The 144,179-nt window shown below is 37.6% G+C and overlaps 3 protein-coding genes across 3 annotated transcripts; 2 read left to right on the top strand and 1 right to left on the bottom strand.

The window, feature by feature from the left end:
• Positions 1 to 8,768: 8,768 nt before the first annotated feature.
• Positions 8,769 to 96,788, top strand: SPTA1 (spectrin alpha, erythrocytic 1). The gene is made up of 53 exons (XM_033197083.1): positions 8,769 to 8,827; positions 8,950 to 8,993; positions 10,147 to 10,386; positions 12,004 to 12,129; positions 13,831 to 13,971; positions 14,774 to 14,920; positions 16,965 to 17,098; positions 17,667 to 17,811; positions 19,197 to 19,351; positions 20,818 to 20,953; positions 21,055 to 21,156; positions 23,256 to 23,393; positions 23,997 to 24,107; positions 25,657 to 25,734; positions 25,880 to 26,035; positions 27,371 to 27,575; positions 28,944 to 29,125; positions 30,476 to 30,719; positions 32,419 to 32,541; positions 35,830 to 36,047; positions 36,881 to 36,973; positions 38,790 to 38,927; positions 40,117 to 40,268; positions 46,995 to 47,181; positions 48,263 to 48,364; positions 49,777 to 49,868; positions 51,091 to 51,235; positions 52,018 to 52,199; positions 54,137 to 54,236; positions 54,346 to 54,543; positions 55,362 to 55,505; positions 56,342 to 56,445; positions 56,785 to 56,947; positions 57,202 to 57,333; positions 57,856 to 57,993; positions 58,177 to 58,281; positions 59,611 to 59,819; positions 60,958 to 61,078; positions 61,685 to 61,806; positions 63,038 to 63,170; positions 71,729 to 71,827; positions 72,545 to 72,713; positions 73,323 to 73,399; positions 78,067 to 78,276; positions 80,619 to 80,915; positions 81,743 to 81,855; positions 83,027 to 83,044; positions 83,495 to 83,546; positions 92,117 to 92,304; positions 93,227 to 93,280; positions 93,670 to 93,816; positions 94,566 to 94,710; positions 96,138 to 96,788. The coding sequence occupies exons 2-53, from the start codon at positions 8,970 to 8,972 to the stop codon at positions 96,264 to 96,266; spliced, it is 7,263 nt and encodes a 2,420-aa protein (XP_033052974.1). The 5' UTR covers positions 8,769 to 8,827; positions 8,950 to 8,969; the 3' UTR covers positions 96,267 to 96,788.
• A 3,347-nt stretch (positions 96,789 to 100,135) lies between these two features.
• LOC117075102 (olfactory receptor 10Z1) lies at positions 100,136 to 101,077 on the bottom strand. Its single transcript, XM_033197162.1, has one exon. The coding sequence runs from the start codon at positions 101,075 to 101,077 to the stop codon at positions 100,136 to 100,138; it is 942 nt and encodes a 313-aa protein (XP_033053053.1).
• A 25,765-nt stretch (positions 101,078 to 126,842) lies between these two features.
• Positions 126,843 to 132,896, top strand: LOC117074116 (olfactory receptor 10X1). Its single transcript, XM_033195331.1, is given in 2 exon segments — positions 126,843 to 126,941; positions 131,868 to 132,896. Coding segments are annotated over 2 exon segments (1,128 nt in total).
• The last annotated feature ends 11,283 nt before the right edge of the window (positions 132,897 to 144,179 follow it).

Below are 144,179 nucleotides of genomic sequence, written 5' to 3' on the forward strand. Positions count from 1 at the left end.
AGTTCTTTTTAAGTATATTTCCCTGAATGGACCAAGTATGCTGGTTTTGTAAAGCTTCTGATAATTTAGGCTTAGATAATTCCCTTCAGGGTTGTTGTAATCAGAGATAATTATTAGTGGACAGGAGCATGAAGCAACTTTATGCAAGATATGCTAATGATACATTGCAAAATTATTCTTTAAGAGATAAGTACTTAGCTTTATGAGAAATTATCCCATATCAAATCTCTGTCCTTTACCCTCTGGTTTTAAAAATTGAATGTTTCAAAATGAAATGTATTAATTTAAAGGCTTAAATATATGTGGTTGACATTATTCAAATCAGTTTACAATAATAATTCTTTTACTATGTAGATTTACATGCAAAATGCTTTTTAGTCTTCCACCTAAATTTAGCCATATAATGATTTTCTGGAATAGGTATTAGTCATTACTGTAATTATTATATGCTTAATAAATTTTAAGTAAATTTCCAATAATCATCTGATTATTAAATATTGGAACAAGAATTTAAATCAGATGGTTCACCTTCAAATGCAGTGTATGTTCTATTGGCCTAAGCTGTCTTCCAATTTCAATTACATAGTTAGTTACGTTTAGGAAAACCATGGCTTTAGGATTTTTCTTACTCAAAGCAGTAAAACATAGTAAGTTAACAGAAAAATAATAAAATAAATAAGAAAGTGAGAGATGGTTAAGATAGGAAAAGGAAAAATTCTATTTTGTTGATTAGAGAACTATAAATGAGCAATATATATATCTGATAACTTATATATTCCTCAAGTTTGCAGTTTTGTAATCAAAGAGTCAAGGGACAAACAACCTTAGAAGACCTAAAGTGATAAATCAAGGTGGCTACAGTAAACTGCAAAAGGCCTTGTAAATTTTTTTGAATGACATTATCTACTGTTCTAGCCCATTTATAAGTCAAAATTTGAGAAATTTTAAAACAAAAACTATTTCTGCAGAACAAAAAGTAAAAATTTAAAATAATAAAATTTTTGTGAGAAAAAATAGTTTTACATTTAAGTTAAAATATTTGTCTTTATTGGTAATCAGCAGAAAAAGCTGAACTCCAAAAGAGCCACAGAATACAGGTATGGATTTTAGTGATTCCAGCTGAGAAGACTTTATAATTTTTGGATCTAAAGCATCTCTTAAAGTTTCTGAGTCTCGGAGAAGATGGAACAGATCACTTTGCTCTGACGCCTGAACACAGGCTGAGGCAAGCTGTTCAGTGCTGATTAAACTACCACGTAAAGTACAGACCCTCCCAGAGGTGATAACCATGGCCAAATACAACAACCCTCCAAATTATTCCTGCCCTTGTAAAAAAGTAGTGTAAAATATTTCCAAATATATAATTCTCATTTTAAAATCTCTCTAATTTTTGACTTCTAAATGGGCCAGAGCATTTAGATAATACAATTAAAAAAATAAAGGGTTTCTTTTTGCAGTTAACTGTATTCACTTTCACTTCACTTCAGTTATCTTTTCCAATTTTCTCTTTAAATAATCTGTCTGTAACAAACACTGGTGTCTCCTGTAACCTCTCAGCACCAATTTATATAGCATAGCATGCAGTTTTTATTTATTTTATTTTATTTTATTATTTTACTTTAAGTTATGGGATACATGTGTGGCATATGCAGGTTTGTTACATAGGTATACATGTGCCATGGTGGTTTGCTGCACCTATCAACCTATCGTCTAGGTTTTAAGCCCTGCATGCATTAGGTATTTGTCCTAATGCTCTCCCTCCCCTTGCCCCTCACCCCACAACAGGCCCCATTGTGTGATGTTTCCCTTCCTGTATCCATGTGTTCTCATTGTTCAGCTCCCACTTGTAAGTGAGAACATGCAGTGTTTGGTTTTCTGTTCCTGTTAGTTTGCTGAGGATGATGGTTTCCAGCTTCATCCACATCCCTGCAAAGGACATGAACTCATTTTTTTATGGTTGCATAGTATTCCATGGTGTGTATGGGCCACATTTTCTTTATCCAGTCTATCATTGATGGACATTTGGGGCATGCAGTTTCATAGATTGTACTTCCTTTTATACTTCCACGGTATTTGCCATCCATTTTTTTTTTCCTGAGTCCTTTTAAATAAGGGTCTCTATGTGATCAGAACCAATGAATATTCTTGGGAGATTGTAGAAGTAGAAAAATAAAGTCAGAGGTTCAAGTGTTAAATCCTCAAGGTATAAGACTTTTTCATCATGCTCTTCCATCTGTCTCAGGGACATGCCTTGTTACATGGACTAATAATCATAAACAATGCTTAGAGACTGGAGAATCAATGTTGGTTTCGAGGGACTTTGAGTGCAGGGTGGGACTGAATTTTAAGTCATTAAATGCCAGAGTACTGTCAGAGCAAACTTTACCATGAATCTCTGCTGCCTACGGTGACGGAAAACTCAAGGAACTCACCAGTTTTTATGTATCAAAACTTTCCCCTGAATGTCTCCTGTGGACTTCCACATTGCAGTTTTGCTCTAGAGACTTTGATTCTGGACAGGTACGGTGGCTCACACCTGTAATCCCAGCACTTTGGGAGGCCAAGGCAGGTGGATCACCTGAGGTCAGGAGTTCGAAACCAGCCTGGCCAACTGATGAAACCCTGTCTCTACTAAAAATACAAAATTAGCCAGGCATAGTGGCAGGCACCTGTAATCCTAGCTACCGGGGGGCTGAGTCAGGAGTATCACTTGAACCTGGGAGGCAGAGGTTGCGGTGAAGCCAGATCTCACCACTGCACTTCAGCCCGCACAAGAGAGCAAGACTCCATTTCAAAAAAAAAAAAAGACTATGATTCTTATATACTTTTTTTCCAATGTGGTGAGAAACTTAACATGAGATCTATCCTCTTAACACATTTTGTACAAGACTGTATTGTTAACATTTGTGTGATGTGTTGTACAGCACAGCTCTGGAACTCAATCATCTTTCATGGATAAAACTTCATACCTATTTAATACCCATTTTTCCTTCCCTCAGCCTCTGATGAGCACTATTTACTCTGTTTCTATGATTTGGACTATTTTATATACTTCATATAAGTAGTATCTTGCAGTTATTTGTCCTTCTGTGACTGGCTTATTTCACTCAGCATAGTTTCATCAAGGTTCACTCACGTTGTCATATGTGACAGGATTCCATTTGTTATTATGACTGAATTATTTCAATTGCATGTCCATGCCACTTTCATCAGTCATAGACATTTCAATTGTTTCTATTTCTTGTCTTTTGTTAATAGTGCTGCAATAAACATAAAAGTGCAAAAGTGCAAACATCTCCTTACAATCCTGATTTTAATTCTTTTGGATGTATACCCAGAAGCGAGACTGCTAGATTATATGATAGTTCTATTTTTAGTTTTTAGGAAATGCTACACTGTTTTCCACAGTGACTGCACCATTTTACATTTCTATCAACAGTGTACAATTATTCCAACTTCTCCACATTTTCAGCAATACTTATCTTTCTATTCCTTTGAGAGTAGCCATCCTAACAGATGTGAGATAATATCTCAGTATCGCTTTGATTTGCATTTCCCTGATAATTAGTGATTTTGAGCACCTTTTCTTACACCTGTTAGCCAATTGTATATCTTCTTTGGAAAAACATCTGTTCAAGTCCTTTGCTCATTTTCTTTTTTTTTTTTTTTTAAATTTATTTATTTTTTTTTATTATACTTTAAGTTCTAGGGTACATGTGCATGACGTTTATATCATGTATAACTCCCCAATGCAATCCCTCCCTCCTCCCCCCTCCCCATGATAGGCCCCAGTGTGTGATGTTCCCCTTCCCCAGTCCAAGTGATCTCATTGTTCAGTTCCCACCTATGAGTGAGAACATGCGGTGTTTGGTTTTCTCTTCTTGTGATAATTTGCTAAGAATGATGGTTTCCAGCTGCATCCATGTCCCTACAAAGGACGCAAACTCATCCTTTTTTATGGCTGCATAGTATTCCATGGTGTATATGTGCCACATTTTCTTAATCCAGTCTGTCACAGATGGACATTTGGGTTGATTCCAAGTCTTTGCTATTGTGAATAGTGCCGCAATAAACATACGTGTGCATGTGTCTTTGTAGTAGAGTAATTTCATCCTTTGGGTATATATCCAGTAGTGGGATGGCTGGGTCACATGGTACATCTAGTTCTAGATCCTTGAGGAATCGCCATACTGTTTTCCATAATGGTTGAACTAGTTTACACTCCCACCAACAGTGTAAAAGTGTTCCTATTTCTCCACATCCTCTCCAACACCTGTTGTTTCCTGACTTCTTAATGATTGCCATTCTAACTGGTGTGAGATGGTATCTCATTGTGGTTTTGATTTGCATTTCTCTGATGGCCAGTGATGATGAGAATTTTTTCATGTGTCTGTTGGCTGTATGGATGTCTTCTTTTGAGAAATGTCTGTTCATATCCTTTGCCCACTTTTTGATGGGGTTGTTTGTTTTTTTCTTGTATATTTGTTTGAGTTCTTTGTAGATTCTGAATATTAGCCCTTTGTCAGATGAGTAGGTTGCAAAAATTTTCTCCCATTCTGTAGGTTGCCTGTTCACTCTGATGGTAGTTTCTTTAGCTGTGCAAAAGCTCTTTAGTTTAATTAGATCCCATGTGTCAATTTTTGCTTTTGCTGCCGTTGCTTTTAGTGTTTTAGACATGAAGTCCTTGCCCATGCCTATGTCCTGAATGGTACTACCTAGATTTTCTTCTAGGGTTTTTATGGTATTAGGTCTAACATTTAAGTCTCTAATCCATCTTGAATTAATTTTCGTATGAGGGGTAAGGAAAGGATCCAGTTTCAGCTTTCTACTTATGGCTAGCCAATTTTCCCAGCACCATTTATTAAATAGGGAATCCTTTCCCCATTTCTTGTTTCTCTCATGTTTGTCAAAGATCAGATGGCTGTAGATGTGTGGTATTATTTCTGAGGACTCTGTTCTGTTCCATTGGTCTATAGCTCTGTTGTGGTACCAGTACCATGCTGTTTTGGTTACTGTAGCCTTGTAGTATAGTTTGAAGTCAGGTAGCGTGACGCCTCCAGCTTTGTCCTTTTGACTTTGCAATGCGGGCTCTTTTTTTTGGTTCCATATGAACTTTAAAGCCGTTTTTTTCCAATTCTGTGAAGAAAGTCATTGGTAGCTTGATGGGGATGGCATTGAATCTATAAATAACCTTGGGCAGTATGGCCATTTTCACGATATTGATTCTTCCTATCCATGAGCATGGTATGTTCTTCCATTTGTTTGTGTCCTCTTTGATTTCACTGAGCAGTGGTTTGCAGTTCTCCTTGAAGAGGTCCTTTACATCCCTTGTAAGCTGGATTCCTAGGTATTTTATTCTCTTTGAAGCAATTGTGAATGGAAGTTCATTCCTGATTTGGCTCTCTGCTTGTCTGTTACTGGTGTATAAGAATGCTTGTGATTTTTGCACATTAATTTTGTATCCTGAGACTTTGCTGAAGTTGCTTATCAGCTTAAGGAGATTTTGGGGTGAGACAATGGGGTTTTCTAAATATACAATCATGTCATCTGCAAACAGGGACAATTTGACTTCTTCTTTTCCTAACTGGATACCCTTGATTTCTTTCTCTTGCCTGATTGCCCTAGCCAGAACTTCCAACACTATGTTGAATAGGAGTGGTGAGAAAGGGCATCCCTGTCTTGTGCCAGTTTTCAAAGGGAATTTTTCCAGTTTTTGCCCATTCAGTATGATATTGGGTGTGGGTTTGTCATAAATAGCTCTTATTATTTTGAGGTACGTTCCATCAATACCGAATTTATTGAGCGTTTTTAGCATAAAGGGCTGTTGAATTTTGTCAAAAGCCTTTTCTGCATCTATTGAGATAATCATGTGGTTCTTGTCTTTGGTTCTGTTTATATGCCCTTTGCTCATTTTCTAATTTTCATTTTTGCTATGGATTTGAAGAAGCTCCTTGTATATTTTGGATTTTAACCCCTTGTTAGATGTATGCAAACATTTTCTTCCATTCCATAAATGAACTTTTTTGTTGTTGTTGATTGTTTTCTTTGCTGTGCAGAAGATGTTTAGTTTCATGTAGTCCAATTTGTCTATTTTTGCTTTTGTTGCCTTTGTTTCTGGTACCATATCTAAGAAGTAACTGGCAAGACCAAACAGATTACTTTGCTCTGGTGCCTGAGCAGAGGCTAAGGCAAGATGTTTAGTGCTGATTAAACTACTATGTAAAGTACAAACCCTCCCTGAGGTGATAACCATGGCCAGATACAACAGCCCTCCAAATTATCCCCACCCTTTTAAAATTGTGTAAAATACTAAACATATAATTCTCATTATATATGATAAAAGTCATGAAGCTTTTTCCTTGCGTTTTTTTTCCAGCAGTTTTACAGTTTCAGGTTGTAACTTAAGTCTTTAATCCCATTTGAATTGATTTTTGTATGTAGTGTAAGGGTCCAATTTCTTTTTTTTATGTGAATATGCAATTTTTGCAACACATATGTTGAAAAGACATTTTTATTTCCTTATGATCAGTTCTGCTGATTGGGCCACGCTATTTCTTTTATAAAAAAATAAACTTTATAGTATTAGTAAGCATTTTTATTTTCTTTTTATTATTATGATTATATTTTAGTTCTGGGACACATACGCAGAACGTACAGGTTTGTTACATAGATATACACACGCCATGGTGATTTGTTGCACCCATCAACCCGTCATCTACACTAGGTATTTCGTCTAATACTATCCCTCCCCTAGCCCACCCCCACACCCCAAGAGGCTTCAGTGTGTGATATTCCCCTCCCTCTGTCCATGTGTTCTCATTGTTCAACTCCCACTTATGAGTGAGAATATGTGGTATTTGGTTTTCTGTCCTTATGATAGTTTGCTGAGAATGATGGTTTCCAGCTTCATCCATATCCCTGCAAAGGATGTAAACTCTCCTTTTTTATGGCTGCATAGTATTCCATGGTGTATATGTGCCAAAATTTCTTAATCCACTCTATCATTGATAGGTGCTTGGGTTGGTTGCAAAGGGCTAATATCCAGAATCTACAAGGAAATTAAACAAATTTACAAGAAAAAAACACAAACGACCCCATCAAAAAGTGACCAAAGGATATGAATAGACATTTCTCAAAAGAAGACATTTATGCAGCCAGCAAACATATGAAAAAGCTCATCATCACTGGTCGTTAGAGAAATGCAAATCAAAACTACAATGAGATACCATCTCATGCCAGTTAGAATGGCAATCATTAAAAAGTCAGGAAACAACAGATGCTGGAGACAATGTGGAGAAATAGGAATGCCTTTACACTGTTGGTGGGAGTGAAAGTTAGTTCAACCATTGTGGAAGACAGTGTGGCAATTCCTCAAAGATCTAGAACCAGAAATACCATTTGACCCAGCAATCCCATTACTGGGTGTATACCCAAAGGATTATAAATCATTCTACTATAAAGACACATGCACACATATGTTTATTACAGCACTATTCACAATGGGCCATACTATTTCTTTGGTCACAAGGTTATCACATATTTGGCATTCCTGATAAGGTGATTCTGGAACAGGGAAACAGAATAAATAATGTTGATGGATGAAGAGAAGATTGACTAAAAAAATGAGGAGCAGAGAGCCGTGGTAGTCATATTGATATGGATTTGACTATTTAAATACTTTCAAACCAAATAACCACAGAATGAAACTTTGTTTTTTAGGGACTATTTTCTCATATAAAAATGGGTATGGCAATATCTGCCTCATAGAATTTTTAATGATTAGAAATTAATGTAAATTGATCATGTTAATATGTAAACACTTCATGGATGTTGGTTCTTTTCTCTTAAAGATAAAGTAGTTTCCTCTCTTTATCCCAACTTCAGGCAAATGTTCCTCAGTGCATGTGTTATAGTGTAGTCTCTAAAATTATGTTCCTGCTTTTACTACTAAATTTGATTTGAATATAATGAAACTATATGGGAAAGTAAAGTAATCCAGACTTTCAAGAAGAGAATGTAAAGGACTTTCAGTTTTTCTATGTGAGATCCAAGAACAGGGGAAACCACAAATGTAGAATCAAAATCTTCTCTTGTGGATCGTGGAAGTTAGATTATTCAAGTTGTATTTACACTGGAATGAAGTTTGGCATGGATAGCCCCACTGGCTTGTAGAGAGGTCTAAGAGCACCCCACTATTTTCTTTTTCCTTGTTTGTTTCACTGTTGTAAATTAGTCTAAAATAACTACGCCTATGGAAAAAAGTCTACCTCCTTTTGTTCTCCATTAAAATTAGTACGTAAAATAGGATGATTTGTACCATATATATTAGAAGTCAGCCATATTTTCAACTTTTTTGTGACATCGTCAGTTTTCAAATAAGGTATCCTAATTTTCGTTTTACAAAATATTAATGAACACATCGTATAGCTTTTTTTGTTCCTTCCATTTAAATGATTAAGGGTACAACTAAATCAGATTTTTAAATACCAAATTGATGAGGTTAGGAATAAAATCTTATTTGTGAAAGACTCTATAGAAAAAGCCAGGATAATTCATTGACCTAAAGGTTGTCAAAAATCTGCAGTTGAGTTGGATGAAGTTGTTGAACTGTATTTCCAGCAATATACGGGGTTTTTCCCCTAAGTTTTCATCCAAAAACCTTACTTTCATTTTTTAAGTCTTATTGAGTAACTTTGAGAGCCAGAGCCTCCCAAAACTGCTGAGTCACCCAGTATCTGTAAAAGTTAGCAGTTGCCTCAGCTGCATATGTCTTCGAAAGATAATGTTGATTGTATGTGGCTCGTGGGATTCTAGGACCAAGCAAGAGGTGTTCCCCCCGCCCCCCACATAACGTTTCTGTATTTCTATTTGAATTCAACTAGACAGTTCCATTTGAATTATTTCTCTCATTCTCTCTCTCTCTCTCTCCGACACATTTTATCGTGCCAGGTTCTAAACCTTTTGATAAAATGGAGCAATTTCCAAAGGAAACCGTGAGTACATATTTCTCTTCCATGCAATTAGTCACTAATATTATTAGGAAAGGTGTCTCTTTTAAACTTTCTATGCTGTCTTTCTCAAGAACATTAATCATTACTTTTGCTTTTAACAAGTAGATAATTTTAATTTTAACTATTTTTTGTGAACAATAACCTTGAGCTTATGTCTGTGCAGCACCAAGACCCAGTAATGACTTAAGTCTGTTCCCATAGAGAATAAGTAGGAAACTTGAAGCAAAATAACACCCGGTAACAACGTGAGTCTCCATGGAATGATCTAATTCTATAGCCATGCCAGTAATGACAATTCGCAGAGTAGCAATTAGGAGGAATAATGGGAGATTAAAATTCAAACTCTACATTAAACATTTTGGCTGAGGTAAGCTAGGGAAAATGGTATCCATATCCAGATGAATGAAGGTGAACCTTATGGTGATTTTGCTGGATATTGTCACAAACAGATTGGCTCCCTCTCTGGGAAAAGGATACTTATATATTATTTTAGTTTTTTATTTTAGAGTAAAAGGTTGTATATTTCAAAAATCAATTGCAGACATGCTAATAATTTGAAATTTGTGATAATTGGGTAGAAGATGGCTGAAATTTTGATTTACAGTGTTTGTGAGTAAAGCAAGTAAAGAGTAAACAATATATGAGCTTTATTTTTAAGTTTGAAGAAAACATTTTCAAACTGTTGCATATATCATTAACTAAATTAATTGCAAGTCATTCTTAATTATTTACTAAATTAAGTTAAAAATAATAAGCACTTCTCAACATCTTTTTAACCCTTGAAAGCAATAACATTATATTTCTTTTTATCTATCTGAAATTCTGTGATTTTGCTAATTTAAACTTGCTCCATGATCAGTTCAATTTAATTCTATCTATAGAACTTAAATGCTAGCACAAATTTATGTAAGAAATGGGGAGAGTCTTCTGGATAATCAAGAATTTTTAACCTAAACAGTAGCTATATCTGGTTAAAAGTTACGTAAATATACTACAGCTCTTCTAGCACCAGTCCCTACAGACTTCAGGATATCTGAATATAGGTCCAACATGAGAAATGCCTTGGCACATATAAGCGGGGCAACACGTTAAATATTTGAGAACTGGCAATTAACAGAATCTTTTTAACCTGCAGGTTGTGGAGAGCAGTGGGCCAAAGGTTTTGGAAACAGCAGAAGAGATCCAGGAGAGGCGTCAGGAAGTGTTGACTCGATATCAAAGGTTCAAGGAGCGGGTCGCTGAGAGGGGTCAGAAGCTTGAGGATTCCTATCACTTACAAGTTTTCAAGCGAGATGCTGATGATCTGGGGAAGTGGATCATGGAGAAAGTCAATATTTTAGATGATGAGAGCTATGGAGACCCAACTAATATACAGGTCACTCACTCCTCTTGATTGCCCCAGAGCAGACCCTAAGATCTCTAGAGAAGGAAATAGGTTTTTCTTTATGTTAATGTTAATGGGTATGTGTGGGTACAATTAGATTCCATTTAGAAACAAAAATTAGTCAGTGGAGTGGGAAGTTAACGAATTGAATTAAGAGAAAATCTAAAAGTGCATTTTCCCTTATGAAGTTGGAGAGGTGAGACAGAGAAAAGAATCAAACAAAAAGCGGCAGTTTTTCAGTTATTGAAAGCACAGAACAGTTTCTTACAATGAACTTCCATTCAGAATATACATTTTTTAAATCATTAACCAAGGATATTGTTTATTGATAAGGGCATAGGATACTTTACATATTTTCATGGTGAAGCATTCATCAATGCCAAAAGTAAAAAATTACATCATTTTTTTATTCAGATCCAGCACAAACATTATGGTAATGTAAGTGTGTATCTGGTTAACTGTAGCGGAAGTGATGTAACAGAAAAATTAGGCTATCTGTTAGACACAGTAATTCTGCCCCTAAATAGTCTATGTCTTCAACTTCATAAACATCGGGTGTTATTTGCAAAGGAGATTTATTCTATATAGAATTTGATGGTTATAATACTCATCCAAAATTGATCTACAGGCAAAACAGCAACTGCTAATTCAAGAAATTTCTGACAAACCATGTGATTTTTGATAATTTGGGACGTTAAGAAGGGAAATAGGGTGAAGAGTCATCAGTGCTTCTGAAGCAACTGTTCTCCACTCTTCTCAGAAAGACAAGAGTTAGCCAGGTTAACTAAAATCTAATTTAGTTAACCTGGTTAACTCAATTGCTATTCATGGCTCCTAAATATTTCCTAAAATGTTATTCATGGGTCTCAAGTTCTAATGACAGGTTTCAGTACAGGTTTGGTGAAAGCTCCTACCCGTTTCTGATCACCTAAAATTATAGCATGTGGTACCTGTTCTCCACTCCTCTCAGAAAGATGAGTTAACCAGAGTTTTTTTCTCCCCCCCCTCCAATTGCTATTCATGGTCCTTAACTTCAAACGAGAGGTTTCAGTAGAAGAAATTTGGTGAAAGCGCCTACCCCTTTCTGTTCACCTAAAATTATAGCATGTGACATTGTCATAATCAAAAACAATTGATTTTGGACAGGAAACACCTATAACAAGAGCAAAATAATGTGCTATATTGAATGGATCAATTTATAGATTACAAGAACAGGCACAGCATGCAAAAAAAAAAAACTCTCAATTTTTTTTTTTAAAAAACATTGTTATAACTACCATCTTTCTCGTTGTGCTCTACTTCGAAAAAAAAATCAGTTATTCCTCTTTCCTGATGAGGAAGGACACTGTGTGTTACGCTCTTTTATTCCTATGGCAGTCTATTGAGCCTTTAAAATAAGGCTCAGCATAGGTCATAAGGCTCAACATAGCTCAGGATAGTATTTACTCAAAACTTCTTAAAGCCAGTGGGAACAGGAAAACACTCTTTATGGCCCCTAACTGAGTCTGGGACCCTTTGAGAACCTGTGTTCAGTGGCTCTACATAGAGTGAACATTTCCTGTGAAGACTGTGCTTCATTAGCCAAAAACTCTGATTTCTAAACTTTAGGGGAAATATCAGAAGCATCAATCCTTTGAAGCAGAGGTGCAAACAAAATCAAGAGTCATGTCTGAACTGGAAAAAACAAGGGAAGAACGATTTACTATGGGTCATTCTGCCCATGAAGAAACGAAGGTATATGTATGGGCCCTTGAAGAAGTTTCCAATTAGTGATTATGCTATCAGGGTTTTAATTGATTATATGAGATATAAACCTTGATGTGACTGGCTTGTACCCAGGACTCCTGCCTCTTATCTTCCCTTGAGGTTGAGGCAGAAAAAATGATGGGATATCTTTGTGTTTCTTGGGGTGAAGAGAGCTGTGATATGAAAGCTGTCATTAAAGGGCATACAATTCCTCCTATAACATTGCAGGATAATTTGGCTCAAGATCAAGCCCTCTTAAACCTATTCCACATTGCCCAGATCAATTAGTTTCTTCCAATGTTCTTTCTAATTATTTCTTCTAACCTCAATGTCCTTGTCTCTAAACTTCTCCAAACAAGGAATACTCTCTCATTTGAATGTTTTCCAAAATATTTTTCCTTTGGCTATGATGCCTCTTTCTTTTCATACCCCATACCCTGTGACTACTATTGCATCTCTCCAAACTGTCCCTTCTTATTACTTCTAAAAACTCCTAAAATGTCATGTATTCAGAAAATTTCCTCTGAACATCTAGAACTGAAGATCATCGCTATTTCAATAAGCATTCAGACTCTGTAACCTATTATTAATGTAACAGCTGTTTTTGGACTTAATCTATGAACTCTTCCAAATGTTGGTGCTAATATCGTCAATTCAGTTTTTTTGTGTGTGAGTGAACTTTTTACTGTTTATGTATTTTTTAAATTGCGAAAACAAATTTGCATTATATATCTTAAAACTGGGTGTGACTTTCCTATATATAGCATAACAATTCTAGCCCATTCTATCATCAAAATATGGTCAAGGAACACAGATTTTAGCCAGAGTAGAATCTTATTTTAAAGAAGAACCCATAAAAGGAAAATTTCAAAACTTGTTTATTTGTATATAGTAGAACTAACTTTTGTATTCTGCACAGTTTTGCATGTAACCAGCATCTACATTAATTAAAATATTTGAGAAATGTTTGAAACATCTTCATTTTTATCTGAATCACTGGGGCTATAGCAAATGGTACCATTGTAGGGTTTAAAGACATATGTGGTCCACATGCTACCCAGAGCAATGGAGTAGTTGAAAAATATAAGATTCTTGAAGATATGACATATGCAGCAATTTCAGTTATATAAGACAGCTAATACATAAAGTTCTGAGTTAATCTGGCATTCAAAGACCTCTGTAGAGTCTCAAACTGTATAGTCCCAAAACACTCTTACTGCTTTGGTGCCAATGATTTCCTTATAACTTATAAAAATTATATCTCTCACACTTTCTGGCAGACAATTCATGCTAAGCTTCTCCTATGCCTTTGCCATTGCTGTGGCTCTTCTTAGAACATGCTATGCTTATTATTGACCTGTCGAAAATCTTTCTGCTCCATAAGGCTCAGTTCAAATGATCACTTTTCCATGCTTTCTTCCTCCTTCCCATCTTATTGTTTGTAATTATTCCATCCTTTAAAATTGCAAAGCATTTTTACCAAATGTTCTTATGTAAGATCACATTTGGCTTGGCTTATTAGCTATTTCCATATATCTATCTTATTTCCTCTTTTAAATATATGTTGAGCAACTAATGCATGAGTAACTGAGAGAAGAATTTTTATCCAGTCTCTTTCTGCACAAGTCTCTGAGTGTTTCCCTGCTCACAGTGTCTGTGGCTGAGTGGTTCTGCCCCTCTTTCCTAAAGGCCCATATAGAGGAACTACGCCGCCTGTGGGACCTGCTGTTAGAGCTGACCCTGGAGAAGGGTGCCCTGTTGCTGCGGGCCCTGAAGTTCCAGCAGTACATACAGGAGTGTGCTGACATCTTAGAGTGGATTGGAGACAAGGTATAGAACTTAAAACACCAATCACATAGGGCTTCCCACTCCTCTATCCCAGGTACCCCATAGCACATTACCACAGACTACTCACAAGGAAGTCAGGATGTCTGTTTCTGGCCTTTGTTCTTTGGAACAAGAGGAAATTGAGGTCAAAATTTAGGGGTATCTGGAGGTTAACATTGTGTGGAAGTAAGCCTGAACATATGGATCTGAATATGAAAAAGGCAAGACTTACACAAAGACCATACAATGAAAGATAATGAAGCTCATCCCTTTTCCACTTTCATGATTTTCAACTACTTCTCCTATATTTCTGCTCTGACTCTGGGGTCTGGCCTAGAGTATTGACAACTCTTTCTTTAATCCTTTGTGTCTCAGTGCCTGGAATGATGGATGGTTTCATTTTTCTGAATATTTAAGGAATAATTTAATAGTTAGGACTAAAGATTTAGATAAGCAAATGCCTAACAAAATATTTTCACAGATACTAGAGAGTATGTTGAACTGAGTAGAAACAGGATGCATTTATCCCTCATGTTTCCAAACACAAAAGGATACTTTCAGGGTCTCTTGCCAATAATGCCACAAACTCACTAAAGAACTGCCCGAAAGAGCACTTTCCCTTGTGCCAAGGTGCTACCTTAACACATACACTTCTGCTGCTGGCCTTTCCCAGGAGAGCTTCTCCCAGTCTCCCCCAGTATCTCCATTTGAGTTATCCTGGGAATGCAAGCAGGGGTTTTGAGTTTTTTACCTACAGAAACTCCTAAATGTTTGCTGGCAACTCAGTAAACGTATGTGTCTACAGGAGGCTATAGCGACATCAGTGGAGCTAGGTGAAGACTGGGAGCGCACAGAAGTTCTGCAAAAGAAATTTGAAGACTTCCAAGTGGACCTGGTAGCTAAAGAAGGGAGAGTTGATGACGTGAACCAATATGCCAATGAGTGTGCCGAGGTGAGGTGGGAGCAAAATATTCACTCCATGGAAAGGGTTCTGATCCTTAAGAATAACTTCTGGCCATCAGTAGATGGGATATGGGGGAGATGGGGCATTGTGAGAAAACAGAGACTGGCATGTCCTTGGAGTAACTTACTCTGAGCAGTTTCCTCTCCCCTCTGGACCCACCCCTTACAAGTCTATTGAAATGGAAGATTGAGAGAGAAAGTTAGAGTGTGTTTTTGTGTGTTTGGAGGAAGTAAATACACAACGGGCAGCGAAGCTATTGCCATTTAAATAGCTCCTGTACCATGCAGTACACTGATTATTCATGTTAATGGGGCACTGTTTCTTCGTGAAAAAAGCACAAAAATAAAGTAGCAGAGCATATAAAATAATGTTGAGCTATCATTATTTATACATATATGTGCATATGTAATATCATTATGCAAGATTATTTGGGAGAATTGAGGAAGGAAAGGAAGCAGTTTTACTTTTATTTACTTAAGAAAATACTTGAGTTTGTGATGTGTGTGTGTATATATATGAGTTTACATGTATATGTAAGTATATATATGTAAAATAAATAAACTCTAACTGTTGTCTACATTTTGCTTTTCCATTTATAGTTTCATTATGATTGCAGCTCTATGGTGAGAATGATTGTCCTGACTTAATAAAAAGAAGACTTTAGAATGAATGAGTACTGGAGTAGGAAAAATAACTATATTTTCCTATTTTTCTTTCAGGCCATATTTCCAGTAGTTTCTAAATTTTCTACCTCCATCACTTTTCTCTTGCTGTGGAAGTTTTTCATTTCTCTATTACTGTCTAACTAATCAAGAAACTTAACATCGTACTTGTTCATGACTCTGTGAGTCAGATGATTGAGCTGCTCTGCTGGGCTGTTTTCCTGATCTTACCTGGCATTTTTATGTGTCTGAAGTTATCGGGTGGCTCAGCTGGGGTGAAGGATCTAAAGTGGCCTCAATCCCATGTCTGGGGCCCTGGTGAGGATGATTTGGGAGGATTGCGGAGATCTCCGGGTGACCTCTCATCATACAGTAGACCATGCTTCTTATATACCAGTGTTACAAGAGTGTAAGGATAGAAAATGAAAGTTTTCTTGAGGCCTAGGTGCTGGAAGTCATAGAAAGTTACTTCTCTATCAGTAAGCAAGTTAAAGAGCATCCAAGATCCAAGACTTGAGGAAGCATACTCGACCTTTTGAAGGGATGAACAGCAAAACAGCATGCCATTTTTTCCAATCTATCACAGAAAGAATAAATCCAGCACAGCTAGATTATATTCTGTGCTCTTGAGTGGGGTCTACACTGCTGTAATAGAAAGAACCATGTACTTGAGAAGGAGAATGTGGAAAATTCTGTCTGGAGAGACTTGGGAATGGGAATGAAAATGGAGAGAAATAGGGACAGAAAGAGTAAGGAGACTTAAGAATATGGGAATGCCTCAAAATTACAAAGTATCAAAACAGACTGATGCTTCTAGCTTAATCTAGTACTCACAGATCTCACTACTTTGGATGGTTTGCAAAAATGCCTGAAATTTTCTGCAAAATCATACGTGAAAGCATGGATCTATAATTCTGGGAAGAGAAAAATAGCTTTTATTGGATTCTCAAAGGTGTGAGGACCACAAAAAAGTTAAGACCCACAGTACTAGTCTTTGAGAAAATAAAGTCATATTTCATAAAAAGGAATTTCCTGTTCTTTTCCTTGGTTTCCAGGATCTCAGGGAGATTTCAAGCATTGACAAGGTAGAGCTCTCAAAATAACATCAGGGCTGGGCAAGCTGTGCTAACAGGCTAGTACACTGCTGTGGGCACAGAGGCAACATCTGGCAGGTTGTTTTTCTGGGTTTTGGTGATATACATCAAGTTGGAGCTAGGGAGCAGGGCTATGATGAAGTTCAGTGCCTAGCTACAATGGTCAGTTTTCACTTCTGAAAAAGCATGAACCAGCGTAAAATCAAAAGTGTTTGAATAATTTTTTAAAATATAATCTCTTCTCTGTATAACTCCGGTGTTGTTTTCCTTTAACAGGAAAAGCATCCTGAACTACCCTTAATTCAGTCTAAGCAAGATGAGGTGAAAGCTGCCTGGGAGCGCCTTCATGGTCTGGCTCTCCAGAGACAGAAAGCTCTGTCCAGTGCTGCAGACTTACAGCGATTCAAAAGGTATGGATCTGGCCACTGCTTTATAGAAAACTTTGAAGTGCTTTATAAAAACTGTGTCATTTGTATTAGGCTCTTTCTACTTCTGCTAGCAATTAGTGGTGTCAACACTTCAAACAAAAGTGGATCATGTACTTGCCTTTGAGACAGCAAAGGAGAGCGTAAAGAAATCTGTGACCCACTCTACGGCCAAGGATGTAGAGACTGGAGATCAAAATAACTAAAAAAGTACCACTGGTGATTTAGGAATGGAAGCCCTGCAGAAGGAAGGGAAACCCGTTAATAATTAAATGGAAGGTGGAGTTAGGAAGAAGAAAAACATTCCTAAAGAGCTGACCCAGATATGGAGCATATCTCTAGAGGCTCAGCTGTCAAGAAGCCCAAGACCTTAACATCTCAATAGAAATAGCCATTAAGCAAGAACATTTTATATTACTTTTTGCTAATACATAGGAAGAAAGGGTAATTGCTCCTAGGTCAACTAGGATGGTCCTTGCTGTGAGTTCTGTTAGACCGTTGCCCTGAAATGCCTGCTATCTTCTTTGGTTGAAGCTCTTGTTAATGTCTGTAGGGATATGACTGACGCCATCCAGTGGATCAAGGAGAAGGAACCTGTACTCACCTCTGAGGACTATGGCAAAGACCTTGTTGCCTCTGAAGGACTGTTTCACAGTCACAAGGGACTTGAGAGAAATCTTGCAGTCATGAGTGACAAGGTAAGGTGCTGTTAGAGAAATGGCTGGCCCCTTGAGCTGGAAGAGGCAATTGTTATCTTGCCTATTGCCACGCCTCCAGAGGGCACAGTAAGTTCACTCTTTTCAATGAAGAAGAAATTGCGTGCACTTGGATATGCTTCTTCATTCTAGTTCATAACTCGTACATGGATACTAGATATAGCTTATTTTCATTTGAATTATTTTTATTTAAATATACATATATGTTTTATATTCTCTTGTGTTTTCCTAATTTATTTCACAATTTAAAACCAAAAATATATATACCTTCAAGGTTGATTCCTAATCTCACCGAGTAAAATACACCGTGGCCAAACTCTACCCTTTCATCTAACCACACTTTGTTCTGTTGCAGCTGAATCCTGATTCTTTTTATACTCAGCAGATCAGAAAACATTTTCTTCCCCTTTTAAAATAAACTTCAAGACACTTAATGCTAAACCTACTTTTAGGTTTCCTTTTAAAACCTGGAAAACCTCAGGTATACTAGAACTTAGAACAAGCCTATTTTCTTAAATGATTTCCATCCTTTACTTCTTCCCCTCACAAATGTAGCCAGTACGTAAACCAATTGCTACTGAGAGAGCACAGGGGAGTCAACCTCCAGAAAGATCCACATTTGCTGTAATTTAATTTTAAGCCTATCCCTGTGCCCAGTTTCTGCAAACTTCCACCATTCTACTTTTTCTTTCATTCTTCCATTTTGTTGTTGCTATTTTTGGTCTTTTTCCCTAATAATGAATAATAAAACCCATAATGTGACAAATAGTAATATTGAAATTCCAATCCCTAGACATCATCTGATTATATTTGAGTATAATGAAAGGGCTAATAACATGTGAAAAGCCACCTACACTCACATTTTGCCCTAGTAACCCTGCTCCTCAGAAGTTGTCCTGAAAATGATCCAGCAATTACTGAAATTTTCTTGACCTTCTGGACAGAAATATCTTTCTGCCTCCGCAGTAATATTTAGGGAAATGGTATAGAGGAGTGGGAAAGGAAAAACGTAGCTTGGAAGCTTGCTCCTGACATTTTCTAGCTGAATGATCTTAAGCAAATAAAATACTTTATCTCTCAGTTTTCACAAAAAAGAAAAATAAGAATAATTGCTACTTCATGGTATTATTAAATGAATAATATAAAATGAGAACATTCATGTAAAGTACTTAGCATAATGAAAGATTGAGAAGTACTTAGTGAATTGTAATTATCGATATAGTACATTAGTATATTAATAGAAATCTATTTGTATGTCTATTGCTGTTATTATTATTCATATGATTTTTTATACCTCTCCCACAAAGCTTTGCCAAGGGGAGTCAAAGTACTAGGATTTCCTACTAGGTTTCTTTTTCATCCCAAAGGTGAAGGAGTTATGTGCGAAAGCAGAGAAGCTGACACTTTCCCATCCTTCAGATGCACCTCAGATCCAGGAGATGAAAGAAGATCTGGTCGCCAACTGGGAGCACATTCGTGCCCTGGCCACCAGCAGATATGAAAAACTGCAGGCAACTTATTGGTGGGAAATCCCTCCCCTTTATTGCTCTACCTATCTCCACAGGGCCCAGATGTAATCACAAGAGCAGAAATAAGAGTAAAAGGGTTCAAATAGCGAGAGAATCAGCTCTCCTGCCTACTCAGTAAAGAAAAAAGATTTAAGTTGCCAGAAGAAGTCCTTTGTGACTGATAAAATATAGTAGTACCCCCTTATCTGTGGTTTCAGTCACCACCAGTCAACCACAGTTTGAAAATGTTAAATGGAAAATTCCAGTAATAAATAACTTAAAAGTTTTAAATTGCTTATTATTCTAAGAGGCATGATAAAATTTCTGGCTGGTCCACTTTGTCCCACTGGAAGATGAATCATTCCTTTGTCCAGCATATCCGTGCTGTATATCTACTCACTCGTTAGTCACTTAGTAGCAGTCTAAGTTATGGATTGACTGTCCTAGTATCACAGTGCTTATGTTTAAGTAATTCTTATTTTATTTAATTGTTCTATTTTTATCATTAGTTATTGTTGTTAATCTCTTGCTGTACCTAATTTATAAATCAAACTCTATTATAGACATATAGGTATAAGAAAAAACGTAATGTATATAGTGTTTGGTACTATCTGCAGTTTCTGGCACCTGCTAGGCATATTGAAATGTATCTCTCACAAATAAAGGGAGACTACTGTCATCAGCATCCCACCTCCACTCATCTGCAAATTTCCATCTTCTCCTGCTTGTATTATTGTGGGATGCTATGAATTGGCTCAAAAAGCTGGAAAAGCAACTGAAGAAACATTTCAAAATTCTGGCTCTAGATAGGGAACTGAAAGACATGCAATACAAGCTGAAGAGCATCAAAATAACTTCAGTATTATTTTCTGAATGTTGATTACAAGCTTACAAAAACCCCTAATAACCAGGCATCATTTCAGTATTAATTCTTATGGTTAATCCTTAAATAATCAGAGGACAGTGTTTCTCATATGGTTATGATTTCAAAACAAATGATGAGCATTTAACTTTTTAAAATAGGTAACTGTTTTGCAGCTCTTGTTTCTTATTAACAGGGTTAAAGATGGGCTAGATACATGAGGAATCCTAACGCTAATTCTAGTTCCTCCTTCCCACAAGACGCTTCTTATTTATACAACAACATGTATTGTTTATTGGCTACATTGTGAGCACCTTCCTCCATTTTAAGTACCTCTAGGGTAGGTGTGACCTTGAGGTGGTGGAGGTGTGATGCTCATGGGTCACATCCCACAGTGACACACCTACCCTAGAAATATATAACCTGGGGTGAAGGACTTACAACCTGCACCACTAATCTCTGACTGAAAATAACAGGAAATATATCAGGAAAAAGGGAACCTATGATTAGAGTAAGGAGCATCTCATATATCTTACCTCACCCCAAACCTAACTCTTTGTTCAATGTCCTTTCATATTTGGTTTCTCCTTCCTGTCTTTTACCTCACTCTTCCAACAGGTACCATCGATTCTCATCTGACTTTGATGAACTCTCAGGCTGGATGAAGGAAAAGACTGCTGCGATCAATGCTGATGAGCTACCAACAGATGTGGCTGGTGGGGAAGTTCTGCTGGACAGGCATCAGCAGCATAAGGTAGAGATGAAAGGCTCTCCAGTAGGAGGAGGGGACAGGCTGAATGCCAGAAATGCCAGGTTTCTTGCTGCGTTTTGAGACATTTTGTTTTGTGGCCACAGCATGAGATTGACTCTTACGATGACCGATTTCAATCTGCCGATGAGACTGGTCAAGATCTCCTGGATGCCAATCATGAAGCCTCCGATGAAGTTCGGGAAAAGGTAATCTAGTTTAATAGAGTTTCTCAAGTTCCAATTATATATGTAGTCATTACATAATCTCACAATAATATGATAATCTCTGAATGGGAAAAGGATAGAAATCATTTAAATGTGTTAATAACATGAATCAAACTTTTACACTGCTTCCTTTCATATACAATTGTCACTTATTATCCATGGGGCATTGGTTCCAGGACCTCCCTCAGGTGCCAAAATCTGCAGATGCTCAAGAAATGGCATAATATTTGCATACAATGCATGTACATTCTCCTATACACTTTAAATTATCTTCAGATTACTTGTAATACTTCATACAATGTAAATGCTATGTAAATAATTGTTATACTGTATTGTTTAGGGAAAAAGCAAAAAGTCTGCACATGTTCAGTACAGATGGAATTTTTAGAAAATATTTTATATCCATGGTTAGTTAAATCTACAGGTGTAGAACCTACAGATATGGAGAGTTAACTCTACTGTTTTGCTAAATTTAGTTACTTGAAATTTTCAAGACATGATGTGTGCTTCCTCATCTCTGAGCCTTTATTTCATCAACCCTCTGACTTCTACCTAATTTGAAACCTTCATTGCATTTTGCCTCCTGACATATGCCCGGTTTCATGACCTTCTCATGCTCATCTCTAGACTGTAAACTCCAGGAGGGCTGCACTTTATTCATCTCTGAGTCCCCCACAGTGCCTAGTACAGTGTCTGGCATGGCTGACATCTGTGTTTGTACTTCTTTCCCCTATACAATCTCAAATTAAGCTGACATTCCTGCATCTGTGATTTTCAAATTTACATTAAATAACAGGACAATCTTAAACAGCCAGAATTCCACTGAATGAAGAAATCAGTTTTACCATCATCCTAACCTCCTACATCACAGGGCTTCACCTCTGCACCTTGACCCAGAGAGATTTTGCACCAGTGGCAGAGTCTAGGCATACCTTGGAATGGTAGTTACAGTAAGATCTGCATGCGTCTTTGCATCTCACTAGATGCCAAGCACAGCGTCTAGCGCTGGGTAGTGGATGAGGTTGAGATAACCAAGTTTTGAATTCTCCCAGAGCTCTGTGGGGACATTATAATATAGTTTTGTTTTGTTTTGTTTCATTTTTTAAACAAGACTCTGTCAAAGAAAGAGCAGAACTCAAAGTCCTTAAAAACCTAACAGTTATCCTGCAATCTGATAATTTATTCTGCTTTTTTGTTGTTGACAGAGTATCACTCTGTCACACAGGCTGGAGTGCAGTGGCCAATCTCAGCTCACTGCAGCCTCTGCCTCCCGAGTTCCAGTGATTCTCCTGCCTCAGCCTCCTGAGTAGCTGGGACTAGAGGTGTGCACCACCACATCCAGCTAATTTTTGTATTTTTATTTTATTTTACTTTTTTCTTTTTGTAGCAACTGGGTTTTACCATGTTGGCCAGGCTGGTTTTCAACCCCTGACCTCAAGTGATCCACCCACCTTGGCCTCCCAAAGTGCTGGTATTACAGGCATGAGTCACAGCACCTGGCCCTATTCTGCTTTTTTGATGGAGATAATACAGCTGCAGGTGTAATAAGCTGGAAATTCTTGGGCATATGCTTGACCAGAAACAAAGGCTTTTTCGTGTGTTTGAGAATATCTCTTCTCTCCTTAATGGTTTTTATTTGTTTTGGGAATAAAATACAAACGTCTCAGTGTGATGTTTTATGTGCTCTATGAACTTGGATTTCATCGACTGTCTACACTTTTTTAGACACTGCACTTTTCTTTAGCTCACATTACATTATCTAACAATTATTTGCAGTTCATTTGCTTATGGCGTTAAGTCCTGATACCCATTCCCTATCTTTTAAATCTTCTACTTCCTGGCTCTCTTAATTAGAATTAGTCTTTTTCATTTCCTTATACATATAATGTTTTACCTCTTTTATGGAATTTATCCCATTTTTCCTATAGTACAATCATTTGCTTAAATGTTAGAATCTTAAAAACCCATTTCCTGTTTATTTTTGTATCCTTCAAATGGCTTTGCATTTATTATATGCTCAATAAATATATAATAAAATAAATAAGTTTTCTTCCATATACATTATCTTCTTCTTTCCAAAGATGAAAATACTTGCCAGCAACCAGGCTGCCCTGCTGAAACTGTGGGACGAGCGTCATCGTCAGTATGAGCAGTGCTTGGACTTCCATCTCTTCTACCGAGACAGTGAGCAAGTGGACAGTTGGATGAGTCGACAAGAGGTAACAGGAGGGGTCCATACCATCTCTAGAAGTCATTTCCCTCACCCTTCATTTGCCACCATGACTGCTGTGAGTTCTCTCACAACCACTCCTGTGAGTCAAAGCTTGTCTTGGGAACTACAGGGTGATCCACAAGAAAAAGAAAAGATGGGCCCTTTCTATAAGGCTCCTACAATTCCCTCATCAACAAAAGCATATATACTTAAATATGTAGCAGAAAGACTTTAACTACAGTTGAAATAAGGCAAAATAAATATCAAATTGGTAAAGAGTCAAGAAGAGAAAACTGATGAGTCAGGCAGGGTACATCAGAGTGGAGGTGAGTAGGCCACTTGAGGCAGTTTTGCGAGCTCAGAATAATGTCTAGACTGGTTGGGGAATTCCATGTGGACAGACCCAGAAACATAGGTGAGAAAATTGTATGAGTATCAGCAAGGAGGCCTGGAGCTCCTGCTGTTTAAAGTTAATCTCTACCCATTATCATAATGTGTGCTGATTCCCACCTTGTTCCCTCCTGCCTTAGTCCTTGTCTCAGAGATATGCCAAGAGGAATGTTTCTTACCAGTCAGGCACAGCTTAGGTGTGTCTTTCTGTCTTCTACAGGCCTTCCTGGAAAATGAGGATCTGGGAAACTCACTGGGCAGTGCAGAAGCCCTTCTTCAGAAGCATAATGACTTTGAGGAAGCCTTTACTGCCCAGGAAGAGAAGATCACAGTAAGAAATGGCCCCTAGTTTGGGCATTGGCTCCCTCTTTGTATACATAATTTTACACGATATCTGTCCCTAGACTGCACTGGTCCTGTTACCTACCAGATATAGTCTGAGGATTATCCATAATCAAGTTGCATCTCTTCTTTTGTTGTCGGTGTGTTTATTTGTATGTTTTTCAAACTCTTTAATTTTATAAACATAAAATGTTTATATAGTGAGAAAGCAAAAACTTAATACTAATCTTTAGAAAAAAAATGAAAATAGCCAGAAAAATACTCATACTAATTTTTATCACACAATTCTTGTTCTACAAAGCATATTTGGAAAGTTTTTCGAGATGGTAGGCCACTTTTTTTTTCTGATGAAGTGTATGATTTTGTTTTATATTTTCTGCAGTGTAAATAAAAATTATTGAATTCTTATTAAATATAGAATCATTACTCAGAAATTTTAATTTTTTTGTTTCTTCCCATCTAGCAATACCTTAATATAATTTTCTCTTCCTTAGTAACATCTAGATATCTAAGTACTATCTACTCTTTTCCTTTACAGCATATTTTTCCTTTATAGTATATCTTTATCTCTCTGTTTTTCATCAAATGCGACTACAGAGTTTTCCTGTGAGCCTTAAGTAACAATGTTCCAGAAAGCTGGTGAATGTAAAGGCAGGACTCAGAGAAGTGAAAGGAAGACTTCATGGGTCTAATACATTGTATGTCTCTGGCTGTTCCTAGGATGATGCTGACTTTAACACCACCCTTGCCACATACACATACATACCACTACCTCCACCAGCAGCAACAGCAACAACAAAAATAACAGGCAAATTCCTAGTCTTCTCTGTTAATCTTAAATCAATATGGTGAAGAGGTGGAAGTCCAATTAATATCAAGTCCCTCATTAATTGATACCTGTGTCCTTTCTGTTGATTCTCATTTGTCAAAGCTAACAGTGTAAAATAATTTATTATTTATAAAGTATTATCATTTATTTTAGATCATTTTCCGATTCCAATCAATTAATTCTGAGCTCTAGTAATTTGAGGGGTTTCTGGTTAAACAAGGGTAAAAACTTACCTCTACAATTTCTGACTCTTCTCCCATGTAACTGGAGATAGAGATAGAGATATAGCTAGAGTTAGAGATAGAAAGAGATAGAGATAGAGGTGGAGATGAGACAGAGATAGAGATATATTTGAGAGATGAATACATGGACAGATAGATGGATGGACAGACTGGCTACAGACATGGCTGTATCATTGGTAGTGCTTCCTCTTGAAGACAAGAATAAATCAATCATAGCAACATCTGCATTCATTTACTGTCACCTGTAATTAAAAAATAGTGTGGCACAGAGAATGTAATTGACATGCCCTGAGGTATATATTTTGAAATGCAATTTATAACAGAAACCTGAATGAGGACTTACATCTGCTGGCCTTCAAACTTCTCCTCCCACATTGCTATGCTTCATCTTTAAACAGCTACCCAAACTGTGGCCACTTACTCAGTGGTCACTGAGGGCATAACATTCATTTTTATTTTTTTTTCAGACCGTAGACAAGACTGCAACCAAATTGATTGATGATGACCATTATGATTCAAAGAACATCGCTGCTATCCGTGACGGGGTATGTCGAAGGGCCTAGAGCTTCTGTGTGCCTGCGCACCAGAATCAGGAAGAGTGTTGGTGGGCATGGTGACCAGGGTGGTCAGCAGATCTCATGTGTCCATATTTGGTTTTGCTGACAGTAAGTTTACTCATGGTTTTTGCAGCTGTTAGCCCGGCGGGATACCCTACGTGAAAGGGCTGCCACTAGACGTAGATTGCTGAAGGATTCATTGCTTCTGCAAAAACTGTATCAGGACTCAGATGACCTAAAGAACTGGATCAACAAGAAGAAGAAGTTGGCAGATGATGAAGATTACAAGGTAGGCAGAGTTTTCAGGAGCTGGATGTACTTATTAGGAGTTGGTTTCATTGGAAGTACAGTCTTGGAGTAAAATGAACTTTAGCATTCAGCTGGTGATCCTCATTTTATAGATGACAAAACAGAGGCTCAGAAAAGGGTAATGACTCCCTGAAGACTATTTTATACAATTAAATATCAAGGATCTAGATTTTGGTTTTCTTGTACTCTAATGTTCTTCACCTCTTTCCTTTGGCACAATTTCTGGTGATGCTTAGCCAAATGGGGGAAGGTTGGGATGTTCCTTATCGAGCTGCTTGTTGCCCCTTTCTCACCTTTTCTGCTCCCCTCTGCATTCCTACAGTAGGAAAATATTGTGTCTAATCCCACCAATACATTTAAAGTTTGTGAAAACTACTAGGGACTCAAAAGTAACCTAAATATTTGGTATAATATAAACTTATAAAATTTTGTAGCTGAAGGAGAAAGCCCCTTATTTTATAGATAAAGAAACCAGGATCTAAGTTGGGAAGTGAGTTGCCCAAAGTTATCCAGTTATTTAGAAGGTGGTTTAACAAAAAGTTAGAAGCATGAACTCTGGACTGGTAAACCTGGGCTTGAATTTTTGCTTTAGTTTATGGAAATTCCTGAATTATCTTTGAGCCATAGATTCCTCTTCCTTATAGTTATACTAACACATATTTTGCACTCAAAAATGTTATATAATATAAACTATTATGTACACACATGTATATTTACAAACCTTCACATTTAACCATCAGGGCGAGAATTAGGCTTTTGATTTCTAGGGCAGTATCTGTTGAAAGCATTTATTTTCCTGATATTATTTAGTCTTAAATGTATACTTCTAATCCTTTTGTTCTTTTATCTTGATAGAGCTATGAACATCTTATCCTTGCATTTCATTTTATGAAGCTTGCTAGTACGTGTTTGCATTCACTAGATGAGTTATGGCTCCAGTATATGTTTAATAAACAGATCTCTGTATGGGTCAAATGGATGGAAGGTTCATGTATGAGGTGAAGAATGGAAGATAATTTTCACCTTTCATGATAACTCTGATTGTTAGTGTTTGAATGGGGTGTTGTATTCAAAATGATCTTCAAGCCATATCTAAGTCCAGTAAAAAAGTTGCCAGATTAGTTTGTCATGTCTGCCACATGTAGAAAGAGGGATTGGTTGCATGAGTTTCTCAAACGTTGGACTAGGAAAGTTCTCCCTTTTATCTTCTTGTTAGCATCGTTAGATTTATAGTGAGAAGTAACCTCTTATTCTCATAATTTCTGTCCCTCATTCTTCAAGTAATGGTTCTTTTTTTTGTTTCATCTTATCTCAGGACACACAGAACTTGAAGAGCAGGGTTCAAAAGCAACAAGTCTTTACAGAGGAATTGGCAGTTAATGAGATCCTGCTGGAAAACATACAGAAAACTGGCCAAGAGATGATTGATAGTGGTCACTACGCCTCTGACAATGTGACCACTCGTCTGAGTGAAGTTGCCAGCCTCTGGGAGGAGTTGCTGGAGGCTACAAAACAGAAAGGTAAAAAGCAGAGGTTTTGGTGAAAGGTTATTTTCTAAATTCTGAAATCTACTGCATTCATCTTTACCACTGTAAATTTATCTGGTGACCTCTATGAGAAGGTATACTACTCATTTGCTTCCATGTGTCTTTCTTTTATTGGTAAAATTTTAAAAATCCAACCTGAATTTATAACACTGTATATTAACACAATTTTATGTTTTCTTCAAGTGTGTAGGGTTTAGAAAAAAAATTTTTTGGCAGAGGCAGGTGAGTTGAAATTACTTTTGTTTTCCTCACTTTTTTCCTACTTTGTTGTTTTTCTTTCCCTTGAACAAGTATTTTTGAACCATGAGTTTTACATATTTTGGTTCTATAATCTAGCCAAGATATTATGACCCAGGTTATTACATTAGACATTAAAAGATTGTTGATGTCACATGTGATTTTCCTACGTTTTATTCTTATAGTGTCTGATGACTTGTTGATCTTTTTAAACCTATTTGAAAGTGTTTAGGTTCTCCTATAAGCTCTTAAAACAATCCTACATGTCTTCTTGGAGAGTCTTCACTTACATTTTACCCCTTACTTTGGAAAATTAATCAAATTTTAGTAATTAACACAAATAATGAGTTTTATATTAGTGTGCCCTTTGTTATAAACATCATCTATAAACATAACTTTTCCTTTATTACATAATAAATATGTCATGGTGATTTTTTTTGGATGCCATCCTTATTTTTGGTTTAGAAAAACAAAATCAAACTTGCCTATGACAATATATCACTGCTACTCTTCACCATCGGGAGATACGGCAATTGCTTTGCAGAAATAATGCAAATAATTGCAATAAGATCATAGTACAGAATCAATCTGAGCAGAGTGCAAATAAAGACATTTTCTGGAAGATAAAATAGTGGGGAACAGTTGGTAATGAAAGACAGGCACTAAAGGGGGAAAGTAAAGTTCAGTGAAATAATTTTGTAAAAAGAAGCTTACCAATTTAAAACTGAACCAAACCCTTATGCTTCTCCTAGAAAATAGAGTGTTTGGATTTGAATTTCCTTGAAAAGGAAGTCTGGATAGAGAGTAAAAATCATATAAGGAAACACCTAAGATGGTTAAAATCTGACACAGCAAAACTATACCTTATCAGGCAATATAACTTCTTATTCATTTTTCTTTTGAGAACATTACTATATTCAGAAACAAATATTATCAGAATTCTACAAGTTTAATATGACTTTTTGTGAGCCATGTGAGACAGTTATATTTTCCTCTTTGCAATATTAAAATATTATATTGATCCTTTAATTGGAGGAAGGTATATTATAGTGTAAGAGGAATAGTTATAGTACCTAATGTCTTCTACCTGATGTCTTCTCCCAGTGACCCAGTTGGATGAGGCCAACCAGCAGTTGCAATTTGAAAATAATGCAGAAGATTTGCAGCGCTGGCTGGAGGATGTAGAGTGGCAAGTCACCTCTGAGGATTATGGGAAAGGCCTGGCCGACGTGCAGAATCGACTCAGGAAACATGGCCTCCTGGAGTCGGCTGTGGCTGCTCATCAGGTTTGTTGTTAGCTCTTTGGTCAGCCATAAGCAATGGGTGTATATGCTCTGAGCACACTCATTATTAAGTAATAAGTAATTACTACTTATTAATTACTTAATAAGTAATTATTATTATTCAGAGAGCAAAAGAGCAAAGAACCCAAGGTAAAAATTCAAAATTTTTAGCAAACCCAACTGCCTTTTCCCAAAAGCTCCTCCAGTCTAGCCAGGGGTGCTGGGTGCTCCGTGTCTTTGGTTAGAACCTCATGGTTGATGTAAGGCTTTATTGACTTTTCTAAACATAAACGCTTCTCTCAATTGAGAAATCTGGGTTGCGTATACATTCTTGTGGCTTACTAGTTATGTGATTTCTGATAGGTCATTTCACTTTTTGCATCTCAGTATCCTCACTATCCTCACCTATAAAATAAGGTTTAGGATAAAGTTGTCTTTTCCTGTCCGGGTATTCTGTGATTCAAAGCTTAAAAATATTTTAGATCCTACTTTTTTTAAAAAAAAATAAGGAAAAATGAAACCCATAGAAGTGAAGCGACTTTCCCAACGTCACAGCAAACATTAACAACAGAATCAGGACTATGAACTTGCATATGTGCCACTCTTATACCAAATGAACAAACGAGAAAAACAAGCAAATAAAAATCCTGGTACTGTGTCTGCCAGGCCACGTATAGTTTACCTCGCTAATAAAAATGTAATGTACCTATTGTATCTATTTCACCATATAGGTATACAACTAAAATTTTATTTCTGGGAAGAGACTTCAAAATCCTGTTTCTGTATCCCTCCTTTCTCAGATATGGCTCAAACGAGGACAACTAGCTGGTGGCAAGGCATTCCGTTAAATTTATCTTTCTGAACTTCTGAGAATTTTTTATAATATCACATTTCATCTCATAGGTAATCTTTCTGCTATGCAACAAACTTAAGTCTGAGAAATTTCCATTTATTTGCAGTTATAGATCATTTTAAAGAGAGAGAAAGAATACGAAGGTGAACTGAGATAGAAAAACACTTCCAGCTTTTTTCCTTGGGGCCCAGTTTATCAATACTCTTAAACACTCAAACTCCGCAGTTCTAATTTTTCTGATTTCCTTGAAGCATTCTATAAAGATTTTGAAGTTTCTAAAATATGTTTTGAGAACTACTTTCGTATGAATAGCCCTCACCTGATATGGTGGTCCTCAATGTAGCAACCCCTCCAACTCCATTTCACTGATTTAATTAGAGATCAGAACACAGTGCCTATGGGAACTGATTTTCCAATGTCCCCGTTTCCACCATGACAACCTCCTATCACTTCCTACTAAATGATGGGATTTCTTGGCATTCATTCTATTTCTCCCTTAGGATCAGGTGAATACCCTTACAGAACTGGCTGCATATTTTGAAAAAATAGGCCATCCTGATTCTAAGGACATAAAGGCAAGGCAAGAGTCCTTGGTATGCCGATTTGAAGCTCTGAAAGAGCCACTGGCCACCCGAAAGAAGAAGCTCTTAGACCTCCTCCATCTGCAGCTGATTTGTAGAGACACAGAGGATGAGGAGGCCTGGATCCAGGAGACTGAACCCTCAGCTACTTCCACCTACCTTGGTTAGTACAGCCTGAGCAGGCTGAGCCATTAGGAAAGGACCACGGTCTATAGATTGAGAGATCTGAGGTACAGTAGTTGGAGCCTAAAAAACTTGCTCTTAGCTGTTTCTTCTCACATTCATGAAAATTTGTCCAGTCCTTCATAAAAAGATTTTTAAAAATTATATTAAAAAATACACCTCCTAAAACTAGACATGAGCAAAGCCATGAATTTAGGGCCCCTGGGAAGAGCCAGAGTGCTCAGCATTTTGTTGCTTGCTCTAAAACTGTGAAGGTCTTTGAACAGTCATGGTTAATGTCTGAGATACTAAGTGTTTGTGTTTAGGTTGTAGTTGGCCCCTTCTTATAAATTATATGAGCTTTTTATTCTTGTCCCGACCAGCGGGATCATTAACACAGACCTTGGAGGAGGGGGTGGGAATTTAGAGAGACAAGAGACACAAGAAATGGAGACAAGACAGTGCTCTGATCAAGTCTCATTTAATGGCGGTGGTGTAATGCCTTATATATGCTGCCAGGTAAGAGGAAGGGCTCAGAGCAGGAGGGGAGGGGAATAATGAGAGACGTCACCAGACGCATGCTCGGTAGGCTTAGTCTCTCCCGGGCGTGGGAGGTAATTTACCCGCCGGCGGGAAAAGTTCGCGCGCGCGGGAAGGTTTGATGATGAAGAACCAGGAAATGCGCCATCTTGTCTCCGCAATGTGGAGCTTAAGCAACAGAGGCCACAGCAATATCCGGGCTACACGGCTCCGGACATATTCTGACAATAGCAGAATAAAAATAATAAAATTTTAAAAAGTAGCAAATAAAGCACATATTGTCCTTTCTTTCAGAAGCTGCTAGTTCACCAGTGTCAAAGCCAGTACACTTGTAATGAGGCACAGAAAAATGTGTAGGCAAATACAGTGCAACTTAGTATGCATATTTTGGAAACATCTATGAGAGGCTAGACAATGAGGATAATGAAAGGGTTAGTCTGGGAAAACTTCTTGAAAGAAAACAGCCTGAGGCTTATTGGAAAGGCATAGAAAGTTTCTAGAGAGTATATTTTGAATGGGAAGTAGTAAGAAAGAAAGTTTAGAGGAAAAAGAGACAAAGCATGGTTAGGATACAGGGAGGATAAAGCAGACAGCAGGATTTCGGGATCTTAGAAGATGAAGGAAATTCATAGTAAGTAGTATTTATTCTTTGCTTGTTAATGCTATGCAATCAATGAGGCACTTTTTGTAAGTTATTTCTAGTGATTAAAAATAGATCTTCAAACCAGTTACACTGTGCCTTTTTCATGATGAGAAAACTTACGCATAGAAGATTTAACAACTTTCTGATGTCCATAGAAATTAGCAAGTAGAAGTTCCTTCCTTGTACATCACAATATGCTGAAAGACAATTGCGTGCATAATATTGGACATTTGAACTAAGAAGTTACTTGCCTTCCTACTTATCTTTCAACAAAAGTAGTGATGTTTTCATTTTCTGTTGTATAATAGTGAATTGAAATTTATTAATAAAAAGAGGTTAGGGTAAGAACAAAGATAAGTGGAGTGAATTCAGACAGATGATAAAAATTTAAAGAATCTCACTCAATGGTTAGAACTTCAAATGGAAGAACTGTGGGTCCAAGAGTTCTAAAAGAGTGAGGTATGCTACTTCCATACACCAGGATAATCCCAAACTTTGAAATTCCTTTCTTCTGCAGGAAAGGACTTGATTGCTTCCAAAAAGCTTCTGAATAGGCACAAAGTCATCCTGGAGAACATCGCCAGCCATGAACCACGCATTCAAATGATAACAGAAAGGGGAAACAAAATGGTAGAGGAAGGTATGTATGATTGAGATTCAGTTGGCCAAAACATCACCAGGCCAGACCTCTGGGAAGAAGAAGTTTGTACTCTCTTAGGGTTTCAAGGGAATTTAAAAATATCTGACCCATTTTCCCATTTAATTCTCTTTTGGCATTTCTGACAAATGGGCATATGGTTTTGTTTGTATATTTCAATAACAGGAATATTCTAATCCTGTGAACGACTATTTGTTTGTGAAACAAAAATTATTAAAGTAAAATGTCTTTACCCTAATCATTAATAGGCTTCTCTGTAGAAGTTCCAGAATTCAGAATCTAATTTACAAAGCACTGTGAATTAAATCAGGTCTCTTTTCCATATAGGAGCTTCCAGATCTGTGAAGGCAGATCTTAGTTATGCAGTGCTGACCTATTTTTATAGTAAACTCTTCCATTTCTTTAGTTTCTCACTTCATATAGTTTCAATGCCTCTGTTCATTCTTTTCATTCAATTCAGAAATTCCTGGTGCTTAAGTATGATGTTCAGTTCTGAACCTCATAAGCCAGGTATGGTATAAGCAATGCAGATTACATTGGGATTTTCCCTCTGTTGATTGAAGAATCAACTGATGCCAATCAATATCTAGTTTTCAAAAGTGTAGGTTAAAATTCAGTTTGCTGAGCAAAACTTCAGATCCCAACTGAGTGATTCAAACCAACAAATGTTTACTTGGAATATCTGTGTTACTATAGAAATTCGCCTGTTTTTTAAATCTTCAACTATACTTGTGGATTTTGTCTTCTTCTCTTTTTGGTTCTATCAGGTTTTATTTCATATATTTTGAAGCTCTGTTATTACATGCATATACATTTAGGATTGTTATATCTTTTCAATGAAGTTAAATCTTCACATTATGAAATATCAATCTTTATCCATGGTGAAATTCTTTGTTCTGAAGCCTACCTACTGTGACTTTAATGAAAGCCACATATGCTATCTTTTGATAAGTTTTTGCATGGTGCATATTTCTCCATCTTTTTGCTTGTACTCTGTTTCTTATATTTAAAGTGGGATTCTTACAAATAGCATATAATCAGGCCTTGTTTTTATTCTATTCAATCTGGTAATTTTTCTTTTTTAATTGTGATATTTAGACAGTTTACACTTAGTGCAATTATCAGTATGGTTTATTTTAAATCTGGCATGTTGCTATATTTTTTTCTTTTTATCTATCACTGTATGTCTCCTTTAGATCAATTTTGTATTTATTGTGATTCCATCTTATCTTCAGATTGGCCTATTAGCTACAATTGCTGTTTTGTGTTTGTGTGTGTATGTTTTTATAGTGCAGTGATTTTGCCATTGTGATTTGGAGTCCTTTTGGGGTCTCTGACACACTTTTAGTGGGTTCACAAAGTTAAAATATTTTCATAATAGTGCTAAGACTATTATTTCCTTTTACAGACTTATCCTTTTATAAGCATAGAATGGAGTTTTCCAGAGCCTACAGATGGGTAATGATGTCACTCTTCTGTCTAATGAAGTATATACTTCTACATTCTTTTTTTTCAAAGCTTCTTGTTTTGATTTCTGATATGAGAACTATTAATGAGTCTAACTAAATAAGCAAAAGATTTTTTGCATCCTTAATAATTTTAAAATTGTAAAGGGGTCCCAAAAGCACAAATTTGAGAGCCACTATTCCAGGAATTAAAATATAGATTTTTAATCTATCATAGTCTAATTTCAAATAATATTATGCATTTCATGTTTAATATAAGATTCTTAAATGGATACTTTCCTTTATTTTCACCCTTGTGCTATTGGTGTCACATATTTTTACATGTTATAAACTCTATAATTCAATGTCATTATTTTTGCTTTGATAGTCAACTGGTTTTGAATGAGATTATTAAATGAGAAAAAACTCACCCTCATATTTCCCATTTCCAGTGTTCTTTATTTCTTTATTTAGGTTAATATTTTCATTTGTATTATTTTTCTTCTGCTTGAAGAACTTCCTCTAACATTCCTTATACTGCAGGTCTTCTATCCATAAATTCTCTAGACTTCTGTTAATCTAAAAGTCTTCATTCTACCTTCCTTTTTGAAATATATTTTCACTACATATAAAATTCTCAGTTGACAATTTCTTTCTTCCAGTATTTTAAAGACGTGCTGCCTTGTCTTCTGACTTTGCAAGCTTCTGATAAGATGTCTGCTGTCATCATGATCTTTGCTCCTCTCTATGTAATATGTCTTTTTTCCCCCCTCTACCTGTTTTAAAGCTTTTCTCTTTATCACTGGTATTAAATAATTTGATTATGTGATTATTCGATAGGGTTTTCCTTATTTCTTCAGCTCAGTGATTGTTGAGCTTCTTGATTCTGTTTTGTTACGGTACTCCTGCGGCAGCCTTTATTCAGGGACTGATTTAGAGATGAGCATAATATTGATATGTTACTCTTCTGAGGACCCTATATCATGTATTACAATATTTTTTCCACTTTGATAGGTGGTAATGTTAACTATTTTCATTCTTAATTGAGGCCTAGAAGTTATTTGGCCACTGCTTTTAAGTCACTCTTTTCTCACCGTCCAGGATTTCCTTATACATATGTGCGTGTGAGTAATCAGACAAATACTCTAGGGAACTTCTCTGATAAGTTCTATCTGTCTGTAACACCCTTCTCTTTAACACTCAACCTCACAAATTCTAGTTCTCTTGTCTTTCCCAAATGTTGATCTCTGTGTCCTCAATTCAGTGTGACTGGTGGTTCTATTTAGTTTAGCTCCCCAGGCCTATAGCCCAGAAACCTCCCAAGGCATAAGCTTGGCAATTATAGAACATATCTCATTTATTTCCCTTCTCTCAGGAATCACAGTCCTCTATCCATTATCTGAAAATCATTTTATCTTACAGCTTTTCCTGTTTTCTAGTTATTTAGGGTGGAAGAACAATTCTCATAATAATAACTCCTTTATGGAAAGAAATGGAAATCAGCTGATTTTTCTGCTTCATCTAAAGAAGGCATGATTTTGAAACTCTGAGCATCACCCATACATTAATATTCTGTTTTCAAGTGTGTATTTGTCAGTCAATACCAACCCATTCACCACCACATGCATATCTCCCATTAGTAACTTCTGTTACTTAATCTCACTCAGAATATTTCAATTCCCAGGTAACTCGAGAAAAATATAACGTTGACTAAATAAGGTACCATTTTTATCACTTCCTTTCTCTTTTCCAAGGTACCAAAATAATTAGAGAATGGTAAACACTCCTGAGGATCATACTCACCTTTTCTATAACTACTCCACAGGACACTTTGCTGCAGAAGATGTGGCCTCTAGGGTCAAGAGTTTGAATCAGAATATGGAGTCTCTCCGTGCTCGAGCTGCTAGGCGACAAAATGATCTTGAAGCCAATGTCCAGTTCCAGCAGTACCTGGCTGACCTGCATGAAGCAGAAACATGGATCAGAGAGAAGGAGCCTATCGTAGACAATACTAACTATGGGGCTGATGAAGAAGCGGCTGGGGTAAGGTGGGGGTGGGTTTAACATTGTGAATCCTCAACAAACGCAACCAAATTGTCAATTTAGGGTTTGCTTAGGTTGTGGGACAGCTACAGATTCTGCCAGATTATTTGGGGTTTCCAGAGTGATCGCCTTTGGCCTTCATCTGCTAAGACTCCCTCAGATTTGACAGGAATCACCAAAGATATGCTACATTTTTCTCATCTCACAGAAATTCATACATTCTTTAGAGATTATCTAAATCAAAAAAGTGTGATCAGAGTCATAGTCATAATCCCATCCTAAACTTTCTAGAGGAACCTTGAGCATTTATAAATTAATCATGGTTTTAAGACATAGACACCTTAATTACTTTATTAAAATAAATTTGGACAGATACATTGAGATATGCTGGGGCAAGAAGAACCTCAAAGGTTATAATCACACTTTTTATCCATTTATTTGTTTTGCTCATTGTCTTATAGGAAGCTGGGATACTATTTTACAAACTTTTGGCACTAGAAGTAATTGGTATGCACATTTTAAGTTACGCTAATCTTTATCTTGTAAAGTAACAATATCAACAGCATCCTTTTTCAGCTATAATCTGTCTTGATAAAAATACTTTTGCAAGTTTGAGTTAATTTTGATTTTAGTAAACATATTGAAATTACAATTTATTTATTAACTCCTATTTCCTTAATGCTTGCAAATTTAGGGTTAAAAATAACTTTATAATAGATGGAAAGTAGCTTTTACCAGGATTTAAGACGAAAAGCATAACCCAAAATAATAGTAGTTGAAATAATAGTGTTCTTCCTGTATTCATTCTGATGATCTTCCATCAATAAATCCAGGCTCTCCTAAAGAAGCATGAGGCCTTTCTATTGGATCTCAATTCATTTGGAGACAGTATGAAAGCTCTACAGAATCAGGCAGATGCCTGCCAGGTAAGACTAACTCAGTGATGACAGGAATCACACTTCCTACCACAGAGAAAAAAAATTGTCTTCATTGCTGATTTTTTACTTTCTACAACCCAAAAACAATGACAAAGAAAACATTAAGTTCTATGACTCTAGTATGCAGGAACTGTAGCATCTACAATTTAATCCAAAGGAGACTTCATCCAAAAGAACTTTTTGATAAATGATATCATGTCTTCACTGATGTATTTTTGGCTTTCCTCTTTCCTTCCTTTTATATTTCTACCCTCTTTCTTTCTTACTTTTCTTCATTTATATCTCTCCTTCTTATCTTTCTTCTTTATTCCCTTCTTTTATTTCTTAATTTTTAATGCCAAACCATATTAAATGTCTATTATATGCAAGTATGAATAAAACATCCTGATTTGCAGGAAAATTACAGCCTATTAGGAGGCCAGACATTTAACAGTAAGTGCATATAACAGATGTATGAACAGGACAAAAAGTCTCAAAGAAAAGACTCTTGTGTTCTCTTGAAATAACAGTACTGGAAAATTTTCATAACTGAGGGAAACCACCTGATCTGAATTATTAAGGAAAAACAGATGGGTGGTTTACTGTGCAGAGAAAGAGGATAAGAGTTTCTCTAGTCAACCATGACAGCAAATGTACTGAGGCACAAAATAATCAAGTTTTGTGGAAAATGCAGTTGGTTAAGAACGTGAGAATGGAAGATGCAATTGGTTGAGAATATGAAATGGCTCAGGTACAAGGTAAAATGGGGTGTCATGAAGATTCATTGAACTGGAATCAAATTAATGTTGTAACAATGTCTCCTGTAGGTAGTGGTAGAAAAAAAGAGACACACTTCTTACCTTCAAGGAATTCTTTCTAATGAGAGGTTGTTAATCCACACATTCAGAGTAAACAAAAGACATAGACTCAGTCTGTCAAATCAGTGTATATTTACAGACCTCCTATGCTGTGCCTTCACCAGGCTCTACACAGTGGGTGCCTAAACAAAAACAGATGGATTTATACATTGTGTGGTATGAGGAAACACGTCACCTAAAGGAGATGAAATCAGAGGGCTCTGTCGGCGGAGGTGCATATTCAACTCCAACTTGAGGAAGGGGTGGGTCATTCCTCAGGAAGAGGGTTTATGTTTTGCTTGATTTCTCAGAGACATGAAATTGGCAGAAAGTAAAAGTCAGAGAAAATTCTACCTTAGAATGCAGACTGCTTACTAAACAGAGACACAACATATTTTTAATGATCTCAGTTAATGTTCTCAATTTTTAAAGTTCTGTGGCCTTTCCTGTGGTATTGACCACTCATCTCTCAAACAGAAGGTCCAGAGCTCTTGACATAGTAACTTAAAGGCCAGAAGAAACGGGAAGAATTGTCAGTGGAGGCACAGGGAAAGGTGTACCTCCTTTCCCTGTAGGGGAAAGACAGATAACGGGTCTTTCACTTCCTCAAATAATTTTCTGAAATGTTCATGTGTATAATCCTTTTGGGCCTTCTTAAGGGAGTACACTTCTTAAAATGTATTCCTCCCATTTTAAGTACTGTTGGCTTAGAGCATTTAATATGTTTCTGACAAATCATGTATTTGCTTCCTTGCTTTGGATTTATAGTTCCCAACCTGTCTGTCCCCTGACAAGTGTCAGAATGGAACAGTCTGAAGATCACGTACTTTAATCTCTGCAGCCATGTAAGAGGTTCCAGCCAGAGGCTCTTTTCTCCTGGGAAGCCTAAAGGACTGCTCACCCCTGGTAGGCTGTACAGGGAGATATTTCCAGTGTGTGACTGACACCTGCTTCCTGTTTTTGTTCAGCAACAACAGGCTGCACCAGTGGAGGGAGCTGCTGGAGAACAAAGGGTCATGGCTTTATATGACTTCCAGGCCCGCAGCCCCCGAGAGGTCACCATGAAGAAAGGTGATGTCTTAACGCTGCTCAGTTCCATCAATAAGGTGACTTTTCCTTCTAATGTTTCCATCAAAAAGTGGCTCTTTCAGAACCATCTCTCCCAATCTTGCCAGATATTCAAATTTTTACCATCCAATGTTTATTTTATTATTTTATTTCTTGAATAACTATAACTGATTAAGTAGTATTTTTCCTGTAGATATTTTGCAGGATCCTACACATTTCTTTTGGAATTAAAATCCCAGTGTGACAGTTAAAATCATAAAGAGTTGAAGTTATATAATCAGCCCAAAGATATAGAAAGTATGAGTGAAAATTCTGTAATATATTTAAAGGGCTAAGCTGTCCCTTTCTTTTTTCCTCTTTGCTTGTTCCTCTTCTGTGCCAGTATTTCTAGTGATAAAATAACAATGTCTGGGGTTAGATGGAGCCTACTGAAAGATGAGTCTTTTGTCAATTTGATTTTCTTTGGATCTTGTGCCTTGGAGAACAATGATAAAATACTGGTTGAGATTTTTAAATATATTTTTCATAAAAACTGAAGTATTTTTTTTTTTACTCTGATACCTAATTAATCTACAAAAATTCTTAAGAAGAAAAGAAAATAGTTTGGGCTATAGTTATTCCAAAGACAAGTAAATTTTTGGAGCGGCAGATGTTTCCTTATCAAATAATGCGTGCTAGTCCCTTTTTTCTTTGTCTAGGCCTCTTCATTATTTTTTGACGAAATTAACCTCAGAGTTTTGGTAGATGTAGCAATAGTTCAAAAATAAAAAAATAAAATAACACTCAGGTATATGAATGTCAGAGCAATTCACATTTTTCAGGCCTCTGCAAGAAGAATAGGGGAGAAGAAACTTTTGTGCAATATCCCCTTACACAGACGCTCCACTGCCAAGAAGTCCAGCTAGAACCTGGATCCATGTGTTTTTTGTAAATTCCTCATGAACAAAGTGCCCCATCATTAAAAGAGCTGTCCTGAGTGTTTGAAAACCTCTCCAAAGTTAAGGGTCTAACATTATGTATCAAATTACTTGATTTCAGGGGCTTGTCTATGCAGTTCTTCATTTCATTTCTTGGTCATATATGAAAATTATGTGCTACCCATTAGACATGGTGAGCTTATCTTTGCTATTAACCTGTGCCTGGGCCAAGAGACTTAGTATTGAAGTCTCTCCCATTTGTTGCTTTTCCAATAATTAATGAAGGAGTGGGGATCTGCTCTCCCTTCAGGACTGGTGGAAGGTGGAAGCTGATGATCATCAGGGCTTTGTCCCAGCTGTCTATGTCAGAAGACTGGCCCACGATGAGTTCCCGATGCTCCCACAGCGGCGACGAGAAGAGCCAGGCAACATCGCCCAGCGCCAGGAGGAAATTGAGAACCTGTAAGTTCTGGAGCCTGGAGAACTGAAGAGCACTTGGCCAGACATTTTTGGCCAAAGACATTTCTTCTCATGACCCTGCATCTGTTAGATTCGAGATGCCACAGAAAATTCGAAGATTTTAAGAATTGAAAGTAAACCTAGAATCCTTTAAATGTTTCAGTTTCTTTTTGAGGAAAGGCCAGCCCAGAATCATTCTATCAATTTCCTGAGGTCAGACACTTCACAGAGCTCTTCTGATTCCCTGCCCCACATTCTTTCAAGGTTGTTAAAGTCTCCTGACTTTTACATGAACTTCGTTTACTACGCCAGGTTTTTCGTATCCAGTTGTCAGTTACCATGTAAAAATGTCACTTTTATGAAATGGGGAAGGAATGCTGCCAGTCATACAATTGGGTCACTGGCATTTTTACTATTTTTTTTTTTTTTATTATACTTTAAGTTCTAGGGTACATGTGCATAACGTTTATATCATGTATAACTCCCCAATGCAATCCCTCCCTCCTCCCCCCTCCCCCAATAGGCCCCAGTGTGTGATGTTCCCCTTCCCGAGTCCAAGTGATCTCATTGTTCAGTTCCCACCTATGAGTGAGAACATGCGGTGTTTGGTTTTCTCTTCTTGTGATAGTTTGCTAAGAATGATGGTTTCCAGCTGCATCCATGTCCCTACAAAGGACGCAAACTCATCATTTTTGATGGCTGCATAGTATTCCATGGTGTATATGTGCCACATTTTCTTAATCCAGTCTGTCACAGACGGACATTTGGGTTGATTCCAGGTCTTTGCTATTGTGAATAGTGCCGCAATAAACATACGTGTGCATGTGTCTTTGTAGTAGAGTAATTTATAATCCTTTGGGTATATACCCAGTAGTGGGATGGCTGGGTCATATGGTACATCTAGTTCTAGATCCTTGAGGAATCGCCATACTGTTTTCCATAATGGTTGAACTAGTTTACAATCCCACCAACAGTGTAAAAGTGTTCCTATTTCTCCACATCCTCTCTAACACCTGTTGTTTCCTGACTTCTTAATGATTGCCATTCTAACTGGTGTGAGATGGTATCTCATTGTGGTTTTGATTTGCATTTCTCTGATGGCGAGTGATGATGAGCATTTTTTCATGTGTCTGTTGGCGGTATGGATGTCTTCTTTTGAGAAATGTCTGCTCATATCCTTTGCCCACTTTTTGATGGGGTTGTTTGTTTTTTTCTTGTATATTTGTTTGAGTTCTTTGTAGATTCTGGATATTAGCCCTTTGTCAGATGAGTAGGTTGCAAAAATTTTCTCCCATTCTGTAGGTTGTCTGTTCACTCTGATGATAGTTTCTTTACTGTGCAAAAGCTCTTTAGTTTAATTAGATCCCACGTGTCAATTTTTGCTTTTGCTGCCGTTGCTTTTGGTGTTTTAGACATGAAGTCCTTGCCCATGCCTATGTCCTGAATGGTACTACCTAGATTTTCTTCTAGGGTTTTTATGGTATTAGGTCTAACATTTAAGTCTCTAATCCATCTTGAATTAATTTTCATATAAGGGGTAAGGAAAGGATCCAGTTTCAGCTTTCTACTTCTGGCTAGCCAATTTTCCCAGCACCATTTATTAAATAGGGAATCCTTTCCCCATTTCTTGTTTCTCTCAGGTTTGTCAAAGATCAGATGGCTGTAGATGTGTGGTATTATTTCTGAGGACTCTGTTCTGTTCCCTTGATCTATTTCTCTGTTGTGGTACCAGTACCATGCTGTTTTGGTTACTGTAGCCTTGTAGTATAGTTTGAAGTCAGGTAGCGTGATGCCTCCAGCTTTGTCCTTTTGACCTAGGATTCTCTTGGCAATGCGGGCTCTTTTTTGGTTCCATATGAACTTTAAAGCCGTTTTTTCCAATTCTGTGAAGAAAGTCATTGGTAGCTTGATGGGGATGGCATTGAATCTATAAATTACCTTGGGCAGTATGGCCATTTTCACGATATTGATTCTTCCTATCCATGAGCATGGTATGTTCTTCCATTTGTTTGTGTCCTCTTTGATTTCACTGAGCAGTGGTTTGTAGTTCTCCTTGAAGAGGTCCTTTACATCCCTTGTAAGCTGGATTCCTAGGTATTTTATTCTCTTTGAAGCAATTGTGAATGCAAGTTGATTCCTGATTTGGCTCTCTGCTTGTCTGTTACTGGTGTATAAGAATGCTTGTGATTTTTGCACATTGATTTTGTATCCTGAGACTTTGCTGAAGTAGCTTATCAGCTTAAGAAGATTTTGGGCTGAGACGATGGGGTTTTCTAAATATACAATCATGTCATCTGCAAACAGGGACAATTTGACTTCTTCTTTTCCTAACTGGATACCCTTGATTTCTTTCTCTTGCCTGATTGCCCTAGACAGAACTTCCAACACTATGTTGAATAGGAGTGGTGAGAGAGGGCATCCCTGTCTTGTGCCAGTTTTCAAAGGGAATTTTTCCAGTTTTTGCCCATTCAGTATGATATTAGCTGTGGGTTTGTCGTAAATAGCTCTTATTATTTTGAGGTACGTTCCATCAATACCGAATTTATTGAGCGTTTTTAGCGTAAAGGGCTGTTGAATTTTGTCAAAGGCCTTTTCTGCATCTATTGAGATAATCATGTGGTTCTTGTCTTTGGTTCTGTTGATATGCTGGATTATGTTTGTTGATTTGCGAATGTTGAACCAGCCTTGCATCCCAGGGATGAAGCCCACTTGATCATGGTGGATAAGCTTTTTGATGTGCTGCTGAATCCGGTTTGCCAGTATTTTATTGAGAATTTTTGCATCGATGTTCATCAGGGATATTGGTCTAAAATTCTCTTTTTTTTTGTTGTGTCTCTGCCAGGCTTTGGTATCAGGATGATGTTGGCCTCATAAAATGAGTTAGGGAGGATTCCCTCTTTTTCTATTGATTGGAATAGTTTCAGAAGGAATGGTACCAGCTCCTCCTTGTACCTCTGGTAGAATTCAGCTGTGAATCCATCTGGTCCTGGGCTTTTTTTGGTGGGTAGGCTATTAATTGTTGCCTCAATTTCAGAGCCTGCTATTGGTCTATTCAGGGATTCAACTTCTTCCTGGTTCAGTCTTGGGAGAGTGTAAGTGTCCAGGAAATTATCCATTTCTTCTAGATTTTCTAGTTGATTTGCGTAGAGGCATTTATAGTATTCTCTGATGGTTGTTTGTATTTCTGTGGGGTCGGTGGTGATATCCCCTTTATCGTTTTTTATTGCATCTATTTGATTCCTCTCTCTTTTCTTCTTTAGTAGTCTTGCTAGCGGTCTGTCAATTTTGTTGATCTTTTCAAAAAACCAACTCCTGGATTCATTGATTTTTTGGAGCGTTTTTTGTGTCTCTATCTCCTTCAGTTCTGCTCTGATCTTAGTTATTTCTTGCCTTCTGCTAGCTTTTGAATGTGTTTGCTCTTGCCTCTCTAGTTCTTTTAATTGTGATGTTAGAGTGTCAATTTTAGATCTTTCCTGCTTTCTCTTGTGGGCATTTAGTGCTATAAATTTCCCTCTACACACTGCTTTAAATGTGTCCCAGAGATTCTGGTATGTTGTATCTTTGTTCTTATTGGTTTCAAAGAACATCTTGATTTCTGCTTTCATTTTGTTATGTACCCAGTAGTCATTCAGGAGCAGGTTGTTCAGTTTCCATGTAGTTGAGCGGTTTTGATTGAGTTTCTTAGTCCTGAGTTCTAGTTTGATTGCACTGTGGTCTGAGAGACAGTTTGTTATAATTTCTGTTCTTGTACATTTGCTGAGGAGTGCTTTACTTCCAATTATGTGGTCAATTTTGGAATAAGTGTGATGTGGTGCTGAGAAGAATGTATATTCTGTTGATTTGGGGTGGAGAGTTCTATAGATGTCTATTAGGTCCGCTTGGTGCAGAGATGAGTTCAATTCCTGGATATCCTTTTTAACTTTCTGTCTCATTGATCTGTCTAATGTTGACAGTGGAGTGTTGAAGTCTCCCATTATTATTGTATGGGAGTCTAAGTCTCTTTGTAGGTCTCTAAGGACTTGCTTTATGAATCTGGGTGCTCCTGTATTGGGTGCATATATATTTAGGATAGTTAGCTCTTCCTGTTGAATTGATCCCTTTACCATTATGTAATGGCCTTCTTTGTCTCTTTTGATCTTTGATGGTTTAAAGTCTGTTTTATCAGAGACTAGGATTGCAACCCCTGCTTTTTTTTGTTCTCCATTTGCTTGGTAGATCTTCCTCCATCCCTTTATTTTGAGCCTATGTATGTCTCTGCATGTGAGATGGGTCTCCTGAATACAGCAGACTGATGGGTCTTGACTCTTGATCCAGTTTGCCAGTCTGTGTCTTTTAATTGGAGCATTTAGTCCATTTACATTTAAGGTTAATATTGTTATGTGTGAACTTGATCCTGTCATTATGATATTAACTGGTTATTTTGCTCATTAGTTGATGCAGTTTCTTCCTAGCCTCGATGGTCTTTACATTTTGGCATGTTTTTGCAATGGCTGGTACCGGTTGTTCCTTTCCATGTTTAGGGCTTCCTTCAGGGTCTCTTGTAAGGCAGGCCTGGTGGTGACAAAATCTCTAAGCATTTGCTTATCTGTAAAGGATTTTATTTCTCCTTCACTGATGAAGCTTAGTTTGGCTGGATATGAAATTCTGGGTTGAAAATTCTTTTCTTTAAGAACGTTGAATATTGGCCCCCACTCTCTTCTGGCTTGTAGAGTTTCTGCCGAGAGATCTGCTGTTAGTCTGATGGGCTTCCCTTTGTGGGTAACCCGACCTTTCTCTCTGGCTGCCCTTAAGATTTTTTCCTTCATTTCAACTTTGGTGAATCTGGCAATTATGTGTCTTGGAGTTGCTCTTCTGGAGGAGTATCTTTGTGGCGTTCTCTGTATTTCCTGAATTTGAATGTTGGCCTGCCCTACTAGGTTGGCGAAGTTCTCCTGGATGATATCCTGAAGAGTGTTTTCCAACTTGGTTCCATTTTCCCCCTCACTTTCAGGCACCCCAATCAGACGTAGATTTGGTCTTTTTACATAATCCCATACTTCTTGCAGGCTTTGTTCATTTCTTTTTCTTCTTTTTTCTTTTGGTTTCTCTTCTCGCTTCATTTCATTCATTTGATCCTCAATCGCTGATACTCTTTCTTCCAGTTCATCGAGTCGGTTACTGAAGCTTGTGCATTTGTCATGTATTTCTCATGTCATGGTTTTCATCTCTGTCATTTCGTTTATGATCTTCTCTGCATTAATTAGTCTAGCTGTCAATTCTTCCACTCTTTTTTCAAGATTTTTAGTTTCTTTGCGCTGGGTACGTAATTCCTCCTTTAGCTCTGAGAAGTTTGATGGACTGAAGCCTTCTTCTCTCATCTCGTCAAAGTCATTCTCTGAGCAGCTTTGATCCGTTGCTGGCGATGGGCTGCGCTCCTTTGCAGGGGGAGATGCGCTCTTATTTTTTGAATTTCCAGCTTTTCTGCCCTGCTTCTTCCCCATCTTTGTGGTTTTATCTGTCTCTAGTCTTTGATGACGGTGACGTACTGATGGGGTTTTGGTATAGGTGTCCTTCCTGTTTGATAGTTTTCCATCTGACAGTCAGAAGGACTGTCTGTTGGTCTGTTGGAGATTGCTTGAGGTCCACTCCAGACCCTGTTTGCCTGGGTATCAGCAGCAGAGGTTGCCGAAGATAGAATATTGCTGAACAGCGAGTGTACCTGTCTGATTCTTCCTTTGGAAGTTTCCTCTCAGGGATGACTCCACCCTGTGAGGTGTGGGGTGTCAGACTGCCCCTAGTGGGGGATGTCTCCCAGCTAGGCTACTCAGGGGTCAGGGACCCACGTGAGCAGGCAGTCTCTCCGTTCTCAGATCTCAACCTCCGCGTTGGGAGAGCCACGGCTCTCCCCAAAGCTGTCAGACAGAGTCCTTCGCGTCTGCACCGCCCCGGCTGCTTCCCCTATTGGACCTCAGCTGTGGGCTTTCCCCAGAGGTGGAGTCTACAGAGACAGGCAGGCTTCCTTGAGCTGCTGTGAGTTCCACCCAGTTCGAACTTCCCAGCGGCTTTGTTTACCTACTTAAGCCTCAGCAATGGCGGGCGCCCCTCCCCCAGCCTCGCTGCTGCCTTGGGGATAGATCGCCGCAGACTGCTGTGTTAGCAGTGAGGGAGGCTCCGTGGGCGTGGGACCCTCCCGGCCAGGTGTGGGATATATTCTCCTGGTGTGCCTGTTTCCTTAAAGCACAGTATTGGGGTGGGAGTTACCCGATTTTCCAGGTGTTGTGTGTCTCAGTTCCCCTGGCTAGGAAAACGGATTTCCTTCCCCCTTGCGCTTCCAGGTGAGGCGATGCCTCGCCCTGCTTCAGCTCACGCTGGTCAGGCTGCAGCAGCTGACCAGCACCGATTGTCCGGCACTCCCTAGAGAGATGACCCCAGTACCTCAGTTGAAAATGCAGAAATCACCGGTCTTCTGTGTCACTCGCGCTGGGAGTTGGAGACTGGAGCTGTTCCTATTCAGCCATCTTGCTCCGCCCCTCATTTTTACTATTCTTAAATGCAATACTATGTGTTTATCTTTTTGTCCCCAAGGCTGTTTTCCTTCTATCTTTATTTCCTCCTCTTTTCTAATGTTATTTTGCTTTTGATTTGTTTTCCCTTTCATTTTTTTCCTCATTTCTCTCTGTTTGTCACTCAGCCTCTACTCTTCGGTATTTTCTCCTTCTTTTATTACACTTTTCCCACTTCTCCATCCAGATACCACTCCCTCCTGGATCGGGCAGAAGAACGCAGACGTCGTCTATTGCAACGTTACAATGAATTTTTATTGGCCTATGAGGCAGGAGACATGCTGGAATGGATTCAAGAGAAAAAGGCAGAAAACACTGGGGTGGAACTAGATGATGTTTGGGAGCTGCAGAAAAAGTTTGATGAGTTCCAAAAGGTGAGAAACAGGAACCTTCTCCAGACACCTTTTTGAAGGTAGACATCATTTCCTTTGATCCCACAGCTTATCCTACATGATCTTTTAATTTATTTCACACTGGTTATATATTCTCCCCAAAGCTATTGGCAGCTCTGTGGCTCAGATCTCCCTCTAGGTATTGTAGTTGTTAATAATTGAAAGGGAAATGCAGAGAATACTAGTTACCCTAACTGCAGCCTTCAGTGCCTGCCACTCTAAAATCCTCCCTGGAGTGCTGGTCTTCCTGAATTCTTCACAACTTGCCCTATACTATACTTTGTTTCCAATGCCCAGGTTGGGATAAGGTATTGTTGTACTATGTGTAAAGTTTAATTACGGGGCAGAGTTTGGGGTGGAAAAAGGAAGAACCTGACCTGACAAACGATTTCTAATTTTTTGCCTACCTAAAACCCTTTCAGCATTCTTTCTTCCATTAGATATTTTTCCATTACCTTAACTAGCAGTGAGTGTACATTCCTTCTTTTCTTTCTTTTTCTTTTGATATCTTCCACATGGGATTTAACACATACACACACATGCACACACACAGACACACACACGGGGCAAGGGAGGAGAGAGAGCACACACACACACACACACACACACACACACACACAGGGAGAGAGAGAGAGAGAGAGAGCGCACTCCCTAGAGCTGTTTCTTGCAAATATCTCATAATACAGGCAGATAGTGACTCAGTTAAAGAAATTCTATAAAGCTGGAGTTTGTACTGGTAGAAAAGGATGTTACACAGCTTGGGTATCAATCCCTCTAATGGCATAACTTAACCCAGGGGAGATTTTAAGAAATCTATAAAAATGGCTAAACTTCATACTGCAGATAAATAACAGTTTAACAAGTTTTGGATAGCCACTCGGTGTCAAGATCTTTAAGGATACTCTTCTCAGTGGCGGATTGGAGGAGAGGAGCTTGGTGTATATTACAGGTGATGTTAGCAATGTTTTGCTATTTAGCCAAGTAGGGGCAGAGATGGACAGGTAAGTATGGTAGATTCTTGATGAGGGGATTTATACTGCTTTGGATGAATTTTCCCATTCAGGATTTGAAGACCAATGAGCCTCGGCTAAGGGATATCAACAAGGTAGCTGATGATCTACTATTTGAAGGACTTCTCACACCAGAAGGAGCTCAAATCCGGCAGGTAACTAAGGCTCCCTCCATTCCTCCTCACTACCAGGTTGGGCTTTGGGAGTCCTCATTTCACTTCAACATGGAACTTTATATTCTGCAGATCCACTAGATCATGCAGAAGGTAACAGCAGTATGGCATTGCCTGTAGGAAAGGCCAAAGACAATAGCCCAAAAAGTCCCTGTATTTTTGTTGTCTAAATTAACTTAATTAAGCAGGCTCATTTGTTATCATATATTGAGTGTCCTCCATGCCTTCACGTTTGTCATTTCATGGATAGAGTGGGAAAGGAGACAAAAGTATTGGTAGCATAAATTAAGATGTAGCTTTAAGAGGCAGTATTAGGAGGTTTAGGCAATATTACACTGGACATTAATTAAATTAGGTTTACATCATAGCTATTCTTGTCTGACTCTGTCCTCAGACAAGTATCTTCATTTCTAAAAACCTCAGTTTCTATATCTGAAAAGCAAATATTGGATAGCACAATATCCAAATTATGATATCCAAACCTCCTTTTAATCTTCTGTACCAAGCTATATCAAATTAAACATAAAGTTTTTTTCTTACATGTTCACCCAATAATATAATTGAATTTGTATTGCAATTTTAGAATAGGTACATTCGAACTGACCTAAAATTCTTAAATTACAACACATACTCACCTCCGTTTCACTGTCACACACACAAGAGATACTCAATTACATGAATGCAAAGAAAATGTAGATAAAGAAGCTATGATAGTGGGAAGAGGTTGATTAAGAAGATTTACTGGAAGACACAGGTTCTGATCAATGTACTGAAGAAGGAGAATATAGGTCAGTAGAGATAGAGGAGAGGCCATTCTTGACCTGATTCAAATCTGGATCTGTGATTCTATAAAAGATCTAATGAACATTAATCAATGTTCAGTTAGTTCTCTGGATTGCCATAAGTCAGTGGGGATGAGTTTTCTGCCTGTTTTTATAGTGGTTGTTATGGGATATGAGGGAGAAGAAATACGAAGGGGAGCAATGTACTTACCCCCTATAGAAAGTAGGGCTTTAAGAGGCTACCTGGTTTATTCAATTCAGGATACAGAATTATTTGTCTTAGAGAAATGTGATCACTTCTAACTACCAAGGGAACACTTTCCACTCATGTTTTTGGAGTTTATTGTGTCGTCTTTGTAACAGCAAGCACTGATTACTACTCCAGAGTTGATGGTTTCACCCTCTAACATCAGCTTCAGAAGAAATCACTTTCTCTGAGGCACTGGCAAAAATGAGACCCAAGCTCAAGCTGTCCAAGATTGCAAAGCTATGCAATTTCTGAAGAAAATAACATTAGAACAATTATGATTTAAATCTTGTCTTATCTTCAGACACCACTGGGCCATGTGAGTTAGTTCTCCGTCTCAAGTCTGATGTTTTTGCCTCTTTTAGGAACTGAATGCCCGCTGGGGTTCCTTGCAGAGGCTTGCAGATGAACAGCGGCAGCTGCTGGGCAGTGCCCATGCTGTTGAGGTGTTTCACAGGTAAGAATTTTAACTCTAAAAAGCAGTGCTGCTTTACAACCCACTCACAAAACTTCTAAGTCTATTACTATGGTGGAACCGTAGATATTAATATAATCTTTCTTCCTGAGATGGAGATAATGTGCCAATAGAAAATTAGGCTTTTTAGTAGTATAATTCTCACTTCACAAACGGGATACTCCCAGACAACCAACTTCAATTTTCTAATGCCTAGGCTTGGGCCTTGGAACACAATTAGTAGTCTGTATATGTTTCCATGAAAATGAATAAAACTTAGGCTGAGTGCAATGGCTCATAGCTGTAATCCCAGCACTTTGGGTGGCTGAGGCAGGAGGATTGCTTTAGGCCAAGAGTTGTAGACCAACCTGAGCAACAAAGCAAGACATTGTCTCTATAAAAAAATAAAAAATGAAAAATTAGCCCAGTGTGGTGGCACAGGCCTGCAGTCCCAGCTACTTGGGAAGTTGAGCTGGGAGGATCACTTGAGCCCAGGAGGCTGAGGCTGCAGTGAGCCTTGAACACACCATTGCACTCCAGCCTATTGCAACAGAGTGAGACCTCTGTCTTTAAAATCAAAACAGAAAGAAAGAAACTTGAAGTTGAAACAAGAAGTTTAAGTAATTACATTTCTGAACTAGAAGCCAATAGTAGAGGACAACAGACATCACATTGACTTACAGCTCATTCAACATTTTTCTTATTTGATTTTCAAACTAAGAAACACAAAGGCACATACAAACAAGTAAACAAACAAACAAAACAGAAACCAAACACCTTCATTGTGTATAAATGTATTTTTGATGATGCAGGGAAGGAAAAACAGACTCAGACAGGTCTGTGTGTTCAGAACGCTTAAGACAGAAAGCTATGCAATATGATAGTTAAGCATGTGACTGCCGTCAGATGGCCTGGTTCAAGCCTAGGCTCCGCCATTCAGCAGTGATATAATCTTGAGAAAATACTTATCCTCTTTAGTCCTCAGTTTTCTGATCTATATAATGGGAATGGTAATAGTAACTATGCTTCTTGGAGTTGTGAAGATTAAACGAGCCTAAGTTTCTAGCACATAAAAAAGAATGATGATAATTGGTAGGGGTGGGGGGTAGGGGATGGGGGATATGAGGGTGGTGAGTGGTAGTGATGATAACTTTCTTGTGAGCCCCACTAGCCTGCCTCTGGTACATATCCTTACTTTTGAACTCTCTACTCTCTTGTATACCAGAGAAGCAGATGACACAAAGGAGCAAATTGAGAAGAAGTGCCAGGCCCTCAGTGCTGCAGACCCTGGCTCAGATCTGTTCAGTGTTCAGGCTCTTCAGCGACGGCATGAGGGCTTTGAAAGGGACCTCGTACCCCTGGGAGATAAGGTGAGAGAGGTCCTTCAAAGCTTTTCCAACACTTTCCACTTTATATTTAGCCCTATACCGATGCCCTCTTCTTTGGTTCTCTTTCTCAGTCTCTTATTCTTATATTTCTCTTTGTTTCATATTTGTTTTTGTACACTGTCCCTAAGGCAAGACCATGAAAAGGGTATGCCCCATGACCATTAACATGGGGAAAAACTTGTTCAACTATTGCTGTCTGAGTGAGCACCCTATATCCCCTTGCCTCTTTGGTAAGTTACAAGTGACCAGATCTTGTGGCAGCTAGATAGAGGCAAGTAGCTCAGGAGAAATAGCAAATGTCCATATCCAGGATGATCAGGCCAATGCCTGAGCAAGGTGCATGTTTTTCTTAGCAAGGAATTGAATGAGTTGTTTAATTCTGTTTCATCCCAAAAGTGTACTCTGAAGCTTGACAGATATACTCAGAGGCTTGGCATTATCATGCAGAACAAAAAGAAGCTCCTCGCATGAAGAATCAAGACCCTCGGGTTTCCTAATTGAGGTTGCCACTAACCAGCAGAGTCACTTAACCACTCTTCCCCCACAACCCTCTTATTTTTGAAAAGAAGTATGGTAATGCCAATTGTACTACCTTAGGGAGTTATGTGGACTAAAAGGTTGATATTATTTTATAAAGTATTAAGACATACTTGTACATCACTGATGTCTATTTGAGAAGCTGAATACTGGGACCTAGGAGTCTCCTTTTGCTAAGATTCAGGTGTGTCTCTAGGCTGATTATCAGAGCTATTGTACCTCCCCAGGTGACCATATTGGGGGAGACAGCAGAGCGGCTCAGTGAGTCCCATCCAGATGCCACTGAGGACCTGCAGAGACAGAAAATGGAGTTGAATGAGGCCTGGGAAGACCTGCAGGGGCGCACAAAGGATCGTAAGGAGAGCCTAAATGAGGCCCAGAAATTCTACCTGTTCCTCAGCAAGGCCAGGTAGAGTGGGGTGGGTAATGTCCATGTCTGGCCTCTAAGTAGACTGTCTAGGAGTGGTCTGGGTGCAGATGCTATTTACTGCTGAGTTTGGAGGGCACCACTACGTTCAAGTCTTACCTCTTGCAAGGTGTAAAAATTTCAGGTTTGAAACTTGAAGCAATAAAATACAAAGTTTGAAAGAATCTGAAGCCATCTAGGCCAATTCAGTAAGCTTCTGTAAATGTATACTATATATAAAGTACTATGTTGTGGGGTTTTAGAGTTTTGTTCTACTGAGGAGAGAGTAGTATTCAGTCTTCTACTGTATTCAGTATTCTGTTGAATACAAATAACTATGATAGAACATAATGAAGCCCAAAACACACATTGTAACAAACAGCAGTGGGAATTCAGAGTTGGGTAGAAGAGATGATGCACTGCAGATAACATAACATTTTATTATACCTTATCACAAAAAAATTTTAACAGAAGAGAAAACAAATCATGTAGACTGAACTGTGCAAACAAAGACATAATCATAAGAAAAGAAGAATAAGAATAAGAACATGTTTGGGTGGTAGGAGAAGTAGTAAGAGATAAACTTAAAACTACTGGGACCAAATTCCAGAGAACTGTGAATATCTTACTGAAGTGTAGACATTATCACAATCCAAAATTCACCTCACAAACATATAGTTTGTGGAACAGTTCCCACGTTCAGCTCCATCACATCAGTTCGCTGGGAGGAGCATTAGAGTTGAGGGTCCAGGAAGCTGTAGCTCTCAATGCAATGCGTTTCAAGAAAAAAGGAGGCAAATTTTGGCAAATGAATGTAGTTCCTCTTGGAAATCCCCTCCTCAGTTCAGCACTGGAAAGCTATAGTTTTTGACACAGTTTAAATACATAGCACTCACACCCATTCCAATGGTGTTTCCTTCCCTTTGTGAAGCTGTACTCCTCAGTATTTCAAAGTAGTGTTCCCAGCCCCTGAACAACATTAATATCTTATTTTACCCCATATGACACTTTTGCTTTCAGTTTTGTTTTTTAATTGCTATTAGTGCCTATGCTCTGTTTTTTGTTTTCGTTTTTGTTTTCCGTTCTTAACCTAAAGTGTGAATTCCTAGGAGGCACAGATATACCTTTTTCACAATGTTTGGTACTTAGTAAACACCCAATAAAACTTAGTTGCTTGAATAAATGAATTTACAAAAGAAGAGACCTCTCTTTTCCTAGAGCTAAGGGTTCCTATTGAGCAAACAAGAGTAATGACGTTCTTTATGAGATGCTTAATTTATCCATTATATATGCTTTAAAGTTAATGCATGGTTAAAATTTGCCTTTTAAGAAGATAGACCTTAGTTTTGCTTGTCTAATTTCCTGACTACTAAAAGGGTAGGGAAATAGACCTTGATTTAATCAGCAGTGTGGAGGCCTGTGTGTGTATGTGTATGTTGGCCAAAATATGTGCTAGATTTTCTTGAGAATAAAAGTAAGAGGAAAGACATAATTTCTTTCAGACTCTATAATAAGATGTATCTTCAAACCCTAGAAACCACTTAAAAGGAACAGTAACCAACAGAAGTAATGAAATATATAACAGTCCAGGATTCCAGAGGTCTGGGTTCTATTGAAGAGGTCTGCTTTTAGTTATATCACATGGGCAAATTAATTATCTTTTCTAAGCTGACTTCTTTATCTCCATAATGAAAACAAAAAATTCCCAGAATCTCTGCAGGATTACTGCAAGAATTGATAAAAGTAATAAAAGTGAAGAGGCTTTCAAGTACAAGGGATTGTTATCATTAAGTGATACAATAAAAACAGCAAACCATATAAAGCCAGATAAAAAATGTTATTCTGGAAATGTTTTCTGGAGAATGGAAAACTATAGGACAAACAGCACTGTAACAAGTTGCAAGGTTTTCTTGTCGATTCCAATGTGTCTACTTATCTAGGGATCTGCAGAATTGGATCAGCAGCATTGGTGGCATGGTATCATCACAGGAGCTGGCCGAAGACTTAACTGGCATAGAGATCTTGCTGGAGAAACATCAGGTATAACTACAAAAGCCATAGCCACTGATCACTTCACCTGAAACCTCTACTAATTTTAAAATTTCCAACGGAGTTGGCCTCACTGATTTCTTCCCCTTTTTGCCCACAGGAGCACCGTGCTGACATGGAGGCAGAGGCTCCCACCTTCCAGGCCTTAGAGGACTTCGGTGCAGAACTTATAGACAGTGGGCACCGTGCTAGCCCTGAAATTGAAAAAAAGCTTCAAGCTGTCAGGCTAGAGAGAGATGATTTGGAGAAGGCTTGGGAACAACGCAAGAAGATCCTAGACCAGTGCCTGGAGTTGCAGGTACAGCAAATTTCCCAATTGTTAAGTGGGTTCAGTAGTCTTTTCTTCTATGCAATTTTATATGGTCATTACAGGCTCAGTTCACTAGACTTTCCACATTATAAACACAAAGGGAGCTCATCTCTTAAATACCTAGCATTGTACTATGCTTTCAATACTGATCATTGTCATATTCTCCGCTCTTTCCTGTTAGAAGAGTCGAATAAAATGGTGATCAGTCCTGAACATGAGATGAGTTGATTATCATTTGTTGATTGGTTGAAGAATTGGTTGTCTGATTTTTGTTGAGATTCTATCCTGTGGAGGCTCGGAGTGCCACAAAGATTAGTAAGATAGTTTTCCATTTCTTAAATAGTGAAATTAGACATATAGACACATTTTGCTAGTGCGGTGAGATGATTATTAATAAAACAAAACGTTTGAGTGCTTTGAGGCTAAAGAACAAGAAGTGATTAAAGCTTTTGGGGGAAATGAGCGGTTGTGTCACAGGCTACCCTGAAGGATAACATTTCACAGAGTCTTAAGGAAATGATCAGACAGTATTAACAAGGTTTAAGAAGTAGGAAACAGCACCCCAGGAATTGGAGGTAGCTTATACATAAACATAAAGTGTATAAGTTTATACACTTATGTATAAAGTATATACATATGGAAAGAGGAAAAGTTCCAGTACAGCTAAGATTTGTCACATGAGTGTGTCTTGGAAGATGCTAAGTACTCCTTGCAAAACCCTTTGTGTCACGATCATGAAAGGTGTAACATAATTTCCTTCACACCACCTGGACGACACCATACCCCTCTCATTTAATTCCTCGTAGATGTTCCAAGGGAACTGTGATCAAGCTGAGAGCTGGATGGTGGCACGTGAGAATGCCCTGAGGTCAGATGACAAAGATTCCTTAAACAGTCTGGAGGCCTTGAAGAAGAAACAGGATGATTTGCACAAAGCAATCACTGCCCAGGTAATAATGACTAGTAAAGGAGTTAATATAATAATCCATAGTAGTAATAACAGAAATCCTATACATTTGTCTGGTTTTATAATTTACAAACATTTTGATTTGCATTTTTTTTTTTTGAGATGGAGTCTCATTCTGTCACCCAGGATGGAGTGCAGTGGTGTGATCTTGGCTGACTGCAACCTCTGCCTCCCAGGTTCAAGTGATTCTCCTGCCTCAGCCTCCTGAATAGCTGGGATTACAGACACCCACCACCATGCCCAGCTAATTTTTGTACTTTTAGCAGAGACAGGGTTTCACCATGTTAGCCAGGCTGGTCTCGAACTCCTGACCTCAAGTGATCTACACACCTCGGCCTCCCAAAGTGCTGAGATTACAGGTGTGAGCCACCATGCCCTGCCCTGATTCCTGTTTGCTTCTTACAGAAAAACTGAGGCAGGCAGGGCAGCCTGACACTTGACATTGTTTCACCCAAGTCACATGCAGCAAGTGGACTCTCTTACTTTAAATCCAGCATTCTAAACTCTGACTTTTAGGATTAAAAATGACTTTATATAGTATTTCAGCGTCTCACTCAATACAGGATCCACCCTCTACAATGGTCATGAGAAGTGTCTGTTCTTTAGGGAACTCAGTACCACACAAGTAGAAACATTATTAGATGTTTCTCCGCCTGTTAAGTTGAAACCCACCTCCCTATAAGGCATTTATTGTTTGACCCTGAGTATATCTTCTGAATCCACAAAGAATAATACCTTTACTCTTTTCTAGGAGGAAGTCTGGGATTGCACCAAGGGCCTAATCTCCAGGCATCTGGGCTCTTTCCTTTTCCTTTTTAGGAAGGGAAGATCACTGACCTAGAACATTTTGCTGAGCGCCTCATTGCTGATGAACACTATGCCAAAGAAGAGATTGCTACTCGGCTCCAACGTGTACTAGACAGGTCAGGCCTGAGTGATTGTTTTATGTACTACAGGAAGATGTAGCAAACTGACCTCTTTGCTAGCACTGAGATGGGGGAATACTCTGACTTCCTGTCATTTCTAGGTGCCTAAAACTATCTTGACACCTATGCAGACTTTCTGACTTAGATTTATGGAATGAAAGACATGAAAGATACCTTAGAAATTAACTGGCTTTACCACTGCATTTTATATCTGAAAATAATAAGACTGTGTGAGAAGAAAAGAGGCATGTTGGCAAATGGGAAGATTTATGGATATGGAATCAGAGCATGGGAAGGGTGGAGGAGGGCATAGAGTGATTTGGCTCCATCCTCTAGATGGAAGGCTCTCAAAGCACAACTGACTGCTGAGCAGACAAAGCTTGGAGACCAAGCCGACCTAAAACAATTCTACCGTGATCTTGAGGAGCTGGAAGAATGGATCAGTGAGATGCTGCCCACAGCCTGTGATGAATCCTACAAAGACCCCACTAACATTCAGGCAAGTTCAAAATAGGAATCTTGGAAAATTTCACCATTCTGAGCTTTTTGGTTGGATAGTCATCACCCTTTCTGACTGTTGAGGTTACCATGCCTGCTCTCAGAGACTTCAGAGTCTGATTTGGAGCAGGTTCCTCAGAAGTCACCATCACCTCAGTTGTGGTAGAAATATTAGCCCTTCCTTTTAAATATAATTTACCTTATCTTGTCTCCATAAATAAAAATATAATATAATGTCTGTTCGTTTCCCTTCAGAGGAAATACCTGAAGCACCAGGCCTTTGCAAATGAAGTCGATGGCCGAGCTGACCAGGTGGATGCCACCATCAACCTGGGGCGCTCCCTGATTGAGCGTAGCACGTGTGATTGCGATGAAGAGGCCATGAAGGTAAAGCTCAGGATGAGTTTTGGGCTACAAAGGCACATGAGAAGGAATCATTTACTCTTTCAATGTTCCATGAGTAGAGATACAAAATACGTTCTGTGACCATATCACAGAAGAACAATCTTCCCTCTGATTGTTGCACAAAGAAGGAGAAAAGGAGTGATGCCCAGACCTTGTCACTCCCATCATACTCAGTACCTGGAACTCTAAGAAAGCTCTAGGCTTAATTCCAAAGTCTTATCATGCTTGTTTTACATTTTCTATCCCTTCTGTCAATAGATTTTTGGCATTTGTGTGTCAGTCTCTTTACTCAACACAGGACCCTTTTTTCGAACTTTCTGTTTTGTCCAACAACTCCTATTGTTTTCCCAGATTAAGTATAACTGGTTTGAAATGTATGATATTCAAGTATCAGCAAATTTTGGCTAGTTCCTGCCTTCACAACCTTCCTACATTATTCTCTCAAGTAGTCACAAGGCCCGGACTCCTAAAGATTGTAATGACTCCTCACTGTCCTTGGGTTAGGAGCAACTGGAACAGCTGAAGGAACATTGGGATTATCTGCTTGAGAAAACAAATGACAAAGGGCAGAAGCTCAATGAGGCCAGTCGTCAACAGAGGTTCAACACAAGCATCCAGGACTTTGAGTTCTGGCTCTCAGAGGTAATTGCACCTGGAAACAGTAGAGGCAAAAGAGTTTAACACATACTTGTCAGACAAATGAATATCTACATGGGCAATTTCCTTGACCTTTCCTGGGAAAAGTTTGGAGACATAGCTGCTGATCTTATTTTCCTTAAAGGCAGTTTCACCTGGCAGCTTTATTGCTTATTTCTCTATTTCCAGGCAGAGACATTGCTGGCCATGAAAGATCAGGCCAGGGACTTGGCTTCAGCAGGAAACCTACTCAAGAAGCATCAGCTATTGGAGACAGAGATGTTGGCTCGAGAGGTAAGTAATGCTGGCATACCATTCCTCTGGGCAGAATAGAAATATTTCTGGCTTTTCTCCCTCCCATCTTAGGAGACCATTTGAAAACACAGCCTTGCAAAATTGTTCTCAGTGTTCTCAACCAGCAGTCATTTTAACTAGGTAAAATTAATGGGCTGTGAAGCCATTAAAACTGTCACTGATAATCAATTATCACTGAACTATAGACTCTAAGATTCCAGAAAGTGGACCCTAAAAACTACCTTTTTTTATCTTTTACTGATGCATACATATAAGCCAATTATCTTTCCAGCTATATATTTGATCTGGTCTTTGAAAGAAAGTGGAAGTTTATAGAATTACAAACAAAAAATCAGATGGGGGCATGTGAAATGAAGTTGAACTACACATACACTCTGGAAATCCTGTCAAGGATTCCAGTTGCAGCCTAACAGCAACCAAAAATTTGTCCTGAGAGCAGTGATAAAAATACTGACAGTTGTTAATTTTATACTAAAGAATTTTATAATTATCGGTTTTACTTGATAATACAGATACAGAAAAGGAAGGAGGTCAAAGGCCTTTGGACTTGGTGATGTCTCCTATGACATCACTAGGGGGCTGGGTTAGAATAGGAGGAGACACAGAAGAGGTAGGTGTGTTCAATGGGCAGCTAAGAATGTTGCCCATAGAGTAGCTCCTGCTGAATATTGAATCAATCAATCTGTGGCTGCCAAAGTTGGTACTGTCAAATCAATCAATCTGTGGCTGTCAAAGTCAGCATAAGACAGTCTTATATGGGAACAAATGATTGCCTGCCAAGATTTTCCTTTTTTTTTTTTTTTTTGGTACCAGTTCAACAATTCTCCTGCCTCAGCCTCCCGAGTAGCAGGGATTACAGGCATGCGCCAACATGCTCAGCTAATTTTTGTATTTTTAGTAGGGATGGGGTTTCACCATGTTGGCCATGCTAGTCTTGAACTCCTGACCTCTTGATCCACCTGCCTTGGCCTCCCAAAGTGCTGGGATTACAGGCATGAGCCACCGCACACAGCTGATTTTCTTTTTTAGTTGGGGAGAGAAGGCAAATACTGAAAACATCAGAAGGAGAAACAGGACACGGGCTAAATATACAGTTTGAGTAATGTAGTAATGCTAACTCTATTGCTCTCACATATGGCCCTTCTCCATCCTGAACATACGCTAACATGTATAACACATAATCAAATTCCATATCTTTAAAAGTTATCCATTTGGCCCAATCTTTGAGCCAGACCAGCTATTGTTAAATTGTAGGATCTGAGTAATGCCTGTACTATACTATTCACTGAGTATCCTGAGACTTTCTAGGATGCACTCAAGGACCTGAATACATTGGCTGAAGATTTGCTCTCCAGCGGGACTTTCAACGTTGATCAGATTATGGAGAAAAAAGATAGTGTCAACAAGCGTTTCCTGAATGTCCAAGACTTGGCAGCTGCACACCATGAAAAACTGAAAGAGGCCTATGCCTTGTTCCAGTTCTTCCAGGATCTAGATGATGAGGAATCCTGGATAGAGTATGTACCACCAGCTCAAAATGTGTGGATAATCCAAACAAGTAGATAATCCACCAAACTTGTTCCAATTTATGATGAAATGAAATGTGTAATTGTTTCTTGAAGATAGTATTACTTCATGTTTGCCTCAGCTTACAGTTAACATTGGTTTTATTTTTCCCAAATTCCCCTACTGGATGCAAGCCAGAGAATGACAGGTGTGAAGGAAGTGAGGAGCAGTTAACATACTTGACAGGAACAAAACTAAGAAGCCATCTGCATTTGCTCTGTAGTTCATAGAATGATGTACAATACTCACAGAGACACCTGGGCATTTACACAGCTGATCAGATCCTTGTCATTCTATATCCAGTATATCTTATATGATGCTGAGTTGGACACCCAAAAGAGAATATTACAAAGTATCTGCCATGATTTCATTACTCATCCTATTTTTGTTGTAAAATATGATGGGAAAATCTTAGCAAATCACAATATTTTGCCTACTTCCAATTTAACCTGCCTCATCATGCTTCTCTTCTACAAAGCTGCTAATTCTTATGAGTAATCAATAAATTAGAGGGAAGCACAGTGCATAGGGCAACAAACAACGTGTTTTCAAATCTTTTTTGGATAAGACCATAAGATAGAATAATCTTGTCCATGTAGTCTTCGACTGTGCTTCACGGTGACGCTCAAACATTTTATACTTGGAAGCATCCCAACTGCCATGACTCCTATGAAATCAGCTCTTTATACCATTCTAGCTGAATTTACTATTGACATTAATAAATGAAAATAACAAAATCCATGGAGGTCATTTATAACTTTCACATTTTTCTGAAATAGGAAACATTAATGTATATTCTTGAGCAAACAACAGAGGATACACAGGTGGACAGGCAAAGAGACTAATGGAAAGGTTATTACAGTTGTGCCTATGGTGGAGATCAGTATGTTACCTTAATTTGTATTGGCTAAGTCAGAAGTTTTGCTGCCAGCCTCTTCCACTAATTATATTTTCAGTCATTGGCAACAGGGTATTACAGAATTTACAACCACCCTCACCACCAGTCACACACACTCTTAGAAAGCTATTGCTGTAGGATGACCTTGGATGTCTAGACTCCAAACTTTTTGTTTTCTTCCTTGATTTTAGGGAGAAGTTGTTACGAGTGAGCTCCCAGGACTATGGGAGAGATCTTCAGGGTGTTCAGAACTTGCTGAAGAAGCACAGACGCCTAGAGGGGGAGCTGGTGGCACATGAGCCTGCCATCCAGGTAGAAATAGAATACCAGACCTGAAAATACAGAAATCATCTTATAGCAACCTGTCATGTTACAGATAAATAAGAGGATGCTATAAAATGTGAAAGTAGGATGTCAAGGTCAGAGAGAATTAGTCAAAGAGTTTACAAATATTCTTTTCTCTTCCACATTTAGTCTCCTATAAGTAGAAGAGTTCTGAACAAGAACCCATGCTCTTCCCTGGAAGAGCACTTCTAACACTCCTGGGGAGTGATTGACAATTGGGAGCAGATTGGGACATCTGGGAAAACTATACTTGAGCCAACTGAGAAGAAGGCAACTCTGGGTCTGACTTGGCAGCAGGATCACTCTGTGACCACGAATAGACCAAAAAGCAGATTATGGAGAGTAGCCTAGTGCAAGTATTGATATATTTGCCAAAATACTTGGGAATGTTTAGCATAGTAAATCTTGTTGCAGTTTTCATCATTCTCCCTGGACTTTCAGGACCCTCACAAAGTCCCGTGGAGTTTATAAATAATCTGGAGGGTAGGATGGGCTAGATACTTTGATAAGGGACTATGGCTAAATGGGGAGAGATTGTGAGGTAATGGAACATGAATCGGAATTATTCTTCAGAATGTGCTGGATATGGCAGAGAAGCTGAAAGACAAGGCTGCTGTGGGGCAAGAGGAGATCCAGTTGCGGCTGGCTCAGCTTGTTGAACACTGGGAGAAACTCAAAGAGTTGGCCAAGGCCCGGTGAGTGGGATATAGAAGGCCCAGTTCGCTTCTTGGATTTTGGATGTTGGGAGGATACTTACGTGCCTGCTCAGCATTGTCTGCTCTCCCCAACTACCCATCTATCTCCTTAAGTCCTTTCTCAAATGCCAAGTCTACCACAAAACTTTCTTCCATATACCCCAGGCAATATGATCACTGCCTCTGTTCTAAATCTACCTCTCCTTCTGCATTTACATGCAGCCGTCTTTTACTATTGTTTTCCTACATGTGTTATCCTTCATATCAGGTTACTAGCCACACATCTGTTTTGCTTTATCTCCCAGTTTTCATATTATATGCAGCCCTTAGTAATGTAAGGATGAAGAATTATTTTCCCCTATAGCCATATAGCCAATTTGAACCACATACACAATGTATTAGTCCGTTCTCACATTGATGTAAATAATTACCTGAGACTGGGCAATTTATGAAGAAAAGAGGTTTAATCCACTCACAGTTTCATAGACTGTACAGGAAGTATGATTGGGAGGCCTCAGGAAACTTACAGTCATGGCAGAAGGCAAAGTGGAAAGAAGCACATCCTACCAAGGCAGAGAGGGGAGCGTGCGTGGGCACGGGGAGTGCTAAACACTTTTAAACCATAAGATCTTGCAAGAACTCACTCGCTATCATGAAAAATGCAAGGAGGAAATCTGCCCCCATGATCCAATCACCTCCCACCAGGCCCCTCCACTGACACATAGGGATTACAGTTCAAGATGAGATTTGGGTGGTGAAACGGAGTCAAACCACATCACACATATAGCCAAATATAACAATTTCTGTCTGTAATTCCATTTTTCCTGGGGGGCTAAACGGGAGATTCTGGCACTTTGTGGTGCCTTCATCATATACGAAAGAAGGCAGTGCTCAGAGTAGAAAGAGACATTGTGTCACTGCTGATATTCTCCAACACTGAAGCCATCATTTCCCTTTTATGGCTAGGGTGGGTTTCCTCTCTCCAACAAAGTTTCTTAGACAGTAGAAGGTGCCACAAAATGAACTTCTAGGGAAGGAATCTCCTCCATTTCACAGCAGATCTTCACCACTGACTAGTAGGCACATACCATATTGTGTTGAGGCCCAGTTCAACTGTGGCTACCTTGTGAGAATAAGCTGGTCTGCCTGAATGAGATTGTGCCACCCCACTGTACTCCCACTGCTTACCAGTTTGTTCTTATCCTCACTGGGGCTTGTCACCTTGTTATAGAGGACTTCAATTGGAAGAATCCCTTGAATACTTGCAATTCATGCAGAATGCTGAGGAAGAGGAAGCTTGGATCAATGAAAAGAATGCTATGGCTGTCCGAGGAGATTCTGGAGATACATTAGCTGCTACTCAGGTGAGGAACAGGAAGAATGAATCAATTTTCTTCTCTTCAATTTGGTTATTTTCTTGGGTAGTCAGTGTTTTTACCTGTAATATTAGGACATTTTTCTGGTGAAAGAAGATGAAGGAAATATGAATAATCCTGACAGTATTAAATACGAAAAATTAAAGTCCAAGCATGTAGGTGACTTGCCCAAGATTAAGGAATCAATCAGGTGTGAAGGCAGAACTCAAATCTTAGTTCCATAATCTATGATCTTCTATGAGTCAAAGAAATAATGGTTAAAGACCTTTCCTTACAAGTCAGATTCCTTGTAGATTATACCTTTTGTAAGGATTCCCTTAAATTTTCATGTTAAATTGATTTGGAAAAATATCTTCTTATGTCTGGACATTGGCTGCAGTTTCAACAAAATATAATTTTAGGAAGAAGGTCTTACTGGACAAAATAGTTCCACAATTTATAGACATCATTTTAAATGCAGGATTAGGTTTCTCTATAAAGAAATGAACAAGTAATCAGTGTGATCTTGAGTTAATGTAAATTTTGACAGCTTTTGAGAGTGATTACAAACAATAATGTATTAGGAGTTTGGAAACTATGCCTAGTAACCCTAAAAATTGGGAATTTACCAAGAACTCTTTGTAGAGATTAATTCACTTTAATGTGATGACATAAGGAAAGGCTTAGATTTGCAAAAGATAGCTTAAACCTATACAACATATAATTCAAATTATCAGCTCTTCTTATTTGTAAGTCTTTTGGATCATGTGTGTGCACCCCACTGCACACGTTCAAGCATTTTAAGGCTTCCTATCAAATGCTTTCAAAGGCTTCTCATTCTTTAAAACAGAACTTTTTTTTGTTTGTTTCATTTTGTTTTGTTTTTGAGATGGAGTCTTGCTCTGTCTTCCAGCCTGGAGTGCAGTGGTGCAATCTCAGCTCACTGCAAGCTCTGCCTCCTAGGTTCACGCCATTCTCCTGCCTCAGCCTCCCAAGTAGCTGGGACTACAGGTGCCTGTCACCATGCCAGGCTAATTTTTTTGTATTTTTATTAGAGAAGGGGTTTCACCATGTTATCCACGATGATTTCGATCTCCTGACCTCATGATTCACCCACCTCGGCCTCCCAAAGTGCTGGGATTACAGGCATTAAAACAGAACTTTTTAGTTTGAGAATTATAGATTCACATGCAGTTATAAGAAATAATACCGACAGAATCTCGTGTCCTTTACCAAGTTTTCTCTAATGGAAACATCCAGAAAAGCAGTATATCATAAATGGGATATTGACATTGTCAAGATTCAGTTAAGATTCAGAAGGCTACCATCATTACAAGGATTGCTGATGTTGCTGTTTTACGGCCACCTCCTCTTCCTGCCTCTTTAAACTGTGGCAACCACGAGTCTGTTCTACATTTCTATAAGTTTGTCATTTCCATGCTGCTATACAAATGAACTCACATAGTATGATGTAACTTTTGAAGATCGACCTTTTCACTCAGCACCATACTCTGGTGATTAATTTTGGTTATTGTGTGTAACAATAGTTCGTTCCTTCTTATTGCTGAGCAGTGTCATGGTAAAAGTATATCACAGTTGAACCACTCACCTGGTGAGGGGTGTCTGGACTGTTTCTACTTTTTGATGACTATGAGAAAAGCCACTATAAATATTCATGCACAAATTTTAATGCAAACATAGGTCTATTTCTCTGGGATAAATGTACAGAACCCCAATCACTGAACCATATGGTAACTGCCTATTTAGTTTTGGACCAAAAAAAAAAAAAAGCCAAGTTGCTTTCCTGTTTGTATGGCTATAACATTTTACACTCTTAACAACAATACATAAATGATGTAGTTTCTCCATATCCCTGCTAGCATTCTGTGTTGTCACTACTTTTATTTTAGCCATTCAAATAGATATATAATGATATTTCATTGTAGTTTGTATGTGCATTTCCTTAATGGATAATGATGTTTTACATGTTTGTCATGTGTTTATTTGAAATCTGTATATTTTCTTCAATGAAATGTCTCTTTGTCCACTTTCTAATTGAATTGTTAGTTTGTTCATTTTGATTTGCTTTATTGTGACAAGAACACTGAACATGAGCTCTACTCTCTTAATACATTTATACGTGTATAACATATTATTGTTGACTGTAGGTACAATGTTGTAGGCTGTATAGAAACGTTCTCAAGCGTTTTCATCTTGTTTGACAATGTCAATATCCCGTTTATGGTGAAACCCTTTCTCTACTAAAAATATATTATGCCTTATGATTAATAAAACTTCAATTTTTTTCTCAGCCTCTGGTAATTAGCATTCCACTTTTTGATTTTATAAATTTGTCTACCTCATATAGGTGGAATCATGTAGCATGTGTCTTTCTATAATTGGCTTATTTTGCTTAGCGTAATGTCCTCAAGGTTCATCTATGTTGTCATATATTGCATAACTTTCTTATTTTTTAAGACTAAACGGTATTTTGTTGTATGAATATGCCACATTTTTTTCATCCATTCATCTGTTGATGGACATTTAGGTTGTGTCCATATCTTGGCTATTGTTAATAATGCTGCAGTGAACATAAGCATGCTAATATCTTATTGAAATCATTATTTCCTTGTCCTTTTGGATAAATATCCAGAAATAGAATTGCTGGACCATAGGTAGTTTTATTTTAAATGTTTTGAAGAATATTCATATTATTTTCCATAACAGCTGTGCCATTTTGCATTCCCACTAACATTGTGAAAGGGTTTGAATTTCTGCATAACCTCACTAACACTGGTCTTTTATTTTTTTGTTAATAGCCATCCTGACAGGTGTGAACTGATATCTCATTGTGGTTTACTTTGCATTTTCCTAATAGTTAATAATGTGAAGCATCTTTTCATATACCTCAGGGGCATTTACATGCCTTTTTAGGGAAATTTCTATCAAACTTCTTAGCTCATTTTTATTATTTTTAAATTTATTTCTTTCAATAGTTTTTTTAGGTACAGGTGGTTTTGGTTATATGGATAAGTTCTTTAGTGGTGATATCTAAATTTCTGGTACACCTATCACTCGAGCAGTGTACACTATATCCAATATGTAGTCTTTTATCCCTGACCCATTTCCCACCCTTTCCCTCAATTCCTCTAAGTCCATTATATCATTTTAATGCCTTTTCATCCTCATAGCTTAGCTCCTATTTATAAGTGAGGACATAAGACATTTGCTTTTCTATTCCTGAGTTACTTCACTTAGAGTGGCCCCCCAACTCCATCCAGGTCACTGCAAACACCATTATTTTGCTTTGTTTCATGGCTGAGTACTATTCCATGATATATATATTACCACATTTTCTTTATCCATTCATTAATTGGGCAGTAAGTTGGTTGTTTATTTTTGTAATTGCGAATTGTACTGCTATAAACACAAGTATGCATGTGTCTTTTTCATAAATGACTTCTTTTCCTTTGGGTAGGTACCCAGCAGTGGGATTGCTTAATTGAATGGTAGTTCTACTTTTAGTTCTTTAAGGAATGTTCATACTGTTTTTTATAGTGGTTCTGCTAGCTTACATTTTCACCAGCAGTGTGAGAGTGTTCCCTGTTTACCACATCCACACCAACATCTATTATTTTTTGACTTTTTATTATGGTCATTATTTCAGGAGTAAGGTGATATTCCATTGTGGTTTTAATTTGCATGTCTCTGATAATTAGTGATATTGAACATTTTTTTCATGTTTGTTTTTAGCCCAATTTTAAAATCAAGTTAGTAGGAATTTTTTACTTTTATTTTTATTTTTTATTTACTTTTTAGTATTGAGTTATATTCATTCCTTACGTATTTTAGAGATTAGCCCCTTATTAGAAAAGTCATTTATAAGTATTAACTCTCATTCTGTGGGTTGCCTTTCCACTCTGTTGATTGTTTCCTTTGCTGTGCAGAAGTTTTAGCTTTATATACTCCCACTTGTTTATTTTTTCTTTTTGTTGCCTGTGTTTTTAGTGTCATATCTATGTAATCATTGCCAACAGCAATATCGTGAAGATTTCACACTATGTTTTCTTTCAGGAGTTCTAGAGTTTCAAGACTTACATTTAAGTCTCTAAACAATTTTGAGTTGATTCCTGGTTATGGTATAAGGGTCTTATTTCATTATTCTGCAAGTGAAAAGCAGTTTTCCCAGCACTGTTTGTTAAAGAAGCTGTCTGTTCTCCATTGTGTATTTTTAGCACCTTTATCAAAGACCAGTTAACTACATATACATGGATTTATTTCTGGACTCTCTATTCTGTTTCATTCATCTATGTCTGTTTTTATACCAGTACCATACTCTTAATTATTGCAGCTTTTTAATGCATTTTAAAGTCAGGAAGTGTGATTCCTTCAGCTTTGTTCTTCTTTGTCAAGATTGATTTGACTATTTGTGGCCTTTTCTGATTCCATATAAATTTTACTGATTTTTCTATTTCTGTAAAAAATGTCATTGGGATTTTAATAGGGATTTCATTGACTTTGTACATCACTTTGGGTAGTATTCATTTTTTAACAATATTAAATCTTCTAATCCATGAACACAGAAAGTTTTTCCATTTGTTTGTGGCTTCTTTAATTTCTTTTATCAATGTTTTATAGTTTTCAGTGTATGAGCTTTTCACCTCCTTGGTTACATTTATTTTTATATATTTTATTCTTTTTGATGTGATTGTAAAAGGAATTATTTTCTTAATTTCTTTTTTGGATAGTTTATTGCTTACAATTTCTAAACTGACTTTTATGTTTTGAGTTTTATTCTGCAACTTTGCTGATTGGTTTACTAGTTCTAACAGTTTTTTATGGAGTGTTCAGAGTTGTCTGTATTTAAGATTATGTAACTTGCAAACAAAGACAATTTTACTTCTTCCTTTCTTATTTAGATGCCTTTCACGAGGACTTCTAGTACCGTGTTGAATAGAAATAGTGAGAGTGAGCATCTTTGCCTTGTTCATAAACTTAAAGGAAAAGCTTTTAGTTTCACCATTAAATATGATTTATTTATTTATTTTTTTTATTTTTTATTTTTTTTTTTTTTTAGACAACAGACATTTATTATCTCATAGTTTCCCTAGGTCAGGAGTACAAAAACAGCTTAGCTAGTTACTATGTTTAGGGTTTCACGATGTTGCTATCATGGTGTTGATTGGGCTGCATTACAATCTGGGGTTTCAACTGAGGAAGAATCCATTTCCAAGCTGACTCAAATTGCTATCAGAATTTATTTTTGTGGCTGTGGTACTAGGGGCTTCAGGTTCTTGCTGGCTGTTGGCTGGAGGCTTCCCTGATATTCTAGAGCTCACAATTCCTAGAGGTGATCCATTATTTATTGAGACCTCTTGCAGGTTCTTGCCACATGAGCTTTCCAAGTGTTGCCATTTGCTTCATTAAGCCAGAAAGGAGAGCCACTAGAGTTAGCCTGGTAGCAAGATGAAGTCTTATGTGACATAACAAAGAATAACATAACATAACATAACACAACAAGTGAAATCCCATCATATTTGTCATATTCTATTAGTTATAAATAAGTCACAGGTCCTGTCCACACTCCGCTGGAGGGTATTTTACAAGGACTGAACAGCAAGGAATGGGTACCATGGGGGCTTCTCCAGTGTCTGTCTGTCACAAGACAGTTCCCAGAAACAATAGCACTGTACTTCCTCTATAACCCATTGGCTAGAGCTGAGCCATACATTGTTGGAAAATGTAGTCATTCTTTCTGCATGGTTATGTGTCTGTTACAGATGCTTTTATTGTAGAGGAAGGGGAGACTAAATATTGAAAGACAACTAGCAGACTGCCTTTCAATCAGAGATCTTCCAAGCAGAAATTTTGTAACAATTAGGTGAGATGAACACAACAGCACCTGGCAATCTCAGAGGTGGTCAAAAGATGTCCTATGATTATAGCTACTAATTTATTACTATATTTAGTATTATTAATAGAATAGAAACTAAATTTCCTTAAAAAAGAGAAGGGTTTGAATAGAAAATTATGTTCATTTTTACACTAAAATGTAAGTCTTAGGTAACTCAATTATATCTTGTAGTTAATACTTTTATTCTTATAAACATGACCAATCTGATAATCCCATATTTTAAAAAATATCACTTACCTACATATCTCTCTGCAAATTTCATAGCATTTTCTCACGTTTTATTCTCAATTCATTCCTCTGAAGTGTCCATTGTTCTCATTTACTAGGTGAGGTGAAGCAATCAGCCCAAAGTTAAGTAACTGGTAGTGGCATAACGAGAGCTGGGTCCCAGGTCATGCAACTCTACACAGATTTTACTAAAGTATACTGTCGAGAAATTGATTTCATTGAAGAATAAAAATGTGAATATATTAAGCATTTGGACAAATATTTGATGTTGGTCACACTCCAGAAATGAGGAAATATCCAGATAATTGATGACTTTCCATTTTGTCTCTCTCTGTTTGCTGTGCTTAATGTAGTCCCAACCAAAAAAAAAAAAAAAAAAACAACTGTTGCCCCCCTAGGATAGATAGGTATAAATAAAATATAATTCTATTACCACCCCAAATCCTTTAACCCAGTTTACATTGTTTTCTTCTGCTGTAAGTACAAAGCTATTACAAGTTTTAGAACTCTAGAGCGTCTCTGCTAACCTTAGCAGATTGTTGTAGGGCTCTACCCTGATCAACAATAGAATCTAAATTCATAATTTATATATAATAAAGTCTAAATGTGGGCTTTTCATACATGTGCTTTATCACTTTGGAGGAATATCCTTCTGTTCTTCGTTTGTTGATGATTTTTATCATGGAAGAGTGCTGAATTCTGTCCATTTCCTTTCAGAATCTGTTGAGATGATTATTTGGTTCTATCTTTTATTGTGTCAATGTGTTGTATCACATTTATTGATCTGCATATGTTGGACAGTCCTTGCATCCCAGGGATAAACTTTGCTTGTTTGTGGTATATAATCATTTTAATGTGCTGCTGGATTCAATATGCTAGTATTTTGTTGAGGAGTTTTGCATGTATATTCAATAAGGATATTAAGGATATTAGCTCCTCTATATATATTCAGATAGATAGATAGATAGATAGAGATATAGTTTGTCTCTCTTGATAGATAGACATATCTATCTATCTATCTATCGAGAGAATTATTGCCTGGCTTTGGTATCAGGGTAGCGCTGACTTTGTGAAGGTGTTTAGAAATGTTCCCTCCTCTTAAATTTTTGAAACAGTTTGAGAAGAATTGGTATTAATTATTTAAATGTTTGATTTAATTCATCAGTGAAGCCATCTGGTCTTGGGATTTTCTTTGTTGAGAGGTTTATTTCTTATTCAGTCTCCATACTAGTTATAAGTCTGTTTGGACTTTCTTCATGATTTAGTCTTGGTAAGTTGTCTGTTTCTAGGGATTTATCTATTTTCTCTAGATATTCTAGTTTGTTGGCATATAATTGTTTGTAACCATTTCTTGTGATCTCTTTTATTTCTTTGACATCAGTTCTAATGTTTCTTCTTTTATTTTTGCATTTATTATTTGAAAATAGAAGGTGAAGATGTTGAAGAGACTTTACTTCATGCAGTATATATATATAAAAACATGATTCATTCAGGCATTCACTCATACAAAGTCAATCACCCTTCCAATATTCATTTACAGTTTCTTCAAAAACTGAAATGTAATACAGTCATAATATACAATGTAGTCCATCTTGCTTTACAATGAGTAACCATCTTATTTTAGTGCCTCAGCACAATGAACTCAAAGTTCTTTTATTTTCAAAAGGGATTTTGAAAAAGTATAATAGTCATAGAAATTCTGTTTCTTCCTTTAGCCTGAGTTACTATGTTGCATAGTAAAAACAAAACAAAACAAAAAAAAATGGACAGAGTGCTGTTATGACAAGAGGGAGGTGAAGGCAGTAGTGGGAGCAGTGGTGGGTGATCCTGGTGGTAGTGATTATGGATTTATTTAGATATTTCTCTGGAAAGTACAACAGAAGACAAAGTACCACTCTTCGTGCTTCAGCCACACTTCTCTTTTCATTCTGCCAGCTACACAGACATCATGTTTCCAGAAAGCAATCAGAGAACTTTTAGAGTAATAGTCAATGGAAACTCCATGTTCCCCTTGACTTCTCTCTCGGATCAGGGATTAGTTTAGGATGTTCTTTCTACTAATTTTTTTTCTGCTAGACACATTGTTTCACTGAATTAGATAAATCTCAATATGGAGGAATCTTTATATATGACCTCAGTCAAAACCCTTATTCCAAAATCAAAATAAGATTACAGTCATGTAATAAATTAGAAAGAGTGTCACTTGTATATCTTTGACTCTTTTTTCAAGTACATTGCACTCATTGACAAGTGAGACTTTGAGAAAGCAATTGAGTATAGTTGTTCCAGAAAAAGTGGGCATTCACCTAGTCTGCCAATGTCATTGAATCAACCCTAGGGAATAGTATCACAGAGAGTCTGAATATGAGTGAAAATAGATTTTCCAGCTTTGGATATCTTGATTCTTACTGACTTATTTATGCAGAGCTTGCTAATGAAGCATGAAGCTTTGGAAAATGACTTTGCTGTCCATGAGACCCGAGTTCAAAATGTGTGTGCACAAGGAGAAGACATCCTAAATAAGGTGAGCTAGTTTAGGAATTCCAGCTCAAAATTCCATTCTCCAAAAGGGACTGGCCTAAATATAGAAATGCTAAGATTATATGCAGAGAGCAGTGATAAGATCATATGCAGAACTTTAACAATCTCTTCTAAACTGCCTTTTGTTGTTGTCCTGGTTAGCAAATAATTATCTACTCAATTGCTGTAATTTTTTTTTTCAAATTCTTATACATACATATTTCAGTTTTCCTTAAATCTTTTGTTGACATTTTGTTGTCCCATGCAGAACATGGTGTTTATAAAAGTTTTATCACTATCTTTGGCCATAGAATATTATAATAATTTGAAGAAATTGCTTTCTAAGCCTCGAGGAAAACAACACTGAGATCTCTTTTAAATTTGAGAATCGTTTCTTTGTTTAAATGTAGTTTTTAATAAATCTTCATTGATCTAACTGCTACAAAAAGACCATTAAACAGAGGTGACTCCCTATCTCCTAGAAACTTACACTAACTAAGAAGGTCACACTTACATAGACAAACATGAGAAGATCATCCAAATGTTGGAAATGGAAATGACCTTCTTGGACATGAATGAATAATAAAATAATTACACTAAACCAGAGGACTGTGGTTATATATTTGAAATGATAGAGATGAGTGCTGTCTGTTGGTACTAAAGGATTCACATTCCTAGCCCTGCACATTCATAAATATATTTGTCTCTCCCCTTCTCACAGGTGTTGCAGGACGAAAGTCAGAACAAAGAGATTTCTTCCAAGATAGAGGCTTTGAATGAAAAGACCCCTTCTCTGGCCAAGGCAATAGCTGCTTGGAAGTTGCAATTGAAAAATGATTATGACTTTCAGGAATTCAACTGGAAGGCTGATGTGGTAGAGGCTTGGATAGGTATGATGTGTCAGGTCCAGAGTCGTTGGGTTTGAGAATTCCTAATAAATCCCATGTGTAGAATGGTCTCTGGGACTTTTACCGTATGAAAAGAGGTGTTTCCATCACTACTCATTCCTATCCTTTCTGGACAGAATTACACTCACATTTGTGCACACACACATACACACACATACACAAATTGAGAAAGAGATAGATATGATGATGCAGTAATTATGTACCATAATCCGGAGAACACGTTTTTGGGGAAAGGGAGATTTTGTGTGTGATATTCAGAAAGGGAAAGCCATAGCAAAATGTTCTAAGAAATAATCTAAAATGTTTGTTTGATTTACTTACAATTCATATCTAATCTATGATTTTTCTCTCTCTTTTGTTTTTCTGTGAAGTACTCAAAAGCTCTCACGACCCTAGCTCTGTTTCATTAAGTTTTATCCTGCCTAAGTAGAAAAATGATCCATTGGTCCCACTTCTCACATATTCCAATGAATCATCAACTTTGAGAGTCAAGAAGCTTTCTTGTTGTGTATTGTAAATATTCCTTTTCTGCTTACAAGGACTCAAACAAGACCAAATGTCTTTCTCTTATTAATTATTTTTGCCTTTTAGCTGATAAGGAAACAAGCCTAAAGACCAATGGTAATGGTGCAGACCTTGGTGACTTCCTCACTCTCCTGGCAAAACAGGTGAGACTGATAGATGTTAGGTAAGCCTAAGACCTGTTTCACACAGAAGCTCATCATCCATGATTATTTGTGAATTGTGGGATTTTATTGTCTGTAGCCTCTGTAAGATTTTCCCTTCTTAATATTTATAATTTCCTAATTATTATTTTTTCCCCTCTCTCTCATGAATCATGCTACTCGGTTTTCATCATTTTTGTTTTTTAGAGAACCAACATTCAGCTTTTTAATTTTTCTCTGGGTTTTTTTTTTGTGTGTGTGTGTGTGTGTGTGTGTATTCTATTCCATTAAAAGCTTTTAATATTATTATCTTTTTTTTACTTTATTTGGAATTACTTTAATGTTTTCTTTTAATTTCTTGAGATGTAAAATTAGATTATCAAAATTTTAGCCTTTCATCTTTTCTAACATATCAATTTTAAATATATGTTTTTCCCAAAGCAAAGTTTTAGTCGCATTCTGCAAATTTTGTTATTTCTTTTATCATTCAGTTAATTTTTTTTGAAATTTCTTATTTGGTTTATTCTATTATCTATTTATTATTTGGTAGTGTATTATTTAATTTCAAATATTTGAGACTTTTCTCTTTATATTTTTGACATTTATATCTAGTTTGATTCCACTGTATTTTTAAAATATATTCTATATTTTTCAGAAACTTGATTTATATCTAGTAACAGTCTATTTTGTTGTATATTGTATGTACATTTGAAAAGAATGTGTATTTTGCAGTGGTTTATATTACCAACCAGATTTTCATTTTTAATCATGTTGTTTAAATACTTCATTATTTTTATAAATTTTTTTGAGGATAGGCTAAAAGTTGTGTTGACATTTTGAACTGTGAAATCATCTTGACGAACTGATACTTTTAATTATAAAATCTTCCTCTTTATCTTGAATTACATTTCTTGATTTAAAGTCTACTTTTTCAGGTACCAGTATACTGCACCAACTTTTTTTTTTTTTTTTTTTTTTTTTAGTGTCTGCAGAAATATGTATTTCCACATTTTAGGGCTTTTTGAAACATTTTTGCCTCCATATTTTGTATGTGTCTTTTGTAAATATTATATAGTTGGCTATTGCTTTACCTAATTTGATAATTTTATGGAAAAAGTGAGTCTGTTTACATTTAAAGTATTATAATTAACTCATGAACTTTGGTTCAAAGCTTTAACTAAACGCTCTCTGCCATCCAACCCCCTACTTTTTGGTCAGGGATTGAAATGATCCGGGACACAGTTTCGGTCTCTTTGAAGACTCACTTTTTTTTTCACTTTGCCCCTGTGGCCTTTCAGGCATTTCAGTGGAAGCCCTTTAACCAGGGCTGCTCCCACCTGATGGGTCCTGAAGTAAGCCCTGTTTCACTACTGAAAATTCTAGTTAGGATTTTACATTTTTAGCTACCATTTCTGCTTGGCTTCTAGACTTGTGTCCTATACAGTTTTGGCATCTAAAATGCTTTGAGGGGAAAAGACAACAGAATGTTGACTACTTTTCTGCAGTTTCCTTATTATAGTCCCTCAAATTCTGGCTGTCACAGTTCCTCATTATGCCAAGTTATGTTTCTTTAACGCCATGAGATTTTCAAATGCTCTGAGCAATGCTTACTCCTCACCCTCTAATACTTCAATGTATAAGAACTTGTACAGCTTATACTTTAAAAGGAAATGTAGAGAGACTTATTTTAACTTCAGTGATGTTTCCTTCTGTCTGGAATTTTAGTCCCTTGAGTTGTAGTTACCTATGTTTCATTCTGATTCATTTCAAGCAACTGATTTTTGTACCTTTATCTAGCCATTAATAAAGTTGCCCAATTAGACAAATACAAGCCACTGTATCAAAACTGAAAGGGAAACTTCCCGAATTTTGTGTGATTTTGATATGAATGTTTCTGCAAAAAATGTATTTGTATAATTGGCACATCTAGGAGGTCTTTTGTTAGTGTACTTCCAAGGTCCCTACTAGTGCACTGCTACTAATTAGAACAAAGAATATAATAAGTAATATAAGAAAGTTTCGGAAAGGTGTGTGCTGTAGGAAAGATTGTTCTCATTGCGAAAATTTAGAATGTCATATCATACTCCAGTATTTCCTTGTATTAATGTATCAGTCCATTCTCATGCTGCTGATGAAGAGGTACCCAAGACTGGGTAATTTATAAAGAATAGAGGTTTAATTGACTCACAGTTCAGAATGGCTGGAGAGGCCTCAGGAAAATTACAATCATGCAGAAGGGGAAACAAACACTTCCTTCTTCACATGGTGGTAGGAAGGAGCAATGCCAACCCAAAGGTGGAAAAGCACATTATAAAACCATCAGATCTCTTGAGAACTCACTCTCTATCATAAGAAAAGCATGCGGGTAACTGCCCTCATGATTAAGTTATCTTCCACTGAGTTCCTCCCATGACATGTGGGGACTATGGGAACTACAATTCAAGATGAGATTTAGGTGGGGACACAGCCAAACCATATCATTCCACCCCGGCCCCTCCCAAATCTCATGTCATCACATTTAAAAACACAATTAGGCCCTTCCAAAAGTCTACCCAAGTCTTAACTCATTCCAGAATTAACTCAAAAGTATAAGTCCAAAGTATCATCTGAAATAAGGTAAGTCCCTCTGTCCATGAGTCTGTAAAATCAAAAACAAGTTAGTTACTTCCTAAATACAATGAGAGTACAGGCTTTGAGTAAATACACTAATTCCAAATGGGATAAATTGGCCATAACAAAGGGCTACAGGCCTCATACAAGTCTGAAATCCAATAGGACAGTCATTAAACCTTAAAGTTCCAAAATGATCTCTTTTGATTCCATGTCCCACATCCAGGGCACACTGATGCAAAGGGTGGGCTCCCATGGCCTTGGGCAGCTCCACGCCTGTGGCTTTGCAGGGTACAGCCTCCCTCATAGGTGCTTTCATGGGCTGGCATTGAGTGTGTACAGCTTTTCCAGGTCCATGTTGCAAGCTGTTGGTGGATGTACCATTTTGGAGTCTGGAGGACACTAGGCAGTACACCAGTGAGGACTCTGTGTGGGGTGAGGGACCTCCAATCCCACTTTTCCCTTTTGTGCTGACCTAGCAGAGGTTCTTCATGAGAACTCTGCCCCTGCAGCAGACTTCTGCCTGGACATGTAAGTGTTTCCGTACATCCTCTGAAATCTACAAAGCTCCCAAACCTCAATTCTTGACTTCTGTGTAAATGGAGGCTCAATGCCACGTGGAAGCTGCCAAGGCTTGGGGCTTGCACCCTCTGAAGCCATGGTCTGAGTTGTACCTTGGCACCTTTTAGCTACGGCTAGAACATCTGAATGCAGAGCACCAAATAACTAGGCTGCACAAATCAGGGAGCCTTGGGCCTGGCCCGGGAAATGATTTTTCCCTACTTAGCCTTCCAGCCTGTGATGGGAGGGGTTACCATGAAGGTCTCTGACATGCCCTGAAGACATTCCTCCCCCACCCCTCCCTCGCCACCCTTTATCTTGATGATTAACATTCAGTTACTTGTTACCTATGCAAATTTCTGCAGCTGGCTCGAATTTCTCCCCAGTAAATGGGCTTTGCTTTTCTATTGCATCATCAGGCTGCAAAATTTCCAAACTTTTAGGTTCTGCTTCCTCTTGCATGCTTTGCTCTTAGAAATTTCTTCTGCCAGATATGCTAAATAATCTCTCTCAAGTTCAAAGTTCCACAGATCTCTAGGGCAGGGACCAAATGCTTCCAGTCTCTTTGCTAAAGCCTAGCAGGAAAGGCCTTTTTTCCAGTTCCCAACAAGTTCCTCATCTCCATCTGAGACCACCACAGCCTGAACTTCATCGTTCATATCACTATCAGCAATTTGGTCAAAGCCATTCAACAAGTCTCCAGGAAGTCCCAAATTTTCCCACATCTTCCTATCTTCTGAGCCCTCCACATCTCTAGGAAGTTCCAAACCTTCACACGTTTCTGTCTTTCTCTGAGCCCACCAAACTCTTCCAACCTCTACCTGTTACCCAGTTCCAAAGTCACTTCCACACGTTCAGGTATCTTTACAGTAGCACCCCACTCTCTGCTGTACCAATGTACTGCATTAGTCTGTTCTCACAGTGCTAATAAAGATATACCCAAGACTGGGTAATTTATAAAGAATAGAGGTTTAACTGACACATTTTATCATGGCTGGGGAGGCCTCAGGAAACTTATAATCATGGCAGAGGGGGAAACAAACACGTTCTTCTTCATAAGGCAGCAGAAAGAAGTGTTGAGCAAAAGGGGAAAAAAAACCCTTATAAAACCATCAGATCATGTGAGAATTCACTCACTATCACAAGAACAGCATGAGAGTAACTGCCCGCATGATTCAATTACCTCCCACTGGCTCCCCTCCACGACATGTCAGGACTATGGGAACTACAATTCAAGATGAGATTTGGGTGGGGACACAGTCAAACCAAACCATATCAATTAATTTTATATCTAGCATAAAATCTAACTGTAAAATATACGTAAACTGGAGCTTTCAGCCCCAAATGTTTGCTTACATCTTTAAGTTATATTTCCTTTTTCTTAATCATCATCTTAATTCTTGCCTAACCTTATCTATGATTAAAATCTGGTGGAACCCAGATGTGAATGATCCTTACACCATTTTCCTGTTCATGGCCTCTCTCCTGATGTTTCTCAGGACACTCTGGATGCCAGTTTGCAGAGTTTCCAGCAAGAGAGACTTCCCGAGATCACTGACCTGAAAGACCAATTGATTGCTGCTCAACACAGCCAGTCTAAAGCCATTGAAGAGCGTTATGCCGCCCTGCTGAAGCGCTGGGAGCAGTTGCTGGAAGCCTCGGCAGTCCACAGACAGAAATTGCTGGAGAAACAGCTGCCTCTAGAGAAGGTTTAAAAAAATTATGAAGCATGATCAGTTCTCTGTTACCTGTATATTAGCTATGAAATTCAGAAATAGACATTGGAAACTGTTTGGATAATACATAAACCTTTTATTGCATTGAAAGATGTCAGGAAGACATTCTTACTGAGCAAAAAGTAGATTGAAAAGAAGCTTTAAAAAAATTATTTTAGCATGACTGTTTAGTTGCATCACTAACTTGAAATGGAAGCCAATCAAATATAGTGGAAGAGGTAGATGGAACAAGAGGATGGGAGGGCTTTGTATAAGGTAGAATTAAAACTGTCAGGCAAAAGTCAAGTTTGTCCCTGTGCTTATCCTAACCCAAATAAAAGGAGCACTGGACAAGTTGTCATAAAACATGTTCTCACCTTATATCAAGCTTTCCTAGGTTGAAGACCTTGTAAGAGTCACTTAATATCCCTAAACCTTGATATCCCCATTTAGAAAATAGAGTAGTATCACCATTCTATTCTGCCTTTCTGTTATTACTATTATAAAATATAATGAATCAAAAGTGCAGTATAGACCCCTAAGTTCCATATAAATATGTAATCAAAATGTTCCTTCAAATGTTGGCTGCTAAGGCATTGGATATTGATCATAAAAATATCAATACTAGAAGGAGGCCAGGCATGGTGGCTCACACCTATAATCCCAGCACTTTGAGAGGCTGAGGAGAGCAGATCACGAGGTCAGGAGATTGAGATCATCCTGGCTAACACCATGAAACCCCGTCTCTACTAAAAATACAAAAAATTAGCTGGGCATGGTGGCAGGTGCCTGTAGTCCCAGCTACTCAGGAGGCTGAGGTAGGAGAATAGCGTGAACCCAGGAGATAGAGCTTGCAGTGAGCCCAGATTGCGGCCACTATACTCCAGCCTGGGCGACAGAGCAAGACTCCATCTGAAAAAATAAATAAATGAAAGGAAATCAGAATGGTCGGTGGAATTACTGAGCACTCCTAGACCCTAAGAATCATTATACTTGGTAGTGAATTAAGTCAAGGAGTTAAGGAATTTAGGAAATAACACAAGAGTAAAAGTCAAGTTAGATTCTTAGTTAATTTCTACACTTTTGAAAAACGCAGGCCTACATCAAATAAATCTTAGGTGAAAAATTAAATCAATTAAGTGGGCAATTTTACACACATATGTGCATTCTGCATAGGAAGCTCCTTCATATTTTTAATCTTTTTTAAAAAAATTTTTCAAACTACAAGGAGTTTTATTTTCTGATTACAAAATATTTATAAAGTATTCACTCAATCTATAATATTATGAAAACGATATGAAATACTTTATAGGTTTCTGTGTCCTTTCCGTGTAGAGGACATGTTAATTTTCTCTGTATTGATCTATTTTGGCATATAGATTGCTGAAATGAGTACAGGATCAGATGTAATGGTTTAATAACTTTGAAATCCTCCCTCCATTTGCGCCAGTTTTCTTCTTTTTAATTCTTGTATTTGGGAAGGAAAAATTTATTTTATGTTTGCTCAAGACAAACCTCTTTAGCAGTACAATCTGCTGACCCAAAATCTGTAATGTATTTTAAGTATAAAAGTATTTTTGATCACTTGCTGTTTGAAAAAAACATGCTTTTTCTGTCATTCAGTAATACAGAAAATTCGGAGCTATTCAGAGCATTTGGATAATGCCAGACAGTAATACAATGATGCATATATTTGTACTGAGGATTCAGGTTAGAGGGTAGAAAATTAGTTCAAGCAGTGGTTTGAAAAGTTTTGGGCATGAAATGAGGCCTGAACAAGGTTTAAAAGGAAGGTAGGAGAATGACCTAGGCTTGTCAAAGAGAAGTCAGCTCAGTGTGGTCTACAGAAGCTTGTAGGATAAAAAGATAAAGTAGATAAAGGAGATAACAGATTTTCTTGGTTTGTTTATTCAATCATTATTTCATCCATTCATTCAATGCCTTTTTTTTTTTTTTCTTTTCATGTTTACTTCCTGCCAGGCAGAACTGGAGCATAGACTTTAGAATAAGAAATCATATAATTGGAAACTACCTTTGCTACTTTTGGAATTTTACAACTGAAATAATTTCGGAAATCGTTCGACCTCCCTCATTTGTAAATGATGGAAGATTTAAACAGTTTCACACAATGAGAAAATGCCAGAACCAAGGCTCGTTCTGCTAACTCACATGTTCAACCATCAAAGTACACAGTCCCTATTGGTTTTAGCTCTGCCCTTTTAGATTGCTGGCCCTGCAGATATTTAAAGACAGGCATTATTTTTATCCTCAATCTTCTCTTCTGCTGAGAGGCTTTACCAGGAAAGATGATAGTGTCTTTTTTTTGCTCTCTGCAGGCTGAGGACCTGTTCATGGAATTTGCACATAAGGCTTCAGCTTTCAACAACTGGTGTGAAAAGGCAGAAGAAAACTTGTCAGAGCCTGTGCACTGTGTCTCCCTGAATGAAATTCGGCAGCTGCAGAAAGACCATGAGGACTTCTTAGCCTCCTTGGCTGGGGCTCAAGCAGACTTTAAATGTTTGCTGGAGCTAGACCAGCAGATTAAGGCCTTAGGTGTGCCTTCTAGCCCTTATACCTGGTTAACAGTGGAGGTGCTGGAAAGGACCTGGAAACATCTATCTGACATCATTGAGGTAACCTGGAACACGGCAGAAACTTCCTTCGGCTACAGTGAGCATAACCACTTTATTATCCAAGTAAAGAGACTTTTGAGATAGAAGGAGTACTATTAATAATTATACTGGGACAGCAAGCATGAAACATGACAGTCTAAGAAAAACTGGAAAATATGTTTACAGTAGGTATACCCTATGTCCCATAATTTGGTTTCCTGCTTCTGAGTGTTGAACAATGATTCTGAGAAGCAAACAGATGCCCCGAGACATGGTTCTAATGATGAGCTATGAAAAGTTCATGAGGCTTGTACATGTATTCAGAGTTGACATATCCCCCTCATTCAAGGCATTTTCTTTTTTAGATACACCTCCAAAAGTGCCTTGCTACATATGTATTTTTAACTTTTGTCTGTGTATAATAATGTTCATTACTAAAACTATGAAACATAAAATATATAATAGAAAACTAACCATAATGTCACCATTTTTAGATAGTAACTGTTGTTTCTAAGTGTAGCAAGCCCTTAAGGCTGCTTTTGTGTTCATTTAAATTAAATTTCCCCAAAAAATTACAAAGAGGGGAGGTTTGCCTTTATTACTAGCATACTTATTACAGGACTTGGCCTTAGAGGAGCCTGCAAGTACTTTTGGGAAATACATGAGCTATCTTTACATTTTAGAGGTAACAGGTGGACTGCATAAAATATGAGCACACAGGCACATATCTCTGGAAGATATGTTAGATTTGAGAGAGGAAAGATATGCACCTGAGCCTACAAACCAATTCTCTTATGGCAAATAAAGGCCTTCAGTGTCAGTCACGTTGTCTGTATTTGGGGTTTTAGGAACGGGAGCAGGAGCTGCAAAAGGAAGAGGCAAGACAGGTCAAGAACTTTGAGATGTGTCAGGAGTTTGAACAGAATGCCAGTGCCTTCCTTCAGTGGATCCTAGAAACCAGGTGTGCTGTGCTACATCCCAAACCATGACCCTTACACCACCTCCATTTGCCTTAGGGATGAAATATGTGTTTGAAGGGAAGAGGAGAGACTCTGACAGCGTGTATTCTGCCCTAAAATCACCATATCTTGCCTATGCTTTATATTTGGAGTTGACTGTTTTCTGAATCAATCCTTGGTAAAACAAGAAATGACAATTTCATCCTTCTGCTTATTTTGTACACTTCTGTATTCTCTCCTTGATACTCTCACCTTTCTTTCTGTTGCCTGTAATTTCAGTCCAAAATAATAACAATTTCTTATGTTTGCATGCCACACTGCACTTTACAGAGTACTTCCATATCCATTACCTCACCTAATTGTCAGAGCAACCTTGAAAAGCGTACAAAGCAGATCTTATTAGCTCTGTTTCCAAGTGTGGAAAGTTCAAGTAGATAAATTTACTTGCTCAAGGTCACATATGTATTTACTGGCACAACCAGAAGCAGAACCTTCTATGAATATCTCCTATGAAGCCATACTGTTGTGTACCTACTAAAGTTCTAATGAGAATCAAGTGAGATAATTTATGTTAATTGTACTTATTAGTAGCAAACTGTTCTGCACCTGAAGATAACGTACGTCACGTCTTCTGGGGTAAATGATCTAGAAAAGGGAGACTTAGAAGATGTAATATGTTAGAATACATGGTCAAAGTTGGTAGATGGTATGCAGTAGGTGGGTCAAAACTGTGGTCTTCTGAGAGTTAATGTGGTGGTTTAGACAATTCATGATATACACTTTTCTACATACTCACTGACAACGACGAATGAACAAAAAGAAATCCTATACCATGTCTAAACCATCCGACAGAAGGCAGAGAAGACACAGAACACCCTTCTCTTACTCTTTTCTGGGTGACTTCATCACATCCTGGCTGTGTGTGTCCAATACCAAGCATATTCCTTGACATTGGTGCTCATTGTCCTGAAGCAAAGAGCTTTATGGGAGACTGTTCTTCTCAGAGTGGGAGAGGCCTTGGGAACCAGTGGGTGGACAGGTTCATGTTTTGTGGCAACAAAAGATTTGAAATGTTTCATAAATCTGAGGAAATGAGATAGTTAAAGTAATCCATTTTAACATATCATCTCCTTTTTCTCTCATGTGATTCCTGTTCCGGACCTCCATGTCCAGGGCTTACTTTCTGGATGGGTCAGTATTTTATGTTATCATCATGTTTGTTTTATTATATTATTCTGGAAGAATTCATTAAAAAGGACTTAGTGCTGAGGCATCTTCATTCCATTGTAATCTGGTAGTATGGAAATAAATATGTGGAGTGAGAAGGGAAAACTCATTATATTTCATTCTACCCTTATACTTCACTAGATGGAATCTTGCCTACATTGCTTAAGTGCATATTTAAGAAGAATAATTAAGAGGGGTACATGAAAGCCTTCTCCTAGTCAGAGAACAACTAGGGAATGCCTTCCCTTCTCATCAGTCTGGCAAGGTTGTGAAAATTTGGCTCTGTGAAACTTTGCTTCATGGAAGCCACATAACCTTGGAGAAGTTGAAACAGAAGAGCTTTGAGTTGGTATGCATGTATGAAATATTGACCTGTGATGTGATACATAATGTTTTCCTTTGGTTCTTAACTAGATCATTGCTCAAGGAAACAGGAACTCTGGAATCCCAGCTGGAAGCAAATAAAGTAAGTATTGTTTTTCGTTAGCTGAAGATATTGTCAAAATTATAAAGAGTGTAAAAATAATCACTTAAGGGCAGCCCAGGAGATACTTTTAGGTATGTATCACCTAAAGTCCATTTTAACCATAGGCTACCACATCATGAATATAAACCTCAGTCTACTTAAATCTCTGAATTTCAATTTCTGCATCTACACAATAGAGTTAGTACCCATTGTAGACTCACTGTTTGCCCTGAAGAAAGAATTTCATGGGAGACTCTGATCTGCCCAGAGTGGGAGAGGCTTTGGGAACAGTAAGTGGATGAGTTCATGTTTTGTGGCTACAAAGGATTTAGAACATAATGATGAAGTGAAGGAGCAAATGTAAAAGTGCCTAACACTGGCAAATTTCTGATATTATATGATGTAGTAAGATGATACAATTGAATCTAATCATCTCTTCTTTTTTTTTTTTTATTATACTTTAAGTTCTAGGGTACATGTGCATAACGTGCAGGTTTGTTACATATGTATACTTATGCCATGTTGGTATGCTGCACCCATCAACTCGTCAGCACCCATCAATTCATCATTTATATCATGTATAACTCCCCAATGCAATCCCTCCCCCCTCCCCCATCCCCATGATAGGCCCCAGTGTGTGATGTTCCCCTTCCCGAGTCCAAGTGATCTCATTGTTCAGTTCCCACCTATGAGTGAGAACATGCGGTGTTTGGTTTTCTGTTCTTGTGATAGTTTGCTAAGAATGATGGTTTCCAGCTGCATCCATGTCCCTACAAAGGACGCAAACTCATCCTTTTTGATGGCTGCATAGTATTCCATGGTGTATATAGGCCACATTTTCTTAATCCAGTCTGTCACAGATGGACATTTGGGTTGATTCCAAGTCTTTGCTATTGTGAATAGTGCCGCAATAAACATACGTGTGCATGTGTCTTTGTAGTAGAGTAATTTATAATCCTTTGGGTATATACCCAGTAGTGGGATGGCTGGGTCATATGGTACATCTAGTTCTAGATCCTTGAGGAATTGCCATACTGTTTTCCATAATGGTTGAACTAGTTTACAATCCCACCAACAGTGTAAAAGTGTTCCTATTTCTCCACATCCTCTCCAACACCTGTTGTTTCCTGACTTCTTAATGATTGCCATTCCAACGGGTGTGAGATGGTATCTCATTGTGGTTTTGATTTGCATTTCTCTGATGGCGAGTGATGATGAGCATTTTTTCATGTGTCTGTTGGCTGTATGAATGTCTTCTTTTGAGAAATGTCTGTTCATATCCTTTGCCCACTTTTTGATGGGGTTGTTTGTTTTTTTCTTGTATATTTGTTTGAGTTCTTTGTAGATTCTGGATATTAGCCCTTTGTCAGATGAGTAGGTTGCAAAAATTTTCTCCCATTGTGTAGGTTGCCTATTCACTCTGATGGTAGTTTCTTTTGCTGTGCAAAAGCTCTTTAGTTTAATTAGATCCCATTTGTCGATTTTGGCTTTTGCTGCCGTTGCTTTTGGTGTTTTAGACATGAAGTCCTTGCCCATGCCTATGTCCTGAATGGTACTACCTAGATTTTCTTCTAGGGTTTTTATGGTATTAGGTCTAACATTTAAGTCTCTAATCCATCTTGAATTAATCTTCGTATAAGGGGTAAGGAAAGGATCCAGTTTCAGCTATCTACTTCTGGCTAGCCAATTTTCCCAGCACCATTTATTAAATAGGGAATCCTTTCCCCATTTCTTGTTTCTCTCATGTTTGTCAAAGATCAGATGGCTGTAGATGTGTGGTATTATTTCTGAGGACTCTGTTCTGTTCCATTGGTCTATATCTCTGTTGTGGTATCAGTACCATGCTGTTTTGGTTACTGTAGCCTTGTAGTATAGTTTGAAGTCAGGTAGCGTGACGCCTCCAGCTTTGTCCTTTTGACTTAGGATTGTCTTGGCAATGCGGGCTCTTTTTTGGTTCCATATGAACTTTAAAGCCGTTTTTTCCAATTCTGTGAAGAAACTCATTGGTAGCTTGATGGGGATGGCATTGAATCTATAAATCACCTTGGGCAGTATGGCCATTTTCACGATATTGATTCTTCCTATCCATGAGCATGGTATGTTCTTCCATTTGTTTGTGTCCTCTTTGATTTCACTGAGCAGTGGTTTGTAGTTCTCCTTGAAGAGGTCCTTTACATCCCTTGTAAGCTGGATTCCTAGGTATTTTATCTCTTTGAAGCAATTGTGAATGCAAGTTGATTCCTGATTTGGCTCTCTGCTTGTCTGTTACTGGTGTATAAGAATGCTTGTGATTTTTGCACATTAATTTTGTATCCTGAGACTTTGCTGAAGTTGTTTATCACCTTAAGGAGATTTTGGGCTGAGACGATGGGGTTTTCTAAATATACAATCATGTCATCTGCAAACAGGGACAATTTGACTTCTTCTTTTCCTAACTGGATACCCTTGATTTCTTTCTCTTGCCTGATTGCCCTAGCCAGAACTTCCAACACTATATTGAATAGGAGTGGTGAGAGAGGGCATCCCTGTCTTATGCCAGTTTTCAGAGGGAATTTTTCCAGTTTTTGCCCATTCAGTATGATATTAGCTATGGGTTTGTCATAAATAGCTCTTATTATTTTGACGTACGTTCCATCAATACCGAATTTATTGAGCGTTTTTAGCATAAAGGGCTGTTGAATTTTGTCAAAAGCCTTTTCTGCATCTATTGAGATAATCATGTGGTTCTTGTCTTTGGTTCTGTTTATATGCTGGATTACGTTTATTGTTTTGCGAATGTTGAACCAGCCTTGCATCCCCAGGATGAAGCCCACTTGATCATGGTGGATAAGCTTTTTGATGTGCTGCTGAATCTCGTTTGCCAGTATTTTATTGAGAATTTTTGCATTGATGTTCATCAGGGATATTGGTCTGAAGTTCTCTTTTTTTGTTGTGTCTCTGCCAGGCTTTGGTATCAGGATGATTTTGGCCTCATAAAATGAGTTAGGGAGGATTCCCTCTTTTTCTATTGATTGGAATAGTTTCAGAAGGAATGGTACCAGCTCCTCCTTGTACCTCTGGTAGAATTCAGCTGTGAATCCATCTGCTCCTGGACTTTTTTTGGTGTGTAGGCTATTAATGGTTGCCTCAATTTCAGAGCCTGCTATTGGTCTATTCAGGGATTCAACTTCTTCCTGGTTCAGTCTTGGGAGAGTGTAAGTGTCCAGGAAATTATCCATTTCTTCTAGATTTTCTAGTTGATTTGCGTAGAGGCATTTATAGTATTCTCTGATGGTTGTTTGTATTCTGTGGGGTCGGTGGTGATATCCCCTTTATCATTTTTTATTGCATCTATTTGATTCCTCTCTCTTTTCTTATTAGTCTTGCTAGCGGTCTGTCAATTTTGTTGATCTTTTCAAAAACCAACTCCTGGATTCATTGATTTTTTGGAGCGTTTTTTTGTTCTCTATCTCCTTCAGTTCTGCTCTGATCTAGTTATTTCTTGCCTTCTGCTAGCTTTTGAATGTGTTTGCTCTTGCCTCTCTAGTTCTTTTAATTGTGATGTTAGAGTGTCATTTTAGATCTTTCCTGCTTTCTCCTGTGGGCATTTAGTGCTATAAATTTCCCTCTACACACTGCTTTAAATGTGTCCCAGAGATTCTGGTATGTTGTATCTTTGTTCTCATTGGTTTCAAAGAACATCTTTATTTCTGCTTTCATTTTGTTATGTACCCAGTAGTCATTCAGGAGCAGGTTGTTCAGTTTCCATGTAGTTGAGTGGTTTGATTGAGTTTCTTAGTCCTGAGTTCTAGTTTGATTGCACTGTGGTCTGAGATAGAGTTTGTTATATTTCTGTTCTTTTACATTTGCTGAGGAGTGCTTTACTTCCAATTATGTGGTCAATTTTGGAATAAGTGCGATGTGGTGCTCAGAAGAATGTATATTCTGTTGATTTGGGGTGGAGAGTTCTATAGATGTCTATTAGGTCCGCTTGGTGCAGAGATGAGTTCAATTCCTGGATATCCTTGTTAACTTTCTGTCTCGTTGATCTGTCTAATGTTGACAGTGGAGTGTTGAAGTCTCCCATTATTATTGTATGGGAGTCTAAGTCTCTTTGTAAGTCTCTAAGGACTTGTTTATGAATCTGGGTGCTCCTGTATTGGGTGCATATATATTTAGGAGAGTTAGCTCTTCCTGTTGAATTGATCCCTTTACCGTTATGTAATGGCCTTCTTTGTCTCTTTTGATCTTTGATGGTTTAAAGTCTGTTTTATCAGAGACTAGGATTGCAACCCCTGCTTTTTTTTGTTCTCCATTGCTTGGTAGATCTTCCTCCATCCTTTATTTTGAGCCTATGTATGTCTCTGCATGTGAGATGGGTCTCCTGAATACAGCAGACTGATGGGTCTTGACTCTTGATCCAGTTTGCCAGTCTGTGTCTTTTAATTGGAGCATTTAGTCCATTTACATTTAAGGTTAATATTGTTATGTGTGAACTTGATCCTGTCATTATGATATTAACTGGTTATTTTGCCCGTTAGTTGATGCAGTTTCTTCCTAGCCTGATGGTCTTTACATTTTGGCATGTTTTTGCAATGGCTGGTACCGGTTGTTCCTTTCCATGTTTAGGCTTCCTTCAGGGTCTCTTGTAAGGCAGGCCTGGTGGTGACAAAATCTCTAAGCATTTGCTTATCTGTAAAGGATTTTATTTCTCCTTCACTGATGAAGCTTAGTTTGGCTGGATATGAAATTCTGGGTTGAAAATTCTTTTCTTTAAGAACGTTGAATATTGGCCCCCACTCTCTTCTGGCTTGTAGAGTTTCTGCCGAGAGATCTGCTGTTAGTCTGATGGGCTTCCCTTTTGGGGTAACCCGACCTTTCTCTCTGGCTGCCCTTAAGATTTTTTCCTTCATTTCAACTTTGGTGAATCTGGCAATTATGTGTCTTGGAGTTGCTCTTCTGGAGGAGTATCTTTGTGGCGTTCTCTGTATTTCCTGAATTTGAATGTTGGCCTGCCTACTAGGTTGGTGAAGTTCTCCTGGATGATATCCTGAAGAGTGTTTTCCAACTTGGTTCCATTTTCCCCCTCACTTTCAGGCACCCCAATCAGACGTAGATTTGGTCTTTTTACATAATCCCATACTTCTTGCAGGCTTTGTTCATTTCTTTTTCTTCTTTTTTCTTTTGGTTTCTCTTCTCGCTTCATTTCATTCATTTGATCCTCAATCGCTGATACTCTTTCTTCCAGTTGATCGAGTCGGTTACTGAAGCTTGTGCATTTGTCATGTATTTCTCATGTCATGGTTTTCATCTCTGTCATTTCGTTTATGATCTTCTCTGCATTAATTAGTCTAGCTGTCAATTCTTCCACTCTTTTTTCAAGATTTTTAGTTTCTTGTGCTGGGTACGTAATTCCTCCTTTAGCTCTGAGATTTGATGGACTGAAGCCTTCTTCTCTCATCTCGTCAAAGTCATTCTCTGACCAGCTTTGATCCGTTGCTGGCGATGGGCTGCGCTCCTTTGCAGGGGAGATGCGCTCTTATTTTTTGAATTTCCAGCTTTTCTGCCCTGCTTCTTCCCCATCTTTGTGGTTTTATCTGTCTCTGGTCTTTGATGACGGTGACGTACTGATGGGGTTTTGGTATAGGTGTCCTTCCTGTTTGATAGTTTTCCATCTGACAGTCAGAAGGACTGTCTGTTGGTCTGTTGGAGATTGCTTGAGGTCCACTCCAGACCCTGTTCGCCTGGGTATCAGCAGCAGAGGTTGCCGAAGATAGAATATTGCTGAACAGCGAGTGTACCTGTCTGATTCTTCCTTTGGAAGTTTCCTCTCAGGATGACTCCACCCTGTGAGGTGTGGGGTGTCAGACTGCCCCTAGTGGGGGATGTCTCCCAGCTAGGCTACTCAGGGGTCAGGGACCCACCTGAGCAGGCAGTCTGTCCGTTCTCAGATCTCAACCTCCGCGTTTGGAGAGCCACGGCTCTCCCCAAAGCTGTTAGACAGAGTCGTTCACGTCTGCACCTGCCCCCGCTGCTTCCCCATTGGACTGCAGCTGTGCGCTGTCCGCAGAGGTAGAGTCTACAGAGACAGGCAGGCTTCCTTGAGCTGCTGTGAGCTCCACCCAGTTCGAGCTTCCCAGCAGCTTTGTTTACCTACTTAAGCCTCAGCAATGGCGGGTGCCCCTCCCCCAGCCTCGCTGCTGCCTTGGGGATAGATCGCCGCAGACTGCTGTGTTAGCAGTGAGGGAGCCTCCGTGGGCATGGGACCCTCCCGGCCAGTTGTGGGATATATTCTCCTGGTGTGTCTGTTTCCTTAAAGCGCAGTATTGGGGTGGGGGTTACCTGATTTTCCAGGTGCTGTGTGTCTCAATTCCCCTGGCTAGGAAAACGGATTTCCTTCCCCCTTGCGCTTCCAGGTGAGGCGATGCCTCGCCCTGCTTCAGCTCTCGCTGGTAGGCTGCAGCAGCTGACCAGCACTGATTGTCTGGCACTCCCTAGTGAGATGACCCCAGTACCTCAGTTGAAAATGCAGAAATCACCGGTCTTCTGTGTCGCTCGCGCTGGGAGTTGGAGACTGGAGCTGTTCCTACTCGGCCATCTTTTTCTTGTATTTCGAATCTAATCATCTCTTGACAATTGAGTGAAGTAATGGGTTAGAGCAGTATTTCTCAATATTTTTTTTCTTTTTTTACTATCATTCTTGCAGCAGAAAAAAAACTAATTATATTTGATTATTTTTCTAACAAAAAAATGAAATACTACAGAATACGATGTCAGGTAGTTTTGACTGTCATCTCACCTGAGTTCAAGTGAGTTTGTCGAGATATGATTGATAAAGAATTGCACCTTTAATGTGGACAGTTTGATGAGTTTAGACAATTGGATGAGTTTGTGCAAAATGATACCATCATGTATGTGACCCTTTGTAATCTGGTTTCTATTTAATTGTTTTCCCTTTCACTTCCTGTTACCATCTTCCTACTTTATGCATTAGATATTAGGAAAATATGTTTTTTCAAGTTCCTTTGCGCACACACTTGCCTTTGCCTGAAACCATTAGGCTTTCCTTTGGTCACTTGATGAGTTCCTTTTTTTTGTCAAAAAGACAAGGAATAATGGATGCTGGTGAAGATGTAGAGAAAGTGGAAATAGTACAGCCACTACAGAAAACAGTATGGAAATTCCTCAAAAAATTAAAAAGAGAAAGACCATATGATTCAACAATACCATTATTGGGTATATATCTAAAAGAAGGGAAATTAATATATCAAAGAAATATCTGCACTCCCATGTTTATGACAGGAGATAACAGGGAGACTATTCACAATAGCCATGATATGGAATCAACCTAACTGCCCATCAATGGATTAACTGATAAAGAAAACATGATATACACAATGGAATATTATTTGTCCATTAAAAAATGAAATTCTGATATTTTCAGTAACATGGAAGGAAATGAATGTCATTATATTAAGTGAAATAAGCCAAGCACAGTAAGACAAATATTGCATGTTCTCACTCATAAGTGGGAGCTAAATAAAATGGATCTCATGAAGAGGGTATATTGGAGGTTACTAGAGGATAGGAATGGTAGGGGGACATAGAGGAATGAAGAGAGGTTGATTATTGGGTATAAATATACAGTTTGATAGAAGAAATAAGACTAGTAATTGACAGATCAGTAGGGTGACCATAGTTTACAATAATATCTTGTATATTTTAAAATAGCTAGAAGAAAATAATTTGAATGTTTCTAGCATAAAGAAAAGACAAATGTTTAAGGTAATAGACATCCAACATATACTGATTTGAGCTTTACAAATTATATGAACATATTAAATTGTCATGTATACTCTGAAATATGTACATCTATTATATATAATTCAAACTTAAAAAAAGATGTCAGGCAAATTTGACCTTTGAAGAGCTATAAGCTTTGTCATATCCCAGATTGTTTTCACTGCACTCCACAATCATCAGAACCAATTCACACTTGCACTGTGTAGGGAGCAATATTCCCTCATTGAGAAAGCATGGGCAAGATCCAGAAATTTGGCATATAACATGTCTGCATGGCAGGAGCAGCCCATGAACATCATTCCAAGTTGATGAAGGCAGCCCAGGAGTGAACACTGTGGAGCTTAAGTGAGTCTGAGAGCTCAGCCACAATCAGTGTTGCAGATAAGTTCCAGTGCAGATCCCTGTGAGCCAGTGATGATGTATGGACTCTGGAAATTTTATTTTTCTTTATTGGCTCTCTTGATAGATGACAGATGATTGACAGAGAGAGAGAGAGAGAGATGATAGAGTATATAGATATAGATGTATGTGTGTTTATGTATAACTACTAACTCTTAGATTTATATATTACAGAATACCAGAATGACAAGTTTTATTCACCTAAACTTCCCATTATTTTATAAATGAGGGCTACAGAAGTGAAGTGGTTTTCCTGAGTAGTTCATTTTTTCACAGACAGCAAGAAGATCCCTGAAAATAAAATCAGCCAGTTATCTCCTCTTTCACCTTTAGGTTTTGAGCTGGTAACCTGGACGACTCACTGTCTCTCTTCTCTGTCATTTTTCCAGAGAAAACAGAAGGAGATCCAGGCAATGAAGCGTCAACTAACCAAGATTGAGGACTTGGGGGACAACATGGAAGATGCTCTGATCCTTGATATCAAATACAGCACCATTGGATTGGCCCAGCAGTGGGACCAGCTGTACCAGCTTGGGTTGCGGATGCAACACAACCTGGAGCAACAGATCCAGGCCAAGTATTGAGGGAATGTGCCAGAGCAGGGAGGGGTGCAGGTGGTGTTAGGTGTTAGGACCTTAACTAAGGGCTAGAGTTTGGTGCACCAGATAAAAGAGTTGCTTCAGAGAACCAACGTTCTGGGTCTTTACTGCCCCACGGAATGACTATTTCTCTTTATACTGAAATCCATCATGAAATAAAAGACAGTGCTCTCTATCAACCTGAGCCTACTCATCACCCATTTGGACAACAACTGACTTTTATACCCAATTTCTCAGAGCTCTTTCACCATTTTATGTGATCTCTTAGGAAACCATTCCCTTTCATAGAATTTTATCTAAAATGTAATGTTTAAAATAACAGAAACATTTAAAGCATGGCCAAATAGAGCAGAAGGGCAGAAACTCATTATTTTCTAGATAAATTTGTCATATCAAAGCAGCTACAGGTCTCAATAGCATTTTGGCAACATTTTTATCTAGATAAGGATTGGCAAAGTTTTTCTGTAAATGGCCTGATAATAAATAATTTAGACTCTGTGAGGCTCATATATTTTCTGCTGTAACTCCTTGACTCTGCTGTTACAGTGAAAAAAGCATCTATGATAAGTGAATGACCATGGCCATGTTCCAATAAAGCTTTGTATATGGACATTGAAATTTAAATTTTATGTAATTTTCATGTTTCAAAAAATTTTATTCTTTTGATTATCTTCAACCATACGACAATGTAAAAACTACTCTTGGCTCCTGGACTGTACAAAAACAGTTGGCAGCCCAGATTTCACCCATGGACTATAGTTTGCCAACTCTTGAACTAGATGACTCAAATAGCAAATTGTCCATTAAAATTTCTCTGTCTTCCATGTGGCTTTTGTTCTTCTGCCCTGTGTTTTATATGCAGAGTAAATACATGTTTTTTTTTTTTTTTTAATCTTTCAGGGACACCCAAGGTGTGAGTGAAGAGACTCTGAAGGAGTTTAGCACAATCTATAAGTGAGTATAATTTCGTAGTTAACTGCTTCTTTGTTTTTCAGACTATTTAGAATGAGTCTACAAATAATGTTTCTCTCACTCTATGAGGCTTGGTGGAATCTTAAATGAAGATCTAAATATGCTCATTTTCTCCAGTCATGGCTTTCTGTGAGATTTTCAGACTTCAAAAAATATGTTTCTTCATTCTCAACGTTTTATGCTTTTCTTTCTATCCATTAGGTTTAAATAAAATGTACAGGACACAGACAAGCTTTCTATTCAGTCCTCTGATAGCTTTATGACAGATTAATAAAGCTTCAGCTGACACAATAAGACATATTCCTTTCTATTCTCACTTGGTTTTTCTATTGAGCTTGATAAAATTTTTTTTTTCTTTTTTTATTCTTTAGACACTTTGATGAGAATTTGACAGGGCGCTTGACTCACAAAGAATTCCGGTCCTGTCTGAGAGGACTCAATTACTATTTGCCCATGGTGGAGGAGGATGAACATGAGCCCAAGTTTGAGAAGTTCCTGGATGCTGTGGATCCAGGGAGGTAGGAACAAGACTAGGGGTCAGACCACAGCAGGGATGGGGGTTTGGAGGGAGAAGCACAGAGAGTAAAATGATCCATAAAACATGAAATTAACTCATCTGAAAATCGGAAGAAATAGGCAACCATAAATGAATTAGGCAGCTCTTGGTGCCCTTTCAAGATTAGTTCAGCAGTAAACTGTGCTACCTTTAACTCAAGAACTAGCTTTACAATTTCTCCAATTCACGGTTTAGATTCAATCTATGAATTTCAGCTGCTTATAAGGATGAGACTAGAGAGAAGAATCCCTTCATGTATGTGAGATTTTAAGGAGACATAGATGATTCAGAGACCAACACATGGAGTTGGGGTTGTTATGTGCTTATGGGAGTGTGTTAGATCATCAAGAGATCAGGTTACTGTTAGGACTAATTCTTGCTGATACTAAAAACCAAAGAAGACCAGAAATTATTTGAGGTACCTGAGGGCTGGTGCTGATGGAAAATTTCAAAATTCACCGAGAATCAGGCTGAATGACCCATGTTGAAACAGAGTCTGGAGCTTAGTAAACAGTGTATATTTGGCTGTAAAAGGGTGATGAAGGGGAGCCAAAATGGAGAGCATAACCCATCTCATCCCAGAAAGCTTAGCTGGAAGAGGCACTTGGAGAATCTGGCTTTCCTCTGTTTCCACAACACTGAGTAGGATATAAAAGGGGCCTTCCTTCTCTACCTTGAGAAGGCTCAGCTCCTGATCCATTTCTCCCACAGGAAGGGCTACGTCTCACTGGAGGACTATACGGCTTTCCTGATTGACAAGGAGTCAGAAAACATCAAGTCCAGTGATGAAATAGAGAATGCCTTCCAAGCCCTGGCGGAGGGCAAGTCATATATTACCAAAGAAGACATGAAGCAGGTCCGATTCTGGTTGCTTCCACTATTACGCTGTCATCCTAATTTGAATTTTGGTCATCTCAGACCCGGTGGCCTACTTTGAAAAAACCCACCCACTTTTTTTTTTTTTTTCAGACCTCCCCTTGCACAAGATGTCATTTGCTTTGGTCCCCACTTCATTTTGTCTTGACCCAACTCAAAAACATACTGTGTTTCTCTATTGAATGTGAGAGTCCATTCAAAATCTGTAACTTGGTTTTTAAGGATATTTCTCTTTTTTTCTCATTAATTCAAAGAGCATTTATTGAATGCTTACTATGTTCCAGGCACAAGGAGAGCAAAGTTTAGTAAGACACAGTCCCTAGACTCAGGTGTAGTGGGGAAGACAGAACTTTACAAGTTAAAAACACAGTGACAGAAGCAAACACATCTGTGATGGGAACAAAGATGTGGGGGATTTTATTACAACCAGAAGTAATCTCTCTTCTCTCTGATTCCAAGAGCTTTCTTCATTCTTCTCCTTAAAATACTTGCATCAGGGAAGGTATCATCTATGATTAACACAGGGTGAGTGTTGAAGGACATGCAGGAACTCATCAAGTGACCAAAGGAAAGCTTAAGTGTTTCAGGCAAAGGCAAGTGTGTGTGCAAAGGAACTTGAAAAAACATATTTTCCTAATACCTAAAGTAGGAAGACGGTAACAGGAAGTGAAAGGGAAAACAAATTAAGCAGAAACCAGATTACAAAGGGTCACATACATGATGGTATCATTTTGCACAAACTCATCCAATTGTCTAAACTCATCAAACTGTCCACATTAAAGGTGCAATTCTTTATCAATCATACCTCGACAAAGCTGTTACAAAAAGAAAATGATGTGGTCTTCCAGACAATATCTGGAACCCACCATCCACCCACCCATGTGCTAACTCATTGGAATCTTTAGGGATCCACTTGGTAGTCAAACAGCACAGCCAATAGAGGAACTCTTTGGCATAAGAGGATCATAGGTTCAAGTCCCAGCTCTGCCACTTTCTAGCAGTGTGACCAGTGGTGAGTTATTCTACCTTCTTGAGTATTTTACCTTACTCATAAAACATGCTAGTCCCCACATCTCAAAGCAGCCAGGAGGATGAAATAGATCAAGTGATCAACAAATGTTGTTAGGCATATAACTCCCTCTAGTTAATAAAACAACTTTAGGGAATGAGATTTACAGAATAATCAAAGTGAGTAAGCTCTTTTTCAAGAAAGGGCTGAGATTAAAAGTTAAGTTACTCATTAGAAATTATACATTTATGAGAAAAAAAATTGTGTGTAATAGAAACAGGGCTTGCATCTTCCAGAGATGTTCCATCTCCTGCATTTAGGGCATAATATGGGAAGCCCCAAGGAGCCAGCTATTTTGAATCCCTATAACTGTATTTTTCTCTTTTTATACTTTTCAGGCCCTTACCCCAGAGCAAGTGTCATTCTGTGCCACACATATGCAGCAATATATGGACCCACGGGGTCGAAGCCATCTCTCTGGCTATGACTACGTTGGTTTCACCAATTCCTACTTTGGCAACTCATAAGCAGCTCCTCATGGATCATAAAAATCTTAGTGTTGTGAGAAATTTACTGGGGGGTGAAGAGTACAGGCAAATGTGGAAGATAAAGATGGCCTCATGTGTGTGTGCTTGTGTTTGTGTGCATATTACATTTATTGCAGGATCTTAAAAAATCTCAAGGGTGGGAGATAGAAAGGTTAATAGAGTTGGAGGAGTGGAAGCTATTTTGTATGCAATTAGTCACTGCTGAGGGGTGTCAAAGTTTCTATTTTTATTTGTTCTGTTTTGCATGTCTTTATCATTATGCCTTTTCCTATTATAAAGTAATTCTTTTTAAAAATATTTTTGGGGCAAAGTCAAGTGAAATGTTGAGCTTCTATATTTCTGAGAACTGTACTCATATAAGAGTGGGCAGCTAATTTTACTGTAAAGAAGGGCCATGGTATAGTAAATAAATAAAATCCAAGGCAATTTGCAAACAATTTTTTTAAACTTTGGAATGTGTTTAAATTTAAATTTGAAAATAAAGATATTTGATATTCTGGAGAACATGAATATTTTAGTTTGTGCAATGAAACAACACACAGATCAGCATAACACCTGTTTTCTTCTTAACTTTTTTTCCATGATTCAAAATTATGGTAGCTGTTCTTATGCTCAGAATGACAAAATTCCAGCATAGCAGGGCTTTCTGTTGTCCTCCAAGCACCCGTATTTTCTCCTAAGTTTTAATGTAGTAAAAATAATACTTCCATATCCAATTAAAGTAACAGTTAATAGAATTATTTATAAAATTAAGAATTAATTTAAAAAAAGAAGAGGTGATACTATCTTCATAAATTTTCAGGCCAAGTTTAGTCTGAACAGGTTTACATGCCGACATTCTGATTTGATTTATAAAAGGTAATGGTGTCATTAGCTGGTGAGAATTCTTAGATCACTTATTTGCTGTGTATAAAACTACTAGCATTCTGAACAAATAGTCCCCACTTACCAATCCATTAATGTTGCCCCTTGATTACCATCTTAAGTCTCAGTCCCTTCCTCTGCATAGAAATGAATCTGTGCAGGACAAATCCTGTCATAAGAGCCTTTTTTAAACAAAAAAATCATTAAAGCTAAGAAGTTATTATTGATACTAACAACATACAGGTATTTTAGTGATTCTTTTCTTAAATTGTCAAATACTATGGAATATAACAAGCAGAAAGTATTTTCAAAATTAATGTTCACAAATGTCTAAATTGTCTAATTATGAGTTACCAAAAATAGTACAGTTGGAAAAGATATGGGCCATCAAGAATTAGCATTGTTTAATAACACACCATGTATAGATAGTCTAAACCTATTTGTGCTGAAAATAATCACAAGCAAAAGTGGATGTGGTTCCATTCCCCCAATGCTAACCCTGCCAAAAAATTTTCAAGACCTAGATCAAATTATTAGTCGTTTTAGTGGGTCAAAAGAAGAGTTTTGTGTGTACCCAAAAGAAGAGTTTGCCCTTTTTAAGCACATAGTCACATACTTAATCAAGGGAGGAAATTTGAATCACCAAATGAGATTTTGAAGACTATTATGTTTTCCCTATCCCGGATCAATTGTTTCAAGGTAGAAACAAATAGAGATAGATTCCAGAAACACCTATTTGGATTTTATACCCTTCCAAGTGATTTTATACCCTTCCATACTTAAGACTACTACATGTGGAAGTTAGACCATTAAGTATTACTTAGCAATACTTGAAACATCCTTACTTACTAACCTTTGGTCACGATGCATTTAGGCAATGTTATGCTGGGCAGACTGAATGAATTGGTGAAATGAATTTGCTCACATGGCCTCAGTGCAATGAGAGATTACTTCTCCCTGTATGGAGAACTCTAGAGTAGATGACCTTCTCCCTGATGAGGCCCTTTTGGCTATCTGACTAACTCATCTACTTGTCTTCATCCTGTTCTCTGAGATCTAGCTTCCTTCCTCTCAAATTCAGTTTTCATCAAATTCCAACTAGAGGATGTGTTTCTTTCCTGAGAGCATAGAAAAATATGGATTGCTGTCTGAAAAATATCTTCTCAGCCTAAGTTCTTCCCTCGTCTCTCAAGCCATGCCCCACTTCTATCTCACTGCCAAATCCTATGAATTCTACCTTCTCAGAATCTCATGTTTGTGATTTCCTTCAGTCTCTGAATGTCACTATCCATATTCAAGCCTCTTTGCCTTTCTTTAAGCTGATATCCATGGATTTCTTGCTGATCTCTTTGCCTCTGGTTTCTCTCTGCTGAAATCTATCATCCCCTCTGCTGCTAGATTAATCTTCCTAAATCCCTTCCCAGATCCACTCTCTGTTCAACGTTTTATTGCGCCTTATCTCCTATAGACAAAAGGACCATGTCTGAAGCAAGGTATTCAAATTCTTTCAACAAGTAAGTCTTGACTCAAACTAACTTCTCAGCATCATTTGTGAGTTGTTTCCAGCCCGTCTGAATAACTCACACACTCTGAAACAGGCCTATATTGTCTTACCATCAAGCCTTTGGCTTTTATGTTCTCTCTTCCGATAATGTACTTTCCCCCCAGTCAGTGCATTTAAAGCTCATTCATCCTTTAGGAACATGTTCAAATACTATTTATGACATGAAGTCTTCTCTGATCCTCTACCTAGAGTAAACTCTACCTGAACTAAAAGACAGTATCTTTTTCCTTCACACATTTTGATAGTAGCAACTGGAATTTATTGGAAGATCACTATGATCCAAGGGTTGTGCTAAATTCTTTGTATGCATGATCCTGTTTAGCCACCAACACAAAACTGAAGTTATAACCATTTTAAAGATAAGAACTCTGAAGCTAAAAAATGTTAAATGACTTATCTAGAGTCACACAGCTAGTAAGTTTAAGAGTTTGGAATCAAACCCCTGCTTGACGGTCTTGTGAGTTCATTACACTTTCTCTAATAATGTCTGCCACTATATATAACCATATTATATGGGGAAAGTGAAACAGGCAGAATAGATAGTTCTGTAATAGATTCAAAAGAACAGTATCCAGTTTGGTGAGTGACCCAAATGAGAAGGGTCTTTAACATGCAAGATTCTGAAGCTATCAGAGAGCATTAACAATTATCAAAAAAAAGGAAGTAAATATATTTTCTGAAATAGAATCCACCCATCTTGGAAAATCAATTAAAACAAAAAGGGCAAAGTAATAGAGTCAGAGATAGGGAGGACAACTATATAAAAAGATGATTCCACGTTTTTGCTACTGTCAATAGCACAATGATGAACCTGTAAGCACATGTGCCCCACTGTATATGAAATAAAAGTTGAAATTAAAAAAATCGTAAAAGCATAAAAATATGTAAGACACCCAGTGGGAGTAAAAATGACCCACCAGTTCATTTAACAAAGCTTTAAACTAACCTGTCAAGCTGATATTCACCAGGTTTCCAATCTTGGAAGAACATTACAGGTCAAAAAGTCTAATTATGTAATGATTTTAGAAATCTCTACAGTATCCCTGATAGGCTCCTACCAGCCCTGCCTTGAACTTGAACACTCCAAACTTTTGTTCAGCTTAATTAAAAAATTCTTGATTATCTTAATTAAATTTTTTAATTCTTAATGGGTTTCAGTAACTGGGGTGGCATCTAGGAGGCTGAAAGTTAAAATTCAGATTTGGGGCTCATTTTGAGTTGTGCACAGTAAACAGAGCAGGAAGCACCGCCTTTACATTTCCAAGCAGTCGGGGGGAAGGGCAAGAGGCAGGATAAGGCTTTTCCAGATGATTGGGGGTAGGACAGCTTTGGCCTGAGGCCTTGAATACCTGGTCCTTTGGCTTGGGTTCTTGGTCTATGCCCAGCCTACACAGAAGAAAGTGTCCTATTGGTGTAACCTTCATCTTTTACCCAGCAATCTCCCTTTGAAAGCATTCCTCAGAGCAGTCTGTACAGTCCTATTCCTTAGACTATAAACAATGGGATTAAGGAGTGGGGTCACTACAGTATAGGTCATGGAAATAAGCTGATCTCTCTCAAGAGAGTAGCTGGCTTTGGGCCTCAAGTACATGAAGGAGGCACAGCCGTAGTGAATAGTGACCACTGTGAGGTGCGAGGCACAAATGGAGAAGGCCTTCTTCTGCCCCTCAGCAGAGGGGATCTTCAGTATTGCTGCCAAGATGTAGGCGTAGGAGATGGTGATGAAGAAGAAGGAGACCAAGAGGACCAGAAGACTGAGGACGAGGATCCCCAGCTCACTCAGGCCTGTATCCCCACAGGCTAAGCTCAGCACTGGTGGCGTGTCACAAAAAAAGTGCTGGATTTCATGGGAGCTGCAGAATGAGAGGTGGAAAATAACTAGTGTCATTCCCAGTCCAAAGAGGTATCCAGTCACGAAGGAAGTAACAACCAGCTGGGCACAGAGGGTAGGATTCATGCGGCTGGCATAGTGCAGTGGGGCACAGATGGCCACATATCTGTCAAAGCCCATGGCAGCCAGAAGGAAGCAGTTAGTACAGGCCCATGAGGCAGAAAAGAACAACTGCGCAGCACAGCCCACATAGGAGATAGCCTGGTCTCCCACAGCCAGGCCAAAGAGCATCCTAGGGATGATGCCCAAAGTGTAGCAGGTCTCGGAGAAGGATAGGAAGACAAGGAAGAGGTACATGGGGGTGTGCAGATGGCTATCCAGCCAAATGGCTATGATAATGAGGACATTGCTGGTCAGAGTGACGAAATACAGAGAGAGGAACAAGGCAAAGAGAAGGTGTTGCAACTCCCCAGAATCAGAGAAGCCCAGGAAGACAAAATCCCTCCAGGAGGTTATATTGGTTTGCCCCATTCTGAGAGATATATTCCTGGTAGATTTCATGATTTCTTCCACCTTGCTAGTAGGTACCTGGCTTCTTTAAAAGGTGGATGATATGGATTCTTTTTCTCTTGTTCCTGTTGTAACTTAAAAAGGAAGCTCTGATTTAGACTCTACTCAAACTTCAAAAAAGTGTTTGTTAGACACAAATGTATGGGTCCATTCTCACATGACTGTAGGTACATGTACATATACACAGATACACAATCACAGACGTTCATATGCACATACGTGTACACAAACATACATATGACTACATACATGCAGGTGTATATATGCTTTATAGCATTTACACATAATTATGCATATTTTACACATTCAAAACTATTAATTATACATTTGATATTAATGGCCATATCCACAAATATATCAGGCATGCACATACATTACAAATACATATGTATTTAGAGTGTGCAAATTCATAGATACACACATCACATGTAAAGATATACACACCACATATACATTTATATTGTCTTTATACATACACTGTCATGTGAAAATACACATATGGACACACCCATATTGCTTGTTAGAACTTTGTGGGGAGATGGGGAGAGTTGATCTTGATGGATTTTGTTTTATAGATCAGGCACAAAGACTAAGAGAGGTGAAGTGACTTTCTTGAAGTCACACAGAAGCAGGATTAGAAAACAGGTATGGTGAGTCTTAACCTATCCTTATTTTCCCCATGCAGTGATGACTCTCTTTAGAGACTATGGAACACACACTAATATGAACATAGAATAAGAAATAGCTTGTTCAACAATAATCTATACAACCCCTCTTCCAAGCCATTTTACCCTTTCCAAATTCCTTGGGCAGAGTAGGGCAGGCTCCTTTTACCTGTGAATCTATGTTGAGCACTGAAGAAAAAGCCAGGGCTCGAGGCAGATTGTGCAGCAGGCATCTCTCAGCCCAAAATCAGGTACTGCTGCCTCCAAAAACTCTGCTCTAAACCAAAGCATAAGTCAAGGGAGGATTCTCCTCTTGCCTGAACAGGCTCACACTGACCTGAAGAGGCTCATAAAGCAAGTCCTGCCTTTTAGTTGCCATGCACTAGACTGCCTCCCAGCAGGCTAGCCCACAGGAGAAAGACCTGAGATGCATTTTGGAATCTCCTATTCTGAGCAGTGTGATGTCTCCAAATGATACCAAGAAACCTTCTTCCACACCCCTAGTTCCAGGTGGTAAATAATATCTTCTTCCATCCAAACAGCTTCTTCCTCGGAGGACTCCCCAGTCCCAGTGGGTGCTGTCTCAGGAAGCGCATCTAATTGTGTTTTTGTGTCATTAGTTGGGAATATCCTTTTGGGGAAAGCAGAAAGGGGAATGTGAACAAGAGATACTAGGATCATGATTTAAATAATAAACATGGTACCATGTCCTAAATATTACATTTTTTTCACAAGATAAATCTCTTTTAAAATTTACAGCAGCCTAGTGAGATAGTGTTAATAGTTACACTTTATAGAAGTATAACTGAGCTTAATAGACTTTAAATAACTGGTCCAAAATTATAGAACTAAGGACTTATGCTTATAAATTTATACCATAAGATGTATAATTTAAAAATGAAACAAGAATTCAGCTGTTCCCCACTGTTGTCTCAAGAACTTGATATAACTACTTTGGATATATGTCTGGTTTTGAAGTCATTCTGAAGAAAATTCTGGTCTCTTTCAGGGTCAATCTATTCCTGCATCCTCATTTGTCTATTCCATTTTTTTCTCAGATGCATCATTTTAAAAGCCACTTAACCTTATTTTCATCCTCTTCCTTTGTTTCAACTATGCTGCAATATCTGCATCCAGACATGTGATATATGTGATATAATCTGATATAATCTTCACAATCTGAAGGTGATATTTCTACCTTCAGATTGTTCTGAAACCTTAAAATGTCCCAAAAGTCTACCTACAACTAGGTTAATCTGACTTGTCACTCTTAAAATGCATGTTTCTCTGGTATACTAATGGTGTAACTAGTTGTGCCTTCAACATACATCTTCACTCATTGACTGATTTAATAGAAACAACAATGGTAATTGGCAACATGTATTCATCACCAGATATCGACTAATTTCATTATATAAATTTAATAAAATATATAAGTATTATTATTATTCCTATTTTTCCGATAAGAAAACTGAGGCATGAAAAATATTAAATAACTTACCCAAGATAACACAGCCAATTGGTGATGCAGCGGCAAGTAGACTTAAGAAGCCTTTCTTTTGTTTACCATACTATACCCAGGATCCTTCTGTGGGGTTAGGAAGATCCAAAAGATGAGTTAGATGTTGGAATAAAATAACAATTGATTTTATAACTATTTTTCTTGCAATGTTGTTTTAGTTGTTGGTCTAGGAATTACAGCATGTATTTTTAACATAATCTACTTAACATTGAATTATTTCCAGTTAAATGTAGAAAATTTGCAATGTTTTAGTCCCAATTATGTAAACTTACTGACACGTTGTCATAATTTTTGAACAGGCATATGCTATCATAAAGAAATTAAGAGAAAATTACGTTTGTGCATAATCTTTTATATTTAACCAATGTTTTTCATTTTCAGTGCTCTTCATTCTTTCTCGTATATCAGATTTTAAGTTCCTTCACCCTTAAGGATTCATCTTAGTATTTCTTATGGTGTAGTTTTGCTAGCAATATATTATCTACATTTTTATTTATTTGAAAATATCTTCACTTTTTCTTTATTTGTAAAATGTACTTTTGCTGGATATAAAATTACTAGTCATCAGGGTTTTTTTCTTTCGTCTTTCTATGCCATTTTCAATGTCTCTATCTTCAAAACTTTCTGTTGAGAATGCTATCATTAACTGTTATCATTTTTCCACTCTTATGTAATGTGTCATTTTTCTCTTTTTGCTTTAATATTTTCTCTTTACTATACGAAATTTAACTAAAATGTACTTGAATGTACCTTATGTAAGAGAATGCTTCTCTTACTTGTGGCTTATTGAATACCTTGAACTAGTATATTAATATTTTCCGCCAAATTTGGGAAGTTTTCTGCTATTATTTCTTCAATATTTTTCTTTATCTTTTTCTTTTTTGTTTGTACAAATGTATAGGGTACATGAGATATTTTGTTACATGTATATGATGCATAGTAATAAAGTCAGAGTATTCAGAGCTTCTGTCACCCAAGCACAATACATTTTTGTTAAGCATAGTCACCCTATTCTGATATCAAACATTGAATTTACTCCATCTCACTGTGTATTTGTACTGGGTGATGGTTATTATTGTGTCAACTTGATTGGATTGAAAGATGCAAAGTGTTGTTCTTGGGTGTCTCTGTAAGGGAGTTGCCAAAGGAGATTAACGTTTGAGTCAGTGGACTAGAAGAGGCCGACCCACCCTCCATGTGGATGGGCACAATCTAATCAGATGCCAGTGTAGCTAGGATAAAAGGCAGAGGGGTGTGGAAGACTAGACTGGCTGTCTTCTGGCCTCCATCGTTCTCCTGTGCTGGATGCTTTCTGACCTCGAACATCGCACTCCAAGTTCTCCAACTTTTGGATTCCCGGGCCTGCACCATTAGTTTGCCAGGGGCTCTCAGGCCTTCAGCCACAGACCGAAAGCTGCACTGTTAGCTTCCCTACTTTTGAGGTTTTGGGACTCGGACTGGCTTCCTTGCTCCTCAGCTTGCAGATGACCTATTGTGGGTCTCCACCTTGTGATTGAATGAGTCAATACTTCTTAATAAACTCCCTTTCATATATACATCTATTCGTCCTGTACCCCTAGAAAACCCTGACTAATGCTATTTAACAAAATTATCTTCATGCAATCTTCCTTCTGACCCTTCCCAGTATTTTTAATTTATCTTTCCAGTATCTACTTCCACGGGATCAAATTTTTTAGCTCCCACATAGAAGTGAGAACATGCAGTATTTACTTTTTGTGTATCTGGTTTATTTTACTTAATAATCACCTTCAGTTCCATCCATGTTGCTGCACATGGCATAATTTCATCCATTTATGCCTGAATATTGTTTCAGTGTGTATATCTACTGCTTTTTTGTTTTTTATGCATTCATCCATCTATGCACACTTAGCTTGATTGCATATCTTTGCTGTTGTAAATAGTACTACAATAAACATGTGAGTGTAGTAGTTATCCCTTTGATATATCCATTTCTTTCCCTTTATATAGATATCTAGTAGTGAAATCGCTGGATAAAATAGCTGAGAACTCTCCATACTGTTTTCATAGTGACTGTACTTGTTTACATTCCCACTAGCAAATATGTGAAAATTTCTCCATATCTTCACCAGCATGTTGTTTTTAATGACAGCTGTTCTGACTGAGGCAAGATGATAGCTCATTGTGGTTTTGATTTGCATTTGTCTGACGATTTTTGATGTTGACCATTTTTTCATATACTTGTTAGCCATTTGTATACCTTCTTTTGAAAATGTTTATTAATGTTCTTTGCCCACTTTTTAATGGGATTATTTGGGGTTTTTTTTTCCTGCTGAGTTGAGTTGCTTGTATATTCTGGATATAATTTCCCTGCAAGATAAATAGTGTGGAAATATGTTCTCCCATTCAAAAGATTGCTCTCTGCTTTGTTGATTGTTTCCTTTACTATGCAGAAGCTTTTTAGTTTAATGTGGTCCCTTTTTGTTGTTGTTGTTGTCACCTGTTCTTCTGATGTCCTAGTCATAAATTATTTGCCTAAACCAATGTCCAGGAAATGTTTCTCTAGGTTTTGTTCTAATGTTTTATCATTTAAGGTCTTATGTTTAAGTCATTAATCAATTTTGAGTTTATGATGGGAAATAGGGGTCTAATTTCATTCTTCTGCATGTGGCTATCCAATTTTTCCAGCACCATAAATTGAAGCACATGTCCTGTCTTCAAGGTAAGTTCTCATTGGCTTTGTTGAAGATCAGCTGGCTCTAAGAATGTGACTTTCTTTCTGGACTTTCTATTCTGTTCCATGGGTTTTTGTGTCTATTTTTTTTACCAACAGCATGCTGTATTGGGTACTATATCCTTGTAATACATTTTGAAGTCAGGTAATGTGATGCCTCCAGCTTTGTTCTTTTTGCCCTGAATTGCATTAGCTATTCAGGCTTGTTTGAGGCTTTATACAAATTTTAGAATTTTTTTTCTTGTTCTATGCTATTATTTCTTACCATCCATGAGCACAGGATGTTTTGCCATTTGTTTGTGTCATCTTCAATTTCTTTCATCAATGTCATATAGTTTTCCTTGTGGAGACCTTTTACCTCCTTGGTTATATTTATTCCTCTGTATTTTTTGGAGGGGGGTAGGTATTATAAAGGTTATTGCCTTTTGATTTCTGTATCAGCTAGATAATTATTGATATATAGATATGCTACTGAATTTTGTACATTGATTTTGTATCTTGCAACTTTACTGAATTCAAATCTAGTAATTTTTGGTGGAGTCTTTAGATTTTGCTATATATAAGATTATATTAACAGCAGAGAGGGACATTGACTTCCTCTTTTCCAATTTGGATGCCTTGGTTTCTTTCTATTTCCTGATTTCTCTGGCTGAAACTTCCAGTGTCATGTTGAACAGTTTTGGGGAAAGTGGGCATCCTTGTTTCATATCTTAGAACAAAGGCTTTCACATTTTCTTCATTCATATGATGTTTGCTGTGGGTTTATCATATGTAACGTTTATTATTTTGAGATATGTTGCTCCTATGCCTAGATTGTTAAAAGTTTTTATCATAAAACAATGTTGAATTTTAGCAAATGCTTTTTCTACATTTATTGAGATGATCATATGGTTTTTATGCTTCATTCCATTAATGTGAAGTATCATGTTTATTGATTTGCATATAATGAACCATCCTTGGATGCCCAGTATAAATACCAGTTGATCATCGTATACACATTTCTTATGAGCTCCAAGATTCCATTTGCTAGTATTTTCTTGAGGATTTATGCATTTGTGTTCATCAGGGTATTGGCATGTGACGTGCTGTTGTTGTTGTTGTGTCCTAACCTGGTTGTAATATCAAGGTGATGCTGACCTCACAGATGAGTTAGAAAAAAATTTCTTACTCTTTAATTTTTTAGAATAGTTTCAGAAGAATTGGCATTAGTTCTTTGTACATTTAGTAGAATATACCTGCGAATATATGTGCTCCTGGGCTTTTCTTTGTTGTGAGACCTTTTATAACCGATTCAACTTCCCTGCTTGATATTGGACTGTTCAGGTTTTCTGTTTCTTCCTGACTCAACCTTGGGAGGTTGTATATTTCCAGGAATTTATCCATTTCCTTTAGGTTTTCCAGTTTGTCAGCATATGTGTCAGCATACTGTGTGATGATCTTTTGAATTTCTGTCTTACCAGTTGAAATGTCTTCTTTTTAATGTCCAATTGTGTTTGAATCTTCTCTGTTCTTTTCTTCATTAGTTGAGCTAGTGGCTTATCAATATTTTTTGTCTCTATAGAAAACTTTTCATTTTGTTGACCCTTGTAATTTTTTAGTCTCTATTTCATTTACTTTTGCTCTGATCATTATTCCTTCATTTATTCTGCTAAATTTAAGTTTGATTTGTTCTTGCTTTTCAAGTTCCTTAAGGTGCATTGTTAGATTGTTAATTTATCTTTAGATTTTTTTGATGTAGGCATTTATTGCTATAAACTTCCTTCTTAGCATTACTTTTGCTGTATCCCACTGGTTTTGGTGTGTTGTGTTTCCATTTTCATTTGTTTCATGATTTTTAAAAAAATTCTTCTTAAGTTTTTGCTTAAGGCCAGTTTTTTTTCTAAGCAGCATATAGTTTGATCATGTTTTTTAATTCATTCACCCATTCTATATTTTTAAGTAGAAAATTCAACCCATTTACATTCAAGGTTATTAGTAATTGTGAGGCTGTCATATCATTGGTTGTTTTTTGTTTGTTTTCTATATTCTTTGTTGCTTTCTTTTTCCTATATTGACTACCATTGTGATTTGGTGGATTTCTGTAGTGGTATCATTTGAGTCTTTTCTCTTTATCTTTTGTGTGATTGCTTTACTAGTGAGTTTTATACCTTCATGTGTTTCCATGATGTTGTCCTTTTGCTTCCAGATTTAGGACTTCCTTGAGCATTTTTTGGGGGTCAGTTCAATGTAATGATTTTCCTCAGCATTTGCTTATCTGGGAAAGACTTTATTTCATCTTCATTTATGAAAGATAATTTTGCTTGACATAGTATTATTTGTTGTTAGCTTTTTTTTTTTCCTTTCCACATTTTGAAAATATCCTATTCTTTTCTGGCCTATAAGGTGTCTACTGAGAAATCTACTCTTTATCTAATAGATTTTCCTTTATAGATTACTAGAGCCCTTTCTCTTCCAATTTTTAGGGTTCACCTTTTTTCTTTGACTTTAGAAAATATGACTATAATGTGTCATGGGGAAGCGCTTTTCTCATTATATCTTGCTAGGGATCACTGAGCCTCTTGATTCTGAATGTCTACATATCTTGCTAAAGCAGGAAATATTTTATCTATCATTTGTAAAAATAGGTTTTTGAATTATTTTATTGCCTCTTTGCCTTTGAAAACACCGATAATTTGAATATTTGATTGCTTTATATTATCTCAAATGTTACAAAGACTTTGCTCATTTTTTAAATTATTTCTTTATTTTTGTGTGGCTGGATTATTTTTAAAAGACCTGTCTTCAAGTTCTGAGGTTCTTTCTTCTGCCTGATCTAGTCTGTTGTAGACACTTTCAAATGTATTTTGTATTTCCTTCAATGAATTCTTCAGTTCTGGAGTTTCTATTTGGTTTATTTTTAAACAACCTATTTCTTATTTACATCCTTTATTGTTTTTGTAGCTTTTTATTTTGTTGTTCACAATTTTCTTGGTCTCACTGAGCTTTTTGAAAATAAATATTTTTAATTCTTTTCCTTGAATTTTGAATTTTTAAAAATTTAGGGCCTATTGCTGGAAATTTAGCATGTTTCTTTAGAAGTGTTATATTTCCTTACTTTTTCATATTTTTTTGTGTTACATTTATATTTGCTCACCTGATATAACCATCACTTCTTTCAATTTTTGAATTTACTTTTGTAGGGGAGTACTTTTTCCTGAAGATGTATCTATGGCGTTAGCCGGGTAGGGTACTTTGGCTTTGAATCTAGGTGTTTGCATTAGTTTAGTTTTTGTATGATTTCTTTGCCTACAAATAGTGTTAGTGTCATCTGTGATTTCCTTGGTGGATTAAGGTGTGGTTATTAATGGAGGCTGTGGTAAATGGTGCTGCAGTCCAAGATGCCAGTTGGGCTGGTTGTCAGGCCCCAGTGGTGGCAGCTGTGGGCTGAGAGTGCCTATCTTTATGCACAGGGTGATATATACTGACACCTGTGTTAGCAGTTACTGGCAAACCAATTCTTTGGCCTCCAGGTGACTTCTTTGTATTCAGTAGTGGCAGTAGCAGACTAGGTGAGTGGTGAGGTTCTCAGGACATGGGGAAGCTGGCATGGTGTGAGTGATGGCAATAGCTGTGGTTTGATGATTCTCTGGATCCTGTATGGTGTGTGTTGATGTTGGCACTGAATGTGATGGGCTTGATGGGCCAGTCTTCAGGCCTTCAGATAGGTGCCATCTGAGGTGGGGATATGGTTTGGCTGTGTCCCCATCAAAATCTCATCTTGAGTGGTAGCTCTCATAACCCACATGTGTCATGGGAGGGACCCAGCAGGAGGTAATTGAATCATGGAGACAGTTTATTCTCATGCTGTTTTCATGATAGTGAATAAGTCTCATGAGAACTAATGGTTTTTTATAAAGGGCAGTTCCCCTGCACATGTTTTCTTGCCTGTTGCAGTGTAAGATGTGACTGTGCTCCTCCTTCACCTTCTGCCATGATTGTGAGTCCTCCTCAGCCATGTGGAACTGTGAGTTCGTTAAACTGTTTTCTTTGTGAATTACCCAGACTTGGGTATTTCTTCATAGCAGTATGAAAATGGACTAATACAGGTGGTAACAGCTAGAAGTTTATACCAAAACTTGAGCACCCAGGAGTGCTCAGGTGTCCAACATGGTGGATTGGATTGGGTAATTTCCAGGACTTCAGGGGATGTGCTCTCGTGGTGGGGGGCAAAACCATGCTTGGTTGCCCACTGCTCCAGCCCCACCAATGACGAGAGCAGGCACTAGCCTGCTGGGAGGGGAAATCATCAGGCCCCAGGCAGAGTGTTCAGTGAGGGGTAGTACCATCCATGTTGAGGCCTTGCCAATGGAGAGAGTTGGGTCATCCTCAGTGACCACTGCCAAGGCCAGCAAAGGGTGTCCCTCTCATTCCCCTGTCTCAACAGGGCTTGCTTCCCAAGTTTAGTGGTGATAGCCCATGACTAGCTCACAATCCTGCTCCTGCTGCAGGAGCCCCAACCAGCTAGTGACCAAGTTTCAGTGGCAACTTGTGCCCCACTCAGATTCCCATCTCTGTTCTGATAGCACTTGCTTCCTGGCACTGGCAGCTGTAGCGCACACCTTGCTTACTTCTTAGCTCCAGCGTTGGGAGTACCCCCAGTTCATTATTCCATTCCAGAAGTGATAGCTTGAATTTCTGAAACACCTCAGTTCTAGCATTTCTGGGCCCCAGGAAAGCATGGGATCTGCAATGATTAGTTTTGAAGCTGGCATTTTGCTGTAGCCAATTATGTCTCAGACAGGGTGTGGGACACATCATGAGTTCTCTTTCTGGAGCAGTTCCATCCCACAGTCTCCCAGCAGCTCCCTATGTTCATTTTAGGAGTTGGGAGGATCAAGGGATTCTCTTGAGGCCAGGTTTGTATGATTCCATTGTACAAATGTGGACTGCTAGAAGTCTCTCACTTACTCTTTGCCCATGATGGGAAGTCACTCCTGGCTCCCAGTTGATCTTGGCCAGGGACACTGCCACTCTCCCTTCTCTTTCTCTGCTTTTGACGTTTCCTGTTGCTTCCCTGTTAAATTCTAGTGTTCCTTCTTGGATAATGTATGTGCAGTGTGATTGTCTATATGCTATTTTGGTTCTTCTAAATGAAGGATACAGGTATGAAATTCTTCTAATTGGCCATCTTGAAATCTTTTTTCTTTTTATATTTTTCTGAGATTTCAATTACATATATGTTGGATCATTTAATATTGTCTCACAAGTCTGAAAGAGGCTGGGCATGGTGGCTCACACCTGTAATTCCAGCAATTTGGGAAGCTGAGGTAGTAGAATGCTTGATTCCAGAAATTTGAGACCAGCCTTGACAACATAGTGAGACTATGTCTCTACAAATAATCCAAAAATTAGCCGGGCATGATGGTACATGCCTGTAGCCCAGCTACTTGGAAGGCTTAGGCAAGAGGATTGCTTGAGCCCAGAAGGTCAAGGATGCAATGAGCTATGATCACACTTTGTCCTGGGTAACAGAGTGAGACCCTGTTAAAAAAAAAAAAAAAAAGTCTTATTTGTTTATTTGTATTTTCTCTTCTGTATTTTTTCAGATCAGATAATTGCTATTGAAATTGCTTCAGATTCACTTATTCTTTTTTATTCTCCAATTTGTTGTTAAGGCCATTTCATACACTTTGCAGTTCAACCATTGTTGGACTTTTAAGCTCCAGATATCCAATCGGTTGCTTTTTATAATTCTCTTTTTATAATTTGATACTATCTACATGTTTACTCTTTATTGGTATATTTTCCTTTTATTCTTTGATCTTATTCATAAAAAACCTGAATGTGAATACTGCAAAATCCAAATTGTGAGTTCACTTGAAATCAATTTCTATAGGCTATATTTTTTCTTGTGTATAAATAGTTTACACAATTTTTGTATTAGTAAATATTTTCGGTTGAAAACTGAACATTTTAGAAAGAAATTGTAGTGATTCTAAAATCTGATTTTTGGGGAGTTATTGTTTTTGTGTGTCTAATAGGCAGTTAATTTTTCTGGAGCAATGCAAAATGTTTATCACCAACTGCTTGCAGCAGATTATGTATTTTTTCATGTTGTTTGGCTTCAAGATGCTGCTTCATTTCTTTTATCTTTCTTTTCTAGTCTGGCCTCATGATTATCTCCACTGAATGTATAGTTTAGCTGTCTGCATATAGTTTAGCTGGCAGTAAATATTTGTACAGAATTTATCCTCAGATCGTGAGATTTTCTCTCTACATTTTCCTAGTTCTGTAGTTCCTTTAACACTTCTGAATTCTGCTGTCTAACAACTTAAGCCAATATGGTGTTCACTTGCAGTCTTCAAATGTGTATAGTACAAAAGGAATACACTCAGGCAGTGCATGTAAACTATCAAACTCACAAATATTACCAAGAGTCATTCAGTCTTTCAAGAGTATGTTCCTAGACCACAGTGCAATCAAACTAGAACTCAGGACTAAGAAACTCAATCAAAACCACTCAACTACATGGAAACTGAACAACCTGCTCCTGAATGACTACTGGGTACATAACGAAATGAAGGCAGAAATAAAGATGTTCTTTGAAACCAATGAGAACAAAGATACAACATACCAGAATCTCTGGGACACATTTAAAGCAGTGTGTAGAGGGAAATTTATAGCACTAAATGCCCACAAGAGAAAGCTGGAAATATCTAAAATTGACACTCTAACATCACAATTAAAAGAACTGGAGAAGCAAGAGCAAACACATTCAAAAGCTAGCAGAAGGCAAGAAATAACTAAGATCAGAGCAGAACTGAAGGAGCTAGAGACACAAAAAACCCTCCAAAAAATCAATGAATTCAGGAGTTGGTTTTTTGAAAAAATCAACAAAATTGACAGACCGCTAGCAAGACTAATAAAGAAGAAAAGAGAGAGGAATCAAATAGATGCAATAAAAAATGATAAAGGGGACATCACCACGGATCCCACAGAAATACAAACTACCATCAGAGAATACTATAAACACCTCTACGCAAATCAACTAGAAAATCTAGAAGAAATGGATAATTTCCTGGACACTTACACTCTTCCAAGACTAAACCAGGAAGAAGTTGAATCCCTAAATAGACCAATAGCAGGCTCTGAAATTGAGGCAATAATTAATAGCCTACCCATGAAAAAAAGTCCAGGACCAGATGGATTCACAGCTGAATTCTACCAGAGGTACAAAGACAAGCTGGTACCATTCCTTCTGAAACTATTCCAATAAATTGAAAAAAAGGGAATCCTCCCTAATTCATTTTATGAGGCCAACATCATCCTGATACCAAAGCCTGGCAGAGACACAACAATAAAAGAGAATTTTAGACCGATATCCTGATGAACATTGATGCAAAAATCCTCAATAAAATACTGGCAAACGAGATTCAGCAGCACATCAAAAAGCTTATCCACCATGATCAAGTGGGCTTCATCCCTGGGATGCAAGGCTGGTTCAACATTCACAAATCAATAAACGTAATCCAGCATATAAACAGAACCAAAGACAAGAACCACATGATTATCTCAATAGATGCAGAAAAGGCTTTTGACAAAATTCAACAGCCCTTCATGCTAAAAACGCTCAATAAACTCGGTATTGATGGAACGTATCTCAAAACAATAAGAGCTATTTATGACAAACCCACAGCCAATATCATACTGAATGGGCAAAAACTGGAAAAATTCCCTTTGAAAACTGGCACAAGACAGGGATGCCCTTTCTCACCACTCCTATTCAACATAGTGTTGGAAGTTCTGGCTAGGGCAATCAGGCAAGAGAAAGAAATCAAGGGTATCCAGTTAGGAAAAGAAGAATTCAAATTGTCCCTGTTTGCAGATGACATGATTGTATATTTAGAAAACCCCATTGTCTCAGCCCAAAATCTCCTTAAGCTGATAAGCAACTTCAGCAAAGTCTCAGGATACAAAATCAATGTGCAAAAATCACAAGCATTCTTATACACCAGTAACAGACAAACAGAGAGCCAAATCATGAATGAACTTCCATTCACAATTGCTTCAAAGAGAATAAAATACCTAGGAATCCAACTTAGAAGGGATGTAAAGTACCTCTTCAAGGAGAACTACAAACCACTGCTCAGTGAAATGAAAGAGGACACAAACAAATGGAAGAACATACCATGCTCATGGATAGGAAGAATCAATATTGTGAAAATGGCCATACTGCCCAAGTTTATTTATAGATTCAATGTCATCCCCATCAAGCTACCAATGAGTTTCTTCACAGAACTGAAAAAAAACGGCTTTAAAGTTCATATGGAACCAAAAAAGAGCCCACATTGCCAAGACAATCCTAAGTCAAAAGAACAAAGCTGGAAGCATCACGCTACCTGACTTCAAACTGTACTACAAGGCCACAGTAACCAAAACAGCATGGTACTGGTACCAAAACAGAGATATAGACCAATGGAACAGAACAGAGTCCTCAGAAATAATACCACACATCTACAGCCATCTGATCTTTGACAAACATGAGAGAAACAAGAAATGGGGAAAGGACTCCCTATTTAATAAATGGTGCTGGGATAATTGGCTAGCCAGAAGTAGAAGCTGAAACTGGATCCTTTCCTTACTCCTTATACGAAGATTAATTCAAGATGGATTAGAGACTTAAATGTTAGACCTAATACCATAAAAACCCTAGAAGAAAATCTAGGTAGTACCATTCAGGACATAGGCATGGGCAAGGACTTCATGTCTAAAACACCAAAAGCAACGGCAGCAAAAGCAAAAATTGACAAATGGGATATGATTAAACTAAAGAGCTTCTGCACAGAAAAAGAAACTACCATCAGAGTGAACAGGCAACCTACAGAATGGGAGAAAATTTTTGCAATGTACTCATCTGACAAAGTGCTAATATCCAGAATCTACAAAGAACTCAAACAAATTTACAAGAGCAAAACAAACAACCCCATCAAAAAGTGGGCAAAGGATACGAACAGACATTTCTCAAAAGAAGACATTCATACAGCCAACAGACACATGAAAAAATGCTCATCATCACTGGCCATCAGAGAAATGCAAATCAAAACCACAATGACATACCATCTCACACCAGTTAGAATGGTAATCATTAAAAAGTCAGGAAACAATAGGTACTGGAGAGGATGTGGAGAAATAGGAACAATTTTACACTGTGGGTGGGATTGTAAACTAGTTCAACCATTATGGAAAACAGTATGGCGATTCCTCAAGGATCTAGAACTAGATGTACCATATGACCCAGCCATCCCACTACTGGGTATATACCCAAAGGATTATAAATCATGCTGCTATAAAGACACATGCACATGTATGTTTATTACAGCACTATTCACAATAGCAGACTTGGAATCAACCCAAATGTCCATCAGTGACAGACTGGATTAAGAAAATGTGGCACATATACACCATGGAATACTATGCAGCCATAAAAAAGGATGAGTTTGCATCCTTTGTAGTGACATGGATGCAGCTGGAAACCATCATTCTTAGCAAACTATCACAAGAACAGAAAACCAAACACCGCATGTTCTCACTCGTAGGTGGGAACTGAACAATGACATCACCTGGACTCGGGAAGGGGAACATCACACACCGGGGCCTATCACGGGGTGGGGGGAGAGGGGAGGGATTGCATTGGGAGTTATACCTGATATAAATGATGAATTGATGGGTGCTGACGAGTTGATGGGTGCAGCACACCAACATGGCACAAGTATACATATGTAACAAACCTGCACGTTATGCACATGTACCCTATAACTTAAAGTATAATAATAATAAAAAAAAGTATATTCCTTTTTCCTTGTGTATGTATTTTATCTTCCACTGAGCTCCCCAGGATAAGTCAGGGCATTTGCAGAGATAATAGTCAGATTTTATATTTTAACTCTTCTGTATCTCTCTCATTTACAAAATTTCCCTTCTAAATTTCCAATTTTGTGTCTGCTTTAAACTCTATAATCTGCCCTCTAGGGGTTGGATTGGGTATGCTGAAGACTGTTCGTAAACAAAAAAGCTTCAAACCCACAGTTCTTACTGATAAGATAAAATAGCAACATTTTAATATTAACTGCTTCTCAAGTTCCTGACAGCTTTTGTTTTTTTCTAATGACTTCAAATCGTTGTTTCTAATGCTTTTGCCCATGTTTCATAATTTTTACCTATGGGAGGAATAACTGGACCTTTTCACTCCATTCTTACTATCTCTATTTTATTTCATATACAACATCCCTAATTCCCATGTTTATTGCTCAATATCCTTTTCTCTCAACCCATGTCCCAATCTAGAATGACCACCTAATATTAACTGGGCCAATCTCAGTACACAAGTCTCTGGATGAAGTAATTGGTACAAATGGTGGGCAAATGAAGAAAGTCAGGCTAATATCTGTCTCTCTCTCTCTCTCTTTTGTTTTTTACATAGTTTATGGCCAAAAAGTAATACACAAGTTCAATAAGGAAACATTTAGACATGAATGATAATAAAAACAGAAATTGTTTTGTTTGTGAAATGCACCTAAAAATTGCTTAAGGGAAAATTTACAGTTTAATTTTTTTATTTCAACTTTTATTTTAGATACAGGGAGTACATGTGCAGATTTGTTACATGTGTGTATTGCACACAGGTAGTGAGCATAGTACCCAATAAGATTTGTTACATGGGTGTATTGCACCCAGGTAGTGAGCATAGTACCCAATAAGTAGTTTTTCAACCCATGCTGCCATCATTTCCTTCCTCCTCTAATAGTCCACAGTATCTATTGTTCCCATGTTTATGTCCATGTGTACTCAATGTTTAGCTCCACTTATAAGTGAGAACATGCAGTATTTGGCTTTCTGTTCCTGCATTAATTCACTTAGGGCTATGGCCTCTAGATCCATTCATGCTTCTGCAAAGGACATAATTTTGTTCTTTTTTATGACTGCTTGGTATTGCATAGTATATATGTAGCACAGTTTCTTTAGCCAATCATTCATTGATGGGAACTTAGGTTAATTCCATGTCTTTGCTATTGTGAATAGCATGGTGACGAACATACGAGTGCGTGTGTCTTTTGGTATAATGATCTATTTTCCTTTGGGTATATATCCAGTAATAGGATTGCTGAGTTGAATGATAGCACTGTTTTAAGTTCTTTGAAAAATCTCTAAACTGTTTTCCATAGTGGCTGAACTAATTTACATTCCAACCTACAGTATATAAACATTCCCTATTCTTCGGAGCCTCACCAGCATCTGTTGGTTTTTTGAATTTTTAATAATAGCCACTCTGACTTTTGGGAGATGGTATCTCATTATGGTTTTGATTTGCATTTCTTGGATGATTAGTGATGCTGAGCATTTTTTCATATGTTTATTGGCAAATCGTATATCTTCTTTTGAGAAGTATCTGTTCATGTTCTTTGCTCATTTTTAATGCAATCATATGTTTTCTGCTTGTTGACTTGTTTAAGTTCCTTATAGACTTTTGGATAGTAGGCCTTTGATGCATAGTTTGTGAATATTATCTCCCATGCAGTAGGTTTCAGTAGGTTATTTGTCTACTCTATTTAGAGGTTTTTTAATTTTATTTTTATTTTTAGTTGTGCAGAAACTCTAGTTTAATTAGGCCCATTTGTCCATTTTTGTTTTCATTGAAATTGCTTTTGGTGACTTAGCCAAAAAATATTTGCAAAGGCCAATATCATGAGGATTATTTCCTAGATTTTTTTTTGCTAGGATTTTTATAGTTTGGGTATTACCTTTAAATCTTTAATTCATCTTGAGTTGATTTTTATATGTGGTGAAAGGTAAGAGTCCAGTTTCAATCTTGTGCATATGGCTAGCTAGTTATCCCAGCACCCTTTGTTTAATAGGGAGTCCTTTCCCCGTTGCTTATTTTTATTAGTGTTGTCAAAGATCAGATGGTTGTAGGTGTGAGGCTTTATTTCTGAGTTTTTTTGTTTTTTTTTTCTGTTCCATTGATCTATGTGTTTGTTTTTGTACCAGCACTATGCTTCTTTGGTTACTAGATTCTTATGGTCTTATAGTATAGTTTGAGGTTGGGTGCTGTAATGACTCCAGCTTTGTCTTTTTACTTCAAATTGCTTTGGCTAGGCCGGGCGCGGTGGCTCAAGCCTGTAATCCCAGCACTTTGGGAGGCCGAGACGGGCGGATCGCGAGGTCAGGAGATCGAGACCATCCTGGCTAACACGGTGAAACCCCGTCTCTACTAAAAAAATACAAAAAATTAGCCGGGCGAGATGGCGGGCGCCTGTAGTCCCAGCTACTCGGGAGGCTGAGGCAGGAGAATGGCGTAAACCCGGGAGGCGGAGCTTGCAGTGAGCTGAGATCCGGCCACTGCACTCCAGCCTGGGCGACAGAGCGAGACTCTGTCTCAAAAAAAAAAAAAATTGCTTTGGCTATTTGTGATCTTTTTTTGGTTCCACATTAATTTTAGAATACTTTTTTTCTAATTCTGTGAAGAATGATGTGGTAGTTTGGTAGGAATAGCACTAAAATTGTTTATCTGTCTAGTAGCCTTTTGGTGGAGTCTTTAGGGTTTTCTAGATATAGAATCATATTGTCAGTAAAGAGAGATGGTTTTAAATTCTGATATTAGTAAAGAATATAGTAATAAAATAATAATCCATGCTTAAAATTAAGAATGTAAAAGAAAAAGTAAATTTAACCCAAAAATAAAGAGAAGGACGCAAATAATAAGGACATGAAAAGTAAAAATGTAAAAAGAGGAAAAAGAAAATCAACAATATCACAATTTGAATCTTTGCAGTTCTTACAGAAATTGATAAATTCCTAAGAAGACTGACCAGGAACAAAAAGAAAGAAATTACAAAAGCAGAGATGAAAGAGAGAATATTAATTCAGGTCCTACAAATATTGGGAGCAAGTTACTGTCAATAAATGAGAAAACTTAGATTTTAACAAATTCTCTTAAAACCACAACCTACCAAAAATAAAAATTATGTTTAAACAATTGATTTTAAACTATAAAACTTCCCATGATGAAAACTCTAGTTCAAGGTTGTTTTATTACTTAAGAGAAAAGATAAAACAAGCTTACACAAATTCTTTCAGGAAATAAAGATGTTGGAGAATCATTAACATCTCGTTTTATGAAACCAGAATAGCACTAAAACTGAAACCCAAGAAGTATATTAGCAGAAAACAAAATTAGAGACCACTATAATATATTAAAATACTTTCAAAAATGTTTCTAACAAAATAATAGAAAACATATTATATCAGTGTATATGAAGGACAATATTCCATGTCAAAGGAGATTTATGCTAAGAGTACAAGACTGATTTATTTTTTGAAAATACATTAACATAATTCACAACACTAACAGACAAAAGATGAAACATTAATCTATTCACCTCAATACTTGTGAAAAAATGTATTTGTAAAAATCAATATTTATTCTTGGTAAATACTTTGTTTCTATGAAAAACATAAAGCTAACATCATACTTAATTGCAAAATATTGAACTCCTCCTCCTAAGATGTCCACTCTTTTCAACTATGTACAACACCTTATTAAAAGCCCAAACCAGTGTGCTAATGCAAGAAAAGGTATAAAAGGTACATTTATTTAGAGAGAATAATTAAACTTTCTTCATTTGCAGATGATGTGACTGAATACCTAGAAAATATCGCTACATCTGCAAAAATAGCTACTAGAACTAATAAGCTCATTTAGCAAGATCTCAAGTTATGATAGATTGATAGGTAAATAAATAGATGACAGAACAAATTAATTTTTTATATTAGTAACAGAAATAAGAAATGGAATTTTAAAGTGTCAATTTTAGTAGCATCAAAAATATAAGACAGCTAGAATTAAATTTAACATAAACGATGAAGTATCCTACACTTAAAACTATAAAATTAATGGATAAAAATTAAGTTAAACCCAAATATGAATGACTTCATTATCATAGGGTAGGAAAAGATTTTTTAGCCAGAACGTAAAACACATAGACTTAAAAAATTAACAAATGCAATATTAATTTATTTAAAAACTCGATATTGTAAACATATGAATACCCCAAACTTATCCATATATTTGATGCCTTCTTAATCAAAATTCCAACAAGCTTTGCTATAGAAATTCATAGACTAATTCTAAACTCATACATATATTCCAATTTAACTTCCACAAAGGTGCCTGTGCGATGAAATGAAGAAAGGAAAATCTTTCCAACAGATGGTACTAAAATAGCTGCGTTTTGGTATAAGAAAAACAAAACCCCTAATTCCTCTTTTGTTTTATGTACACAAATTATACAAAATGGAGCACAGGCCTAAATGAAGAAACAAAAATATAGAGCGGCTACAATACGACATAGGGGAATATCTTCATTATCGTAGGGTAGGAAAAGATTTTTTAGCCAGAACATAAAACATAGACTTAGAAAATTAACAAATGAAACTATGAAAATTAAAAACTGCTTATCAAGGAGCAAAAAGGCAGAGGAAATTATATAACTACTTTATAAGAAATACCCATTTCTATTTAGCTAAACATAGATGAGTATATATATTTCCACAGAGTTGTAGAAATAAGTTTTAGTGTTTAATTCATAATGAAAAACTAGAAATAGCCCAATGTTCATAAGCAAGTAAATAAATAGGTTGTGGAATATTCATACAATGAAATAATATCTAGCAATTAAAAGGAATCAATATGCAACAGCATGGGTAAATCTGAAAAACATGTTGAGTGAAAGAAGAGAGAAGCAACAGAGTACATATACAGTATGATTCCATGTATGAGTTTACAGAACAAAAAATTGTTAAAATGGTTGCAGAAATCAGCTCAGTGATTGTCTCTGGCATTTTGATTGGAAAGAAATATGAGGAACCTCTCTGGAGTAATAAAAATGTTCTGGATCTTGAATTCAGATCTGATTGCCTATGCACATGTGTTTGTCAGCACTCACTCTACATTCGTGATCTGTGCATCCTACTGTATTAAATAATATCTCAGTTTTAAAATATATTGTCTTATTGATGTGAATTGCAGATATAGAAGCTTGACAAGGTCTTCTTGGAAAATGATTCTTTTTTTAAAATTTTAATTTAGTTTACTTCAATCATTACATGTTTCATAATTATAAGACAATAACAAAACCAGGAAATTGATATTGGAATATGTGTGTATATTTTTATGTTATTTTATGGTATGTGTAGGTTTATTTAACCATCACCAAAATCAAGATGTATTCCATCTCTCCTGTGCTACTTTTTTATAGTCACACTCACCACCTACCCTCACCATTAATAACCCCTGACAAACACTAATTTGTTTTTGTTCTTTATAATTGCTATTTTCAGAATTTTATATAAATAGAATCATAAAGTATGTGACCTTTTACAATTTTTTTCCCTCAACATAATACACTTGAGACTCATCTAAATCAATATCAATAGTTCATTCACTTTTAATGCTGAGAAATATGCCATGATATGGATATACCACAGTTCGTTTTACGTACATCTATTGAGGGACATCTTTTAATCTCCAGTTTTGGGCTATTACAAATAAAGCTGTTCTAAACATTTCAATACAGGGTTTTGTATAGATGTAAATTTTTATCTCCTTGAGAGAAAAGCCCAAAGTAATTATAAGGTGGTATGGTAAGTATATGTTTTGTTTAAAAAGTAGCTGCACCATTTTGTATTCTCACCAGCAGTTTACGAGAGATCCTGTGTCTTCACAGCCTTGTCAGCATGTGGTATTATCGCTATTTTCTTTTTTTAGGTTTTTTGTTGTTGTTTGTTTACAGTCCAACTTTTATTTTAGGTTCAAGGGGGTATATGTGCAAGTTTTTTACATGAGTAAATTGGGTTTCACAGGGGTTTGATGTACAGATGATTTTGTTACCTAGGTAATCAGCATAAGACCTGATAATTTTCCAATCCTCACCCTCCTGCCACCTTAGGTCCTGGTGTCTATTTTTTCCTTCTTTGTGTCTATATGTATTCAATGTTTAGCTCCCACTTACAAATGAGAACACTCAGTATTTGGTTATTGTTCAGTATCTGTTACTATGTTAATTCGCTTAGAATAATGGCCTACAGCTTCATCTATGTTGCTACAAAGGACATGATCTCATTCTTTTTTAAGGCTGTGTAGTATTCCATGGTGTACACGTACCACATTTTCCTTATCCACTCTACCATTGATGAACATCTGGATTGACTCCATGTCTTTCATATTGTGAATAGTACTGTGATGAACATACATATAAATATGCTTGTGTCTTTATAGTAGAATTATTTAAATTCTTTGGGTATATACTCAGTAATGGTATTGCTGGGTCAAATTTCTGCCTCTAGGTCTTTGAGAAATCTCCAGGCTACTTCCCACAGTGACTGAACTAATTTACATTACCACCAGCAGTGTCTAAGCATTCCCTTTTCTCCACAACTTTGCAAACATCTGTTATTTTTTGGCTTTTTAATATCCAGGAAAACAATTTCCATTGAAGAGAGAATCAATAAATATTTGCAGTTTAGAGAAAATATACATTGTAAAATTACTTTGGTTTATGATGCTTTTTAAAATGAAATGTGATGTTCACTTTTGGATGAGTCAACTCTCTGTTTTATGACTGTCATAAACCTAACTCTTATTTCCATTAAAAGTAAATATGTGAATTTGTGTTTAAGTTAAACAAAATACTATATATGTCAGTTCCTAAAAAAGACATATGTTCTTTGAGACAAGCAAACTGCATTATAACTATACCTCAATTGTGTCTTACTTATGAGTTGGTATTTTTTTTTTATGCTAAAAGCTTGAAGTGAGATGATTGTCAGAGTTAGACCGTTTGTATCTGATATTCAGACAATTAAATGATATTAAGCTGGAGCTGTTGGCTAAACTGATAATTTAGTTTTCCATTAAGGTCTCATGCTTTAATGGAATACTGAAAACACATATCACTTATCAACTGCCAAAAATGTTCAATTCTTTGCTAAACATGTTTTTCCCTGTAGATAAAATATCACTTTTGCTTGCTAATTTCAAGATATTTTTGTCTTTAGTCTTTTGGAAGTTTGACTATGATGTGTCTTGGTATAGAATTATTTGATTTTATCCTGTTTAGTATTTGCTCAACAACAACAAAAGAAAATGGAAAGAAAAAGTAAGTGGAAACTTTCTTGGTTTTTAGCATGATGAGCTGTTTTCTATTGGAACCTGGGTATTTGAGTTATCTTGTTATGACACTTTGGATCTTATTTAAACCTTCTGGGTTTTTGTTGTTGTTGTTGTTGTTGTTTTGGAGACAGAGTCTCGCTCACTCTCCCAGGCTGAAGTGCAGTGGCATGATCTCAGCTCACTGCAACCTCCGCCTCCCAGGTTCACACCATTCTCCTATCTCAGCCTCCGGAGTACCAGGGACTACAGGCGCCCACCACTATGCCCGGCTATGTTTTTTTTTTTTTTTTTTTTGTATTTTCAGTAGAGATAGGGTTTCACCATGTTAGCCAGGATGGTCTCGATCTCCTGACCTCGTGATCCGACCATCTCGGCCTCCCAAAGTGCTGGGATTACAGGTGTGAGCCACCATGCCTGGCCTAAACCTTCTGTTTTACCTTGCTTCTTTTAACACTGCTCCAATAGCAGAAAGTGGGAGTGCTGACATTTACTACTAGATTAGGCTAGAAGTCCAGATTCTCCATTCAGCCTCTGTTGACTTCAGAAAAGGGAATACTCTTAAGGAGAGAATCCTCCTTACTGCTGGGCTGGGTGGGATTTCCAGCTCCCCACTCTCTTTTGCTTACCCTACCTTGACCGTTCTGAACAGGTGCCCCTTTAGGGCTCCCTTAGCCTCCACTGACATCACTGAGGATTATGTTGGGAATGAGTATTTGGTGTCATAAGAATTGACACTGAGACAAAGGATCTCTCAGCAAGGCTAATTTACTTTCTGCAGAAAGGGTGTCACTTGCTAGCAGTCTTGCCATGAGAGCACACACGAGCAAAGGAGGCAGGGTCATTTATAACCTGATGCATCCATCCTATGGCTGTGTCCAGTTTCCATCAGCTGGAACAGGACCTCACACTCTATGCTTGTCCCAATTGGCTAGCAACTTAGAACTTTCCAAAAGAGGTGAAAGCAGAGGAGAACAAAGGAATAGAGGAAGTAACTTGTGGAATGCTGAGAAAAGCAAAAACACCTCCAAATAAGGAAGAGGAACAGGCTATGACCTAATGCTTGCTTGGACCTGTTTAGACATACCAGAGCAGATATCTTAGGCTAAAATGTAGGCGCTAAAAACACAAAGTATATTGATTTCTTTATTATGGCTAGCAGATATTTAAGAGTATTAGCACAGATATTTGAGTAAATTTTGCTTCTCAGAGAGGTTACTACTTATTCTCAATTTGACTGGGAGGAAAGTCCCTTTGAAGAGGAACCTCTACTTCACTTTTATTACCTCTGGGAAGTGGTGAAAGTCCTGACTCTGCAGTAGGTGTCTTCGACACCACAGAGTGCCTTGCTTCTTCCAAGTGAGGGTGGAAATCCCAGGTTCCTACATGGTCTCCACAAACACCTCCATGGGAGATAGGGTGAATAGAAGAGTATAGGCCGGGCGCGGTGGCTCAAGGGCCGGGCGCGGTGGCTCAAGCGGCCGGGCGCAGTGGCTCAAGCCTGTAATCCCAGCACTTTGGGAGGCCGAGACGGGTGGATCGCGAGGTCAGGAGATCGAGACCATCCTGGCTAACACGGCGAAACCCCGTCTCTACTAAAAAATAGAAAAAACTAGCCGGGCGAGTTGGCGGGCGCCTGTATTCCCAGCTACTCGGGAGGCTGAGGCAGGAGACTGGCGTAAACCCGGGAGGCGGAGCTTGCAGTGAGCTGAGATCCGGCCACTGCACTCCAGCCTGGGCGACTGCGAGACTCCGTCTCAAAAAAAAAAAAAAAAAAAAAAAAAAGAGTATAAATAGCTAAAGCATATTGTAGGCTAGAAGGATTTTACCAAAATATCTATGAACCAAGGTGATTGAAATAAACAGTATTTTCATTTCTCCCAAACTTCTGGACATAAAACATTAAACAAAGTGTTCAGAAGAAACAGCTGAACAATCATACTTAACAATCATTTGATAATAACTGGAAAACTTATGATGAATTACTCAGAAACTGAAAGAAAATTGAATGTTAATGAAAAACAGTGAACACCTTTCTTTACAAGTTAAGTAGAGTCCTTATTATTTTGGGAACATAGAAAAAGGAACTGATAAAATTATCCTCCATTTAAATTACTGAATTGAACTTTAAGTGATAGATCATTAATCTATGAATGGTATATAACTTGGATGGAATTCAAAGAATCGAGTAGCATTACTATTAAAAAATAAATTCATTAAAACTCCTTTAATGATTGTCTTATAACTTGGATGGAATTCAAAGAATCGAGTAGCATTACTATTAAAAAATAAATTCATTAAAACTCCTTTAATGATTGTCTTATAACTTGGATGGAATTCAAAGAATCGAGTAGCATTACTATTAAAAAATAAATTCATTAAAACTCCTTTAATGATTTTCTTCATGTTACCATAAATAAGAATTTCCAGTGTTTCTGTCTGTAAAAATAAAACATTTTGCAATAAAATGGATTCTGATCTGTTTTGTTTTTATAAAAATAAATATTTATCATGGATATATAAAGTAATTTTAAAGCAGTGTTTTTATTCGGGGATAATTTTACTTTAAAATTTTAACTATCACACTTAACATTTTCTCTTTTATATAATGTATAATAAAAACTTATTTTGCAATCAACCAACAAGCATTTTGTTATAGAGAAATACAAGGCAATCAACCAAAGATGTATGCATGTATATATATATATGTGTGTGTGTGTGTGTGTGTATATATATGTGTGTGTGTGTATTAGAAAGGTTCAAAACTATAAGTAAATGTTCAAAAGTATGAGTAAAGGCATAAGGCAGTCAACAAAAGATGTATACACATAAATATATAGAGAGAGGATATGTGTGTGTGTATTAGAAATTTTCAAAAAGAAAAACAAGATATATATTAATGGAAGATGTAAAACAGTAAATTACTGTTGCATTTAAATTGTGTTGAATACATTTTTTTAAATGAGCTAACAGGACTATGTTAAAACAGTAATATATATAATATATGATAGTTATTTATCTCCATATGTAAATAAATATTTAGCAGTCCCCAATATAAAGGGAACTTCCCAAGGAGATCTGAAACAATCTGAGATATTACTTATTATATTTTTCATTTCTGTAATCCCATTTTTTTATCGCTTTTATAATTTTTATTGTTTTCATATGTTTCAAGGAAATTTGTAATTACTTATTGAATCAATCTTATGGAGGCTACTTTAAAATCATTTTCAATTCTACTATCTGGTTCACTTGGTACTGGCATCAGTTGGTTGTCTTTTCTCACTTAATTGAGATTGTATTGGTTCTTGGTATCAGGGATGATTTTCAGTTGAATCTTGGCATGTTTAATATTATGGTAAGGTCTCCATATTTAGACTTAGTGTGTAGGTTCTGGAAACCATCCCGGGCCTTGTTGACACAGACTCTGGAGTCAAAGAGCTCACCACCTATCGACACTGGGCCAAGAGACAAGTTGAGCTTCCCAAGTTTTTCTGGCAATGATCATCCTGCTACTACATCCTGTCTCACATCAACTTGTGTGAGACAGAGGATAGATTGCTCTTCTAGGCACTGCTGGCCATGCATATATGGGCAGATGAGGTCTAAATGGCTGGTGCAAGATGGAGATTGAATTAGGATTCAAGCTTTCTTGGTATTGCAGCTACAAACAGATTAGAGCTCTCATTGCCATTGGTGATGAGTCTCCCTATGAAGCCTCTGTTGGGCTTCCTTTTTCTTTTCCTTTGACCAAAGACAATGGATTTTACCTTTCCTTTATTTGTTTTTGTCTATGCCTGTTGCCAGTTCAAGGTTTTAAGCTGTAGGACTTTCCACATCCCAGTCTGGGATTTATGAGAGATAAAATAAATCCTAGGAAGCTTACTGTGGTGTTGTTCTTCAAGTACTGAGGTATGTGGTCAGTCCACCTTCTCTTTCTTTTTCACCTTTTAGAGTCATTTTGTGATTGTCTATTGAATTCTTTCCAAATTATTTGGTTGTATTTAGAGAAGAAGGACAGAAAAATAGTGAATATACATCATCTTGTCTGGGAACCTGAATAGATTAAACTTTTCAAGAGACTGAAAAATTATTTTTCAAAATTTCAGACTATTTTATCACTTGCACATCTCTAAGAATAGTGTATGAGTTATAGTTCTTTCAAATCCTCACCAGTACTGGTATGGTCAATCTTTTTTTCTTAATTTTAAATATTTGAACACTTATGTAGTAGAATCATATTGTGTTTTTAATTTGTATTATCTAATAAATGATAAGGCTGAGTATCTTTTCAAGTACTTATTTCCCATCTAATTATATATTTGTACTGAACTGCCACAAGATAGTACAACCTATAGTACAATGGAAACGGGAATTTCAACTCTATTTTATTTCTTATTTTATTTATTTTTAGAGATGGGATCTCACTATGTTATCCAGGCTTGTCTCAAACTCCTGGCCTAAGGAAATCCTCCCCGCCTTAGCCTCCTGAGTCACTGGGATTACAGGCATGAGCAAACACCACTGACTTGCTGCTTATTTTTAGAAGTCTTTCCTAACCCCCCTACTCTATACATCTTTCTGACATCCTGGTCCAGTTGTTTTTATCTTACCTCATCTAATCATTGTTGTAGTTCTCAGTTTACTACAGTGCTGCTTACTACAATACACTTTTCATGGGCACAATCTTCTTTCCTCCAAAGGAGTATAAACCTCTTGTAAGAAGATATCATTTCTTGTATTTTTCTGAGTTCTCCTGCAATGCTTGGAGCAGTCTCTTATACAATGTCGATCTTTCTTAAGTAGCCAGAAATGGAGTCAATGATTAAAGGGAAATAGTGAGTATATTTGTGGTGAGTGGTGTCAATGAAATCCAGAGCTATGCAGTAGTTAAGATAGCAAAATGTATTTTATTCAGGAGCTATTGCAATAGAGAAAAACAGATGTCCATTTAACATTGGGCTCAATTTTGAATACAGTGTGGAAAAGCAGAGATCCATAGCCAAAGGATGGGTAGTGGAGTCAGTGAATATGACTCCACATCAGGAGTAAGGAGGAATTCTCACTGAACTAATCTAACAGAACACTTGCTGAAGACAGGCCAGGATGATTATATATTACCCAGAGGTTGGTGGAGGATGAGGAATTTTATTAGATATTGAGGGTGACTGAATATCAACAGTAAGGGATTCTCTCCAACCTGACTTAGCAAGGTTCTTGCTACAATTAGGTGGTACAGACTCAACAAGGATGGACAATCTGAAGTCCAGTTGAGAAGAGAGCTTAGAGGAGTGTGACTAAAGTCTGGTCTAGGTGAGCATTTTTGTCAGCAAGAGAATGAATTGAATAAGCATTAGGGTTGCAAATTTTATTCACCCTTCCTGCCAAAAACAAAACATAAAGTAGCAGAAAGCATTGTTTATGGGCAGGATATAAACTCTGCAAGTTTAAAATCTCCAGAGACTCCCAGAAGAGTTTTACAAGTCACATGTTACACAAGCACTATAACTAATGAGAACAAATTACAAAGTTGGATGAGGAAGTTACCTGCTTTCTCTGATGAAAGAGAGAGGAATCCCTTAGGATCTCCTAATCAAAACCAAACCTCTAGAGCTCAGGAATCTCAAGCACTTATAATAATCAAACTATACCTCTAAATCCATAGAAAGGAAGGTTCTAAACCACTGTAATTTAGTGGGCAGTGGGGGCTGATCACATCAGGTATGGCCTAACCTCACAACTCCTGTCACAGAACTCTAGAGCCATGGAATATTACAGCTTGCACGAACTCAGGACCTTTTTTCTTACTTCCCATCTGGGGAAACTCAAATTCAGAAGATGCAGCAGCTTTCACAATGTCACTAAGCTAGCACCAATGTTTTTCATATTAAATCAATCTCTGTCTCTTTCGAGCGGTGAAAAAAGTATGCTTCCAGTGATATTGTGAAGATTATCTTTTGGAAGAATATAATCGTGACAGTGAATTGGCTTTGGAGCCTGATAAAATGTGTCATACATATGTCATATATATGTCATATATGTGTCATATGTGTATATATATACCACCACATATATGTATATAACATATATATATGTGTCAGTGGATTCATAACTCAAATTTGACACAGGTGGATTTAGGGACAACTTCAGAGATAGATGAGGTAGGGTGGGACATAATATCCTCACAACACATACACACACACACACACACACAATCTTGCACACATTTGGAATATACCAGAAGTAGAGATTCTGACATTTATACTCTACTGCTGATGATTCACCAAGGAAATATTTAGCACACAGTCAAGTAAGGACTAGATAAGGAAAGACCTATTTTGGAATTTGTATGGGTGATTATTTGCATTTTCAAAATGCTTATGAATTTAATGGTGACTTTAAAAACAGCACCTCCTCCAACTCCTTTGCTGCCTCCTAGTCCCTGCCTCAAATCCCAGGGCTGTGTTGGAAGAGGTAGAACACGTGTAAAATCAGACTGTTTTTTCTGGTAGTATGTTAGAAAAAGCTTGGGTTTTGTACCAAGGACATCAAGTATTAAAATAACTTATTGCTATGCTAATCTGTTTTATATTTTCCCTTTGCTATATTTAATCCTTTAGTTCTAGAATCCACATAATTTCCTTTCTTACAGAGTTAGGGTGAAGGGTCAAGAGTGCTTTGGAGCCTTGGTGTGTGAAGCGCTCTACTGATAGGAGGAATTACAGTGACTTAGGAATAAGTAGAAGGAATCTATTGAAGCCTAATACTTCTGGAAGGAAAAAGATGCCTCTGAAATAGTTGAAAATGTAGCAGAATGCTGATCATAGAGAAAAGTGGAACAATCATCTACAAGTAGATTTGGAAACCAAAGATACTCATACTGAATGTGGTTACTAAAGAGGCTCACACCAAAAGGCCTCAAGAGGAAGCCCCGGGTTTTAACAGAAATGGTCCTCTATAATGTTCCCTTAGATAAGAGAACAGAAATATGGTCTTCTTATTGGGAAATTACTGCTCACTAGGAAGAGTAGATACAGTGAGTGAAAGGGAAACGGAATGGAGAAACAGTTGATAGGAGATAAGAAAAGATGAAGTCATGTGATTCTTGTATGACTGTCAGAGAGTAAGAATCTTGTAAGATCTAAGAAGACAAAGCACCAAAGGCACCTTTAAAGTAGAGTCTAGAGGGTTGTGGATTATTTCAGGAGCCACTTATAATTCAGACCATTTTTCGACTGTCTTCTGATTCTCAGTGATAAGTTAGACTCTTCCATGAAAATGCTTAATCTTAGCCTAAACAAAACCTAATTAGAGTGGAAAGTCTGTTAACCTCCATGCTCAAAAATCAAATGCTATGCAGTGCTGAATAACAAAGGAAAACAAAACTCATTTATATACTAACCACTTTTTTGATGATTAACTCATCCATCTAACATTCACCAGGAATTATTACCTCCTTAACGTGCTCTATATTATTACTCTGAAAAATACAAAAATATAAGACTTATAGTCCCTTTCTTGAAGCACTAAGCATTGATAAATGAAAAGAATATACAGTTCAAGTCAAAACTCTTTGCATCTAGTCTCAAATATGCCACTTCCGAGACACAATTTTATTTCTAAAATAAGTAATCACATTTGTCCTACCCATTTCACAGCTGTCCCATGCACTTTATATTTATGCTGTGAAGAGTAAAATCAATAAACACTTGAAATAGTTTGGAAAAATATAAACCTCATAAATGCTAGTTATTAAATATGTTGACATATGAGGCAGAGAAAACAGTAGCTCAATATACTACAGGGTTGAAACAATGTGTTAAATATAAGGACAAACAACATGCTATAGAAATCAGAGGAGTATGAGATTAAATCAGATGTCGCATTATTGAGAAATTTATACAATTATTAAATGCCACTTATTTTCTTTGAATGCTGAGCTTGGAATTAACAAAATAGACACAATCTCAATTGCCACCTGCACTACGCTTGTGTAGTCTGCTTATCAAAACCATCCACATATTTAATTAATTACTCTTAATCCTAAGGGTCCTAGGTTTCCCTATCTTTCTTCTTTCCCTCTTCTCAGAGTAAAAATAATGACACTTTTTTTTTTTTTTTAACTTTCCTTTAAAATTCTAGGACCTAAATACATTCTCCAAGAAGGGTTAATGACTTTGGGTTTCTCCAACATTGCAAGTCATTGTCCAAGTTTTGTCCTAAAATTACTTGGAAACCAATTCTCGATATTTACACAGTAAATATTTATAGAGCATACAATGTGTGGAAGTTTCTGTGTTGGACCCTGACTCTGTCTATTATCCACCTAAAAGTTTTCTCTGTGTTCAGAAGCTCATCCAAATAAAGCTCACCTAATGCATCTGAACCTCCTTTATCTGAGCATCAACTGGAGTGTTTCCTCCCATATTATATCACCTGCTCATAAAATCCTTTTAAGAATAGGCCAGAGCAAGCCTTCTTGTCATATACATAGTGATGTCATATACTAAGTCATCACTAATTAGCTGCTGAATAAAGGAAACAATGAATGGATGAAAAATGAGAAAAACACATTACCTAGATATAAATAGTTTTGCTAAACTACATGAAAAAGCACTGGTAATTGTAATTCTGATGATTTATTTTAGTCATCACAATTTTCATTTGATGGTATCATTCAAAAGTTAAATGTTTATTGTTGTTTCTTTCAAATTTCAGACATTCAAACGATGAAGATCAACCAGACAGTACTGAAGGAATTCATTCTTGTTGGCTTTTCTGTGTACCCACATGTACAGACATTTCTTTTTGTGGTCTTCTTTTGTCTCTACCTTCTCACCCTTGCAGGTAATCTGACCATCATGGGCCTAACCTGGGTGGACAGGTCCCTCTACACCCCTATGTATCTCTTCCTTTGTTAACTCTCCTTCTCTGAGACCTGCTACACACTGGCCATCGTCCCAAAGATGTTGAAAGATGTACTGGCCAAGGACAGAAGCATTTCAGTTATAGGTTGTAGCTTACAGATGTGCTTCTTCTTGGGTCTTGGTGGTACACACTGTATCATCCTCACTTTGATGGGGTATGACCGCTTCCTGGCCATCTGTAACCCTCTAAAATATCCACTGCTTATGACCAACATTGTATGTGGACAACTTGTGGCCTCTGCTTGGACTGCAGACTTCATCTCTCTTACGGAGACTGCACTGATATTCAGGGGCTCTTTCTGCAGACCCAACCTTGTCAAACACTTCTGCCACATGCAGGCAGTTATTAGGCTGTCCTGTATAGACAGTAATCTCACAGAATTCATTGTAACACTGATCTCAGTGTCCGGCTTGCTGGGTACCTTTTTGCTCATCATCCTGACTTATGTCTTCATTATTTCTGCTGTCCTCAGGATTCCTTCAGCTGAGGGCAAGCAGAAGGCCTTCTCCACCTGTGCCTCCCATCTCACAGTGGTTATAATCCACTTTGGTTTTGCATCTATTGTTTATTTGAAGCCAGAAGCCTCAGGAGATGACACACTCATAGCAGTCCCTTATACTGTCATTACCCCCTTCCTCAGCCCCATCATATTCAGCCTGAGAAATAAGGACATGAAAAATGCTTTTAGAAGAATGATGGGAAACACAACTGCCTTGAAAAATAATCTTAAGTTGTTGCTGCTTGTTTGAAGAATGACTCAATGTCCCCAGAATTCAATAGGGGCATTTATCCTGTGACCTCTGGAGAAACCTATACCATTTGCCTTGTTCCAGAGGTTGGGATATAAGAAGCAAGTGACTCAGACTGGGAACTATGTCAACACAGGCATCTACTTAGCTTGTTAGAAAAGCTGTCCGCAGGAGAATGGCGTGAACCCAGGAGGCGGAGCTTGCAGTGAGCTGAGATTGTGCTACTGCACTCCAGCCTGGGCGACAGAGCGAGACTCCGTCTCAAAAAAAAAAAAAAAAAAAAAAAAAGAAAAGCTGTCCAACCCTTCTATTATCCAGTGTCAGAAGAAGAATGTCCTTGAAGAGATAAGATTCTGATAATCAACTTCCAGGTGTCCCGCACTATTCATGAATTGAGTAAAAAGCGTGGAAGGAAAAAATAGCATATAAAACCACTGCACTGAGAGATGTTTTAAATATCTAAAGATGTCAACCGTGGCTCAGGCTTGTAATCCCACCACTTTGGCAGGTCGAAGTGGGCAGATCACTTGAGGCCAGGAGTTTGAGACAAGCCTGGCCAACATGGTAAAACCCCACCTCTACTAAAAATACAAAAATTAGCTGGACATGGTGGTGGGTGCCTGTAATCCCAGCTACTCGGGAGGCTGAGGCAGGAGAATAGTTTGAACCCAAGAGGCAGAGTGAGCAGAGACCATGCCGTTACAATCCAGCCTGGGTGACAAGAGCAAAATTCCATCTCAAATAATAATAACAACAATAATAATAATAACAATAAAAGATGTAAAAGTTAAGGATTTTTTTTTAGGCAAATGCTATGAAGCACTGAAATGCACCTCCCATGAGACAAATCATTTCTGATAAGAGATGTAAGAGTATTGATGTAATTTTGAGTTCTGTTACTTATGGGAATGTTATGAAATAAATGAAACGATGGATAAATTTATTATGCACAGTAACTGATTAAATTTATCCCTGACCATGACACTCTTTCTTTGGGATTATTTTCATGACACAGGTGCAGACAAAAATCTCTGCTACCTTCAATCTGTAGCCATTACTTAGTGGCAAGTATTTTCTTTTACTTTGGTTCCACTCCTGACAATTGGTTATTCAATCTAGGGAAGCTAAAAGTCTCAAAAATAAATACTATTTACTCCCTTATTATGGATGCAGAGGATGTTACGTCAAGTCTAGACTCAAGATCCTGAACCTAAATTTGGACCAATTAGCCTGCTTGTGCCTGATATAGTGACTGTGGTGGGGATTGCTAGTTGCCAGAAATAAGTAAGTAAGTGGAAGCTGAAAATACCCATAGACTCATGCCCATATGGGCACTTGCTTTATGACAAGTAAAGCATTTCAGTACAGTGAGAAAATGATAGACTTTCAATATAACTGGTGCTAGGAAAATAGCATATCCATATGAAAAAAACAAAATCCGAAAAAAAAATCAATTTCAGGAAATCAAAAACTAAATTTGAAAAGTGAAGAAATAAAACTTTTGAAAAGTAATTAAGAAGATATCTTCACCAACTTGGGATACAAAATACTGTTTAAACTGTATGTAAAATTTTTGACTAAAGTGAAAAGGCCGATTAAATCAAAATTGAGACATTTTATTCATCAAAAAGACACTATTGAGAGAGTGGAAAAGAAAGCCAAATCATATAGCTATAAAGAAATTTCAGAGTGATAAGTATGAAATTTAGGATCATAATTACTTTTAGAAGGAGGGTCTGTGATTGGGCAGGACGAGGGTCACATGAAAAACTCCTGGGCCAGGTGTGGTGGCTCACACCTGTAATCCCAGCACTTTGGGAGGCTGAGGCAGGCAGATCACCTGAGGTCAGGAGCTCAAGATCAGCCTGGCCAACATGGCAAAACCCAGCCTCTACTAAAAATACAAAAATCAGACAGGTGTGGTGGCGTGCGCCTGTAATCCCAGCTACTAGGGAGGCTGAGGCAGAAGAATCGCTTAAACCAGGGAGGCGGAAGTTGCAGTGAGACAAGATCGCACCACTGCACTACAGCCTGGGCAACAGAGGAAAAACTCCTGATGGGTGAAGTTCTTTTCCTTGGTCTAGGTAGTAATTGCAAAGGGTTTTGCTCGTGAAAGATTCACTAAGCTATGTATTTGTTTAGATAATTTTCTGTGTTTACATTTTATTTTATAATGTAAGGATTAAACAAAGCAAAGCAAAGAAAGAGAAAAAAATCTGTAGCAAGTAACTGGCAAAGGCCCTCATTTGGTATATACAGTCACGCGTCACTTAACAATGAGGCTGTATTCTGAGAAATGTGTCACTTTGTGATTTTGTCAATGTGTAAACATCACAGAATATACTTACACAAACCTACAATGCACATAGACTGTATGATATAGCCTAATGTTCCTAGGCTACAAATGTGTACAGTATGTTACTGTACTGAATACTGTAGGCAATTCTAACAGTAGTGTTTATGTATCTAAACGTATCTAAGCATAGAAAAGGTACAATAGAAATACGGTTTTATCCTCTTGTGAAACCATCATTGTCTTTGTGGTCTGTCATTGACCAAAACATTATTGTGTGGCATATGGCTGTATAAACAATTTCTAAAAGAAATAAAATTCTCAAAAAATAAATTAAAAGACAATAGAAAAATTTCTAAGAGATGTAAATAGATCTTGTATAAAAGAGAATATCCAAATGTTCAATAAATACCTTAAAAGTTGCTTGGTCTCACTAGTAAGCATGAAAATGAACATTAAAACCCCAATAATAATTTTTAAAACCCCAATGAGGTACTACTACATACTCACTCGAATGGCTAAAATTAAAAGGCTAGCTTAGAAATACCATTTGACCCAGCTATCTCATTACTGAGGATACACCCAAAGGATTACAAGTCATGCTGCTATAAAAACACATGCACACGTATGTTTATTGTGGCACTATTCACAATAGCAAAGACTTGGAATCAACCCAAATGCCCATCAGTGACAGACTGGATTAAGAAAATGTGGCACACATACACCATGGAATACTATGCAGCCATAAAAAGGAATGAGTTTGTGTCCTTTGTAGGGACATGGATGCAGCTGGAAACCATCATTCTCAGCAAACTATTGCAAGAACAGAAAACCAAATACCATATGTTCTCACTCATAGGTGGGAATTGAACAATGAGATCACTTGGACGCAGGAAGGGGATCATCACACACTGGGTCCTATTATGGGGGGGGGAGGGATAGCATTAGGAGCTATACCTAATGTAAATGACGAGTTAATGGGTGCAGCACACCAACGTGGCACATGTATACATATGTAAAAAACCTGCACGTTATGCACATGTACCCTAGAACTTAAAGTATTAAAAACAAAACAAAACACCAGTGAGGTACTACCACATACTCATTTGAATGGCTAAAATTAAAAGGCTAGATTAACGAGTGTCAAAAAAGAAACATGAAGCAACAGCAACAAGAACCTTTCAGTGCCTTTTTTTTTTTTTTTTTTTTTTTTAGATGAGTCTTGCTCTGTCACCCAGGCTGGAATGCAATGGTGTGATCTCGGCTCACTGCAACCTCCACCTCCCAGGTTCAAGCGATTCTCCTGCCTCAGCCTCCCAAGTAACTGGGATTACAGGTGCCTGCCACCACACTTAGCTACTTTTGTATATTTAGTAGAGACAGGGTTTCACCATGTTGGCCAGGCTGATCTCAAACTACTGATCTCAGATGATCCACCCACCACGGCCTCCCAAAGTGCTGGGATTACAGGCATGAGCCAACAGTGCTCTTAATAAGAGTGTATACTTGTTCAGTCATTTTAGAAAACAGTCTAGTATTATAAACTTGTTTTGGAGATTCTCATACCCTGTGGTTAAACTTTTCTACTCTTATGTGTATGCCCTAAAGAATAGTCGGCACATGTGTATCATAAGACATACATAGATGTCCTTAGACACAATATTTGCAAAATGGCAAAAGCTGAAAATCAATCAGCTAATATACTACAGAAGAGATAGAAAAATTATGACATATTCATGTATGTACCAGCATGTAGTAATAAAAATAAATAAACTATAGCCATATACTTCAGCATACATGTGAAACTCTTTTTTTCCTCTTTATATCACATATTTCTTCTATAATCTAAGATATTATTATAATTCAAGACTTTGTCTCTGACCCAATTTCTCAGTAGGGTTTTCTAAATTTTTATACCCAAGAAATTTCCTTAATGGGAAGAAATTAAAATATTCTCTCCTGTCAATAAGCAACATAGTAAGACATTAATGAAGAATCAAAATAGGAGATAATTTACTTCTGTTCTGCATTAAATGTAGATTGCTTTTTGTGAAAAAATGTTCATTTGTCTCTTCTGTATGTATGAAAAACTCATTCTGTTCAAGACACTATACTAACCATGAGGAAAACAAAAACACACAAGATATATTTTTTTCTCTCAAAAAACTTACATTCTACTAGTGTGAAGGCTAAGAAATTATGATGTAATATGAGTTAAGGGTTATACAGATTTATGGCAGCACTCAGGAGATACAGTGCCCACATAAGATCACTACAGAATTTACCTATATTGTTGGCCAACATCCCCAGAATAGACTGTTCTACCTGAATATCACTTAATACGTCTTCTAAACAGGAAAAGAAAGAGCCAGGAGGAACCCTCTTTGGGTAATAACAAATCGCAAACACTGACCTCAGTAATCATTCCTTCAAAGAAGTCTGAATTTTATTGAATTACTCAGTAGAGAAATTTATATTCTAAGGCATTTTGGAAACAATGGAGAAATCAGCAGATTAAAAGCTGGATGTAGTCAGGATAGGGGACAACATAAGCTCTGCCAAAATTATTGTCACCCCAGGGTGACTAGGCATATGTGTGTCTTCTGAAAAGCAACATCAAAGACTTAACACAGCAGAAGTATAGGGGAGGATAGACTTTACAAAAATAATCCAGCCAGTCACTGAACAAGTAAGCAAGCAAATAATGAAAACAAGACCTAGTGGGGAGAGAGGGGAGAAAGACTAATAACCAGAGTTTCTAAAATATATTATACAAAATTCCAGTTTCCCATATAAACTATAAACTATGCAAAGAAAGAGAAAAATATGACCTACACTTAAAAAAAAAAAAAGAAAACCAGACAACAAAAACTGTAAGAATGTGACTAGAAGCCATATCTAAAAGATGGACTTCAAAGTAACCATTGTAAATATATTTAAAGATCTAAAGAAAATCATGATTAAAGAAGTAAAGGAAGATATATGATAATATCACATCAAATACAGAATACCAACAGAGAGACAGAAATTATAAATAAAAACCAAATTAAAACTTTGGAATTGAAAGTATAACCACAGAAAAGTTTACAAGAGCACTCGACAATAAATTTGAACTAACAGGAAAAGAAAATGATGAACTTGAAGTTAGAGTGATAAAGATTATGCAGCTCGAAGGAAAACGAGGGAAAAAAAAAAACATGAAAAAAATAGAGCCTTAGAGAAATCTGGGGCACAATTAATCACACCAAAACTGATGTAATGGGAGTACCAGGAAGAAAGAGCAAAGAGAAAGGATAAGAAAAAAAATATTTGAAGAAATACTGGCAGAATACTTTCCAAATTTTTTGAAAAACATAAAGCCACACATCTAGGAAGCTCAACAAATTTCACATAGGATAAATGCAAAGAGGTACACAAAAAGACACATCATAGCAAAAATCTGAAAGTTAAAAATGGTGAGGAAATTTTGAAAAGCATCAAATGAAAAATGGCCCATTATTTACAAGTCAGCCTCAATTTAACAGCTGACTTTTTAGCAGAAACAACGAAGACTAAAAAGCAGTGGGATAACATACTCAGTGTTCAAAAAACAAAACAAAACTTGTCAACTAAGAATTCAATCTCAAGGATTTTAAAATTGTCTTCATTTAAAATAATCAAAAACTGGAGGCCAGGCGTGGTGACTCAAGCCTGTAATCCTAGCACTTTGGGAGGCCTAGGGAGGCAGATAACCTGAGGTCAAGCGTTCGAGACCAGACTGACCAACATGGTGAAACACTGTCTCTATTAAAAATACAAAATTAGCCAGGCATGGTGGCACACACCTGTAATCCCAGCTACTTGGGAGTCTGAGGCAGGAGAATCACTTGAACCCAGGAGGCAGAGGTTGCAGTGATCCAGGATCATACCATTGCACACCAACCTGGGCAACAAGAGTGAAACTGTGACACACACACACACACACACACACACAAAATTGGAAACCACCAAAATTTTCTTCAAGAAGAAACTACTTAAAATGTAGTATATCTATGTCTTGAAATATTACTCAACAATGAAGAAGGATAAACTGTTGATAGAAACACACAATCTAAATCAATCTCTAGACAATTACGCCAAATGAAAAATATCACTAAAGGTACATACTATAAATAAATATAAGTAAGAACCAAATGAAAACTCTAGAGTTGAAAGTATAATCACTGAAGAGAAAAATTCACAAGAGCACTAAAAATACATATGTATGTACCTTTATAAATGTATACATGTATATTTATAAATCCATACAGCTATGTGTATACATATATATTTATAAATACATAAATATTTACATTTCAGTTTAATTTTTGCATTTGTCATATACTAGGTTTGTGATTCTGTCATATATATATACACACACAGAGGGGTGTGTGTGTGTGTGTGTATAGCATACTTCAAATGAAGCAATTATCAAAATTGAAAATAGATTAATGGTTGCCAAGCTGCTAAGGGTTAAGAATGTGACTGACATACAATATCACCCCTTACCACAAAATCTTCCTTCAGCTTAATCTCTCCCACTCTAGGTTCCCATGTCGCCACTAATCCTGCTTGAAGCAGCCCTGATAAATGTCGCCCATTCTCTCTCCATACCACCCTCCAAAAAAATTCTCACTGCCCCAACACTTCAACACTATTTTGTTTTATTTTTCTTATTAAGAAGGCAGGAATGTCAGGCCTCTGAGCCCAAGCCAAGCCATCACATCCCCTGTGACTTGCACATATATGCCCAGATGGCCTGAAGTAACTGAAGAATCACAAAAGAAGTGCAAAAGCCATGCTCCGCCTTAACTGATGACATTCCACCACAAAAGAAGTGAAAATGGCCTGTCCTTGCCTTAAGCGATGACATTATCTTGTGAAATTCCTTTTCCTGACTCATCCTGGCTCAAAAACTCCCCCACTGAGCACCTTGTGACCCCCACTCCTGCCGGCCAGAGAACAACCCCCCTTTGTTTTTTTTTTTTATTTTTATTTATTTATTTTTTTTATTTTTTATTTTTTTTTTTATTTTTATTTATTTATTTTTGAGACGGAGTCTTGCTCTGCCACCCAGGCTGGAGTGCAGTGGCCGGATCTCAGCTCACTGCAAGCTCCGCCTCCCGGATTCACGCCATTCTCCTGTCTCAGCCTCCCGAGTAGCTGGGACTACAGGCTCCCGCCTCGTCGCCCGGCTAGTTTTTTGTATTTTTTAGTAGAGACAGGGTTTCACGGTATTAGCTAGGATGGTCTCGATCTCCTGACCTCGTGATCCGCCCATCTCTGCCTCCCAAAGTGCTGGGATTACAGGCTTGAGCCACCGCGCCCGGCCACAACCCCCCTTTGACTGTAATTTTCCTTTACCTACCCAAATCCTATAAAACGGCCCCTCCCTTATCTCCCTTTGCTGACTCTCTTTTCGGACTCAGCCTGCCTGCCCCCAGGTGATTAAAAAGCTTTATTGCTCACAAAAAAAAAAAAAAAAAAAGAATGTGGGTGAGAGAAAAGTGAATGTGCCTATAAAAGAGCAACAAGAGGGATTCATGTGGTGACTGACATGTTCTGTACCTTCACTGTAATAATGTCAACATCCTAGCTGTCACAGCATAGTATACTTTTGTAAGATATTACTCTTGAGGATAATTGGGTAAAGGATACATGAGATCTTTCTGTATTATTTCTCATAATTGCATATGAATCTACAGTCATCTAAAAATAAACTTGGAATCAATATGATCTGAGTTTAATTTCTGTCTCTGCCACATACTGTGCGATTCTGTGATAATCACTTACCTTTTTAAAGCATCATTTTTACCTCTTTAACAGGATCATAATTTCTTTAATCTGAAACTGCCAGTGATAATATATATTCTTGCTACGAGTTTAGTAATAGAATCCTCTGGAATTTTAGCTGAGTACACAGATGGCCAGTTAGTTACCACATTTATTAGCTTTCTCTGTGGCCAGGTTTGACGATTAAGTGACCAAGTTTTTAATCAATGAGATATAAGTGGAAATGATGGGTGAAACTTCTATACCTCTCTCTGAAGATCAGTTTCTCTCTTTCTGCTTTCCTGATGGAAAGGACATGGAAAAACAGAATAGTGCCTTGTACTTCCAATAGAAGCCTTCTATTGAGTCTGGGAGGACCAACCATCTGCCTGTGCTTTTTACAATCTTGTGAAGTCAAGCTGTTCCACAGGCCCTGCCAACTGTGGACCACTCACCACTGTAGGGCTATATGAAAGAGAAATAAATTCTGTCTGATTTAAGCAGTTGTATTTTTGTACCAATTTAAACTTGGTAGTTTAGATTGCAGCTACATTGTATTGCTAAGATAATTAAATAAAGTATGTAAAAAGTTTTTAGCACACCCTACGAGGTACCCTACTTCATTTGTGACAGTTCAGTAGACCAAGAAGCAAAGAAGCAACATGGGTATGAATGACAGTCAGGAAAACCAGTGTGGAAAGAGAAAGAAAACCCATTATTTTCAGAAACAGACGTAGATTTGAGGCAGGAATCAGGAATTCACAAGCACTCCTCTACACATCTTCCCACTAATTATCCTGAGATCTTCCCCGTGCACCAAGTTTTATTTACAAAGGGTTGTAAAGAAGGGCAAGCAGCATACAGGCTTTCCTTATGGAGCTTGTAGACTTACGGAAGAGAGATAAAGCATCTCTCCCTCATATATAAACACGAACAAGTGATAAGAGGCAACGGTGAGCAGAGTTTAACAAATAAACATCTTCTCAAAAAATATAATAGTCTAAATAACCTATCAGAATTAATTTGCCCATAACTCTAACTTTATTGTTTTATTTCCTCAAAAGAATTTTAGTCCTGAATTATCAATATATCTAGGCGCCTCTTAGGCACTTCTGAAAATAGGGTTTGCGGAAGCACTACATAGATGACACTCAGGAAATGAACCCAAGGATTTTACTCCACTTCAGTGCACACCCATGTCCCTCTGGACAATGCTTTTTCATTGTATCACCTATGCCCTAGAACAAATGGTCCCTGAGGCGACTTGGACACAGTCTTGTTGGGGATAGGTAGGTCACCATGACAATGTGTACTAAGGGGCTATGTCCCTGATGAGAATGCAATAAGGGAAATGTAATAAGGGCTGGCTACTGCTGCCTCTGTTTGCTTCAGGGCTCCATCTGCAAAACCTCAGCCCTGCCATGCCACAAACGACTTAGAGACCAGTGTGAAGTATCAACTTTATTGAATAGTTTCTAGGGCAAACCATACCTGCCCAGAGACAAAAGTTAAGCAGCCTATTGACAAATATCAAAAGGCAGGGTATGTGTGCGAATGTGGAAGACAGGCAAGCAAAGAAGTAGGTGTTCTTCTGTGGCAAATTATGTCTTTATTCAGGTTAGACACCCTCAAATCCTTCATCCATTCCCTACGATTTTCAGTTCCTCATAATCCTGAAAATCGCTTGAATTTCTTGAGATATACAATGTGCTTAAAATTTGAAAAAGCTTAATCATTCGAACATCTCAGAGTGAGTACCCTGTCATTTTAATCTTTTATTCATATGTTTATGATTCTAAATATAGCACCCGAGAAATGCATCCGAAATGTTCACAAGGGTGAAGGATTTTTTTTTTTTTTTAAGTGGCAATGTGGTAAAATGTTAGAAATTTGTAAAGGCATTGGACAGGGTAGGAAAATATATGTGGGAAAGGGGAACCCAGAAAGAAGAAAGCCATGATAAGAGAGACAGAAGCCAATCTTGGTGTGTTTAGTGTGTAGCACTTCCCTTGCCCTAAGGCAAGACCCAAAGAAATAACTGTCATATTAAGTCTACATCTATGAATTCAAATGAGATTTAAAAAAATCTTTTGAATGAATTTGACTGCCATACACAGAGAAGACAGACAAACAAAAAAACAAACAAACAAAACCCTTCATTCTTATATAAATGAGTCCACCTGGCTATACCAATGGACATTTACTTATTTCCATGGAAGATGTGTAATATACAGGTTAAATTTCTCACCATACCTTCATAGGAAGATTATCTAGGTTTATTCCACTTCCACAATTTTCTAGATGTATGATCTTGAGAAAAAAAAAAATCACTCATCTTTCCGTGTCATTTACAAATAGAAACAATGGTGTTTAAACTCACTGGGCTGTGGTGAGAATTAAGTCAGCATATGAAAAATACTCACTACCCTTCACAGAGTAATCAATTATTATTATATATTCTTTATATGCGTTGTAGATACAGATGAAGACAGTAATTATAATAATTTCAGACAGTCCTCAGTTGTTAATTCACCAGTGTTTTGGTTGGCACATTAAGATTCTTCAATTCATGATGATAAATGAAGAATTCAAGGGAAACAAAGAAAAACAAAACAGGCAGTTTTCTCTGGAAGTGGGATATGCCTATGCACAGGGCTCTGCCCAGTGTATCTCCAGATGAAGGCTTGTGTTGCTTCCCATAGAGCACCACTGAACACCAGGCCATCTACTACTAACCTTCGCTTATGTAACATCTAGAAGGTAGAGGTTAAACGGGGATCCAGGCAAATGTGCTGGTGTGAATAGCTAATTTGGAAGATCCAAGTGACATCTACATGGTTTCAGGCCCACAGAGCTATGGCATCACTAATGTGCTTTACAATAATAAATTGTGTCATATTATGGGCAAATAATTCTCAGCTAATTATCTCTTTTAATGTGATATAGTCTAATGAAGTAGGAATGACAAATGTTACCAGCAGTGGCAGCAGCAGAACTATTTTACAAATAATAAAACAGGTTCGATATTCCACCCCTGAAATGACATTCTACCTTTTAAGTGTCCAAGTTCTTAAAGTATTACCTTATTTATTTCTTAACTAATTTGATATATATACATCAGTTATGTATTATGGCCAAAGCAATGAACTTAACTAGAATACAGCAATGAGTGAGATCTCTGCTACCACGGAGGAAAAATC

The sequence above is a fragment of the Trachypithecus francoisi genome, unplaced genomic scaffold (genome assembly GCF_009764315.1).
Source record: "Trachypithecus francoisi isolate TF-2019V2 unplaced genomic scaffold, Tfra_2.0 Lachesis_group5, whole genome shotgun sequence".
Taxonomy (NCBI): Eukaryota; Metazoa; Chordata; class Mammalia; order Primates; family Cercopithecidae; genus Trachypithecus; species Trachypithecus francoisi.

What these genes read in the sequence shown, in the direction of transcription:
- LOC117075102 (XM_033197162.1), bottom strand. Translation starts at nt 101,077, where the DNA reads ATGGGGCAAACCAATATAACCTCCTGGAGGGATTTTGTCTTCCTGGGC.
- SPTA1 (XM_033197083.1), top strand. Translation starts at nt 8,970, where the DNA reads ATGGAGCAATTTCCAAAGGAAACC. An exon ending in TTGCAGTCATGAGTGACAAG is followed by an intron (nt 17,812 to 19,196) that starts GTAAGGTGCTGT and finishes TTCATCCCAAAG; the next exon opens with GTGAAGGAGTTATGTGCGAA. An exon ending in ATCTATCTGACATCATTGAG is followed by an intron (nt 80,916 to 81,742) that starts GTAACCTGGAAC and finishes TTGGGGTTTTAG; the next exon opens with GAACGGGAGCAGGAGCTGCA.